The 144,179-nt window shown below is 37.1% G+C and overlaps 1 protein-coding gene across 1 annotated transcript; it reads left to right on the top strand.

Annotated features, from left to right (window-relative positions):
* The first annotated feature begins 33,628 nt into the window (after nucleotides 1-33,628).
* TYR (tyrosinase) lies at nucleotides 33,629-138,819 on the top strand. The gene is made up of 5 exons (XM_030332539.1): nucleotides 33,629-34,447; nucleotides 44,242-44,458; nucleotides 80,104-80,251; nucleotides 130,056-130,237; nucleotides 138,240-138,819. The coding sequence occupies exons 1-5, from the start codon at nucleotides 33,629-33,631 to the stop codon at nucleotides 138,464-138,466; spliced, it is 1,593 nt and encodes a 530-aa protein (XP_030188399.1). The 3' UTR covers nucleotides 138,467-138,819.
* The last annotated feature ends 5,360 nt before the right edge of the window (nucleotides 138,820-144,179 follow it).

The following is a 144,179-nucleotide window of genomic DNA, read 5'->3' as shown; positions in this document are numbered from 1 at the left end:
CATGTAGTCCAGTGTGTCTCACCAGGTGTGGAGGACAGTAAGCACTCTGGGGCAGCATGTGATTATTCAAAAGAATACAGTTTTTCAAATATAAAAATCCATGTTTAAATAACATTACTTCTGTCTCTGTAAGAAAATTTAGGTGCAAAAAAATGAAGTCATTCTTTATAGTTTATAGAAATTCAAAACAAAAATTCTCAATGACTCAATATCTTAACATGCTCAGTTTCAACTCAAAGAATTTATTTTCTCTCAGATAATATCTGGATTCCTCTGTATAGCTGTGGCTCCTTTAGCATCTCCAGAGTTATATTAATCCAATTCTAAGACTCTCAAAGGTCCACTTTTATAGAGTCCAAAATTCAGTAAGTCTCAGAAGAATATCACATAATCCACTTTACAACTGCACATGCTTTTTCTCTATAAAATGCAAAAACAATATAATACTTTCATAAATCACGCTAACCAAAATTTTCTTTCTAACAATTAGGACTTAGTATAGTTCTGATTGTCATGACAAGGAACACAGCAAAGACATTCAAATGGTATTTGGGGAGATGGGAATTAGAGAGGAAGAGCATGTAAAGAATCTCAAATGCTTTTGTATTCTTTCAAAACCTAGATGTCACATCGAGACACCAGGTCTTACTGAAGCTGCCTTCTTCTCCACTGTCTTCCTACATCAAGCCCAGATGTCTTCCAACACCAATATCTTAGTTTTCTTGGTCTCATCCTACAAGGGTCTTACTTAAATGGAACCTGCTTTCCTTCATAATAGTTTCCTTCTGAAAACCCAAGCTTTCTTATTTACTCTATATTTCCAAAGAATCAGAATCAATACAACCACAATACAGGTACTGGCATCCTCTTTCCCAGCCCTCCGGGTGACCATCACCCTCCAATATACCAATGTGCTAGAGATCAAGCGGGAATGTTGTCTACAGTTTCTATCTAATGGAAAGACGAGAATGAAGATAATAAAAAGAAAGTTAAAAACTTTTAATCAGATGAGCAAATGCCCAATAACTCCAAAATATGAGTCTCTCAAGGTAAAAGTAGATTAAAGTATGTGGCTTAAGTATAAGTGTGATAGAGACCTTTTACAAGCCACCTGTATTTACAGCCTGGAACACCCACCTCAGGGAGGAGTTGACTTTACTAGCTGAAATAATTTAGGACTTCCACACTTACCTGTTACTCACAAGGAAGGAAGGGAGGAAGACAGAGACAGAGAGCAACAGAGAACAAATACAGATGGGAAAGGAGAAAGAGAAAAGAGAGAGAAACACACACACACACACACACACACACACACAAGCATTCTCAAGGGGGTGGTGGAGGGGGAGCAGACAGAGAGAGGAAGAGACAGAGACAGAGAGAGATCGAGGTTACTGTCTTTAGAAGGCAGTTTTAGGACCCTGACTCAAAGATTATCACCACATGGAAGGAGGAAACAGAATATAGTCTTTCCATTGATCTTCTTACTCATCTATGAAACAGGAAATAGAAGGAAAAGAGTAGAGTGTATTTCCCAGTATTTAGACAAAGTAACCCAACAGCTAGTAGAACAATGTGCTCATTACATGCCAGTCTCACAAATTAGATTAACTATCTTTTTTTTCCTGTGAGCTGCAACAAGTAAAGCCATTGATAGAAAATGGAAGCTGCCTTGTCAGCACGATGCTGGAGGACACAAAGCCTGCACAAGTGCTGTCCTCAAGAGCCCGAATGAGGACTTGGGGAAGGTAAAAATATCCCTCCCACCATTCCTACAGCTTATTATAATTCCAGGTGGATTGCTGTCATGGATGGTGTGAGTCTGAAGGCATAAACAGAAAGGACTGACTGGTAGGTAGAAATGTGGAGAAGTTTTTGCAGAGGAGGTGACATTTGTAAGATGATTTGAAAGTTAAGTAGGAATTTTTATCAGGCAGTCAAGTTGAAAAGGGCATTCCAAGTAATAAGAGCAAAAACTTAGAGATATAAAGTATATAGCTCATTTGGCAAACAGAGTGAATTCAGTCAGAAAAGGCTCAGGATAGTGGAATTGACAGAGAGAGAAATGAAGAAATAGTATGTGTATGTGAGTGTGCAGGTATGTGTGAAAAAGGCAATTTGTTCACATATTATGCTTCTTTTTAAATGTCACACTAAAGATCTAGATTTTAATCTTTAGCAATGGGAAATCAACAAAGGACTTTTCACTAGAAGAAAGACATAATCTGATCTGTGATTTAGGAAAAAATATCTCTGATGGACATGTGGAATGTGAGACTAGAAGGGTAAACTTGATGTGATCTCAAGGTCTTTCTGGCCCAAACAATCTATCCACAGCATTGCAATGCTCCCTATTGGGCACAAAGTTTTGTGATCTTCACACAGAACAGGACCCCTCTGACAACTTTGGGCCTCTATAGTTCTTGGAAATGCTCTAAATGAGGGTTTGACAAATCAAAAACATGGCATTGGGTGGTATCAATATTTTTACATAATGGGCCAAAGACAACAAGAAAGATCTAGACCAATGTTAACAAGGCTCAGAGATCTGTAGTGAAAACCTGACTGAATCTCCCTTAATCTTTGTACCTGATAACCAGCTAACTCATAACCTGAAGTAGTACTACCCCCCCCACCCCCGACAGTCTTTGGTAATTTATAGGGGTGTTTTCACTTACAAAAATCACTAGGAGGCACTGTTTTTAGTGAACAGGGCTCCAGGTTGCAAAACTTCCCAAAATGTGTAAGACAGTCTCTTAATAATAGCTATCATTAGCACTACATCACCCAAAATGCCAATGGTTCTCCTGTGAGAAACAATGTTATATCAATATTTATTCAAATGTGTCTTGTGGAATATTCTAGTCTGCAGAAATTCTATGGAAAACAAATCAACAACTCAAAAAACCAAGTAACAGTGCACTGTGATAAGTGAGTTTGGTCAATTCTGAATATCATATCTCTTCTTAGAGAAGCATTTCATACATTAACATTTCTGTTTAACTTTATGTAATCCATTGTTTGTGAAATATATTTCTCTGTAACCTCCCATGGACCACTTTCAGAAATTGCTTTAGAAATACAGAATCCCAGGCCACATCCCAGATTTTGCATTTCTAGCTAGCTCTGAGTAACAGTCTTACTACTGGTGAGAGGATCACACTTTGAGTAGCAAGGGAAACTTTTGGTTCTCGGCACTTTGTGTGATAAGAATCACCAGGTATCTTAAAATATACATATATTGGTGTCAAAGCCCCACTGCGAGATATTCTGGTGAAGTTTATGCATCAACATTTTTTAAAAGCCCCCAAAAACTCCCTACGTGATTTTCATATCCATCCCAGAGGACATTTGAATTGCTTTGAATTGTTACTGCTTTTCATTTAATGGGTACCCATTTATCATGACAGATACAGTGGCTTTTATTTTTTGTTAATTTACTTATTTAGAAAAGGTCTGAGTTTGGATATAGTCAGCATGATAAGCCAAAAAAATTGAAATCTGTATTATAATCATATTTTCATATCTATTTTCAGTCCTCAGAGCAACCTCAGGCTTTTGTCTCTCAAGTTTCATTTTTCTCATTTGAGAAATGACAAAATAAACAGGCATCGATTTATCATGTGATAATAAAGATTTGAAAGAGAAATAGGTCTTATGTTTAGTGAAGCACACTTTGAATAGTTATTGCAAAAGTCCATGGGCAAAAGAATGACATGTTTAGGCATGTGTTTGGAAAGAGGACTGTAGCAAAGCACCTCTAGAGAATCGAATGCAGCAAAGAGAAAGCGAAGGTGTGGAGAACAGTTAGGAAAGTGTTTCAGGTGTCTGGACAAGAAAATAGGAAGCTCTAAAGAGAAATGAAGCAGTATATGCAAGTGGAAGGAAATGAATCAAATAGAAATATTTGGGGATTAGTCTTGCTTAGATGTTATAGGAGAGGAAACAATTTTCCCTTTACCCTTCTAGATTCTTGGCTGAGAACTACCTTGTAATACAAAGACAGATTAATAGGAGAAAAAAAATAGAAGTTTAACAATGTGTACACCTCCTGTATACATGGGAGAGACATAGGAAAATTCAGTGACTTTCTGAAATGTACCAAGCTACCACCTTAAATACCATCTCCAGATAAAGACTAAAAATGCTGTTGATGGGTGGAGGAACCAGTTATGAAAGGCTATCAGGAAAAGCTCAACAAACTGAAACCCCTTAAAAGCATCAAGTTGAACAAAAATCAAAATGGCTGCACTAATGCTTCAGAAAAGCTTGATTTTAAACTAAGTAACCCTTTTCCTTTCTTCTGCAAATCTTCTCTCCTCCGTTCTCAGCCTTTTGTTTCAAAAACCTGGCATCACCCTGGAGACCTGACCAAGAGACTGGCTGTAGTACTCCGGTGGAAACCAGCTAGATCCCTATAAAACCCTCCAGCCCCTTCCTCTGGGTGGGCTTAAAGTTTTTGAAGGCCACAGCCTGCTGCAGCCTCCTTGGCCCAGGAAAGCAGTAAGCTATAGTTCCTCTTTATCTCAACTCTGTCTTTACATTATGTTTTGACTCCCAAACAAGAAGATTGGTTTTCAAAAACAAAACAAGGGTATGATTATTTTGTAGTTTTTAGTCCCTCTTCATTGATAAGAATTTCTAGAGATTTAGTCATTCATCTTTTCCCATTACAAGGGAAGGAAACCCTTACAAATGGAGATTTGCCTTGTAAATGTAAATGTTCCTTGCAAAAAAGTGGCTTCTACTTGGTTTTCAGAGTTTCTTGTTTCTCAAAGGCAATCAGCTTGATGGGGTTTTGGGGGTGATGGTGGGGGCTTCAGAGCTGACAGCCAAGAAAGAATTCTTGAAGACATCTTTGGTGCAAAAAGGTGATTTTACTAAGGCATGGTGACGGGACCCATGGGCAGGAAGAGCTGCACTGGGGTTGTGACGGGTAACTGATTATATACACGCAGGTTGGGAGGAGGTTAGGGGCAGCGTAAGTCTCTAAGGAGCTTTGGAAGCAAGGTTTCCAGGACCTTGAGGGGTTAGCTGTTAGGAAAATGCAATTTATTACCATTTAGTAAAACTTCCATCATGAGATATTTCAGATTTATATCAGGGGGCCATAAGTTTGGAGTATGATTGCCAGCATGTACCTTGGGGGAGTTGAGATAAAAGAAGTCCCCAAAGGAATTTTTATATGTTAAAGTAGACTTACAGGATCCTGAAGGTTGGGATAATGTTAAGCCAAGATTCCCTTTTGCCCCTAGCAAAGTGTCAGCATCAAGGCAGCTGAACTACAGGGAGGTCACTCTGCCTCTTTCAAGGACTTGTCAATGGGCTGTAGGCAGAAAGAGAATTTAATTTTTCATTTGCCTTTGCTTCCCACATCACCATGGCAAGCACTTAAACCCCCTTACATCTTGATGAGGGTGATATTAGGGCTGTAAGAAATGGAGTCTATAGGTTTCTAGAGATTAGGCTATGGATAAGATTGCCTTTTTCTTGCAGTTTACTAAGTTATCTGTAAACTGAAGGAGACTCGTATCCTGTATGACTATGATCTCTATCAGTCAACCACTTGCTTTCTTTCCTGTCTCTTGTTCTTGGGAAGCCAGGAGTGTCTGAGGAATATCACACTTAAACCACCTGATGAGGAGGGGTGGGGGGGGGGAGGTGCTGTTAGCCTGAACTTTGCCCTCAGCTTGCCCCACACTCCCTTATCAAGGGCAAGCGTCATATTTTAGGGTGGCAGTTCTGCTCCTCTTCCAAAGTTTATTGGTCTAAATGGAGAGATTGAAATAGTAGACAATTTTATAAATAGTTCCTGGATAACTTTTCTTAGGTACTTACGTCTATGGCCATACCACCCTGAACATGCCCAATCTCATCGGATCTCAGAAGCTAAGCAGGGTACAGCTTAGTACTTGGATAGGAAACCACCTAGAAATTCCAGTTGTTGTTGTCATTAAAAAAAAGTAATTAAAACTATAAAAGTTTACATATCTTCCCAGGAAGAGAAAATAGATACATTAAAGGAAGAGACTAAGAATGAAACCAATAGGTTAACAAATGCTTGACAGTTCTACTCTAAGAAACTCTTAGCCTGATTCACAAGTCTGTCTTCCAGAAATTTGACTGAACATCAATGAGACCATCTAAGACAGAAATTGGGAAGAAGTCTTGCAGTTGTGCAAAAGGGATCAAGAGTGAATGAAAGTAACCACTATGGTGACAAACTCTGAGATCTCCCCCCCCATCGGTCATATTAACCTCACCATTCTTTGAACATCTGTCCCAAGAAGAGGCATGATTTCTGAATGTGCATGCCCAGAAAGGGGATCACCTCTCTGTCACTATAGGCAATCAGCACATTCCATATCCTGACCCTTTGCCCTTAAATACACTCAGCATTTGAGGAGGTAGGTTCAAGAAATCTTCCCTCTGCTTGCTTGCAAGCAATAAAACCCTTGCTTGCAATAAACTCCTTTTTCTCTACTGAAAAAACTGGTGTCAGTGTTTGGCTTACTGCACACTGGGCAAGAGAACTGTGAGAAACCTCCACGTAAGTGATGATAGGAGAAAGAAAAGGAAGTAAAGGAATGTGTGTAAAATAATCAGAGGAGGAGGAAACCATAAAAAAGCAAAAGGAGAGATTTTTAGTATGGAGGAGGAAGACAACAGAATCAGTGTGCAGAGAGAGGTCAAAGACAATAAAACTCCTGTTGTAGCTCCTAGGAATCTACTCCTTAAACTGTGAGAGATGTATTTCCTATCATGAAGGAAACTAAAGTCAGATAAAATGGTGAAAGAAAGTGGGAATCAGGCTATAAAGTGAAGACAAGGAAAAGAGCCATGAGAAGGTTTTTCCATGGACAAAATACTTGATAAGATTCAGGGCAGAATGCAGAGTGGTTGTAGGGTGTGATACGGCAATTGGAACAGGGCTTGGGAGGAGATACAAGAGAGCAAATTGCAAGAGAAATCAATAGGAGGAAAGGTAGAATGACCCATTCCTCTGAAAAAGGAGGGATTTTCTAGCTAAAGACCAGGTCATCTGCTAAGAAGAAGTAAGTATGCAAAAAAGAAAAAAAAAAGGGGGAGGGGGTGGTGGGTGGGTGGGATGGGGATTGGATTATCTTTTGTAGGAAGGATGAATAGGAATACTGAAGGTCCAGCTAAAGTTTAACAAATTTAACTTGCATTGGACCAGAGGGTGACAGGCCTCTGATTTTTTTTTTCCCTAATGATGTCACCCTGGAAATCTAGGAGAGAAATATTACTGATTAATCTAATTGGATTTCCTGCTTATTTGGAATAGGAAAGGATAGGGAGGAAATACTTATTATGACATTAATAAAAATGTGTTTCTCTGACTGTGTATTAAAAGATATTTTTTAAAAGTCCCAAATCAACACCTTCAGCTTCCCATCCTCTTCATGACCACAGAACAGATGACAAGAAATATAAGCATTTGATTGGAATTGGGTCATTAGTTCAATAACCACTCTACAATTGGCGTGAGTGTGAAAGCTCTTGTCATCTGAGGGGAAAAATAATCCCTGTCATCAACTTGCTAGAAGAGTGATTTTGACACCTCCTCAAATACTTCAAAAAGAGTTTTCAGGTGATTTATTACCTGTCATAACAGATCCAGGCTCAAACTCTGGATACACCTTAGTCAGTGTCAATCTAATCAGTAAAAGAAGTTTCATGGACAGGGAGGGAGAAAATCAGGAAAGGAAAAATTAACTATAAATATGGCAAATTTGAGTTCTCATTGCTCCAGTGTCTACACTAATTGCATGCTTGAATAGAAGTTCAGAAAATAGGGTAGCCCAAGGAGAAAGCTTTATAGTAAATAAAGAAAACAATATGCACAGGTTAATTGTAAAGTCCTCTATGATATATTTGGGGTATATCAATCTTTAAACCCTCAGACTTCATTTTGAAGTCTTCAAAGGCCTCCATCCCAATTTGCAATTCTTTCACCTGATGATATTTTGCTAAAAATGAGAGGAAGAATTAAAGTTGAATTTAATAGTAGTTATTGATGCTATAGTGTCCCTATAATGATTACAGAAATAATCACTATTTCTTCTAAGCCATTGGCCTTTAGGACCTTTTCTTGATACATGGCCTTGCCTACACAGAGCCTAACTGAGAAAGAGAAGATATTGTGAAGACTTGATATGTTGAAATAGCTAAATAATACCATCAGAATCCCCTCTATTCCTTCACCTTTCCATCATTATGGCTATTTATATAATACAAAGGATGAAGAGCACAGTTTTCTAGTCCTAACTTTCCATTGCCGTCTTTTCTTACCTTTCCAAGATTTACTCCTTTACCAAAAATGTGGGCACCTGCTTTGAAGAATAATGTTACTAAATTTTACTTCTTTGAGGGCTTGATTCTTGTGGAAGGGTGAGGGCTAAAAATATAACAAAGATTTTCTAAAGCAATTTTTTAGAAAAACAGAATTGTGGAATATTCAGATAAACTATAGTTTCAATAGTAGTCATCACTTCTGTCTCTTGAGGAGCTCTGAAAAACTTGGGGGAAGGCAGCTAGCCAACATTAATTCAGAACATATTTCTTTAATACTCTTTAAATGTATTTGGAAAACATGTTAAAAAGTGATGTTATACTTCCAACATTTAAATTTTAGTTCCACAAATAAGTTAAAAGGCACCCCTTCCAATCTTCCATATCCAGAAGCAAATACAATTAACAAGCTGGATGCATATTGTCAGATTTTTCTTGAACTCACAGAAGTATACTTATATTTGTAATGTATTTGCATCTGCCAATCCTCCAACAAGATAGAGAGGCTACTTCTCTATTCACTTGAATCAGGGAGGCCTTGTGACTTTTTTTCTGATAGATTTTAAGTGAAATAGTGGTATTCCAGTTATAAGCCTGGCCCTTAATTAGATTGGAAGCACCTATTTTGTTTTACTGGGACACATTTCGGAATACTCGTTCTTTGAACCAAGTTTCTGTGTCATGAGAAGCACATTCCATGTGGAGAGGTTATGTGCAGGCAGTCTATTCAACAGGTCTGGCTAAGCTTTCATCCAACAGTCAACATCAATGGCAATCCATGTGAATGAACCATTTGGGACATCCATCCCAGTGATGTCTTAGATTACTGTAGTCAAAACTCTCATTTAAATGTAGTTATTTGAGAAAACCCAAGAGAGGATGGCTCAGTTGAGCCTACCAAATGCACAGAACCACAAAAACTACCAGTGAAGTTTTATATTAAGTCACTAAATTTTGGAGTGGATTATTACACAGCCACAGATAATTGAAGCAGCCTTTTCACATTTTAACATGTCTACTATTAGGATTATAATGAATGTGATAATAGAAGGTATCATTACATAATTTTCAATAATAAATTTCTCTCTGTGTTTACATAAACTAATGGTGCTACTGATAATGCACCTGATAATCAGTAGTGTTTTAGATTCAAGGAAATATAGTTCTTTAAGATGCCATGAATGAAAGTTCAAGCAGTTGTGATGGTTGAGGTATGTGGGTATGTGTGAGGAGGATTTAGTAAATAGATCATGTAGACCCTAAATATCTAGGGTGTCAGGACTGAACATGGGCAGGGAAAAAAGAGAGGAGTACAGAGTAGGGCATCCAGGAGCATAAAAATAAATTATCTGGGAGACAAACCATAAGAAACTCTTAAATATAGACAACAAACTTAGGATTGCTGGCAGGGTGTTTGGGGGGGGGATGGGCTAAATGGGTGATGGGCATTAAGGAGGGCACTTGTTTGAATCAACACTGGGTATTACATGTAAGTGATGAATCACTAGATTCTATTCCTGAAATCATTATTACACAACATGTTAACTAATTTGGATTTAAATTTAAAATAAATAAAATAATCAAATAAATAAATAAGTAAGTAAATAAATAAAATGAATCCCCTATACCAAAATATCTGGCTAAACATATTAGCCAAAATGTTTGTAAGATGGTTAAATGTTAAGAACACTGATTTGAAGTTAGAAATGTTATCTTTCAAAATAATTGCTATATTACAGTGTTGTCCCCCAGTTACTAACGAAATATCGTAAACCGTGAGAACTTGAGCAAGTCACTTCGCCTTCTCAAATTTCAGTTGCTGTGTCTGAAAAATGAGAAGGAAATATTCTGCCATGAAGTTATCTTATGAAACAATGCTTATGAAGGATTTCAAAGTGTAAATTGCTAATAATTGCAAGGGATTTTTGTTAATACTATTAAAGTGAACAGTACTGGCCTAGAGTGAATCATAACCCATATCCAGGGCAGAATTTAGTCCAGAACTCCATCTTCTCCTTATTCTAAAACGTCTAATCTGTGAACTCTACTATCGTACTCAGATTGCAGGGATGCAAAAATTCCTAGCAAAATATAAGCATATCAAATATAGTAGCTTATAAAAAGTAAAATATGCCATGATTAAGTAGAAATTTATCCCAGGAATATAAGGTTTAATCAAATTTTAAAAAGCCATTCATACTGATTTAAAAAGAGACTATTATATGACCATCTCAATAGTTGCAAGAATAAATACTTGATGAAATTCAACATCTATTCATGACTGCCCCCCACCAAAAAAAAAACCTTTCCAATACCTAGGGACAGAAGAAAACTTCCACAAACTAATAAAGCTTATCTACAAAAACCCTACAGCTAAAATCATAGTTTATTTTCCCCTAAGATCAGGAACAGGGTAATTACATCTAGTCTCACCACTCATATTCAAGATAGTACTGCATATCCTAGCCAGTTCAGTAAAACAGGTTAAAGAGATAAAAACATAGATTGGAAAGGAAGGAATAAAACTGCTTTTCCCTCCACAAAAGATATTATTGAAGATATAGAATATCCCAAATATGCACAAAAATATTAATTGAATATTTACATAATTTGAAAAGTACAATTAATTATTATTTGGATTATATAATTAAATATAGAATATTTAAATATAAATTATGTATATAAGAAATATATATTTATATGTTATATATAATAGTAAATATATATAATTAAATATATAATATATATTATTATATATAATATAATTATAAATGGTACAATTTATAATTTATCAAAATGCATAAAATTTTTATGGATAAATCTAAGAATATATGCAAGAAATATGGAAAACTTGTATGACCCAAACTATAAAATATTGATTAGAGAAATCAAATCTGGTTTCATGTCAGCATTATATGGGGAAATTTCAAAAATAAGGTTTCCTGAATTAGAAATTTTGAAAATGGAGCCTGAAAATCTGTATCTGCAGGTAGTTTTCCCGCAGACCAGTCTGCATTCAGATGTAAGTATTATTATGTCACTGAACTAAAGTAAGGTTATTTTTTTTGTATTAGTTTGAAAAGAGGCTTTTATTCCCTCTCTCTTCCCATCAGGTACCTCTTCAGTATGTTTCTTATTCCCCCAAGCTTTTACCAGATGCCCGTATTCAATAAATAAATGCTGGCTTGAAGACAGTGTTTTCACAGTAAGTGTCAGTGAAAGAGCCGGGACTAAGAAAAGGGTAGAGGCTCCTGGGATTCAGTGATGCTCTATTTTTTTTATCACTCTGAAGTTATACTCTGATTTGCAATCCAGAGTCCCACCAACTTGTTGAGAGGGGCAACGCAATAGCCATTACACATGGAATCAAATTGTTGCCAGACCAACATCTGATGGTGAACAGAGAGATCTCTGGGAAGAGGTAAAAAGCCTGCATGGATAGCCTTGTACTAATTGTCACTAATGGGTTTGAGGGAGAAATAAATGGGGGTGGGATGAAAATCTCACAATGGCATGGGCTCTGGGGTGTTTCATAAAACATTCGTGAAGTTGCTCTTGGCTTCACAGACAAGAGAGACAGGCAACTTTCAAAGGTTTCATATCTTGAAATCTTTTAGGTTTCTCACAATAGATGGAGAATGAAGAGTTTAAAGACCATTAAATTGTACACTTGAAGTTAATATTACATTGTATGTTAACTAACTGGAATTTAAATAAAAAACAAAAAAATAAAGAGCATTAAATAAGGGTCAAGAAGACTGGGTTCTGATGCTCGTTCTGCTTCCATGTAACTGTAATCTTTGCTACTTTATTACACCTCTTTCGTCCTTTCTTTTCTGCTCTATAAAATTAGTGGATAGAATGAGTGGAACTAATCTTAGGGTTCCTGTACAGTTCCAATAGAAAATCTGTACCTCAAAAATTTGTGGTGTTTATACGAATGAAAGGTACTCAAAACTGAGATTTGGGTGAATAAGAAATGTGTTGCTCAGCTCTTGAAAATGGACATCAAAGTCTTAAGAAATTCTTCTTTTCACCTGAATAGGCATAAACAGTTTTCCAAGAGAGACAAAAGAGAGAGACAGACAGAGAGAGAGACAAAGATTAGATGTAGATACAGAGTCTCCATAGTGACAATCTGTACCGTGCACAGTGAAATACATAGTGTAATCTAAAGCTTGAAAAGCTTAAAACACTGGTAACAGACAACTGAACAAGGAGGAGGGACTTGTCCACACTGCACACTGACTGCTGTTTTCAGTCTCTTTACTATATCCCTGTTCATTCAGAGCTGGACCTGTACACAGAGAGCAAGGAGAGACACAATAAAGAGGCAGACCACTCCAGATTAGTAGGCAGCATGTGTAATAAGCAAGGAAATTTATGAGGCATCTTTAGGGCGGTCACAAGAAGAGTGGATCACTGCACCTGAGTGCCAGAGGCCTTGTACGAGGGTGAGTCATGTGGACTGTCCAGATGGTCTCAACAACACATTACCATCTCAAGGCTGTATACCTCAAATGGCTCTGGCTGTGAATATGGTGAGCAGAATATATATTCCAAGGGCAGGGGAGCAGGTGAGGAGCCTCCCATTGTCCAGGCCCTGCTGGCAAGTCAACCCAGCAGGCATGTTGTCTCAATGACCTCACTGAACAATCCCCATAGTACCTCTCATGGTGTGGGGGTGGGAAGGATTGCTGCTCAGCAAGTTTAAATGAAGAGACTTTGCTTCCTTTTTGAATGAAAGTTGCTATACTCTGGAGTTGTTTATTTTTCTTTTTTCTTTTCTTTCTTTCTTTTTTTATTTCCCTTCAACCTAGTAAATTTCTGAATGGTAAAATCATCTGAATCAAAGCCAGTTCCATAGCCTTATATTTTTTCATACAGGCCTCTGATCTAAGAGACTTAGGGGAAGAGTTTAGAAGGAGAATGAGGGAGATTGTGGTATTGTGATTTATAAGAAATATAGATTTGGTCTTCTTCTATGGTTCCTGGCTCACAGCTCCTAACCTCCCTGGAATTTCCTTAGTCATCATAGTTTAAGGATGTCCTTTACATTATGTTAATGAGGTGACTTATGGATCTCAAGACGGGAGATGGTCACCAGAGGAACCAACCACATGATTAGAGAGTTAGAAAAAAAAAACTTACGTTCATTTATTTATTTTGAGAGGGACAAAGATAGTGACATTGGGCAGGGGCTGGGGGGGACGGTGGTGGGCAGAGAGAGAGGGAGAATCCCAAGCATGCTCTACACTCTCAGCACAGAGCCCAATGCGGGACACGAACCACGAAGCTGTGAGATCATGAGGTGAGCTGAAGTCAAGAGTCAGACACTTAACCTTTTGAGCCACCCAGGCACTCCTAGAGGGTGAGAAATTTCAGTCTCATCCCCTGACAGCCAAGGAGAGGGAGCGAGGCTGAAGGCTGAATCTTTCCTCAATGATTTAGTCAATTATGCCTATGTAATGAAGCCTCCGTAAAAACCCAAAAGCATAGGTTTCAGAGATGTTCAGAGGTTTCATGGATTGGTGAACACATGGAGTAGCATGCCTGGAGAGGCCATGGAAACTCTGTGCCCTTTCCCCATACCTTGCCCTATGCATCTCTTCCATCTGGCTGCCCCTGAGTTCTACCCTTTTATAATAAATTGATGATCTAGTAAGTATAATGTTTCTCTGAGTTCTGGGAATGGCTCTAGCAAGTTAACTGAACTGGAGGAGAAGGTTGGGGGAACCTTTGATTTATAGCCAGTTTGGTCAAAAGTACAGGTAACAACCTGGACTTTCTATCGGCATCCAGAGCTGGAAGAGATCGTTGAAACCTTTAATTTCTAACCAGCCAGTCAGAAGCCAGGTAACAGTTTGGGCTTACTACTGACCTCTGAAGTGGCATGGGGGGTGGGGGTGGGGGGTTGGAACACAGTGGCAGTCTTGCAGTCAACCTGTAGAATCTGATGCTATTCCAGGTAGATAGCGTCAGAACTGAGTTAAATGCCGGGACACCAGTAAGGTGTCTAGACAGAATTGCTTGGTGTTGTGTGGGAAACCTCTCTACAATACTCACATAGGAATTGGGTCCATGAACTCAATTTAGTGTGTCCTGTTGACAGTGCAATTCAGTTTAACAGGAGTTGATGATGATTGTAATCCTAAACTGTTTTACGTCTCTCATCCTCACTGTCTCAGATCATAGGTAAAGCACCTTGCGACATGTATGCATGTACTGGTACATCATTCCTTCTTATGGCTGAATAATATTGCAATGTAGGGATATATCACATTTTACTTATGCATTCATTTGTGGATAGACCTTTAGGTTTTCTCCATTTTTTGGCTATTATGAATAATGCTGCTATAAATGTTCACATACATGATGTTGCGTGATGTTTTTATTGCTCTTTCCATATACCTAGAAGTAGCATTGCTGGGTCACATGGTAACTCTGTGTTTAGTGAAAACTTTAGGCTAAGTGAAAAAAGCCAGTCACAAAAGAGCACATACTATATAACTCCACTTATTTGAAAGTACAAAATAGGAAAATCTACAGAGACAGAATGTATCTTAATGGTTGTGCAAGGCTGAGAGTAGAGGGGAGAGTATAGAAGAATAATAGCTAAAGGGTATGGGTTTCTTTTTGATGTGACAAAAATGTTCTAAAATTGGCTGTGATAATGACTGTACATAATTATGGACATATTAGAAACCAATAAAGTACACTTTAGGTGAATTGAATGTTACATGAATTATATCTCAATAAAGCTATTAGAGATGAATGGGAAAACACATTCATATCAAACTAAAAAAAAATGTATGTGGGAGCCTTTTTTCCTACCCAGAACAATCTATCCATGCTTGACCTTGGTTATCCCTTCTAAGAAATCCTAGTTTGGTGTAAGTGAGGCTACTCTGTGCTTGCCACTATTACAGCGCCTTCCACTTGCACCAGATGTATCTGTTTTGTGGCCATCTTCTCATTAGATTGCTATTCCTCTGGGAGGTGAAGTAATATCATACTAATAATTATGACCCTAGGGCCCCCAAACAAAGCCTGGAACATAATGGGTAAAAAATAAATATGTCATGTGGATGAATACTCCAAATCATTTCTCCTCACTGGAGAGGTGCAGAGTTTTCATAAGGAAGCAGACAAGAGGGTTTAATTTGGAGCTGTCAACTCTCAAGTGGCAACCCAGACTTCTCATGTAAAGTGGTACTCGCCTAGCAAGCTTCAGACACGGACTCTTAAACTCACCACCAAATACTTGTAAGGACACGGATAAAGACAAAAATTCACACCATCATTTAAATGGACACTGATGCAGGGTGCCTGGGTGGCTCAGTTGGTTAAGCACCTGACTTCAGCTCAGGTGATGATCTCACGGTTCATGGGTTTGAGCCCCACATTGGGCTCTGCGCTGACAGCTCAGAGCCTGGAGCCTGCTGTGTCTCCCTCTCTCTCTGTCCCTTCCCTGCTCACACTCTCTCTCTCTCTCTCAAAAATAAATACACATTAAAAAAATTAAAAATAAGCTAAAAAAATGGACACTGACAGTTTAAGAGCTAAAAATTTCTACTAATTATGACAGAAAGAGAGATTAAAATAAACCAATACACAAAGTAACACAGTAAGTGTCCTGTTCTAATCCAATTTAAAGAAGTTAGGGAAGTAATTTATCTTTCCTATTGACTTAGAATTCTTCTACTGAGAGATTCAGATTTTTGTCAATGGGAAAATGGGTAGCCAACTCTCTATAAGCAGCCATCTTTTCAGGGAGGCCATGTTTAATGTGCAAGATTACCATTCCATGCCCCACACCTCCCAATATGAAGATATCCATAAAGATATAGCCATTCCAAGGACACATTAAGGGACTGTTGGTACTTACTTGCACCTGTAACCCAAATATAACTAGGTCACTTTGTGTACAGTTTTAGATACATGGTATTCCATCAAGCAAACTAAAGATTGATGTTCTAATTTCAGAAAACATTATATATCTTTAAGTATTTTAATGAGGAAGCAAAAGAGAATTATATAGAAAGACTTCATAATCATCTTTTTTGCCAACAATCTCCCCAAACACCTTCAAGCAAATGCTCAATGATGTTTCTTATTTTCTGTCTCCTACAAACTCTATACAATTCTGACCCTTCCTATAAAAACCAAAAGAATCTTGAATGAATTTTAACAGATAATAAAACTGTAAAAGAACAAAAATGAGGTTGGCCTCACTTTCCTCTGTAAAGCCAAACGTCTGAAGTTTAATGGATACCTATCATTATATTTTGATGGAGAAAGCATCAGACATTAAGAGTTTCTGGAAAACAAAATATTGTTAGGGTCACAGTTACTGTTCCCTCTTTGCTTTCATGTGTTTCATATTAGACATTTTTTCAGATACTGTGTGATGTTGGCACACACTTCAACTTGGATTATTAAAAAGCTTACTGGAAAACATAAACACCTGGGAGGGGCTTGTAGACTGTAGACTTAAATATAGGGAGGTATGAAGAAGCTGTTTCATTTGGAAACACTAGATTGTTTTTTAGGACTGGTCAGATTTCTTAAAGAAACTTCCAATCCCCTTCCAAAAAGAAAACAACAAAAACCGTTGCTAGAAATCTAGGAACCAAGTTGGGGATGGCGGTGGATATTTGTGGGCTCATCTTTTGGTATGCAGATGGAACTTTTCTGGTCCCTCCATTTTCAATACAGTGCTCCTACCTTCATTATTGCACACTCATCCCTTCCTGCAGAAGCCCAGGGGCCCTTCTCAGAGAGTGGTCCCCGCTTCTGTAGGCAGGGCAGACTTTCCCTCAGAACTGGGTTGGAGATCTTGGAATTAAACTACTTCTTCAAAAGACTTTAGAATAGTCATACTGTTTGCAGTTTACCCTCCCCATGAACTTCCAGAGATAGATTGTGTTGTCAGTTACAGAGACTTGTAGAATTTCTACAGTACACACTGCCTAGTTCGATTGATTTCCTCTCTTCCGGTTTAGGATTCAGCTTGGTCTGACTTGGTCAGGCTGCCTCCTTTGCCATCCATCCTTCACATCGCATCTTCCCAGCCCTATTTCTGTCTCTTCTATCAGTCATGTCCTTGTGAATTTATTCATTTTAGATTCCCCTTTACCAATTGTTTGTTTAATTTTAGCAGGAAGTGAAATTAAGTTTGCTCTTACCAAGTCTATTAATGAATTTATCATTTTAAATTATCTTATTTCCAAGATGAATCCTAGTTGGTCACAATGTGTTATTCTTTAATCACTTTGATAATTTTGTTTGCTAAGATTTTATTGAGATTTTTGCATTATGTTCACAAGTGATACTCTTCTATTGTTTTTCTTTCTTATGTTGTCTTGGTTTGATTTTGAAATAAGGTGAACTGGACTCATTGAATATAGTACTGTGTCCCATTTTTATTACCTGTAAGGGATTAGTATGGGAATGTGTTTCCCAGATGTTTTGACAAAACAGAACTGTAAAAACACCTAGGAATGTTGCCTTTTTATTACTGATCAAGTTTATTTAATAGTTTTAGGGTTTATTTAGATTTTCTATTTATTATTAATAGTATAAGTTTTGTTCATTTTATTTTCCCCTAAGTTCATACATTTCATTTAAGATTTAAAATTTTTAAGCATATTTTTTGTAGAATTCTTCTTATGTTTAATGCCCTCTGCAACTATAGTTATGCTACCTTTATAATTTAATAGAGTTAATTTGTGCTTTCTCTTGAGTTTCTTATCAATCTCTTCAGAAATTTAACGATTTTATTAGTTCTCAAAAAATATCCTTTTTATTGTTTCATGGTCCTAAAAATAACTAATTTTATGATTTTTTTTTATTCTACTGCCTTTGGCTTCTTCTTTTTCCCTAACTTCTTGAACTGAACACTTAAATCCTAATTTTTAGTAATATCTCTACTGTAAAATAAGCATGCTCAACCACAAATTTCCTTCTAAAAACCATTTTATTCCTGCATCTTCCAGGTTTTGTTACATACAGCTCATGTATTTAATTCTAAATACATTGTAATGTCTATTTTGATTTCTTCTGTAATTTAAATATTTATTAATCAATGGTGTGTGATTTTGGCTTTTTGTAACTAATTACTACTTTCATTGCAATATAGTCAGAAAAGACATGTGTATAATTTTCATCACTTAGTAATTATTGAGATTTAATTTTTGGCCTGGTTGATAGTCTACTAAAATGTTTCATATTTCATTAAAATGATGAATGATTTTGGACATTTCAGCATCAATGTTCAATTTTGTCAGTGCTCACTCCATAAATTTGGGGGGAGTATAAGAGTACAGAGAATTTGTATGTTGCTGATATAAAACTATAAAGATTCAGAATTAAGCAACACAAATGCTACAGTTAAAATGTATATTATTCCAACAAGATGGTTCTAAATGGAAATGAATAGGGGCGCCTGGGTGGCGCAGTCGGTTAAGCGTCCGACTTCAGCCAGGTCACGATCTCGCGGTCCGTGAGTTCGAGCCCCGCGTCGGGCTCTGGGCTGATGGCTCGGAGCCTGGAGCCTGTTTCCAATGCTGTGTCTCCCTCTCTCTCTGCCCCTCCCCCCTTCATGCTCTGTATCTCTCTGTCCCAAAAATAAATAAACGTTGAAAAAAAAATTAAAAAAAAAAATAAATGGAAATGAATAGCCTTGAATTTATATGGCAAGGAATTGTTCCTTTTATTATTTACAATAGCTTTTTTTATCTTTAATAAATCTTTTGAGGCTTGAAGTCTATTTTATGTGCTAATAATGAAGCTACAGCAGATTTATTTTGGTTAATAATTTCCTGTTTCTTTTCTTCTGTCTCTTTATTTTAACCTTCTGGTACTTCTACATCTGGGATCTTGTGTGGGACAATCAACAGGTGTATACAAATTCAGAAAAGAATTAGCTTTTTAATAAATGAATTGGTCTTCCAATTGTTAAGTGATGGCTCTTTATCCTTAATAAAGCTTTAAAGTCCATATTGTTTGTTATTTAATACTATAGTTCTGCCTCATTTTTAAGCCACTCAATTGACTTGGTACTATTACTGATATTGTGGTCAGTGTATTTATAATTTCCCACATCTTTTACCCAGTTGTATTTGTCACCATTGAATCTTTCTGGATTTTTTTTGTCCTCCACAATGATATACAGTGAGACATTCTTTCACTGAGAAGCTGTGAATGGTAAATACTCTTAGCCTTTCCTTCCAAGTGTCTGCTTTTAATTTCATTCTTAGATCATAATACATTAAACTATGAAATTGCAGGTTGTGACTCTTTTAGTATTTTGCATATGTCTTTGGATTGTCTTCTGTAACCTTATAATTGTCTAACTTTTTAAAAAATTAATCTATCTTTTCCTACCAGGTTCTTTTTCAAGATTTCTGTTTTGCTTTGGTTTTCTTTTGTTTTACTCTAATATTTTTGGAAGTCTATTTTATTTGTTCTGCTTATAGCTCATTGTGCTTCTTAAATTGAGGACTAATGTTGTTCTTTAATTCTGCAAAAGTTCTCATTTATAATTGTTAATCATCTTTGCAATTTCCCTGAGCAAAAGGATGTGATGGCCCATTTAAGCTGTCTGAGGGGCAACCTTTCACACTGCCAACTTTGTGCAAGGTTTCATCTCTCCTTCTTTTACAGGCCTAAGGCCAAATCTCCTGTCCTACGTAGGTGTTAAAACCTTATCTCTAAGTATTGGGTCCATATCTGGATTATTATCTTCATGGACACTAAGTGCACCATATTGATAATCGATCACAACAGCCTTTCATTCTCTCTCCACGCTGGAACTCAGGATTTCCCTTTCTGCCTCTTTTACTTCTTTTCTTCCTCTCTCCCATCCTTCTACCATTCCTTTCTTTCTTTTTGACTTCTACCCACTATTTTAAAAATATTTTTCAGAATTTAAATTCATTTTAATGCATGCTGAGACTCTGCAGGGTTTTACTTCACATTTTTATAAAGAAATATCATTTGTAATCTGAAAAGAAAAAGGGAAATAATCACACATATCCCTAAGAATCTAATAACATAAAGCTTATCTATTACATATTCTGTTATTTTTTCTTAATTTAGATACTAAAAGGAAAAATGTGACTTTCATTTAGAAAATAAGTCTGCTAACCCAACTCTTAGCTGAAAAGATTCTAAATCACCAACTAGCGATATACACAGATAGCCTGACTGAGGTAGAGTCTAGGCTGTCAGATCAAAGAAAATCTTCCTTTTCTTCTGGCTTTCTGACACAACCCTGACGTCCTTAGCTAACCCTTTGCAGAGTATGGCCTTCTTTGGGCTTTAAATTTAATCATCATACCCCAGTGAAGTGAACTGAGTCATACAGCTGTCATGAAAAGTCTACCTGAAAGCTGTCAGTTCTCTGGATATTCCTAGCTTAAAAAAAATAAATAAATAACAAAATACTATCATCTCTTGACAGGGGGAAACAAGGGAAGCAGGCTAGTTTTGTGGTCAGGCTATTGGTAAGACACAATTGAATTGAAGTTGTGTATAACATGGCGTAGGTGGAGGTTCCTGTTTCTGGGATTTTTCCAGAGTTTTTCTTTTCCCAGAACTACTTTGCAAAATAAATTGGATGTGGGGCATTTGCCTCATGTCCAGCCTCTTTCGTGGCAACATAAGGCGAATAAGTCTGGGCTGCATCAGAGTTGTCTGTCTATGGCATAAAGCATATGTTTTCTCTTTGTTTCAGCGCCTCTGATCATATGATATAAGTATGCCTTTGTATAAGGCAGCAAATGTCAAAGGGCTTTATAAGTATCAGATCTTTGAGGAGTAAGTGATCAGAAAGAATGGGGCATTCTATGCCTCAGAATTTAGTTACCACTATGAAATACTCAGAGGATCAGGAGAAAAAGTTTCTTAATCCCTTAGACTGTCTGATCCTCTAACATATAAAATAGAAATATTAGGATATAGAATCTTAGTAGCACAAAGATACATTTTTTACTAGGCTTAATTATTAATAAATTGAGATCATTTGGGATGAAAGAGAAATTGATAATCTAAAATTTTATAGAATTCTTTCATATTCATTGTCTAACTTTTTTTTGGAACTGCTGAATACAAGAAACAAATTTAACATATACAGATTCCACTTTTTAAATTTTACCTTTCAAGTGATGACATGTCCTCCAGAAAAGAGATATATAAAACACAAAGGGAGAAGGGCGTGGAATTTTTGAGAGGATGAAACCTCCTGTTTTAAACATACCTCAGTTATTTATTTTTATTTTTTTTAACGTTTACTTATTTTTGACACAGAGAGAGACAGAGCATGAATGGGGGAAGGTAGGAGAGAGAGAAGGAGACACAGAATCCAAAGCAGGCTCCAGGCTCTGAGCTGTCAGCACAGAGCCTGACACGGGGCTCAAACTCACAGACTGTGAGATCATGACCTGAGCTGAAGTCGGACGCTTAACCGACTGAGCCACCCAGGCGCCCCAAAACATATCTCATGTAATTGTCATAATAATCCTGTTATCTAATTTTATTATCCCTATTTTACATAAGTAAATAAATAAAAATAAAACAAAATAAACTGAGGCTTAAAATGAGGTTAATGGCTGGTATAAAACAAAACTGGTCTTAAATGATGGACTCCCTTCTTTTAAAGCCTGCTTTTATTGGTTTGTTTGATTTTGCTATGCATCATGATTGGCTTTAGATAAAAAGCTATATTATTGGCCACTGGATAAAAGTCAGATGTTTGACAAAAATACTAGAGATTACATCTAAATGGTATGGGGACAAAACTGTATGTAGCAAATAGGCTATTACAGAACTTCCAGTCCAGAAGTCCTGCTAATTCCCTTATAGATTTGGCATTCTTGATTGATTTTTTTTACACATGCAGTATTTGTCATTGGTTTAGGCTGACAGACACTTGAATAGCACAAAATCATTACACTGTGTCCATAATAAGGATTATATATTTTATAATGACAAAATTTCTACGAATGTTGGTCTAGCCCTCAATGGTGATGAATTGAGGGCCAGTGGTAAAGAGCTGGATTTCAGTAATGAGGCAGCACATTTTCTTTGCTTGTTATGACCTCTCTATATCTCCTTTTCTCTTAGATTCACCTAAAATAATCCTATCCTTTTATCCACATGAGCCATAGTATCTATACGCCATGAAGTGGATAGCATGCAATCTTTAACTCATCCCTAAATCAAGTCAATTTTTCACACTGCTGGCATAGAAGTCATATTTTCTCATTAACTCTACTTTCCAACCATAATCAATTACTGAAGGTCCTAAATGCATCTTGTCATCTCTGTATTATTCTGCTCCTTTTACCCGGACTATACTCTCTTCCCCTTCATCTGTTTACTTATACCATTCTTCCTTCAAAGCTCGATTCAGGCCTCATCTCTCCCCAAGAAGCTGTCCCTGACAATCTTGTCTCCCCAGGCCGCTTCACAGATGAGATGGTGGGATATGAGATGGAACACTGTCTCCACTGTGTTCCCATAATTCCCCGAACATAAATCCCAACACAGAGATCTGGTGAGAAGAACAGAGGTATTGTAACTACACTGGTGTGTTCAAACCCTGGAACCAACAGTTCTTAGTTGCATGCTGTGGGTAAGTCATTCAAACTTTCTGAACCTCATTTTCTTTATTGGCAAGATTAGAATAACCATTTCATTGAGGTTGGTTGCATAGAAGAACAACATGTAAAAGGCACAGCATAGGCATTTATGCTGGATATCATTCCTTTGGCCTCCCAGGTTCATCCTTTGCCTTCTCTACCTCATTCTGGGACACATGAGGCTGAAAATGAGAATTGCATTAATGGGCTCCTTGCTCCTCTGGCTTGAGTTTGACTTCACTCGGAGAGGTGCACAGACATTAAGATTAGATGGCAGAAGAAAAGTGAAGTCAAGGGTCAAGGTATTTAGTCCCCAATCCTTTTTTTTTTTTTTTTTTTTTTTTTTTTTTTTTTGTAGCCAGAGGTTGCCTGCATTTTTCTCCAAGGCCACAGCTCCCGCCAGCTGGCTCAGTCAATGCAGTAACCTTCTCTGTATTCCAGCAATTGTTCCCTCCCCTTGCCCTTCATGCCCAGGATTCTGCATTATCCCTTGTTCATTTCCTTTAACTCTTCTCCCAGAATTGTAAATAGTTCCTTTATTAAACCCCCCTCAAAAAGCCAGCTTGAGTCTGTCAGCTGCTTCCTGCCAGGGGCCTGACTAATATCACATTCAATATTATTAACAATGTGCACTTAACAAACTGTACTGTAATTGTCTCTTGATTTCTCTGAATCCCCTGTCAGACCATGAACTACTTCAGAGCAGGGACCATGGTTTATTTGTCACTGTTATTATCTGCTGTAACATACAATGTTTGGCAAAATATAATCACTCAATAAATGTTTGTTGATAAATTAGATGAGGGAAGGGATGGATATTTTCTGACTCCTTAAAAGTAGACACTGCCCTTTATTCTTCTGAGTACCTCACAATGGGTGATATCAGGAAATGTTTGCTATTATGAATGTGAATTTGTCCAGAAAAAAAAATGGTTTAAGATTATTAAAAGGAATGTTTCAAGGCAAATTATTCTTGGGAACGGTCAACTGGCCATCAGGTTAAGTGCCATATGAAATTAGCTTAAAAGGATAAGAAGAACTGAACTCTGGAGAGGGCAGAAAGTTGAGTTTGGCTGAGTCTTTTCATAAACCTATACTTAGTTTACTAATCTATGTAACTATTTGGATAAAAGTGAGTTGAGAAGGGAAACATGCTATAGATTATTTAGGTAAACATTTTTTTTTAACCATTATCTTGCATAGAACATTATGGTAGTGCATCCATTTTGGAAGACATCACTTGAAGCATAATCACTAGGTTAATTTTTTTCTCTTCACCATAAGAGATATGCTAATTATGTTAATTTAGTAGTGGTAGGGATAATGATGAGAATTACACTTTTAACTTTGTTCATCACAGGCATCATTGGGTACCCAGGAACAACAGGAACAGCTCAGGAAAAGGCAATTGGTTTCAAATGGCCAATTAGAAATTCTGGGTTGTGACAGGGGCTCAGATTCAGGATTAAATAGTTCAAACTTTAAAAGACAAGGAAATTGAGTTTGTAGATGTATTTTGTCATCTAAAGCTATGAAAAAATGGCATCATTTTAACAACCTTTGGAAATAGACCATGCAGGCATTATCACTTTCATTTTATAATTGTGGGAGGTTAAAACCAGAGAGATTAGGTGCTTTGCCCAAAGTCACACAGAACAGGGCAGTACCAGAACTAATACAAACTAAGCTATGGTGGTACTAGTCTTTCCACCTTACCAGGATGACTCTTCCCACCCAGAGTTGCCCAGTTGTTCACCTGACTTTATTGGAGGCACATTACAGGCTTTTTTTCCCAAAGCTCTTCTTCTAAGAGTTATATGTGTTTATTTTATTATAATGAATTTAATTTATTTATGTTGGTTTTGGCACTTTCATGAGATACTTTTTGATAATTAGAGATTATCTTTGCTGATAAAATACATAGGGGTTGCCCTCATTTTGGTTTAAGTTTCAGTGTCTTCCTAGAGCCATCCTTGGTCTTACCCATACTGTTGGATGACATTGCCTTTTTGGTGATTCCCAACCCATTAGCTGCAGAGCTCTTTGGGAATCCAGCTAACCTATTGGTCCTAGATATTCCAAAACAACCTGTATTATGTGTAGGCTGACTAATTTCTGTGACATAAACATATATACCTAATGTTTTACAAATGCACATACCTACTGCTATAAAAAGAAAATATGAGGGGCGCCTGGGTGGCTCAGTTGGTTGAGCATCCGACTTCAGCCCAGGTCATGATTCCACGCTTCATGGGTTTGAGCCCCACATCGGGCTCTGTTCTGACAGCTCAAAGCCTGGCCACTGCTTCAGATTCTGTGTCTCCCTCTCTCTCTGCCCCTTCCCTACTCTGTTTCTCTGTCTCCCCAAAATAAAAAAGTATTAAAAAAAATTTAAAGAAAAGAAAATATGAATTTATGTGACAGAATTATGAAACCAATAGGTTTGTGTCGTTATTTGTGTTCAGTAAATAGTGAAAGACAATGCACTTTCTCCCAGAGGATCTGCACTATCTACTGACTTTGAAACAAGTTTCTTTTTACTTTCAAAAACACTTTGCATTTTAGTTCTACATTCTGGTTCATTAGCTAGATCTGCTTTAATGTCATCAGAGGCTTTGCTGTCTTTCAGCAGTCACCCTGCAATTGTGTCTTTTTACTAACCCATTTTCTTTATAATGTGTCTTAAATTATACCCTTTGTTCTTAAAATGCAGATTTTTCTCTTTGTCAATACTTTTTAGATCATTTCTAATAAAAATTTAATGAAAAGTGGGGTATGCATTAAACAATCGCTGAAGTAGCTTTACATCTAGAATTGTGCACGATCAAGCAATGGACATACAAAGATTAAAACCTGTCGTAAGGATAATCTATAGACAGTTTAAGTAAAGCAAAGAAAATAGGAGTCATTTGGTATTGTGGTGACTGTGATTTACCTAACACCCAACAGTTTTATGAGAACCACTTTGGAGGGGAGATTTAGTGTATGACTGAGGTAATCTATCACAAAAGACCACATTCAAACTAGGGCAGAGATAACTCATCTCTGCTCTAGAAGCTTATCAAGGTTATGATCAAGTACCTAAAGCTGACCTTCACAATAGTTATGGCAATATAACACAAGCAAAATATGAAGTTAAGATTAGAACCAAAGCAGGATTAGTACAATAAAGTGTAAACAACAAGTAAAACTTTATTGGCATAGAAGATCACACAATAACATAGAATATCTATGAAATTTGGAATATACAGATAGATATGGCCTCTTAGTGGTGCCTGGGTGACTCAGTTGGTTAAGCATCCAACTCTTGGTTTCAGCTCAGGTCATGGTCTCACAGTTTGTGAGTTCAAGCCCTGCATCCAGCTCTGTGTTGACAGTGCAGAGCCTGCTTGGGATTCTCTCTCTCTCCCTCTCTCCCTGTCCCTCCCCTGCTCATTCTCTCTCTCTCTCTCTCAAAATAGATAAATAAAACCTAAAAAAACAAAAAAAAAAGAAGTTTAAAAAAGATATGGCCTCTGAGATTCACTGTTAGTTTGACCTTAAGCACCAACCTTAGTTTTCTTAGGTGAGGGCTATAATATGTACCTTACAGGCTTGTTATAAGGATTAAATTTGAGAGGGGAAGGAGTGAAAAAACTTATATTTAATTTAGCCAGCTGGACTCAGTTTAGATGATCCCAAATTTGTTGGCAGCATCCAAAGCATCATAGTCAGAAGCAAGTCGAACATATGCCTCTTCTTTCCTTCAGGGCTGATCAGGGCTGCTCAGGCTCTATGTCAGTGTCATAGAGCTTCTTCACAGCCTGTTTAATCTGGTGCATGCCTGTTGGCCTTGACATACACAATGAACACAAGTGTTTGTTGTCTTCTATTTTCTTCATGGCTGATTTTGCAATCAGGGGGAACTTGATGATGGCATAGTGGTCGAGCTTATTTCTCCTCTGGGTGCTCTTTTAAGGATATCTGGGCTGCCTTTGGAGACATAGTGTAGGGCCATGAGAAGGGAGGTGACATGCAGGTCTTCTTATTTTATTTTATTTTATTTGTATTTTTTGTGGTTCTGGACACCTTTCGGTACCATCTTCTTGCTTTGGCTTTGGGGTTAACTCTGGGAGGGGCAGGGGCTTCCTTCTTCACTTTTGGTGCCATCTTCACGAAACATGAGGATTCAATTTTTTTTTTTAATTATGTGTAAAAAGCCTACCCCAAAGCAGACTTTCAGTAAATAATGTTGCATGAAAATGACTGTTGAGCAAATCCTAGATAAATAAATGCTAGTCCCTTCTTGTCTCCTAGCCAGACCTTTATCAGGATGCTGGTAAATGTGTCGTTAACTCTCCTGGTTAGTCTTCCTTCACGGTGGGCCTTCTCACTTTCCCCAGTCAATAATGAGTTTATTGCTGGGTTTTGCCCTCTGGCTTAATGTTTGACACTACATTCAAAATGATGGCTAGTCTCATTCATACTTCTTCCCATCCTCCTCTAACTCTGCTTTTCCTGTGTCCAAGGTAGTATGACGTGATCTTAAAAGTTCACCCATTAGCCTAAACTGTTATGATTTATTAACTCAATGTATTGGGTGCCAGTTTTATTATCTTTTTCTGTATGTTTGAAATATTTTAGAACTTTAAAACACATTTCACAGAATAAGGACAATAAAAGAAGAAGAAATAGATCTACCCATCCATCAGTTCTTCCACTCTCCATCTAATAAAGATATATGTAATGTTCCAGGCACTGTATGAGGTACTTGGCATGAAGTTACATTTTTGCCCTCAATAGGTTAATGGTCTGAAGGAAACATGAGACAAAATGATAGATCATTACAAGGTATTCTGATATCAAAGGTGAACTTAGGGTATGATGAGAGATGAGAAGAAATCCCTGCCCCCCCACCCATTCTCTGAGGGGTCCTGTAGAAAGAAAAGGCTTTCTTGAAGCTATAACATCTGAGCTGATTCTTTACAGTGTGACTCGATTATGCAAGTGAATAGAGGAGAGAAGCATTCTTAGTAGGGGAAAGGGCATGTACTAAACTCAGAATTCTAAGGAAACAAGATATCTTGGTGTAATGACAGAAGTTCAGTATCTTAGAGGTTTTAATTAGAGGAAAAGAGCAAATGAGGATGCTGCTTAGAGAAGAAGGGGCAAATTTATAATAATGGTACCTAATTATATCTAATAAAATAGTGATTTCCTAGCTCTTAACACTGAAAAGTCCTAGAAGAACGCTGTAGTGATGAACACCATAAGCACCCAGTTTGTGGTTTTTAATAGTAACATTTAACATTTATTGAGGAGTTAATATATGTCAGAACTTGTATTAAGTGCTTAACATGTATCATTTCATTTAAAACTCAAAAAAGATCTATGTGATAGGGCTGAGTCCACTGAGGCCACAGTAAGTGAAATTATGGAACAAATTGTAAGTAGATGCCTATTTCCCCCCTTTTTTGTTTCCATGGGTCTAAGACTAAAAACTGGCAGAACTTGAATAAAAATTCAGTGACTCCAGAGCATTAAATCACAGTGGAGGCCTGTGACTTATACAACTTTGCATCTCCCAAGTATCTAGTATAGGTTCTTGGACATGGTAGACACTGAATACTTACTGATTAATGAATTAGTCTAAACTTACACTGTAGAGAGTTGATGGCTTCATATTTTTCCCTTCAACTCTATACATGCATCCACATAAACACAATGATAATAATCATTATACAACGTGCCATCATGTAAGGTGGCTGATGTCTACTAATTAGCTGAATATTGGGGCAGAGATGCTTCAACTTTTTTACTGAAGTATAGTTGAAAAGATGCACCTGTTTTTACCACTTTTACTTCCAAAAGAAACACAAATACATAAACCAATAAGGAATTGAATACATAAAATTCGGGAAATCTTCATAATAGTTATAACAAATATGTAGGTTGTTTATGGAAATTGTTAGAGTACCAAACCATAATTGTGAAATTGATAAAGCACAAGAATCGAGTATTTACCCCACCTTTCTTACATAGAATATAATTCAGAGTAACCAAATAATTGATGATGAAAAGTTATTTTTTTACAAAAATATTTTAAATGCAAATAGAATTACAAAATTCATGAGGTGCCTGGATAGTTCAGTCAGTTAACCATTCAACAGCTCAGGTCATGATCTCATGTTCATAGATTAGAGCCTTGCATCAGGCTCTCTGCTGCCAATGCAGAGCCCACTGAAGATTTTCTGTCTCCCTTTCTCTCTGCCTCTCTCTCATTCTCTCATCTCTCTCTCAAAAATAAACATTTAAAAAAAAAGAATTACAAAATTCACTATTCTTGTAATCTTCAATAAAATAATGGATATAGGAAATTATTATGAATGAATGATATATCTGTGAGGTAAAAGTTTGTCAGAGAACTATATTACAGACATGACAGTCTGACCTTTCCTCTAACCATTGTTCAATGTAAAAAACTAATAGTGCAAAGAGCAGATGTGTTCCTCTGATGTCTTTGAAAAAGTAGTGCATGACAACATGCATGAAGAAATTCTTAACAAAAACAATACAAAATTGATCCTGAATCTAATCAAACCTCTAAATCTAATTCCCTACTTATAGAAAATGCAAGGGATTATTATTGAAAATCCATGAGGTGATAGAAAACACAGAATAAAGAAACATATTAGACGATACTGAGAGGAAAAATTGGTCATCCCTTAAAAGTGGAAAATACTAGTGAACAAAATCCAGTTTCTTCCATAAATAAATTGCATTTTTTTAAAAGATGAGAAAAATAGATTTTTAACAACAAGAAATATGTTAACCAAAAGCAATTTATAGACCTTGTTTGGATCTTCAAAAAAAATATGTTTAAGATAATTAAAATAAATTGAGCATAGACTTGAAATCAGAGGATGTTAAGCAACTATTGTTCTCTCTTTTTGTCTGAGATGTTAGACTGATATTGTAGTTATATATTTAGGTCCTTAATTGTTAACAATGTATACTGAGACATTACAGAGAAGACATGCTATTCGAGACTTGTTTTTAAAATACTAAAGATTTTTTTTCTTTTTATGTTCTTGAGACAGAAGAAATAATGCCTACAGAAATATGATGGTGGTGGTTGAAGTGTGATGAGTACATGCTAATTAATTATATTATTTGTTTCTAGTTTGAGTATATTTAACTATTTACAGAGAAGAATTTATTTCCAAATGGTAGGTATTCAAATTGGAATCAATAAATGGTAGCTACTATTAAAATTGAGAGAAGGAGGGCTAAAAAATGAAGCTGGAGAAGAAACTTCAAACTATCATCAACTGAATGAGCAAAGACAAACCATCAGAGTGAGGGAAAAGATCAAGGTCAATACCATGACTGGTCAAAACCAATGAGTGGGTGAATGATCAATGTAAACACCAGAGACCAGAGAAGAATTATTTGTGGCTAGACTCTACCATAAACTCTCAAATTCAGCATGTCTAGAATTGAACCCACATTCAATTTCCATAAACATTTTATCCTCAGTCTTTCTTCATTTTAGTTAATGACACAAGCTAGAAACCTAGAAGTCAACCCCAAATCCCTTTACTCTTGACGCCTCACTCCTCTTGAATTCATCACCTGTATATCTCTCAAATCCATTCACTACTGTCCATCTCAGGGATCATCACTCTGGTCCAAGCCTCATAATTTCTTGCCCGAGTTATTCTCTACTAAGGATCTCTAGCAGTTATTTCTAGATTAACTCTTGTTCCCATCCCCATGTCTGTTGTCCTCTCATCAGCTTGAGTGAAATGTTTTCAATTCACATATGATTACATCACAACTCTCCTTCAAACCTGTCAAGGACTGAGATCTCATTCATATGTATACCTCCATACTTCTATCACATCTCCAGTCTTTGGCGTTGTAGCCACTTTAACCGTCTTTAGGATCCTTGAACATGCTATGCTCCTTCCACTTTGGAGCCTTTGCACATGATATTCCCTCTGCCTGAAATGCACTCACATCCACTCTTGTCCTTTTCACCAGACTTCTTCTAATTTTCAGATGTCACTTGAAATGTAACTTCTTACAGAATACCTTCCTTAACTATGCCTCAGGAAACTAGATAGGTCTCCCTGCCATCTTCCCTAGAAGCTCTTTTTTTTTTACAGCAGCTTAAAAAGTCATTTGACCAGGAAAAAAAAAATTAAAGTACACATAGTTATAAATGTTATTTAAAATTATTAAAATTAAAATATTATTTTAATAGACTACATGCTTCATGAAGATAGAAACCTCTCTGTTTTGCTTACCACAGCATCCCCATCTCTCAACATATGCCTGATAATTGATAATAAATACTTGCAGGGTATTTACTGAGCTCTAATTCTGGTTAATAGAGTATTGCATTAGCTCAGGTGTTAACTCATACAATAATCTCCTAGAATAGGAGATTACTCTCAAATTCTGTCATTCAGGGAAGAACAAGTTTAAATGGGGTTTGATATGGAATAATTTTGTATTGACAATAAGACTGTTAAACATATGGATGGGAGAAGATAGTGTTCTATATTTGAGAGTAATAAAGAGGTCTGTCAAGTTAAAGAGACCACTTTTCTGAAGAGAAGTTAAGAGGACAAAGTACATTTTTGCCATTCATCTAAGCATGCTTGGAAAGCTATAAAAAACAGACCTGGGAAAATAGACACAGGAATCCAGCAGTGTGATGAAGACTTTATAAGTTATTCACTGGGAAGCCTGATAGGGGGGCAAGTGTAAAGCAAAATTCTTAATTAAATTGAACATTAGAAGTGAATTCTGTCTGCAAGTAGATGGAACAGAATTACAAAAGGCCACATGTGGTTATAAGTAATACAGAACCAAGACTCCCCAGGGACAAGAAGCCCTGTGTTAATCCCTTGGTGGGTCTGAAAGGAGGAAGAAAAAAGATTAAGCCTCCTTGTGGAGATCATGTGATGACTTCCTGATCCCAGCCAGAGGCAACATTTCCATGGAAACTTATCTTCTCTTCTTCTTCACCCACACACTGCTCCTTCCACCTAAAAAAGCTGCTTTGAGTCCCAAGAGAGTGGTACGGAGTCACCTTGATGTTTTTCTAAAAAATGAGACTAACTCCAGAAGAAAGGGGGGAAAGCAGAGGCTGCCTATAACATCACGAGGAAAGCGATAGATAGTCTTCCCTGGAACCCCATAGCTCTGAGACCAGACACCGCTGCCTTACTCAGAGTTTTAACTTGTTCTCAGTTGGTCTGTATGTTTAAGGGGACCACCCAGCTTCAAGTATGGAACATGATAAGGAAGGAAATCCAGGAACAACTTTGGTTTGCCTACTCTCATCCTATAATTCCTCAGCTCACCTTAGTTTAAACCACTTAGTTTTTAGGCCCCTTGATGGACTGGTCCCAAGTTTAACTTCCTTTAGTGTGGGGAGCCTTCCTGAGTCCAGTTCTCCAGCTCGGCCAGTGAAACACAGCTCCTGCCTCTGGAGTCTCCCCCGCCTGAAGTAGTATCTCCATTCTGTTTGTCTTTCCAACTTACGCCTACCCTTTAAGGTTTTATTCAAGGGGCATTCTTTTAGTAAAAGTGGAATACTATTATCCAAAACTATGCAATCTGTTTCAGCATCCTCGGCTCACAAAGATGTCCCCTCCATTAGAAGTCTGATGTACATATTATCTATATTGCTCATTTGAAAACTGGCATAAGTGGTAGAATTATATTTTTATCCATGTGTTTCAGTTTATCTAGCTGACTATACACAGAAAAAGAATTTATAGGACCAGTAAATATTTATTGACTAAATATATTAATCTTATTCATTCACACCCTAACTTGAGAATTCTTTTATAAGACCATATTACAGACTAAATATCAAAAAAATTTCTGATTTCTAGAACTTATGGGTGAAACAACATGGCTACAGCATTTAAAAAAAAAAAAAGAGTTTCCTTTGGAATATTAGCTAGTAGAAGTCTCCACAATAAACCAGATCACCCACCTATCCTATCCTTAGGAATGGTTAGGAAATGAATGCCTAGATCACTAGAAAGTAGTCAACTGTATCAGATAATAAGGAAGGTGAATCAGAAAGATTTTTTTTTCTTCAGATACTTTGTATAAAATAAATAAGCTGCAATATAACTGGAGATGAAATAAAATCTCTAGGCTCTGAAAAGAATCTCTTTCTGCAGAGCTGAGTTCTGCAAATGTTGTGGTCTATTTATGGTCCCTGAGAAACTACCTTGGCCCCCATAATCTCTAACCTTTCCTGAACTTTCTTAATGAGAGAAGCTCTATTCCTGATACCACCTCTCATGTTCAAATTCAAATCATCACTAATTTCAGTCAACCAACTGGGTTTACTTAGATCAGGCATGATTATTATTCTATTATAACCATATGAGTTAAACTATTAATGGTGAAAAGTGTTTCTCCCTTTAACATAGGCCTGTCCCACTGGTGGGATACGTGCCAACTCCAGGGAAAAGTTAGTCATGTGGTTTTCAGAAGATGAAAGCTTAAGATAAAGACGGAGAGTGTTTGATGCTGGAGGTGGGACTGGTGTTATATAGGTCTTAGCCGAAACATGTGATAGTCACTGTAGGGGTAGCTGGAAAGAGAAGTGTGTGGCTCAATTAACCAGCTCAAACAGATCCGTGAGGACGAGGGTAAGCATGCTCCTGGCTGCTCTGTGCTGCCTGCTGTGGAGTTTCCGGACCTCCGCTGGCCATTTCCCTCGAGCCTGTGCCTCCTCCAAGAGCCTGATGGAGAAGGAATGCTGTCCAGCGTGGACGGGTGACAGCAGTCCCTGTGGACAGCTCTCAGGCAGGGGTGCCTGTCAGGACATCACGCTGTCCAAAGCTCCACTCGGGCCTCAATACCCCTTCACGGGGATGGATGACCGGGAGGCCTGGCCCTCCGTCTTTTATAATCGGACCTGCCAGTGCTTTGGCAACTTCATGGGATTCAACTGTGGAAATTGCAAGTTTGGCTTTTGGGGACCAAACTGCACAGAGAAGCGACTTTTGGTGAGAAGAAACATCTTTGATTTGAGCGTCCCAGAGAAGAACAAATTTCTTGCCTACCTCACTTTAGCGAAGCATACTATCAGCCCAGACTATGTCATCCCCATAGGCACCTATGGCCAAATGAATAATGGATCTACACCCATGTTTAATGACATCAATGTTTATGACCTCTTCGTCTGGATGCATTACTATGTGTCAAGGGACACACTGCTTGGAGGGTCTGAAATCTGGAAAGACATTGATTTTGCTCATGAAGCCCCAGGTTTCCTGCCTTGGCACAGACTGTTCTTGTTGCTGTGGGAACAAGAAATCCAGAAGCTGACCGGGGATGAGAACTTCACTATTCCATATTGGGATTGGCGAGATGCTAAAAGCTGTGACATTTGCACAGATGAGTACATGGGAGGGCGCAACCCAGCAAACCCGAACTTACTCAGCCCAGCATCCTTCTTCTCCTCTTGGCAGGTAAGACATCCTGGACATACAATATCAGAGCATAAAAAAAACCTCAGCTATTGCTTCTGCAGGCAGGCCTTCATAGACGCTCCTCTGCAGCTTTCCTGCCAGGAGTAGAAAAGGTCCTCTATTAAAAGTTCTCAGCATACCTTGTATTTTTCCTTTACAGCACACTTCACGATTGTAATTACACAGATATTTGCGTGGCTATTTGTCTAATATCCTCCACCAGGTTCCTAAGCTCTAATAAATACATAGTATTTGGCTCATCACTGTATCTCTCAGTACCTAGGTTGGTGCCTCACAAGTGGAAAGGGCTCATTATCTGTTCAATGAATGGATGAATGTTCAGATGATTAAGCAGGTTAATGATCTAGGTCAATGTTTCTGAAATTTTCTTCACAATAAAATTCATACAGTGTACAAATTACAAATCCCTGGTCTTACCCTTAGACCCATTGATCAGAATCTTCAGGAGAGGGTTCTTGGGAAGGCATCATTGACTAAATGTCTATGGTGATTATTATCATCAGGAAAACTGGGTGAATATTATTTAGATTAAATCTTTTTAAAAAGTATATGAAGACCCTGGGGCCCGAATAGGTACGTAATGAAAATGTTCATTTTCATTTAGCATGTGTGAAGCCCCGTTGCAAGACTTTTTGTGTAGTAACTCAGTTAATACTTTTACTAACCTTTCTCCAGTCTAAGGATTGAAACACTGAGGTATAAAGGTAACTTGTACAAGATTGCAGAGCCAAGAAATAGCAGAGATAGGTCAGGCTGGGCTGCCTGATTACCTATAGTATTCCCAAGGATGTGACTGCTATGATGTCTTTAACTGAAGGATCTGGCTTATTCCACCTCATTTCATTTTTTTTCGTTAGGCTGCAGAAGAAATTTGCTTTTTTTCCTAAATATATTCAAACTTTAGAGGTACAAGGTAAGGAATTAAAATTTTGAAATTTAATTTCTATTTCTCCCGTTCTAAAATTTTCACTCTGGATTAGGGGCAAAATGTGACCCACAAAATATGCTTTTAATAATTTAAAACCATAAGGTGAAAGGAATGCTTTTCTGTCTTTATTCCAAACATTTCTAATATAGAATTTTGACTAGCAGTGCTTTATGGAATCAAGCCCAATGTTTAAATGAGATGGGAAGAATCTGGCATCCACATCTTGCACTCTACAGACTTGATATATTAATGGCTTCCTCCCCTTCCCACTAAGTTCACACACCTTCCAAATGTAATCTATTGAAGCTCATTGGAAATTGGTCATGGTGTATTATCTGGTATGACTAATGCCAAGTATTTACCAAGAGTAATGAGTGTTTTTTGCAGAAAAGGCTGGAAAAAGATGAGCCTGAAAAAAACCTATTTCAATAAGCCTTTGGATCTCCCACCTTAATCTATAAAATGCAAACCTCTCATCTAACACTCTCATCCTGTTACTGCTTAAAATACTACTAAGTTAGGATAGGGATTTTCAGTCATTTATAATGCTTTCCTTACCTGTACAGTTTCACTTGACCCAGAAAGGCTGGTGTCTTATCTAAATTACCAAAAATGTGACAACATCCACACCGAAGCTTAATAGATAGATACTAATTGATATTTTATTATAGGAGATATATGCTACTTGGTATTACTAGCAATATATTTGCTTTTTTTTCCTAATCATTTATTATTGAGCGGAAAGTCCTTACCCTCCCCTTTTTTCTTTATAATTGTGGCCAATTTTATTTCTAAATAAAACTTTTTGGGTCTAGTGGGTAAACACTGGACTGAAATTATTACATTAGGTTCAATATTATTCTATAGTTAAACTGCTGTGTAGTAGTTGGTGTTAAAAACAAAATTTGGAAATAGAGTGAACAAAGACCATTGAAGAAAAACAATCAAATGATAGTTTAAATTAAAAAGGAAGGGTCTAAATTAAAAATTAAGAGTCTGACTCTTGATTTCATCTCCGGTCATGATCTCATGGTTCATGAGATGGAGTCCCGCACCAGGCTCTGTACTAACAGTGTGGAGCCTGCTTGGGATTCTGTCTCTCTCCCCTTCTTACTCTGCCCCTCCCCAACTTGTGCTCCCTTCCTCTCAAAATAAATAAACATTAAAAAAAAAAGAATGTGTCTGTTTCTAGAAAAAAAAAAGGAAATGCAAGAACATTTGTATCTGCCTACTGTTGAGTAGTGTCACTGTGTGAGGTGACAGTCACCATTTCCATTTTTTCTCATAGTCTCTCTGGTTACCATCCTTTAAAAATGAAGATCAGTTGTTTATATCAATTTAATGCAGTTCTCAGTATCTAAATCACTTAGGGAGCTTAAATAAATTTCATGGATCCATCCACCTAATTTCTGCTGGAAAATTCTCTTCAAGTAGTCTACTGTGAAGTTGAAGCATCTGTATTTTTAAAACCTTCTCTCATTTGTTTTTTTATTTATTTTATTATTATTATTATTATTATTATTAATTTTATTTAACACTTTATTTTAGTTTTTGAAAGACAGACACAGAGCATGAGCAGGGAAGGGGCAGAGAGAGAGGGAGGCATGGAATATGAAGCAGGCTCTGGGCTCTGAGATGTCAGCACAGAGCCCAATGCAGGGCTGTAATCCAAGAACCGTGCGATAATGACCTGAGCTGAAGTCAGACACTCAACTGACTGAGCCACTCAGGCAGCCCTTATTTTTAATTTTAGAAAGAGAGATATGGGAAGAGGGGCAGAGGGAGAGGGGGAGAGAGAGAGAGAGAGAGAGAGAGAGAGAGAGAGAGAGAGAGAGAATCTTAAGTGTACTCCACGCCCAGTGTGGAGCCCAATAGGGGGCTTGATCTCACGATTCTCAGATCATGATGTGAGCCAAAATCAAGAGTTAGACTCAAGCAACTGAGCCACCCTGGTGCCCCTAAAACCATCTCTTGTGATTCTAATATGCAACCATCATTGAGAATCACTGACTTAATTAATCTTGAAATTGTTTTGGTATCTATTTCACTTTACAAACAGGTTTTGTAATAAACACATCACTAGTTTAAATGTTTTTGCTGGAATTGTACACTCAAATCAAGAAGTACTACTTTGTTTGGAGAATCAAATAGCTTCCAGATTCAGTGAATTCATGGAGACCTTCAAAATTAGATAGACTGATGGCCCCTTTCATGCAAAGCCTCCATTTTCCCTCAATTTCAGATATATTTTACAATATAAAAATAGAGGCTTTAGAAATTCATAGCATTTATTAACTGTGAGCTAAGAGACACTCAGTGGTGTGTACCATAGTGTCCTTACTTTATAAAGGAGGACAGAGAGATGCCCAAAAAGGTATGATTTATACAAGGTCACACAGGTGAGGATTGAAACCTGGTGACTCTGACTCCAATGCTATTTCTCCTGTTAATAAGGAGCCATTTAGGCTAGAAGAAATCAATTAAACCAATAATTTATGGATATAAAATTTGACTTGTAGTTACTTGTTCTTCCTTAAAATTGAGTTGCACAGACAAATGGGGCAGCTATTCTGTAGTCCTTTACATTTATGTTATGATAGAAATATTCCATTACGTTTTTACTGATCCACATCCCTTACTCAGGTAGAATTTACCCTCACTCCTTTGTGCTACATTACACTTGGTACAGATTTCTATTATAGTATCTATAACTTTTCAGTACATGGAATGGTTTTCAAACCTGTCTTTGTCTACCATACTGTCTGCGGCTCCAAAGGTAGAGACCATTTCTAATTTACTTTTGTATCCACAGAGCCCAGAACCATGATATATACATAAAACGGACTTTAAAAATGTATGTTGAACAAAATTAAAAGTCATAGAAATGTTAGCTCTAAAAATAACATGGATTAAAAATTAAACTCTGCATGCCTGGATTTCTAGAACCTTAGACCATACTTCTTTATAGCACTGGATCATCAAGGTCAAGGACACAACAATGCAAAATAAGCAGTGATTCACTCAAAGTGTAGAATAAAACATTTTATGTAGTTCTTTCTGGGCTTCTGTATGTATGTTTATATGCATTCATGCAAAAAAAAAAAAAAGAAGAAGAAAGAGCATACAATAGAGGAGATCAAGCAAGTTACAGAGTATTATTTAAGTGAGATTGAGTTTCCCATTACATAAAATAATATATTAATTATTGTTAGTATTTTTAGAAAAGTATTTTTCTTATATTCAGAATTTATGTCTTTTGTGTATATGTATTTTTTTCATTTATTTCTTTAATGACAAGAGCTTTTAATGTAGAAGCATGTTTGTCATCAGCTAAAACAGTCCAATATATTTGGGGATGGGGGGGTTCCTTAATAACATTAAAGTATAAATACCTGTGCTCAACACAATTAGATCCAATGTTAGGCAAGCAGCATATAGACCAGCCATAAAAAACGAAAGGTAGATCAGGAATAACTGTCATGATGTATCAAAATACAGAGAAAAACCAAATATTTCCTAGACGATAAATGCGAGTGAAATGTGGCCAGGGAATTCACTCATCAGGTGAAAAGCACATCACATGGAAGGAAACAGTGGGAAGAAAAAAAAAAAATAAGTCACATTTCAGCAGAGAGTCATGGGTTTTAGGTAACCATGGCAACAGCTCAGTGAAATAACAGCTTCTCTTTTTTCTTTATGGAAAAGATTCTGTGGAATGTCATATGGTTTACTTTCTCCCCCCCCCCACCCCCATAAACCTCTAATGCCCTAATAGAGTCTTTGCTCCTGAAAGCTTTCAATAACTGATAGTTTATTGCTATTTATTTAAGTTTAAGAGAACACTATCTAGAGTCACCTCCATTAATCTGTTTGTTCTTTCTGTCTCTCTTTTTTCATTTGACTTGGGACACTTGATTTTTCCCCCATCATATGCTACCAATCACCTGTGTTGAAATAGAAAAAGAACAAGTTCCTCATCAGAGGATCTCTGCCACTTATCAGACTCTGCCTCTGCCACTTACTAGATGATGTTGCACAAGTTATTTAGAGTCTTTGACCATTGGCTTGTCTCAACAGAAAGCAAAATAGGGTTTTGTTACTTTTGTATCTCAGCTACAAGATCATGGACAAGTTACTTAATTATTCTAGGACCTTTTTTTCTTTAAAATTAGAATAATATATCTTGGGGCGCCTGGGTGGCTCAGTCAGTTAAGCATCAGACTTCGACTCAGGTCATGATCTCACAGTTCATGAGCTCAAGCCCTGCTTCGGGTGAGACCTGCTTCTCTTTCTCTGCCCCTTGTGGGATTCTCTGTCTCCCTCTCTCTCTCTCTCTCTTCCCTTTGGTCACTTGTGACCTCTCTCTCTCAAAAAAAAAAAAAAAAGAATAATATATCGTAAAGCATTATTGTAGAGGGATTCAGTGGAATCTGTTCATGTAAAATGACTGGTTTAGTATCTGACATATTCTTTGAGTCCCACGTGTGGTAATTATTATTATATATTTATATGATATATCCATGTTAGTTATTACAACAATGAATATTCAGTAAGTGTTATAGAACCACAGTTAAAAACGATTTGGGGCCTACCCAACGGTCTTGTATTCAATAATAATATAAGAGCTGTCATTAAACACTCTATACCTGAAACTATATACTTAGTGCTTTGCATATGTTAAATTATTTGATCCTTCCTAAAAAGTTGTAATAATCCCTATGTGCAGATGAAAAACCGTAATACTCAGAGAGCTTAAGTAATTTGCACAAGGTCATGTAGCTAATAATAGTCAATATTGGAAAGCATGTCTGACTATAATCTCCATGATCCTAACCATTGTGCTAACAGTTTCTCCTCCCTGCCTCTCCTCCTGTATCAAATATAAAGATGATAATTTGGGATTAAGTTTTTCAAATTATTTCTGGAGCCAGGGTAGATTTCCTCCTCGTTACTAATACATCCAGTCATCTGAGCACTTAGTCACTTGACAGTTGGCATTTCAGCAAAAAATAGTTCCATTCAAACCTCTCTAATTTAAACGAGTCAGCTGTAGGAGTCTTTGAGGCAGTAGGATCTTTTGAAAATATCCTGAGATGGTTTATTATTCAAACATGGATGTATATGATTTTGTTTATGTACCTGCCGTGATGTCTAATCAGCATTATAAAGGAATGCAATATATTATAATCAATGCAAAAGTTAAGTTAGCTTTAGTCAACCACTCCTAAGCCACTTACAGGCAGTAATAAATGCAGTGGATATATAAATTTGGAATCAGGACTGTGGATTAATGTTCTAGCTCTGGCTCTAAATATCATAAGACCTTAGACAAGTTACCCAACAGATCTATTTCTCAATTATGCGTGGATAAAAGGATTGAGGAATGTTGTAAAGTGTGAGGAAAACCAGAAGCTGACATTTTCTGGGTAAAAAAAAAAAAAACTGCTGCTTCCTATTATTATTTTATTCCATTATTAATATAATATATATGAATTATACATTAATATGTTATATATTTTTATTTCCTGTTACATTTAGTATGATTTCATGTTACAGTTGAGAAAATTAGCAAGTCTAAATAACATGCTCATTGACACATTGCTAGTAAGCAACAGAGCCAGAACTGAAGCCCCTGCCTACCTAACTTTGGAGTCCAATTATTTTCCAACATACAACGCTTCAATTCATAAGTGATGTCTTAGTAACCAAAAATTAAAAGCTTCTTGAAGTGTCTCTATTTAACACAGTAGCAGCCATTCCTAGGAGGCATGGCTCCTTCAGTTCTAGCTCACGGTAGTTTAATTTGCCTTTACGTTTCTATAGATTGCAAGCTCACTGGAGCAGGAGACTGACTGTCTTGATTATTTTTAACTGTGGTGCAAACAAGTGACCAGGAAGGCTTTTCACTTCTAAAATATTGCCTGCATTGGGCGCCTGGGTGGCGCAGTCGGTTAAGCGTCCGACTTCAGCCAGGTCACGATCTCGCGGTCCGTGAGTTCGAGCCCCGCGTCAGGCTCTGGGCTGATGGCTCGGAGCCTGGAGCCTGTTTCCGACTCTGTGTCTCCCTCTCTCTCTGCCCCTCCCCCGTTCATGCTCTGTCTCTCTCTGTCCCAAAAATAAAAAAAAAAAAAAAAACCAAAAACGTTGAAAAAAAAAAAAATAAAATATTGCCTGCATCAGGCTCCTCAGGGCTCAGTCTCACAAACCATGAGACTACAGGCCTTAAGCCAAAATCGAAAGTTGGTCACCCAGCTGTCTGAGCCACCCAGGTGCCCCATAAGACAGGATTTTAGATGCTACTTTTGTACTCTCCCACACTTAGACTCAGCTTCCTCATCATTAAAGTAGGGATAAAATCATATAAATCTATGAAGTACATGTGTGAAGTTTTAAAAATGTACACAGAGATGCCTTCCTCATGGTGTGGAACATAATAGGGCCAAATACACACTTAATAAAAATGATATATTAAAAAAAATATCTTCTAGGGCAGAGGTCAGTATCAACAGAACGAGGGTAAAAGGGTGTTTAACATGTGTGTAGTTGAAGATTCATTGGTTCATCCATTGATTTGTTTATTCATCCATCAAATTTATTGAGCCTCTATTCTAGGTTGTGTGATTAATAATGATAATGACAACAATAATAAAGTTGTCCTCATGGAGATCACATTTTCTAAAGCAGATGATATTGTTTATTAAGGGAGTGTAAAGTAAATGGAGTCTAAATTTGGCAAATAATCTTACCTACTCAGTGGGCACAGACATCCTGTGGAAGGATGTGCTTGTTATGAACCATCAGTGATGGCAGGGTGGTTTCTCCTTCATGTTTGTTTTGAATTAGGATTGATATCTTGCTATTTAGTTCATTGCTCTCACCAAATCTAAGGCATCAATGATTTTAAGATGAATAATTTATATAGTATTGAGACAAAAAAATAAATGCCTATTAAATTATGATGTGATATTTTTAATCATTTAGAATTTTTATTTTACATTTATACTGAAAGAGCACCTTTTAACTTATTTAGTGAATTATTTTTTATCATAGCTTATTTTTCTGCCTAGATATAAATGAAACTATACACAAAATAATTCAATGAAGGATTCATAAAAATTATTCATATTTAGAGTCAGATTCTTTTATTTTATTTTTTTTACATTTATTTATTTTTGATAGAGACAGAGCACAAGTAGGGGAGGGACAGAGAGAGAGGGAGACACAGAATTAGAAGCAGGCTCCAGGCTCTGAGCTGTCAGCACAAAGACTGACGTGGGGCTCAAACTCACAATCACAAACCATGAGATCATGACCTGAGCCGAAGTCAGACACTTAACCAACTGAGCCACCCAGGAGCCCCACGAGTCAGATTCTTTCGAATTCTTTTGAAGTCAGGGTTGACAGTGTCTTTTTTCTTTTTTTTTTCTTTTTGAAGTTTTATTTATGTTGAGAGAGAGAGAGAGAAAGCATGAGCAGGGGAGGGACAGAGAGAGGGAGAGAAAGAGAGAGAGAGAGAGAGAGAGAGAGGGAGAGAGAGAGAGAGAGAGAGAGAATCCCAAGCAAGCTCCGCACTGTCAATGCAGAGCCCTATGTGGGGCTCAAACTCACTAACCATGAGTTGATGACCTGAGCCAAAATCAGGAATTGGACGCTTAACTGACTGAGCCACCCAGGTGCCTCATGTCTGTTTTTTCTGTAATATTGCCTCAGCCTTGAGGATGAGGTCAGACACCAGACCCATGGCAAGGAGTGAGTGTGCTTAGGCATGAACAAAGTCACAGCATGGAGAAGCCCAAGTAATGCCCAGAGAAGGGTAGCCAATCTGACTTTGGCAGTCAGATCACACAATTTGTAAGCAAATTGAAGAGCAATTCCCATATTCAAGCTATATTCTAGAGGTAGAATTGAAACAATTGATTAATGATCTCAATGTGAAAGACATAAGAGAATAAAATACAAATGAAAACTCACCAGTTACTCTCCAGGTTAAAAATTATGATTCATGGGCTTCTGGTTTGAGCAGCAGGATGGTTGGTGTGATAAGAAACGTAGAGAGAGGAACAGATTTTTGGATTTTAAATGTTCCATTTGAGATATGTGTGAGATAACACTGAAATAAAAAGTCCAAGATGGATAAACAAAGTTCAGAGTTCAGAGTGGTGGTTTTGAAGCAGAGATAAGAAGTAGGGAGTTCTTATCATGTATTTGCCATGTAAGCCATGAAACTTGTTAGAGCCAAAAGACATATAAACAGAGAAAACAAGTGATGGCACAGATGTGACTCAGTACCAGGGCTAGCTTCATGGGCACACAACTGGCAAAGTCACACAATGAATGTTTAACAGATGTTTGTCAAAATAATTTCTCATCAAATAAATATTTGACAAAATTATATGAAGTAGTTATTAGTATCCCCATTTTACAGATGAGACATAAGAAATTTGACTCATTTTCTTAATTAGATGCAAGACTAGAAGTCTGTTCTAGATTTTAACTTTCACTGCTTACGCTGCCCTGCAACCCTCAGATGGGCTGCTTCCTTCAACAGTTTAATTTTTTTAATGTTTATTTATTTTTGAGAGAGAGAGACACACACAGTGTGGGCAGTGGAGGGGCAGAGAGAGAGGGAGACACAGAATCTAAAGCAGGGTCCAGACTCTGAGATGTCAGCACAGAGCCCTATGAGGGGCTCGAAGCCACAAACTGCGAGATCATGACCTGAGCTGAAGTCAGACGCTTAACTGACTGAGCCACCCAGATGCCTGTCAACAGTTTACTTAAAAATATGAACCTCTTGATGATAATCTCTAGCCACAACTCCTTTAACATAAAGGTTTTTGTGTAGATCATCTGTACCCGGTTGGAGGAGTACAATAGCCGTCAGGCTTTATGTGATGGAACTCCAGAGGGACCATTACTGCGCAATCCCGGAAACCACGACAAAGCCAGGACCCCAAGACTCCCCTCCTCTGCTGATGTGGAATTTTGCCTAAGTCTGACACAATATGAATCGGATTCCATGGATAAAGCTGCCAATTTCAGCTTTAGGAATACACTGGAAGGTAACTCCCATTTATCACTCATTTAAAATTTCTTCTGTTTTTCTGAATCATGTTTAGAATCTCTTATCCAAAACCCTGGTCCCAGATATGTTTAAGAACGCAGAATTTTCTGAATAAGGAAATTGGCATATTGCCTATGTGGCCAATAATCCTCACAGAGTCTGAGCAGCACACCATAATCCAACACATATAACTCTTCAGCGAGATGTAAGAATACACCCACCATGGCAATAAAGAAAGATGGTTGGCAGCCTCAGGGTGACTAAGGTCAAGTTTCTTCACTAACAGAGTATTGGTGCTAAACGAAATATTGTCAGACCATTTTGTATTTTGGAATTATAGATAAAAGACTGTGAGTCTATCATATTTTGCAAGTCTTAGTATTTTATCTACTTTAAAATATTTTGGGAATGAGGCTCGTTGAGGCAAGTCCATTCTCTTACCTCCAATAAGGATAAAACCTATATGTCAGGTTAAGTCGCCATCCCACCACCCCTTAAAATTTTTGTACTTTGCCAGAGATTCCTTCTCAGAGGCTCTTCTAGGTCCTTTTCCTACAAAGTTCTCAGTCTTGCTTGCTCTTTCCTTCAGCACTTTTTCATTCCTCTCTGCTCAATGCTGTTCCAGTCATGAAACCCACTTTTTTCACTTCAATATGCATTATGGAAAAAAACTATAAAAAACAAACAAAAACCAACTAACCAGCCAGGAACATTCACTTAAGTCATAGATTTAATAGGAGTTTTGGGAAGACAGGTGGCCAACTTGTAGCAATGTTGACAACTCAACATTAAACAGTCCACCTCTTAAAAAACTCTTTGGCACACTACCATGTAAATAAATCTTTCTCTCCTTTCTTTACTTTTAACTTTTTTTAAGTTATTTTTTTGAGAGAGAGAGAGAGAGAAGGAGAATAAGTGGGGGAGGGGCACAGAGAGAGAGACGGAGAGGGAGAATCTTAAGCAGCCACCATACTCGGTGTGAAGCCCAACATAGGGTTTGATCTCACAATCCTGAGATCATGAGCTGAGCTGAAATCAAGAGTCGGGTGCTTAACCTTCTAAGCCACCCAGGCGTCCCTTGTCTTAACCTTTTTGCCTTATTTTCTTGTCATTGTAATTGTTGTTTTATCCAACTTCTGTTGCTCAACTATACAGAATAATTGTACTGTGTCTTTCATATCCCTGTTTCCTTCTAATCCACAACCTCAGGGCCTTGCTCTCCCCAAGAAGCAATTTAAACAAGAAGTATATCACCCTAAAGAGGAATTCTGCTTCTAGCCATTAAAATAAAAATTATGTTTATCTTCCGAAAGTAATATTAATGATTAACATTTTCCTTCTAATCACTATTTGCAAGGCACCATGTCAAACATTTTGTATAGCACTATCTCACTTCTTACAACCATCCTCTGAGGAAGATAGCACCATTATTTCTAGTTTAAAGAGAGGAAACGGGACTAGAGATTTTATATGACTTGGCTATAACCACTCATTCATTAAGTGACAGAGCTAAACTTGTTCTGAAAATTGTCAAGTGCCAAGATCCCAGAGTCCTTTCCATTGTATTCTGATGACCCAGAGTGGATTGAGAGTTTCTTGAGGGTGAGCCATAAACATATCAAGCTGTACCTTCAATAATATAAGAAGGCAGTGCATGGTTCCAAGGTGTCTAAGAGACTATATGCTGGGACAAAGGGGTACACACAAGGGACAAAGTTTCACACACAAGTTGGCAGTCACCATTTGGGAGGATTGGGTGTCCCATTGGACTTTGCCAGAGGTTAACAACAGGACTACATTTTTTTTTCTTTTTTCTTTTTTAAATTTACATCCAAGTTAGTTAGCATATAGTGCAACAATAATTTCAGGCATAGATTCCTTAATGCCCCTTACCCATTTAGCCCATCCCCCCACAGCCCTTCCAGTAACCCTCTGTTTATTTTCCATATTGAAGAGTCTCTTATGTTTCATCTCCCTCCCTGCTTTTATATTATTTTTGCTTCCCTTCCCTTATATTCATCTGTTCTGTATCTTACAGTCCTCATATGAGTGAAGTCATCTATTTGTCTTTCTCTGACTGACTTATTTTGCTTAGCATAATACCCTCTAATTCCATCCACATTGTTGTAAATGGCAAGATTTCATTCTTTTTGATTGCCGAGTTATACTCCATTGTATATATATTACCACATCTTCTTTAACCATTCATCCACCGATGGACATTTGGACTCTTTCCATACTTTGGCTATTGTTGATAGTGTTGCTATAAACACTGGGGTGCTTGTGCCCCTTCGAAACAGCAACCTGTATCCCTTGGATAAATACTTAGTAGTGCAACTGCTGGATCGCAGAGTAGTTCTATTTTTAATTTTTTGAGGAACCTCCATACTGTTTTCCAGAGTGGCTGAACCAGTTTCCATTCCCATCAAGCAGTGCAAAAGAGATCCTCTTTCTCCGCATCCTTGACAACATCTGTTGTTACCGGAGTTGTTAATGTTAGCCATTCTGACAGGTGTGAGGTGGTATCTCATTGTGGTTTTGATTTGTATTTCCCTGATGATGAAAGGCAACCGATGGAATGGGAGAAGATATTTGCAAATGACATATCAGATAAAGGGTTAGTATCCAAAATCTATAAAGAATTTATCAAACTCAACACCCAAAAAACAAATAATCTACTGAAGAAATGGGCAAAAGACATGAATAGACACTTCTCCAAAGAAGACATCCAGATGGCCAACCAACCCATGAAAAAATGCTCAACATGCTTATCATCAGGGAAATACAAATCAAAACTACAAATTCTGTCTTAATGACACTGCATAGTCAGGCTGCATACTTAAGGGAACAGAGGTACTTTATACATTTTTCAGGCAGATTTCCTAGCAGTGAGAAAGCATGGAACTTTGTCACTAAGGAACATGGGCTGGTCCCAGAAATAAGGTAGGGGAGTGAAACTTTTCTGGGTCTCAAGTCTGAAAAAGAAAGTGGCTTGAGCTGTGTCAACTCAGATAGTGGCTTCTAAATGAGTTTCTAATGCACAGAGGTAAGTGCAGAACATCAGGTTTACACAAAGAATTTGCTGCTATTAATAAATTATGGTTGTGAATTATTTTATTTTTTGCAGTATTTTATTCTCTTTCACATCTAGTCTAGTATGCTTTCTTGAGGAGGAGAAAAAAAGCATATCATAGCACGTTATCTGGCACATAATAGGTGTTTGATAAGTTGATAACTGAGTACAAAAATAAAACCTAAGGCACTTCAAATTGCATAACCTACCACTTAGTTATTTATCCACATTGTATGTTGCCAACATACCAGTGGGAAAATCTTAGAAAATGTTGATCTGAGCTATCAGCAAAGATGTTCCCTGATCAAGGGCACATTTTTTTTTACTCTTTTCTTTAAACTTTTATTCAGAAATAATTTTAAGCCTACAGAAAAATTACAGCAATAAAACAGTACAAAAGACACACATATACTTATATGCACTTACTGTTTACATTATATCTTGTTTTCTTTCTCTCTCTCCCAATCTCAACCACTTGAAGGTGAGTTGTATAAATTAGAACACTTTACCCCTGGATTTGTCGGTGTATTTTTCCATAGAGTAGGAATATTCTCTTACATAGCCACAGACCAGTTATTAACTTTAGTAAATTCTATATTTATATAATGCTTTATTCTAATCTAATGTTTCCAATTTTTTTTCAATAGGCCTAATAATATCCTTTACAGAAATTTTTTTTTCTCTGTAACAAGATCCAGTGTAGGGGCAGTTAACATTTAGGTTGTCATGTCTCCTTAGCCTTCACTTTGAAATATTTTCTACAGATTTTTTTAATAAGATTGACATTTGGGGGGAATGCAGTCCTTTCCTCCATTTTTAAATAAAATTTCCTTGTTTTGAGTTTGTCTTATATTTCCTCATGATTGGATCCAGGAAATACATTATTATCCAGAATTCTACAAAGGTGACTTTGCATCTTTCTAAGAGGGTGTCACATCTGGAGGCACAGGGCAACCATCTGTCTCACAATGGTGATATTAATTTGATCATCTGCTCCAGGTGTGGTCCAATTTCTCCACTCTATAATTACTAATTTTTCTCTTTCAATATAATAAATTGACTACATGGGGACATTTTTAATATAATGCAAATATTCTGCTTTCTCCTGAAGTTACCCTCCATTGATGGTTACAAAATGATGACTTTCCAACTTCAGCACTCCCTTTACATTTATTAGTCAGCACTTAGGATTCTACTGTTAGCAAGAGCCCCTCTTTTTTCCTCCCTTCTTCCCTTCCTTCTTTCCTTCCTCCTTCCTTTTCCTTCCTATCTATCAACTGTATACTGATATCAATATATCTATGGTATGAAGTAAAGACTTTCAATTTGTTTTCAATAATATATAATTAATTAAGGTGCATAATTATCTCTATGCTCAAATGGTCCCAGATTTCACCCATGGGCACGCCTTAAGCTGGCTCTTATGCCTCTGTTTCACATCCCCACTATTGTTTTTGGCATTTTCTTTCTTTCTGGTATAGAAACGTATTCTAGAATCATCTTGTACCATGGGGAGTAAGTTTTGCTCACTGGACACATTTTGAAACCAGGATAGGGAAGGATGTGGGATGTCTGGGCTTGCAAGGAGTGCTCAAGTGAGTATAGCTGTGAGGAGAGCAGGACTGGAGCTCAAGTGAGTATGGCTGCGAGGAGAACAGGACTGGAGAAGCAGGAGCAAAGACAACTACTGCATTCTGCTCTGTCAGTAAACACAGGTGGAATGGAATTGTTGGTTTTTATTGAACCCCATGGTTATTGCTGCCCTTTGATTATTATTAGCTTTTTGAGGTGTGTGTAATTTCCATCCCATTGAACAAATTCTTGCAGCCAGTCCTGGGATGGAGGAACTGTTGTGTTTTCAACTACTGAAGTAGTTTATGTTACCTCAGCTTTCTTCCTAGATATAAGTCCTGAAATAAATATTGAAAATGTACCACTTGTGAATTGTGCAAAAGAGATTCATGTTCCTAGAAAAAGCAAAGACAAATAAGTCTGCATTATAAAAGGCAGTCTTCAGATTTGGCTAAAAAGTTCGTCCCCATGCTATATGGACTATTAGATTCAAAGAAGGATCTTCTCATGTCCAAATATCTGCCCATCGTGTCTTGTACTTCAAGTTTCATAATACTGCTAATGCAAAACTGGCAGTGGTATGTGTGTTGTGGGCTAAAGGAGAACCAACAGTTTAGCAAAGTGGTTAAAAGCAATCAAACTGACTGGAATTTGATCCAAACCCCACCACTTCCTAGACATACTATTTTGAATAAGTTATTTTACTTCTGGGCTTTAGTTTCATCATCTTTAAAATGTAGCTATGAATAATAATGTATGGGGTTTGTGTAAGGATAATGATAAAATACATGTAAGGAACTTATGATATTTCTTCAAAAAACGGCAGCAATAATTAATTATGTTAAACTTGGATTAGTTGTTGACAACTCAGTTATCACTGATTAGTTTTTCTGACAATCAGCCTAGAAACTAAGTATAGACTGACTCCTGAGAAAATAGGTCATGATGGGCTAGATGTAGTAGAAAAATAAAGAGGGAGAAAGGTGGGAAAATATTGTTGATATAGACCCAGAGATAGCATTTCTTGAGATAAATAGCTTTTCAGGGGATTCCCAAAAACAAAGGGACAAGGGAAAGGACAGCTCCTGTTACCCAAAAGAGAGGAAGGCGCAAGAACAAGAAACAATTCTAACTTAAAGTTGTGTTCACAACCCTAAGCACAACTTAGGATCATGGAAATGTACAGATGAAAGACAACTCTCTGTGTATTCACTCCAACATCCCATACTGTGCTGAGATGCCACTATGACAATATCCTTATGTGGCTATTCAAAGACAAGGACTAACCTACCACATGTGGGAGAAAAAAAGTTCCAGGATGATGGAAAAAACCTAGTTTTATTCCATTTAAAGAGCCCTCTATGATCCTGGTACTATAGTAAATTATGAACATACAAAGACATGCAAAGATGACAATTACATAGTTTCTGACCTCAAGGAGCTTACTATCTAATGAGGAAACACCATATGAATACATGGGTAAAACACAATATGATAGTATGCAGTGAGGTAGGAACCAAAGATAAACGAGAAATATTTCCTTAGAAGACAAAAGAAAAACCCTAGATCTTGAAATATCAATAATTATTCACCAAGAAGAGAAGAGAAAAGGCATTTCCAGCAGAGGGCACAACATGTGCAGTGGAACAGAGGTGTGAAAGTGTGAAATTAGTTACCAAAAAAAAAAATAAGAAGTTGTATATGGCTAAAATATTAACTTTGAAATGGGAAATAAGAAGTATAAAGGGTTTAGAATACATCATGTATACCTTTGTTTCTCAATCTTCTCTGGAGGAAAAAAACTTATACACCTCTAAAAATATGCCCACAGATCCCTAGGGAAATTAAGAAACTAAAGTTTGTTCCAAGTAAATGTCTCTTATAGCTTCCCTGTAAAAGAGATATATTTGAAAACCCAAAGTTTAAAACTCATGATATAATGTTCCTATCTTTAAGAATACATCTACATACCTTGTTTTGTGAAACATTGCTATAGACAATGTGGTCAGGAGAGGCCAGCAGGAAGTAAACATGATCTTCTCTATATGTCAGCAAGGTATGAAGCCAGCAGCCTTAGCAGAATGCTGTTGGGGGGATGATGGATGGTGATGGCTTGTTTTCAGGTATGGAGACTGAGATGGAGATGAGTTGGTTAGAGTAGAGCAACTTTTTTATACTCTAGAGTATAGAGTATCAGGAGCTCTTGGTAACCAAATGTGAGACAGACAGGTGCACAACACATTGAGGACGGTTCTAAAACATCTCCCACTGATTTCTCATAATTAGTCCTTGTTTTGGCTTCTCAATCTATACATCATTAAAAAATCTAGTTTATCTTCTTATGATGGCTCTTCTAAAATAAATGCTATTATGATTATCCAGAACTTTCCTTTCCAGCAGCCTTTCAACCCTTTCTATTTTTTTGTGACTGCCAGACACACCCCTGGGAAGTATATCACCTCTTCATTTGCTGGGACTTCAGCAGTTCAAGAAAGTAAAAAATAAGCTCTGGGCTTTAATAAAAGAAAATGGAAGTATTGAAATTTTGAATGATGTTTTATAACTGCATATTTGAAGAGAAAGACCAGCAGCCAGTCACACTGAAGTCTCAGAGAATGACCTAGTTTTCAGTCTTTGCTTGAGAAATGGACTTTATTAGGACATCCGGAAATGATTACACAGACTCAACAACTAAATTCCATTGAGACTGTGTAAATCTTAATGCCAAAGAGATCATTTCAGTGGAGTGGGACATTCTAGTGATAGGAAGGCTCCAGGCCTCTTGGGCATGTCTTTACCCATTTTGGGGGATCAGAAAGCTGAAGAGCTTGGTATAGATTGGTGTTCACTGACTTTGAACAGAAATGAAAGGTTTTAAGGAACTCAGACCAAGAAAACTTTTCCGAGCCTGGATTATTTAATTCCCCAGAATTACACCTTGGCAACCTTGTTGGTATTCTGATTAGGCAATATTCCTGATCATAATAATACCATTAAAAAATCTCTGTGTGCCAGACAATCTCATTTCTCACATGTTAGATGATTTAATCCTCACAACAGCCCTCTGATGTTTATTATTCACTGATTAAAGCATTATTTTAAGTAGTTATTCCAGTGAGTTTAGGAATCAATGTGTCTCCTTCCAGTTGAATGAGCTGATTCAACTCATTTGGCTCAAAGGATAGACTCTTTTCTCCTCACCTCAAGTTTGCAAGAAAAATAGGACCGTTCTAATAAATGTAGGAAATTCAGAAAAGTATCCTGTGTATAACTTTCCAAGTGGGTTTGCTTTGAATGTGCTTCTTTAACCAGGATATAACATTACCTTTTAAAAAGCCTGAAATAAAATAAGGGACTGCTATATACATATGTTTTAAGAGATCCAAGGCAGAAGTCATGCTCAGGGAAGAGTTAATACTTGTGTACTAGGTTCACAAAAAACAAGTCAAGCATAATTCCTATATATGAAATGCCTGTTAAATTCTTTATCAGTGCCTTGTTTTCCAAAGCATTTTATCTGGCCATTAGAAACTCTCTAACCAGGATGCAGTGATCACTTATTAGAAACTGACTTTTTGAATATTAGGGGGCATTTTAAATTTTGTGGACATAGATTTCTTTAGGCTCAATGACATTGTTCAGACATTTGGGTAGTAGAAACTCACAGTTTTATTTTATTTTATTTTTTTCAGGAAACAAAACCTTAAAAACAGAATAGTTTAGAGTTTGGGGATATTATTGCTTGATGCTCAGTAAACTTTTAGCAACAACTGTGATAATCTCAGAGATCTCTCTGTAAAAAAAAAAAAAAAAAAAAAAAAAAGAGAAGAAAAGAAAAGAAAAGAAAAAATTAGCATGTTGGGCCCTATATATTTATATAGTTTTGAATGATTCTTCTGTTTCTTCTCCCTCCAACTAGTTGTACTGGAATGCAAATTGTCCTTGTCAAATGTGAATATTGAGAAAGTAAAGTAATTTATTTAAGGCATGTGTCATCTTTGCTATGAATTAAGAGGTGCTGGTATTATGTACTGGCAAACGCCATTGGAAAGCTACAGTGGAGAAAGAGAGAGAAGAATTTCCCAGATTGGGGCAGGGCCCTATAAAGTAGATTGAGACACTGATTTTGAAAGAATATGGCAATATGTTTTAGTATCAGTTTTAACATTACTAGCATCTTCTTCCTTGTTTTAAAAGTGTATTTAATAATTACCTATTTAGGCTACTGTGAGAATGTACACACATCTAGCTTCTACTATATACACAGGAAATGTTTCCTTTTCCCTACTCCCATATTTGTAATCTTAAATAGTTATCCCAACTTCCCTTATAATTTAGCAAGGTTATTAGTCTTCATTAAATGTATTTATTCATAATAGAGAGATTTTATTTATTTTTTCATCATTTGGATTCACTGCTGGAGAAAATGGCTGTTTGCTAAAGGATAATCTCATTTTCCATTTAAGGTCCCAGAAGATCTTTAAGGAGCAAAATAATAATTCACCTGTTCTAGGTGTATTCTATTTTTATACCTTTATTTATCTAACAAATATGAGTTGAGAGACTTCAACATACCAAAGACAAAGTAACTATGTCTCATGTAGGACTGCTTTGTTATCTAAAATATTTTGGCTGCAGTATCTATTTACAACTCATACAAAATATGGAGAATTCCAATAAGATTTTGTTAATGTGGGTTATATTTATTTCTACTTACCATTTTTAAAACTAAGACTAAGAAAAATTTGAAAACATTTATTTATTCATTAAAATAACAAAATTTTTTACTCATTACATTCATATAAGTAACATAATTAAATATATTTTATAAAAATAGAAAGTAACATGGCATTGCTTTATATTTTTGTAAAAAAAAGACATCTGGATTATATGTCTATTTCTATACTCAACAGTAGTATCACATGGAGTTTAGTTGTAAAATGAAGAAAACTCAGCCTCACACAGATATAAAATTAGAATAAGGAGAAGTATTTTTAAAAACATTTTCTGATAATTGCAGATCTATTTTTGTATACTAAAACTCAACAAGTGGTAATTTCTTAAAAGCTGAGTTGTGCTGTCAAATCGGAAGCCATATAAATGAAGTTTTTGTACTTGTTACGTTACATTCTACTCAAATCTCTCTTACATCGTGAGTGGATTTTTCACCCTATTTATTTTGTAATATCAATCATAGGTCATTTTCAAAATATTGGTTCGCTGAGACCTGTAGATCTGTCAAATTTTGAAATATCTCATTACATAATATCAAAAAAATCACACTCATTAGTACCACCAATAATCTCATCAGAAATGTCTTCAAGTATTCAGAAGCTCTTGAGCTTATAGTGATGGAATCAAAATTTTCAAAATTCTATTTTTGCTTGAAAGCTCAAATTGTATCATTGGCAAAAAATATCAGCAGTTGTTTTCTTTTAAGTGACATACTTATTTAGTTCAATATCAAGAAAATGTCTGCCAAATGCTTAAGTCTGAATAACTATAGTTTGTTTCACAATTGTACATTCCAGTAGAAATGGATTCCCTAAAAAGCATGGTTATTTCAGTTCTCAACACAAATAATGGCACAAGTGCTTCACCTCTTAGATAATTATCATACCTCAGACTGTAGCAGAAGTATGACGTATGTATGTCCCATTCTGGCTTCTCTAGTTTACCAAAGACATATCAGAACTTTGGTGTCTGATTGGGAGGTACACTCCCAATCCTGCTTCTGTTATCTGGTCCAACACTAGTCACTCCACTCTGAGTGGGTATGGTTAGAAGAAATCTTTGTGCAAAAACAATGGATTTTTAGATGGCCAAAAATACAGAAGAATGACAGTCAATAAACAAAAAATAGACTTCCACTTATGGGAAAGTGGAGTAGATACACATTTCTCTATTCCTCTCTAAGTACAACTTAAATCTCTGTATATGTATATAAAACAGAATAATATGAATGGTGAAGATAAGGCAGACTAGCTAGAGACCCTGGGACCTCTTGACCATGTTAGTGAGTCCCTTGTGCTTTCTTTTCACCTCATATATCCGAGATCTATTGCTGAAGAAGCCTGAAAATAGCAAGAGGTTTAGACAAAGACAAAAACAAACTAAAAAGCAACAAAAACTTGCCCTTTGTAGCCAAAAGTCAAGGAATAGGGCAGAAAACTTTTAGGCAATAATCAGTATACTCCATTTAAACAGCAAGAAAGAAAATTTAACAAAATGAAATAGAAAGAGAGAGAGGGAGAGGGAGAGAGAGGAAGAGAGAGAGAGAGAGAGAGAGAAAGAAAGAAAGTCTGGTTGGGGCGACTAGACCTCCATCATTATCAGATTAGTACTGTGTCCCAATCCCCTGGCTGCATGGTGTCAGAGAAGTCTGAGTAAGAAGAATAAATCCCACTTGATAATGGTGAAAAATTATTTTAATGTACTGCTGAATTTGATTTGTTAGTATCTTGAGAATTTTTTCATTCAGTTTCATCAGGGATATTGACCTGTAATTCTTGTTTTTAGTGGGGTCTTTGGCTTTGGAATCAAGGTAATGCTGGATTCATAGAATGGGTTTGAAATATTTCCTACCATTTCTATTTTTTTTGAAAAGTTTGAGGAGAATAAGTATTAACTCTTTCTTAGAAGTCTGGTAGAATTTCCTTGGGAAGCCATCTGGCCCAGAACTCTTACCTGTTAGGAGATTTTTAATAACAGATTCAATGTCTTTGCTGGTTGTGGGCCTGTTCAAATTTTCTATTTCTTCCTATTTGAGTTTTGGTAGTGTGTGGGTGTCTAGGAATTTGTTCATTTCTTCCATATTGTCCGGTTTGTTGGCATATAATTTTTCATAGTATTTTCTTATAATTGTTTGTATTTCTGTGGTGTTGGTGGGAATGCAAACTGATGCAACCACTCTGGAAAAACATTATGGAGGTTCCTCAAAAATTAAAAATAGAACTACCCTATGACCCAGCATTGCACTACTAGAAATTTATCCAGAGGATACAAAAATGTTAATTTGAAGGGGTACATGCACCCCAATGTTTATAGCAGCACTATCAATAGCCAAAGTATGGAAAGAACCCAAATGTCCATTGACTGACTAATGGATAAAGAAGATGTGTGTGTGTGTATGTATATATATATGCATATATATATATACATGTATACATATACACGTATACATATATACATATGTGTATATATATACATATACACGTATACATGTATATATATATATATATACATAATATATATATAATGGAATACTACTCAGTGATGAAAAAGAAAGAAATCTCGCCATTTGCAATAATGTGGATGTAATAGAGTGTATAATGCTAAGTGAAATAAGTCAGTTGGAGAAAGACAGATATCATATGATTTCATTCATATGTGGAATTTGAGAAACTTAACGATGATAATAGGGGAAGGGAAGGAAAAATAAGTTAAAAACAGAGAGGGTAGCAAACCATAAGAGACTATTAAATACAGAGAACAAACTGAGGGTTGCTGGATGGGAGGTGGGTGGGGGGATGGACTAAATGGGTGATGGGCATTAAACAGGGAACTTGTTGGGAGGAGAAATGGGTGTCATATGTAAGAGATGAATCACTGGGTTCTACTCCTAAAGCCAAGAATACACTGTATGTTAACTAACTTGAATTTAAATTAAAAAAAAAAAAGAGAGAGATTTCCATCCCAACCACGAAGTGAGGAACCACTCCCCCTATCTTACATGAAGGTGATGCAGAGAACCTGCACTTCCATACCCACCTGGCAGTAATCTCTGTTGGACTGGTGTCAAAGGAGACTTATGGTGAGGCAGGGCCTCCACTACTACCCAGTGACATTGAGGCCATTTAATCTGTGTTATGAATGGAGGCCAGGTGGGGAGCAGTAATGAGGCATTCCTACTTTTCAAAGCCAGAAAGTATAGAGGCTTCATGGAAAGCAGGTCAAATGGATAACCTGGACTTCTATCCCCACCTAGCAGTTACGAGGCAATATTTGTTTCCCTTTCCCTTGTTGGAGTTGAAGCAAAGAAAGCCAGTTAAAACAGAAGATTTAATAAGATAAGAGTCTCAAAACATAATACTCAAAATGTTTAGGTTTCAAACACAAATCACTCATCACACCAAGAAACTTTCATGCTTGAATGAGAAAAGACCATTAGTAGATAGTTAACACTGAGATGACAGAGAGGAACATCATATAATGATAAATGAGTCATTCTACCAAGAAGACATAGCAATCCTAAATATGTATGCACCAAACAATGGAGCTCCAAAATATATGAAGCAAAAGTTGATAAAACTGAAAGGAAAAACATACAAATCCACAATTATATAGTTGGAGAATTTAATACCCCTTTCGTAAAAATTGATAAGGCTTGACAGAATACCTACAAGGATGTAGAAGATCTCACATCATCATTAACCAAAAAGATCCAATTGACATTTATAGAACACTTCACACAACAACAAAAGAATAAACATTCTTTTTGAGTGCCCAGAAAATATATACTAAGATGAACCACATCCTAGACCATAAAACAGACCTTGATAGATTTAAAAGAATTGAAATCATACAGATTCTGTTCTTTTACGAAAATAGAATCAAACTAGAAATCAATCAATAACATAAATCTGACAGGAAAATATCCTTTAAAAAAAGGGAAAGAAAGAAAACCACAGCCCAACATCCCTCATGTGAGGCTAGTTTAATATGTAAGTGTCTTATATCTAGACTTTTACAAGGACAATATCTTGGCTATTGGGTTTTCAAGGTGATACCATTGGGGGAAATTGAATAAAGGGCACATGAAATTTCTCATTATTTTTTAACATTTTTATGTGAATCTACAGCTATCTCAAAATTAGAACTTAAAAAAATAAAAAAATAATTATAACTTCAATTTTTAAACAAACAAAACCAAGATACAAACAAAAATGTTTACTTTTAAGTAGATGGATGAGGTAAAAGACCCTACTATTAACGGTCTTTGTTTGGTCAAGCATTTGACAATACTTTTGCACATTGGCTTTATTCATAAATCAAGAACCAAAATTTGTAGCACCATACAAGATAATATTATAGTTATTGATACATGGGAAACAGCCTTAGGGCAAGCATAATATAAATTTTATTTTAAATGTTGCATTCAGCAAATAGCTATTATCATTTATTTCCTGCCAGCTTGAGATAGATAGAATTATTGCCCAAGAGAATAAAGTAATTACCCAATAACTAGTATACAATTCACCTGAACCTATGGATTGTTCACAGAAATTTCCTTAAATATACATCATAGTTCTAGTAGGCCAAGAACTGCTACATCTCTAAAACATCTTTATTAATCTTAAGAACCACCCTTATTAGAAATCCTTGCCTTGTTTTCATTTATACAAACATCATTAACATTTGCTTTTTATTTTATAATCATATTTTATGAAGGAATGAATTTCCATATAAATTCATATTAGCTACTGTTTATGTTTTAGTAAAGTAAGAACAGAAATATTTTATGAGGCAACGACCAAGTAAATGACTAGCCTAGGTCACTGGTTAAGAAAGAGTCTTGCTCCTATTTTTAAATCTTCCATTTGTCAAATTCCTGGTCTGAAGAAAAATGTAAATTGTTACATGTCATAAGTTTTGGGAATTTTATATAAGTAGTCTAAACAATCTATGAAATAAGCAATCAATTTTTCCTTTAAAGAAATCTGTATAGAGTAGAATAAAAAGTTGATCATTAGACTAAATTATTTAGGAAATATAGATGGTACATACCCTTTTTACACATCTTAGAATAAGAAATCTGAGAAATTCTACAATATAGAAAGCTTTTTTGATTTGTTTAACTAGAAAAATTTCCAACATATTTGACCATAGAATGCATTCACTCCTATCATCTTGTGTCTTTTATTTCTACAAATACTGTTTTAAAATCTTTTGGTTTATAAATTTCAAACACTTATTTGGAAAAATCTGATCTAAAATTAAAATGTTACATCTACAAATAACAAGGGTTAACTCTAGTCTCTATCTTTTTCAAGCCAGTCAATTTCATGCCAGAGACTATGAATAATTATATTTTTCTTCTTTGTTATTAAGTTTAAGAGGATCACAGTGATTATTTATACTCAAACTATTCAAAAAAATACAATAGGAGGGAAAACTTCCAAAATTCATTCTATGAGACCAGCATTATCCTGATATCAAAACCAGATGAAGAATCCACTAAGAAAGAAAACTACAGGCTATTCTTGATGGGCACGGATGAAAACTATTCTTGATGGGCACGGATGAAAAAAATTCTCAATAAAATACTAGCAAACTGAATCCAACAGGACATTAAAAGAATCATTCACCACGATCAAGTGGGAATAATTGTGGGGATGCAAGTGTGATTCAATATTCACAAATCAATCAAACCTATACACCAGATTAAAAAAAGAAAGAATAAGAATCATATTACCATTTGAATAGATACAGAAAAAAGCATGTGACAAAGTACAACATCCATTCATAAAAACTCTCAACAAAATAGGTTTATAGGGAACATACCTCAATATAATAAAGGCCATATATGAAAAACCCACAGCTAATATCATCCTCACTGGGAAAAAACTGAGAGTTTTTCATCTATGGTTGGGAACAAGACAGGGATGTCCTCTCTCACCACTTCTGTTCAACATAGTACTGGAAGTCCTAGTCACAGCCACACATCAGACAACAAAAAGACATAAAAGGCATACAAATCAACAAGGAAGTAGTAAAACTTTCACCATTTGCAGATGACATGATACTCTATACATAAAACCCTAAAGACTCCATCAAAAACCTGCTAGAATTGATACACAAATTCAGTAAAGCCACAGGATACAAAATCAACATACAGAAATCTGTTGCATTTCTTTTTTTTTCTAATCTTCTTAATGTTTGTTTATTTTTGAGAGAGAGACAGAGACAGACTGTGAGTGGGGGAGGGGCAGAGAGAGAGGGAGACACGGGATCCCAAGCAGACTCTAGGCTCTGAGCTGTCAGCACAGAGCCCGGTGCAGGGTTCAAACTCACAAACTGTGAGACCATGACCTGAGTCCAAGTCAGAAGCTTAACTAACTGATCCACCCAGGCACCCCTGTTGCAGTTCTATACACCAATAATGAAGCTTCAGAAAGAGAAATTAAGGGGTGCCCGAATGGCTCAGTTGGTTAAGCCTCTGCTTAAGTAATGATCTCAAGGCTCCTGAGCTAGAGCCCCACATTGGGCTCTCTGCTGTCAGCACAGAGCCCTCTTTGGATCCTCTGTTTCCCCCTCTCTCTGCCCTTCCCCCCACTCATTCTCTCTCTCTCTCATTCTTTCTCTCACTCTCTCTCTCTCTCTCAAAAATAAACTTAAAAACAAAAGAAAGACAAATTAAAGAATCAATCCCATTTACAATTGCACCAAAAAACCGTAAGATACCTAGGAATAAACCTAATCAAAGAAGCAAAAGACCTATGGTCTGAAAACTATTAAGCACTGATGATAGAAATTTCAGGACAACACAAAGAAATGGGAAGACATTCCACATTCATAGGTTGGAAGAACAAATATTCTTAAAAAGTCTATACTTCCCCCAGACTTCAAGCTGTATTACAAAGCTGTAATCATCAAGACAGTATGGTACTAGCACAAAAATAGACACTCAGATCAATGGAAGAGAATAGACAACCCATAAATGGACCCACAAACATATGGCCAACTAACCTTTGACAAAGCAGGAAAGAATATCCAATGGAATAAAGACAGTCTCTTCAGCAAATGGTGCTGGGAAAACTGGACAGTGACATGCAGAAAAATGAACCTGGACCACTTTCTTACACCATACACAAAAATAAACTCAAAATGGATGAAAGACCTAAATGTAATACAGGAAGTCATCAAAATCCTCGAGGAGAAAGCAAGCAAAACCTCTTTGACCTTGGCTACAGCAACTGCTTACTCAACACATCTCTGGAGGCAAGGGAAGCAAAAGCAAAAATGAACTATTGGTACCTCATCAAAATAAAAAGCTGCTGCAGAGCAAAGGAAACAATCAGAAAAAACTAAAAGGCAACTGATGGAATGGCAAAGGATATTTGCAAACGATGTATCAGATAAAGTGTTAGTATCCAAAATCTATAAAGAACTTATCAAACTCAACACCCAAAAAATAAATAATCCAGTGAAGAAATTGGCAAAAGGCATGAATAGACACTTTTCCAAAGAAGACATCCAGATGGCCAACCGAACCATGAAAAAATGCTCAACATCACTCATCATCCAGGAAATACAAATCAAAATCATAATGAGATACCACCTCACACCTGTCAGAATGGCTAACATTAACAACTCAGGCAACAACAGATGTTGGCAAGGATGTGGAGAAAGAGGACCTCTTTTGCACTGCTGGTGAGAATGCAAATTGGTGCAGCCACTCTGGAAAACAGTATGGAAGTTCCTTAAAAAATTAAAAATAGAACTACCCTACAACCCAGCAAGTGCACTACTAGGTATTTATTCCAGGGATACAGGTATGCTGTTTCAAAGGGACACATGCACCCCCATGTTTACAGCAGCACTATCAACAATAGCCAAAGTATGGAAAGAGCCCAAATGTCCATCGATGGATGAGTGGATAAAGAAGATGTGATATATATATACAATGGAGTATACTTGGCAATCAAAAAGAATGAAATCTTGCCATTTGCAACTACGTGGATAGACTAGAGGGTATTATGCTAAGCAAAATTAGAGAAAGACAAATATATGACTTCACTGATATGAGGACTGTAAGATACAAAACAGATGAACATTAGGGAAGGGAAGCAAAAATAATACAAAAACAGGGAGGGAGATGAAACATAAGAGACTCTTAAATATGGAGAACAAACAGAGGGTTTGGGAGGGGGTTGTGGGAGGGGGTATGGGCTAAATGGGTAAGGGACATTAAGGAATCTATCCCTGAAATCATTGTTGCACTAATGCTAACTAACTTGGATGTAAAGTAAAAAAATAAATAAAATAAAAATAAATAAATAAAACATTTTAAAAAAAGTCTATACTTCCCAAAGCAATCTACACATTTAATGTAATCCTTATCAAAATACCAGCAGCATTTTTCACAGAACTACAATAAACAATTGCAAATTTGTATAAAACCACAAAAGATCCCGAACAGCCAAAACAACCTTGAAAAAGAAAAGCAAAGCTGGAGGCATCAAAATTCCAGACTTCAAGTTATTTACAAAATTGTCATAATCTAGATATTTTGGTACTGGCATAGAAATAGATACATACATCAGTGGAACAGAAAAGAAATCCTGTAAGTGGACCCACAACTGTATGGTCAAGTAATCTTCAACAAAACAGGAAAGAATATCCAATGGTAAAAACAGTCTCTTCAACAAATGGTGTTGGGAAAACTGTATAGCAACATGCAAAAGAATGAAACTGGACCACTCTCTCATACCATACACAAAAACAAATTCAAAATAGATGCAAGACCTAAATGTGAGACAGAAAACCATCAAAAGAATACAGGCAATAACCTCTTTGACATTGACCATAGCAACCTCTTAACTAGATGTCTCCTGAGGCAAGGGAAACAAAAGCAATAACAAACTATTGGATTTCATTAAAATAGCAAGCTTTTGCACAGCGAAGGAAACAATCAGTAACACTAAAAGGCAGCCTCTGGAATGGGTGAAGATATTTGCAAATGGTATATCTGAAAAATATTGATTAGTATCCAAAATATATAGTTTATAAGAGTCAAAACCCAAAAATGAATAATCCAATTAAAAATAGGCAGAAGACATGAACATACATTTTTCCAAAGAAGATATCCAGATGACCAACAGACATGAAAAAGATGCTCAACATCAAGAATCATCAAAGAAATGCAAATGAAAACTACAACAAGATATTACCTCACACCTGTCAGAATGGCCAAAATCAACACAAGAAAAAACGTGTTGGTGAGGGCAAGGGGAACCGTCTTGCAATGTTGGTGGGAATTCAAACTGGTGCAGCCACTATAGAAAACAGCATAGAGGTTTCTCAAAAAGTTAAAAATAGAAATACTCTACAGTTCAAAAATTACACTATTAGGTATTTACCCAAAGAATACAAAAATACTAATTAAAAAGGATACATTCACCCCAATAGCAGCATCATCTACAATAGCCAAACTATGGAAACAGCCCAAGCATACATCACCTAATAAATGAATAAAGATGGGGTGTGTATAAATATATATATATATACACATATTATATATATGTAGTGGAATATACATATATACACATATTACACATACATATATACATATACATATATATGTATACATGTATACGTATACATATATACATACATATATATACATATAATGCATGTATACATGTATTACATATACATACATATTACTCAGCCATAAAAAAGAATAAAATCTTGCCATTTGCAATGACATGAATGGAGCTAGAGAGTGTTATGCTAAGCAAAGTAAGTCAGTCAGAGAAAGACAAATACCATATGATCTCACTCATATGTGGAATTTAAGAAACAAAAAGTGAGCATGGTGGGGATGGAGAGAGAGAGAGGCAGACCAAGAAAACAGACTCTTAAATATAGAGAACAAACTGATAGTTATATGAGGGAAGGTGGTTGGGGGGATGGGTAGAACAGATGATGGGAATTAAGGAGCACATTTGTTGTGATGAGCACCTAGTGTTGTATGGAAATGTTGAATCACTAAGTTGTACACCTGAAGCTAATATTACACTGTATGTTGACTAACTGGAATTTAAATAAAAAATTAAAAATAAAAAAAAAAACAAAGTGATTATTCATTGTTTTAGTTAGTTATAGATTTCAGCAGAAATTTATAGTAGAGTTTTAGCCGGATCCAAGGAAAAACATGTGAAATAGAAGCTTGTTTACAGTGCCAAGTATGTGTGAAATAAAAACTATCAAGGTCTAAAAAAATTCATTAAGGTTACTGTTCATACAACTCTGGTGACACCATCCAATTTTTATTGTATTGTGCTCTAGAGGATGAAATTATAAAATATAATATAAATTGTACTCCCTAGGGTTGTACATTTTTATTATGCTATAAATATATCCTCTCTTAAAAATTAAAATTAAGAAAAAACTAATAGTTAACATTTATTTAGAGGTTACTAAATGTTAGGTACTTTAGTAAACAATTTTTCTACCTTTTATCAACCTTGTCTTAAGAGGTAAGTTTTATTTATTATCCCCATTCTATAGATGAGAAAAAAGTATGTCAGAAATGCAAGGTCATTTGCTTATAGCAACATAGATCATAAATGGCAGAGCTGGAATTCAAAATCAGTATGATTTCTGAGCTCATAATCTCAGTGGGAAATGTTTAGAAATTTGGTAATTATACTAATATCCTTGAAGAGACATCACTTGAACTCAAGGCATGAGATCCTGGGTAAACCATTTAAATTCACACTATATTTTTCATCTATCAAATAGAATATTTCTCACTGTCTGTCTGTGAATGTTCATATGAGTGTCAAATAAGATAATGTTTGTTAAATGTGGGAAGCCTCTGTTATACTACAATGAAGAAAATGTTTTTAAAGATTTTATAAAGATTTATTTCTTTAAGATTTATGCATAGTTTTAGAATTCTATTATATTTTTATCAATAATTTTAACCCAAACTATACTTATTTTTCATTTTCATTCTATAGCAAATTCAGAATCATGTGACATTGACCTCACAGTAGGTGACTTATCAATAGAAGCTTTGAAAGCTTGTGCACTTGAAATTATAACTTCAGTGCTTAAATAAGTAGATGAGTATATACTGATGAAAAGGATTTACTTTATAGGAAGAGATATTTGAAATATGGGAATTAATAAGGATAAGAAGCATCACCTATATATACACCAAAAGTAACTATGGTTCTAAGGACTCCTTCCAAGATTGCACAGATCATTAGTTCTATAAGATATTTCTAATTGCTAATATCTATAAGATATTGCTTATTTCTCCTTCTATTTATTAGGACTCACTTTAAAATACTGTAAGAAAGAAAACCCAAATAAGGTGCCTTAAAAAAGAAAGATGTTTATTTTGTTCTCATGAAACAACAGAGGTGGATAATCCAGTACTGGTAGTACAATTCTACCATGCTCAACTCCCAACGTCTGTCTCTAAATCTTCGTTCTAATATCTTCACTTCATTGGCAGGAAGAGCAGAAAGTGGGTAGAGGAATGCTTGTCCATTTCCCTTTAAAGGCGTAAGTTAGAAGTGTCTCTCATCCATTCTGTTTTATCTCTATGGTCAAACAAACATGGCCACACTTAGCTCTAAAGGGTAACTCAAAAATGTAATCTCCAGCTAGTGGCCATGTGTCCCACTACATTTAGGATATTTATTATTAGGAAAAAGAAGAGACCTTGTGCTGGAGAAAAAATTAGCAATTTCTGTTACAATCCCTTTCCCTAGTGTTTGCTGAAATACGTTCCTAGTGTTTGTTGTAAAATTAACATCAAGCACAGTAAAACCTTGCTTTGCGAGCATAATTCATTCTGAAAACATGCTTTAATCCAAAGTACTTACATATCAAAGCAGATTTCCCCGTAAGAAATAACAGAAGCTCAGATGATTCATTCCACAACAAATCTAGCCCCTTATCTCTTCTTTCTTCTTTAATACTGTGCAAATGGTCAAGATAGGCTTCTTATATAATCTTGCAATTTTGGCAATTCATATACCTCTTTTGTACTTCTCAATGATTTCCTTCTTAACTTCCACCGTAATCATCTCCTTCTTCTTACTGCCTTTCTTTTCAACCTTTTTCTGCATGGGGGCCATTTTATATGCTTGCATGATGTTGACTACAGCACAGTATTAATAAACTCTTGTCATATACTGTATTTAATGTAACTGGCAATAAGGCTGCAGAGGAATGAGTCTATATCTGCAGGCAGCCTGACCTAGAATGAAGCAAAGCATTCCTAAGCTTATTCTTGTATGGAAAAGCAAAGGACTGTCCATAGGTGTTTTGAAGTGACAAAAAAAAAAAATATACTAGTGCCAGTTGTGGGCACCTTCCAACACTCTGAAAAATCATGGATTTCTGCCAAACACCATGGCCTGAGACTGAACATCCAAACATGGGAGGCGATCACTCACAATCCGACACAAGAGACAGAGAGAACCAATGGTTCAGTTGTGGTCATGTGACATTCAGTGTCACATACTACTTGTAATGCAAGGCATTGTTTGTTTATCAAGTTAAAATTTATTAGAAATGTTTGCTCGTCTTGTGGAACCCTCACAGAACAAGTTGCTCACAATCCAAGGTTTTACTGTACTTCCCCTACAGTGTTCTGTCTCCTGTTTCATATAAGATAACAGTATTTCTGTAGTGGTAAGTGAAGTGCCAAAATATTCTTTTACTCCAGACCTTTCAAGTTATTAAGTTTAGAGAATTTATGATATAATTTAGGAAATTAGAGTAACATGCTAGAATATATGTACTGACTGTGCCCCCTCCAAATTCATGTGTTGAAACCCTACCACTTAGCAATGTATTAGAAGGTGGGCCCCTGGGATTTAATGAGGATTAGATGAGGTCATGAGAATGCAGCCCTCATGAATAGGATTAGTGTCCTTATAAGAGTCACAACAGAGCTTACTTCCCTCTCTGATCTCTGCCATGTGAGGACACAACCAGAAGCCAGTAATTTGCAAACTGGAAGAGGGCCTTCACCAGAACTTGACCATACTGGCACCCTTACTTATCTCAAATTTACAACCTCTAGAACCCTGAGAAATAAATTTCTTTTGTTTATAAGCCACCCAGCCTACAATACTTTGTTATAGTAGCCCACACTCATGAAAATATGAGAACTGTAACAAACAAGCCCCCAGTGTTAGTTGTCTAACTGATAAAAATTGATCACTTGCTCACACCAAGTCCAGTTTCAATGTTAATAGTTAGTGAGTGGCCTTTTATGTGGCTATTTTAGTGATTCCATTATCCCTCAACTCTCTGATGGCTCTTCTGCATATTCCTGGGAGACAAGAGAAGCAGGTGTTTGGAGAGTCCTATAGGAAAAATATATAGGTCAAACCTGAAAGTGGTCTACCTACTTTCTGCTCATATTTCATTAGCCACAATTCATTTTCAGGGCCACACCTAAATATGAGGCTTGTTGTGCATACAGGAGTTCAAATAAATGGTTTTTTTGAACACATTGAATAGATATATGTTGGGTTTTTCTGTTTGAGACTTTCCCTTTTTTTCCTCTCTAGGATTTACTAATCGCTGAGGGTTTTAGTTTTGGGCTAGGATGTCTCACATTGAAGGCTCGATTCTTATTTTACCTTTTCTCACTTGCCATTGCTTTCTTCTTCCCACTCCACTTTCCTATGATATTTTCCCACTTTATCCCATTTTGTACCAGGTAGAAAAATCCATGAAATTCTGTTTTCCTTAGCCATTATATATTCTTCTTTCTCAATGGCATCTCCCAAAATGTATCCCATGATTTATGTGTGAATAATTATTTCTATTAACATGTTTGGTTTGAATGAAGAATCACCTATCTTTTCTTTCCTAACATCTATTATTTCCTCCAATGAGGAACAACAAGATAACTATTTTTCATACAAGCTGCTTGGGCCTACCTACAATTAATTACTCTATTGGGAGAATACTGAGAGGATGGCCTATTCAATAAATACATAAGAGCCAGATTCAGAGCCATGATCCCTCTCACTCAACAATAAGCCTAGGAACATTATGGGCATGTTTCACAAAATTTGTAGCTTAACTGAGTTTACTTTTTAGCATAACTTATTTTAAAATTATGCTAGCAATTAGGTTGCATGTTTTAAGAGGAGAAATAAATATCCTATGTTTATTTATTCAACAAGTATTTATAAAGCATCTGCCATGTGCAGGTACTTCGCAATACACTAGCAATAACTAGTGAATATGATGCAGATCCTTCTGTCTTCGCACTTACAGTATAGCTAAGAACTGGACCATGAATAAGTAATTATAATCCAAAGAAAGTAAATGATTAAAAAGAGAGAAGTGTGTTATTAAATAGAGGGACCTAACCAAGTGTTTATTTTTAGAGGAACTTTGATGATCTGATATTCTCAAGATGAGTTGGGGTAGGTAAGATAAAGTGGAAAGAATAAAAAGGGGAAAATTACAAATTCTTTCCAATATCCTAACATAATAACCTTAGAAATTCACAGAGAGTCCTGTAATTAATAACAACTGCTTATATCAATAGCTCTACTCTTTTGGTTCCTAAAATCTTTTCACATCCATTATCTTAATTACTCCTCTCAAAAGCTTTATACCATCTTTATTATTACATTTATTTTGGAGATGAAGGAACTGAGATTCAGAATAATTTGACAAGGTCACACAGATAATAGGTAGCAAAATTGGATCATCAACAGGGGAGGTCGTGTCCCCAAGTCTTTCAAATAGAGAGACCAAGTTTTAGAGGAAGCAGAGAGTAGTGATTAATAGACTACTTGGGTTAAAACCCTGATACTATCACTTAATAGCCAGATGATTTTTGGTAAGTTTAACATGTCTTTACTTGACGTTCCTCATTTAAAAAGTGAAGATAATCACAACACCTTCCTCGTGTGTTGTTACAAGGATGACATGAGTTAACATTTGTAAATTACTTACAACAGTCTCTGTGATGGGAAAATTTCATTAAATAATAAAGTCCCTGACTTGCATGCTGATGCACAGTTTCATTTTCTAGCTCTACATACAAACTAAATTCTAAATAATGGAGTAGACTAGTATTTTAGGTTTCCAGTAGACAAAAGTTGTTTCAGACAAGTATTAGTCCTAAACTGAGTTGGCATCCAAAGTGTAACAACATGATGATAGTTTCTATTTAAAATGACTTTTAAAAATCAACCTTTGAGATGCAATTAAACCCTTCTATATGAAATTTACGGTCAAATTGGTTTCCGTACAACACCCAGTGCTTATCCCAGTAGGTACCCTCCTCAATGCCCATCACCCACCTTCCTCTCCCTCCCATCCCCCCCCCAATCAACCCTCAGTTTATTCTCAGTTTTTAAGAGTCTCTTATGGTTTGCCTCCCTCCCTAACTTTTTTTCCCCTTCCCCTCCCCCATGGTCTTCTGTTAAATTTCTCAGGATCCACATAAGAGTGAAAACATATGGTATCTGTCTTTCTCTGTATGACTTATTTCACTTAGCATAACACTCTTTAGTTCCATTCATATTGCTTCAAAAGGCCATATTTCATTCTTTCTCATTGCCAAGTAGTATTCCATTGTATATATAAACCACAACTTCTTTATCCATTCATCAGTTGATGGACATTTAGGCTCTTTCCATAATTTGGCTATTGTTGAAAGTGCTGCTATAAACATTGGGGTACAAGTGCCCCTATGAGATGCAGTTAAACCCTTCTACAGACTTCTGAAATTCATTAAGAGAATTCAATTTGACAGAAACAAATATTGGGCTTAAGGAGGTGAACATCTGGCCTTATATATTGGTGGCATTACCAGAATCCCAGCTTTCACTGTGTTTTATGGCAGGGATTTGATTGATCCAGCTAACTGTAAACCATTTGAAGGAAGCTTGTAAGGTACTCATCCAAGAAAAGAGGGAGAGTAGGAATCACCAGTATAGAAGCTTCTCTACCCTGAAAGAGAATATTATGGAAAACTGGGCTGGATCAGATGCCTCAGCTTTTTCATTGAAAAGAATTAAGGGAAACAAGGGTGCTGCTGGAACTAGAAGAGATGTACTGTCATCTCAGAGATTTTATATTTTAGTACAACTGATAGCTCTATATCAACTAAAAATGCATAACAAAATGATTAGGAGCAGACCTTTGAAATCTGGTAGATAGCCCAAATCCTGGCTCTGCCACTTATCAGTTGAATGATTTTGGATAAACCACGGATTCTTATTGTGCCTTAGTTTCACCACCTGAAAGTTGGCTTAATGATGCTATTTACAGAGTTACTAAGAGGATTAAATTCCATAAGAACATAAGGAAACATTTAGCCTAGTGCCTACCACACAGAAGTTGAAAGTGTTGTAATTGTAAAAATCTTTGTGGCCAAGTGGTAACTAAGCAGTAACAAAGGCAAATAAAATATATGAATCAGGAGCACCTGGGTGGCTCAGTCGGTTGAGCGTCCTACTTTGGTTCAGGTCATTATCTTGCAGTTCATGAGTCCAAGCCCCACATCGGGCTCTGTGCTGACAGCTCAGAGCGTGCAGCCTACTTCAGATTCTGTCTGTCTCTCTCTCCCCCTCTCTTTCTGCCTCTCCCCTGTTCATGCTCTCTCTCTCTCTCAAAAATAAGCATTAATTTTTTTTTAAAAAATATACGAATATTTCCATTTATAATTAAATTGTGAAGATGACATTTCATCTTATGCAAGCACAAGCCTCTCCTTGAAATTGAAGTTTGAAAATGCAAACCCGTGAAAACCTCGAACACATTTTCAAATGATTTTAATCAAAGGTATCTTAAAAATACCCTTGGTACAGCATAGACAATATAGTCAAAAATACTGTAATAGTGTTGTATGGTGACAGATGGTAGTTCCACTTGTGCGAATAGCATAATGTAGAGCTGTGGAATCACCATGTTGAACACCTGAGCCTGATACAGCATTGTGTCAACTACCCTTCAATTTAAAAAAAAAAAAAAATTACCCTTAGTTTTGTTTTATTTTTTTTAATGTTTCATTTATTTTTGAAAGAGAGTGAGAGAGTGCGAACGGGGGGGGGGGGCAGAGTGAAAGGGAGACAGAGGATCTGAAGCAGACTCTGTGCTGACAGTAGAGGGCTGATGCAGGACTCAAACACACCAACCATGAGATAATGACCTGAGCTGAAGTCAGATGCTTAACTGACTAAGCCAACCAGGCATCTCAAAATTACCCCTAATTTAATATAAGTAGAATCTTTATTAAGTTTTCTTCCCTAAAACTAACTTTATTTGATGTTAAACTTTTTCATCCATGGCATATGTATGCTCCCGTGCATTTGTTGCAATAATTATTATACACAAATTTATAGATATGAGTGATAAGAAAGACAGAATGGTATAAGGGGAAGAACACGGGATTTGGAATGAGAAAATTAAAGAGATAGTTTTGGCATTAGCCAGTCAAAACACATGTGAACTTTAATCTCATCCAGATTCCACAACCTCTGCATTTGCACTATAAGTATGGTGACCCCTATTCTATCTCCCTTATTTGAGGAACATCCAGTAACATGTTGGAGCTCTTACCAGCTATGAGAGCTGACAGCATTTTTTTTTCTCCATTCTTACTCAAAGACATCAAGTTGGTACCTTGAAACTAACAATCATCGGAATATTTACACCATGAAAATTGACAGATGCTACAAAACAGCGTATTCTGCCCCTGTGCCCCATTTCACCTCCAAGATCTGTCTATTAATCTTTGCTAGCACACTACTGGGAATGATATATGAGAATATGTGCCTGGAAGTGTTTTGCAAACTATAAAATGTAACACAAATATGTTAAAATATTCATTACAGAAAATTATAGATATATAGGGAATTAGTAACCTGCATATGAAAATAACATTAAATGATCTTGCCTAATTAAAAAGCAAAGCATTAATAAGAAAAAGGACACATTTAAATCACTTGACTTGTATTTTATAGAATTGCACTATCAAATGAAGCCTGTCATGACAGAATGTTATATAGAACTTTAGCAGGGTGACTAACCATCTCTGTTTGCCTAGGATTATGGGGTCCTTGTCACATCCAGGACAAGGATTAGCTATATAACTTGCAAAGCCCAATGCAAAATGTAAATATGGAATACCTTGTTCAAAAAAATATTAAGAATTTCAAGATAGCAACAGCAGAGCATTAAACCAAGTACAGGCAGCTTTGGGCAGGGAACACTCAGCTGCATGCTTATGAAGCTGGTCCTACATATGACACAGGCTTTTCAGTGCTAAACCAAGAACAACCTGGGGCAAATAGGGACTAGGATGGTTGGTTCCCCTAGCTTTGCTTCAAAACTGGTTAGCATTAGCATTAATATACTAACAAAGTTTTAGCACACCCAAGGAAATACACCAAATGCACCAAGCACTACCAATTCAGTCATAAGTGAAGAACAGGGACAAGAATACAGCTTGAATAACACCTTGTCTATAAAGTTTTTTGTTTCAGTTTGTATAATTCAGCGAACTAAATGACTCTGCTGTGTAGTTCACTATTCCTGAGTCTTTCCAGGATATAGGATATAGACCTAGAATATAGAAAGCCATTGTAAAATTTTACCTTAAAATAAGTTTCAGACAAATTTTAAATGAATAAATGGACAATTGATGTGTAAGATCATTCTATGGATGTGTTCATAAAGTAGAGATAATATCTGAGAAATGCTGAAAAAAATCACTGGATGGTATGAATTATATATATGCTGCATATTTGTAACATGTATGTAAAGAAAATGATTACATATGTTCATGTACACGTAAAACACACACACACACACACACACACACACACACACACACACACACAATGAGGTTCCTAACAGGAGAAATTAGTCTGATATTTAAAGTAACAAACAATTTAAAGTGATGACACATGAAATAATTCTCCTGCTCTCCTTTATTGAGTTTATGGAGATGACTATGACTAAGTATCCACCATTGTCTTTGTGCAAACGATGCAAATAATTAGAGCAGTGGTTCTCAAACTTTGGTGTGCATTAGAATTACCTGAAAGACTTGTTTTGGCACAAATGGTGAAACCCACTGACTTTCTGATTCAATAGTTCTCTGGTATGGCTAGAGGATTTGCATTTCTGACAAATTTATAGTTGATGCTGCTGGCTCTGGGACTGTATTTTGGAGAACCACAGAAATTGTCAAGCATTTGTGAACTTAACTATCATCTAATAATTATATGTTACATTGCTGCATTCACTGTTGTCGGAGGAATTAAAAGTATTTTCTAATAAACATAAATGCTAATTAATTACATTTATGGCTGTAGAGCTAGTACTTTATTTGAGAAAGCCTGAAATTGGATTGAAAGTTAATGCTTCCATTGTATCTAGGGACTTGCTTAGAGCCAAGATCTTTTTTTGATCTGCAATATTATATTTCTGCTACAAGTAATTTAAATTATAAGCCTTTTAAAAGTACTCAGCCATCAATTACTACCCCCTAACATCATTGTGTGTAACCTCGTGAGGCTATGCACTTTATAGATCCTGAATTAAGTTGCATATTAGGAGAGTAATTAGGGGAAATATAGCCAGGGAGGCATAACAGTCATGTCGCTTCAATCTTCACATGCCCTAATGTACATTTTTCTATCGTTCTGCTTTCTTTTCTCCAATTATATCACTGAAACTCTAAGAAATATTAAAACAGATTTGAGATGCACTTAACATGAAATTAAATCAAATAAAGGTACTCTGTTCTGAAGATTTAACTACGTACTTTCTCACATATCAAAATCTACCAGACATGATAAAGTGTAACATCTATAACCCAGGTTCCTAGAAAGAAGCATCAGAATTAAATTAGATACATGTAAAAATGTCCATCCAGTGCCTGCCACATAGTAATTGCTAGACTTTTTTAAACGTCATTTTCAAGCATGCGTGTTGAAGAAGTTATCAGCATGAAAATATTTTAAGTCAGAAGTGTGTGGTGTAGGATTTCAAAGGCAGAAGCATTTTTGGACTGTCAGGATATAGGAGGAGAAATTTTCAAGTGAAGAGAATAATATATTCAGAGGTAAAGTTTTTAAATTGTGAGCTCAAGTTTAGAGGATGGAAAGCAATTTAGCCTAAACCAGCGAATTTCAACCCTGGTTGCGCATTAGAATCACTTGGGTGTTTTAAAATTCCAAGTGCCTGAGCCCCCACTCTATACCAATTAAATCTGAATCTCCAGGGGTCAGAGATAGGCTTCAGTAAAAAACAAACAAACAAACAAACAGAAAAAGTCTCCAGAGTACTTTTGAGGAGGAAACAAAAGAGAAAAATCATGGATTGACAAGCTGAAGTTTTGTACTGTTATGATCAGCCAGAAACTGTGTTTATTAATTTCCCGTAGGAACACAACACGCAGTTTTGAAGGCTTAACACAGAGTAATTTGGGCAACCGTCACTGCCCTTCACAACGAACTTTGAGCCATTTTGGCATCTGTGACTGCTAACAAGGTCCCTGCTGACTTATTAGACTTCCCATCATGGGGGATCCTTGGACAAGAGTGAAACAGTGACACATCCTGCACCTTGCTCTTAGTAGATGGAAACAGCACGCTCATAAATTCATTTTGTAGTCCATAGTAAAAAGAGGCTTCCAAGGTGTATCAAGTCAGCACAGATACAACCCAACCACAGTGTAGAGGAAAAAAACCCCACAGGTTTGAAGAGCTATATTCGATTCCTTGATTCCCTCAATTACTAGCTTGAATGTAGGTGTGTTAACTAATAGACGTGTAACTTCTATAAACTTGATTTCTCATCTGTAAATTGGGACAATGATGTTATTTATAATAACAGGTCACCCTGGGGTTCAAATGAGATCACCTATGTAAAAGATATTTCAAAAGCTTCAAGTATAAATTGTTATTATTTGGTGCCTAGAATTTCCTCTTTGACTTGCTCTTCCAAAAGAGAATTAAAATCTCAGCAAGAGAATCTATTGATATTGGTATAATCCTTTCTTATTTTTCCAGAGTGATTTACTGACAAAATAATGAATTGTGTGAAGAAGTAAAATAGAAAATCATTTATTCAAAATTTCATAGTATTCACATCCATGACATTTTTCTCTGTTTTGTCTCTTAACAAGCAGCAGAGTAGAGCTTTCTGATGGTCCCTTAAGATTTTATGGAGAGAAATGTATATTTCTTATTCCCAATCTCTATAGAATGGTATAAGTGAAGGATTGAAACATATTTTATATCTGGTTTTCTTTTAAATACCAAGATGTGAGAGTCTCTGTCTTTGTGGAAAATCAAAGCAAAAGATTTGGTTCCTACATATAAGGCATTTCTAGTCTATTTCAAGAGACAAGATGTACACAGTTCATTTAAGAGTTAATATAGTAAGATGATCTATATTAATAATCGAGTACCTGTCACAGGAGGTCAGATATTTGCTCAGTCTGTATCTTTGAACTATTTCTGAGCATGTATCACAATATTCTGACAAATTCCATATGCTTCTTATTCAGATGTCCTTTCTGAATAACTTTGGAGGCTTTCCCAGATTCAGTATCTGGAAAATTAGCCAAAGAAGCGAGTAAAGAAACACAAGCCTCACTGAGAACACTGTTAGAATGGCAATCCTACTTTATTTTTTTTAATATGAAATTTATTGTCAAATTGGTTTCTATACAACACCCAGTGCTCCTTCCAACAGGTGCCCTCCTCAATGCCCATCACCCACCCTTCCCTCCCTCTCATTCCCGATCAACCCTCAGTTTATTCTGTTTTTAAGAGTCTCTTATGGTTTGCCTCCCTCCCTCTCTAACTTTTTTTTCCTTCCCCTCCCCCATGGTCTTCTGTTAAGTTTCTCAGGATCCACATAAGAGTGAAAACATATGGTATCTGTCTTTCTCTGTATGTATGTATGTATGTATGTATGTATGACTTAATTCACTTAGCATAACTCTTTCCAGTTCCATCCATGTTGCTACAAAAGGCCATATTTCATTCTTTCTTATTGCCGAGTAGTATTCTACTGTGTATATAAACCACAATTTCTTTATCCATTCACTGTGAGGAAGATGGCGGTGTAGGGGGATGCTGGGCTCAATCCTACTTTCTAAGATCACTCTAATGTTGGATAAAGGCAAGCAGCAGTCAGGTTTCTGTAGAGCAAAGGAGTTTAGGAAGGGGAGAGGTGTCGGGTGCTGGGATGGGTCCTGATGGTGGGGAGTTGTGGCAAAAGAGACTTTCCTGCAGGGGGAGTACCCCCATATTCTTGGCCAGTCCTCTCATGATGACCACCCATTGTTCAAATGCAATGAACTGATAGAAGTGACAGGTACTACTCGGGAAGCATTCATTTGTGCCAGATTCTATACTAGAAGCTTCACACCTGCTACAGAATTATTCCTCATTAGAATCCAGATAGGCATTAATTATTCCCTCTCTTACCAATGAAGAAACTGAGTCTCAAAAAAATTTTAACTTGACAAAGGTCATATTTTTGGTAAGAAATATAGAATTTAAAGCTGGGTTTGCATAATTCTAACAATCTTTTCTCTATAGCAGTATATTCAAACGGGATAGACACACTACTGCAGGTTCACTAAGACTTTCTACAGGGTACATGTTAAAGAGAGTGTTAAGCAAATTTATTTCCAGGTCCTCCTCCCAAGAACATTGTTCTAAAATCAATCTTAAATGGAAAGGCTCCCGAAGGTTCTCCTTTACCTCTGCCCCATATACAATCCTTTTTCCTACTTTTCACAAGAAAAACCTTCTCACACATCCTGAATCCGTACTCAACAGAACACATTATCAGAAGGGGTAAAAACTTACAGGGTGTCAAACAGATAGAAAATTCAAAATATTGGTGCCAGTGTTGCTAAAGGGCATGACTTTAATGACTAGGTAGCAAATGTCTTGCAAGTTGAGTGATTTGTAAATAAATTCATAATTTATAAGATTGCTTTCATGAAAGAATTCTTGGTTGAGTTACAGCTGATGGATCAGATTATTTGATGATGGATTAGTGTGTCATTTTTGGCAAATAACTAAAATAGAGTTAAAATAATTAAGTGAAATTACTCTAAAACCTCTTTTGTTTCCATGTAGTTATTTTTGAGAACAAAATTTTCTCAGGACCTACATTTAGTTTCTGAAATTTAGAATAGAATGTATGCTAAGCTTTATCCTTTGGGGTATTAATCCATGGATAGCTGAATCAATTTTTAATTAATGATCTTTCACCAATATTATTAAGAAATAAACTTTCACTAAAATTTTATTTTTTTAGGGGCGCCTGGGTGGCGCAGTCGGTTAAGCGTCCGACTTCAGCCAGGTCACGATCTCGCGGTCCAGGAGTTCGAGCCCCGCGTCAGGCTATGGGCTGATGGCTCAGAGCCTGGAGCCTGTTTCCGATTCTGTGTCTCCCTCTCTCTCTGCCCCTCCCCCGTTCATGCTCTGTCTCTCTCTGTCCCAAAAATAAATAAACGTTGGAAAAAAAAAATTAAAAAAAAAATTTTACTTTTTTATATTTAATATTTTATAAAGCAGTTTAATATATTTATGTGATTTTGATAGGTTGCTATGGCTAAAATGTTTAAAGATAAATTAACCCATTTTATTTTATTTATTTTTATTTTTTTAAATGTTTATTTATTTTTGAGACAGAGAGAGACAGAGCATGAACGAGGGAGGGTCAGAGAGAGGGAGACACAGAATCTGAAACAGGCTCCAGGCTCTGAGCTGTCAGCACAGAGCCCGACGTGGGGCTCGAACTCACGAACCGCGAGATCATGACCTGAGCCGAAGTCGGCTGCTTAACTGACTGAGCCACCCAGGCGCCCCTTAACCCATTTTAGATTAATGCTTACATGAAAATTTTAAAGACAATTTTAATTGTATACCTATTTTAATTGCAAAAAAGTTTTTTCTTTAAATCAAGCATAACTTATATAACATTTAGTATGTTTCTAAGGGAAAGTAGAACAAAAATATGATATGAAGTCAAAAAAGAAAATCTCATAAATTTTCAGGTGATAATGGAGTTTGTTTAGGTATTTTTGACATGGATGATAGTGAATAAGATGGATGTATTTTTAAAAAGTGGTACTAATTTTTTAGTTTTAAGTTTGTGCTATTTGCAATATCTCTGAAATTATAACCTCTGAAAGTATTTACAATTATGATTAAAATAATCTGGAATCTACTTAAAAATATGTGAGAGCATATATAAAATGTCTTTTTAAAACTTTCATTTGGTGCTTCTCAAGGATAATAGCTTAAAGACTATTGATCTACAGAAGTTTGTCCTCCATGATATGTAATTTATTGCTACATAAGACACATTCAAGAGCCTAAGCTCTAGAATAAAACAAGCTTGTGTCCCAACTTTAATTTCTCTTATTTATTTTTTAACTGTACACAAGTTACTTTACTTCTCTAAGCCCCTTTTTTTTCAAGTCTATGTAATGGAGATGATAAAGATACCTAATTTGTAGGATCACTCTGAAGAGTATAAGAAATTTGTCATGTCAAGCTCTTAGAAAAATCCCTGCATATAGTAAGGGACACACACACACACACACACACACACACACACACACACAATGTATATAATCATAAAAGTTTCACAGACAAGAGGGGATGGAAGTGTATGTTCTTAGGCTAAGCTTCCAGTGAGTGCAGGGCTCAGGATGGTCTCTGAGAATGAGTACAAAAAGCTCAAAAGAAAAGAAAAAAGTCACAAACTGAGGGACAGAAATACTGTGAGCCACAGTGGTGGAAGAGCAAAAAGCAATGAATGTGAAAGTCAAGGGTTGCACCTTTAAAAATGAAGAGGTTTGGGCACCTGGGTGGTTCATTAGTTAAGCGTCTGACTTGATTTCCACTCAGGTCATGATCTTGTGGTTCGTGAGTTTGAGCCCCTCCTTGGGCTCTGAGCTGGCAGTGCAGAGCCTGCTTGGTATTCTCTCTCTCTTTCTGTCCCTCCCCTGCTCATGTTTTTTTTTTTTTTTCTCTCTCTCTCCCTCCCTCAAAATAAATAAACTTTAAAAAATGAAGAGTTTGACAAGAAAATAAACCTAGATGCAGAAAATTAGCTAGAACTCCCCTGCCCAAATCATAGTGCCTCCACTGTGTGTATCTACCTTTACCACCACCACCATCACCGTCACCATCATCATCATCATATGACAGTTTCTGTTTGTTTGATATTTCCAAATTCTGAAATTTAATAATATGCCCTTAGCCATATTGCCCCAAATAGGTTGCTATTTTACAATTTAACTTTGATAAATTAACTTCTTTGTATGGTTCTGAATCTGAGTTTTATTTATGGTTTATGTTTTGTCTGCATGGACTCTAAAATATCTTACTCTTGCTCTTCCCAGGTGCTGTAGGAGAGAAAACACAAAATAACAAGAGCTCAGATCTAGAAGATCTATATCTTAACTGATATAGGTTAAAATCCCAACTCTACCAGTGCCTGTGTAGCCTAGGAAAATTCAACTTCACTGAGGCTCAGTTTTCTCTTCTTTCCAATGGGGAAAATAATTTGTAATTGGCAGAGTTGCTATAAAGGTTGGCGGACATATGCTGCCAAAGCATTTAGCACAGTTAATATTCCGAAAATAATATCTCTCATCCTTATTATATTCCCACTGTTAGTATTTCTGATGCAATGAAGGGAACCATTTAATGGAGTCTTGATCAACTTTGAAATGGGTAGTTTGCAAAATCTAGCACATGGATGACCTGATGATGTCCCCCGTACTGTGATGCAGAAGGTCACACATTTCATGTTTCCTCTGGAACCAGAAACCAAAATTAAAAGTAACCTCCAGAACTGGAAAGCAAGGAGGCACATAACAGGCTGGAAAGATCTGCTCTAAGTGAAAGTGACCATGCTGATTATTATAAAAAGTTCTTACTACTTTTCAGTATCCAGAGGAGAAATAATAGGCAGAAGCATCGGGAGGACATACAACTGGCTCCACCTAGTCCATCTGGTTAATCTGTCCACTGTCCCCAGATTAATACCCTTAAATTCCACCAAGATTTATTAAATGTAAAGAATCCTACTAGAGCATGAATTTTATTACTTTGAATTAAGCTCTCAAATGTAGTTGTAAACTAAATGAGATAATCACTGAGATTTTCAACTACCAGGGCCAACTCATTTTTTCTTTTCAATTTTCTTTTTACCAACAGGATTTGCTAGTCCACTTACTGGGATAGCAGATGCCTCTCAAAGCAGCATGCACAATGCCTTGCACATCTATATGAATGGAACGATGTCTCAGGTACAGGGATCTGCCAATGATCCCATTTTTCTTCTTCACCATGCATTTGTTGACAGGTTGGTTGACACTTTTTCACAAATTATGTGCTTATTGGTATTAAATGTAGTAGGACTCTAGCTATTATATAAAAGCTAAGAAATTATGGTACTTTGTTGTCTCAGATCGGATTCTCACACAAAAAGACCCTAACGTAAGGAGTTGGATGCAAATGTTTTCATTTAAGTGTTTTATTAAAGAGAAACCAGTAAGGGTGTGGGTAAAGCAGGATGAGAAGGGGAAAAAAGCCAAATGAGAGTATAATGTCCGTTGAAATCCCAGACTCAGCCAGATTTTGATAGTGTAAAGCACACCCCAACTTGTCCTGCCTTAACACAAGAAAACTAAGTTTTTGCATTACCATATCAAATAGTCATTGGTTACAGGTTTCCCTGAGGTAGCAGTTGTAAAGATCCCAGGCACTAGTCCATTCCAGACAGGCTATATGGCTCCAGTACCGAAGGACAGTCTTCTGAAGGTTGCACGGTCCTCTGGTTAGGAGGAAAGCATGTAAAAGCAGAGAGGTGGGCACACAAGGCTGGCACAAGGGATCTAAGGCCATCTGGGCAGGACACAAATATGCTACATTTCTCTTCAATATATATATTTTTTTCTCTCTGGCGGTATTATTGTTATTTCTTCTTTTCCAACCTCAGACCCTCACATAGAAACAGATAGAGTTTTTGATCTCAACCTTGGTCTGAGCATTATATGATTAATTCTCCAGACATGATGCACTATGGCTCACCCATCTTCTTTAATGTGATTTAATTCTCCTGGAGCCTTTTGCACCCTTATTAACCCTTTTCCATTACATGTGCAATACCTTATCCATAAAGATTTTAGATTTAATCACAGGTGATGATAGCAGAAGAGAAAGTACATAGAGGAAGGTCAGCTTTCTGTTTCTGGAATTCTTCAAGAAGAGAGGAGGAAATAAAGCACTGAACCATGACAGATGAATATAGGACTCTTTTTTTTTTTTTCTTTTTTTTGGTCCTCTCTCAGGTAATTTTCTCACAACAGCCAATGAGTAAAGGGCACAGATTTATACCTGACATTGAGGTAATACTTTCCTTCTCTTTGTTAAATATAACAAGTTCTATTCTTCCTGTCTTAAAGAAACTGAAACTGAAAATTAGATGTTTTGCTATATTATCACCATTTCTAACCCACTCATTTTCCCAGGAGTATGGACATAATAACAGTTAAAAAAGTGACCGCTATGGGCGCCTGCACACCTCAGTCAGTTAAGCTTCCCACTTAGGCTCAGGTCATGATCTTATGGTGCGTGGGTTGGAGCCCCACATCAGGCTCTGTGCTGACAGCTCAGAGGCTGGGGCCTGCTTCGGATTCTGTGTCTCCCTCTCTCTCTGCCCTTCTCCGCTTATACTCTGTCTCTCTCTCTCTCTCAAAAATAAAGAAAACATTTTTTAAAAATGACCACTAGCCTGGAAGATTATTAGGCATATTTTTATTGCCTTCGTGACTACTCTAATATTATAGGAATTAAGTAATATCCCCAGTCAAGTTTTATTTGAAATCAGTTTTTAAGTAAGTGTATAAGCACCAAAATTTTGATATCAATATATCATAACTACCTATACCCATATAGAAAGAAGGAAGAAGAACACTTAGAAAAACATCTTATCAGAAAAGATATATTGAACTCTTTTTATGAAGTCATTTTTATATCATATTGTCCTTGTGAATTTTGGGCATTTTTTGATCTTTAGTGCCCCATGAAGTTAAAGAATTCTAGATTTCCTAGACACATTGATGCCCTAGGCAAGATATCAGCAAACTATGGATTATAGGCCAAATCTGCCTCCTGCCTTATTTGTATTTAAGGATTTACCGGAACACAGCCACATCATTCATTTATATTGTCTATGGCTGCTTTCATGCTACAAGGACAGAATTGAGTAGTTGTGACTGAGGCCATATGGCCCACGAAATGGAAAATATTTAGTTTCTGGCCCTTTACAGAAAAAGTTTGCTGACCCCTGACAAACCACAGAATTCTACATTTATATACGAGAAAACAGTTAAAAAACAGTTGATCTGTGGCTAGCTTGCTTATATCTGTATTTATAGAAAATACTATAATTGAATTCAGTGTCTGAAGGCATGTTTGCTTAACATAGATAAGGCCATTATGCAGATGTATGGCTTTTAGGCCATTTTGCCACCCTGAAAATTAAAATTTAAAATTTTCTGTCCTCTTAGAATTCTCTGCTAATCCTTACTATTAGATACCTGTATAGTTATTAAAATAACTTAAAAATAATAAGCAAATAGGGGCACCTGAGTGGCTCAGTTGGTTGAGTGTCTGACTCTTTTTTTTTAATTTTTTTATATATATATATGAAATTTATTGACAAATTGGTTTCCATACAACACCCAGTGCTCATCCCAAAAGGTGCCCTCCTCAATACCCATCACCCACCCTCCCCTCCCTCCCACCCCCCATCAACCCTCAGTTTGTTCTCAGTTTTTAACAGTCTCTTATGCTTTGGCTCTCTCCCACTCTAACGTCTTTTTTTTTTTTTTTCCTTCCCCTCCCCCATGGGTTCCTGTTGAGTTTCTCAGGATCCACATAAGAGTGACTCTTGATTTTAGCTCAGGTCATGATCCCAGGATTGTGAGGTCAAGCCCCATGTCAGACTCTGTGCTGACAGCGTGGATTCTCTTTCTCTCTCCGTCTGCCCCACCCCTCTCAAATAATAATAAGAAGAAGAGGAAGAGGAAGAGGAAGAGGAAGAAGAAGAAGAAGAAGAAGAAGAAGAAGAAGAAGAAGAAGAAGAAGAAGAAGAAGAAGAAAATGGCAAAGTAGTTTCTCATTCAGCCCACAGAGCTAAGCTGATGAAGATTCTGGAGAGGGAGAGGGAAAAAAAAGCACCATCATGAAGGATAGACACCTGTGGATTGCCACAGAATATTATAACACCTGAGTTTTCCTCTCAAGTCTCTTCTCAATCAGATGGTTGATTCACTGCCATTCAACTATTCACAAATATATTTATTGGCTACCTACTATGTGCTGAGTATATTTGCCCAAATATTCCACATTCTTTCCTGCCTCTATGCATTGTCTACACCGTTCTTCAAACCTGGAACATATTTTCCTTCAGTTACCTAATTTTTATACAATCTTCAAGACTAGTTACAACTTTTACCTCCTCCATAAAGTCTACCCAGACCATTCCTGTCTGTAACCATCTCTTCCCTCCAGAGTGTCTTGGAGTCAGCCCACACTGGCTAGCAAGATCCAATATGCACATCTTTTCCCAACTTTGCTTTAGTGACCTCAAGCTAAGTCTGAAACTAGCCATGGTAGGAGTAGTTATACCGTGAAATTGGCAAATGCTACAAATTGAGGCTTTTATATTGAGAGCTGGTTGTTAAATAATGACCAGCACACCACTGCTTCCATCTATTAACTCACATCATGTTCTCTCTTTACCCTTTATTTTAAACACATCATTTATATCGTTCTTGATTATGTTGTTACTCATTTGTGCTTTGTGAACTAGTTAATAGTCAGACCCATGCCTTGTATTATATTTGTTTTTTTCAGAGTGTTTTGTCTATCATATTACTAGCCAGTATATAATTAATTTCTATCAAATGAACAAACTATTGAGAACAAACTTAGCATGCCACATTTGCCACAGCTACAAAAGGGACTACAGAGAAGCCATTTTAACTGAAGGAATTTGTTTTACAAGCCTTAAAAAGCAAAATGTAATCATCATTTAATGCTATGAATAGGTCTTAAATTTTAGCATGTTTCTAGACCATTAGACCTGGTTCTAGGCACTGAGGAAACAATAATGAGACAGGATCGCTGGGCTGAAAAAGCATAGTGTAGTGGGAAATATAAACCAGTAAACAACTATAGTACGTCCTTATTCATGCACAATTATGAGAGACATTCTTAGAAAGCTACATAAAAGGATGGTAGAAGAGGTGAGCCCTGAAGAGTGGCAAGCCCACACAACAAGAATGAATAGTCAAGGATCAGGAGCACAATTCCTGTCTCATTGAAATCAGTCACAAATGACAAGTATACAAGGAAGAAGAAAATGTAAGTTTGCCATCGAAAACATGGAAAGAAGCCTCAAACCTCATGTGAAGAGAAACTCGTGAGATTCCAGTGGCCAAGCAGTCTGCCATCAAAATGTGCCAGTGTCGGGGCACCTGGGTAGCTCTGTCGGTTAAGCATACAACTCCTGACTTAGGTTCAGGTCATGATTTTGTGGTTCGTGAATTTGAGTCTCTGCTCTGTCAGTGAAGAGACCGCTTGGGATTCTCTCTCTCCCTCTCCCTCTGCCCCTCTTCTGCTCATGCTCTCTCTCTGTCTCTCTCAAAATAAATAAATAAAAGTTTATTTATTTTTAAAAACATTTTTTTAATGTTTATTCATTTTTGAGAGGCACAGAGAGACAGCATGAGCGGAGGAGGGGCAAAAAGAGAGGGAGACACGGAATCCAAAACAGGCTCCAGGCTCTGAGCTGTCAGCACAGAGCCTGACACAGGGCTCAACCTCATAAACCATGAGATCATAACCTGAGCCAAAGTCAGACACTCAACAGACTAAGCCACCCAAGCACCCCAATAAATAAGTAAACTTTTAAAAAAATGTGCCAATGTTGGAAAAATAAAGACTTAAGGTAATTCCAATTCCATCACTTAAAAAAAATCAGAGAATGGATTTAATATTACAGTTTTAAAAGATAATATACATTTGGTTTTTACTGTATTCAAGGCACTACTCTAAACTCTTTGTAAGTTCTATTTCATTCAGTTCACACCAAGTCTGTAACACAGGTTCTAGTATTGTCCCTACTTTATGGATTATATATATATATGTATATGTACATACACATACATATGTATATGTACATATGTATATATGTACATATATATATATATACAAACACACATACATATATACATACACACACACACATATATATGTGTGTGCGTGTGTGTATATATATGGATTTAATGTACAGAACACAGATTATATAGCTGGTAAAGGACACAGTTGAGAGTTAAACAATGTAGTCTTACTATAGAAACAGGTTCTTCACCACGATGGGCAATTCCTTGGATATTTGAAACATAAGTGTCCTTCTGATTGCTCTTAGATTGAGGATAAATCATGATCATTAAAAGATAATTCGTTCATCAAACATTTTAAATTTTTACTATATTCCATATGCCATGCCAGCTATAATGCCTGTTTTATTTGTTGAAATGAATAAAAATCCTGACCTCTGGGTACTTACAGTCTTTCAAACAGGGCAGGAAAAAATTAATAATCAGCAATGTAGCAGAGCCTATAAAAGAAGTATGAGAGATATATGATTCCACAGAGGAAGAGCCTTGAAAATTAAATGCTTTCTTCAAAAAGGCTATCCTTTGATTTATTCTTGAAGATTAGGAGAAATTAAAGCTATGACAAGGAAGGTAAGGAAATGTATGTCATACTTAGGTAGCAAAATTGGTAAATCATAAGATACAGGAAATCATGTTGAAGAAACTTTATTTAGCCAGGCTGGAGAACAGTTTCCAAAAAGTAGCAGCAAGATTAACATCAGACTTGAGGGCCCTGACCTATTCTTGGCTTCTTTGAAAGACTTCTTTTAAAAACTATATTGAGAGACAAAGCATAAGAGACTCTTAAAAACTGAGAACAATCTGAGGGTTGATGGGGGTGGGAGGGAGGGGAGGGTGGGTGATGGGCATGGAGGAGGGCACCTGTTGGGATGAGCACTGGGTGTTGTACGGAAACCAATTTTACAATAAATTTCATATATTTAAAATAAATAAATGAATAAATAAATAAATAAACAAATAAATAAAACTATATTGAAATATTTTACTTTTATTTTTGTTTTCTCTTAAATCCAAGAAAAAAAGATAATATAAGGAGCAGATTAGGGGAAATTAGCTATATCTATTCTGCCATTTAAAAAATTCAGACAAGTACAAAAAGGAACAAATTAACAAATTAAGAGAAGCTTCATTCCACCATTCTGATATACAAAGAATTGTATCTGCACATAATTCTGCACTTTTTTCCTACTTAATAATCTTAGATATATTTCCACATCTGTACATGCAAATCTATTCCTATTTCCCAAAAATAGAGAATGAAAATATTTCCACCACCCTCCCCCCTCACCTGCATGAGATGTCATCAGTCTTCTTGGCCTCTGCTACTCTGAAGAGTAGAAATGTATCCATTTGAATTTGTCTATTTCCTACACATATTATAGATTTTTTCCCTAAAATCTCTTTACATGTTTTGCCATTTTATATTGGGAGAGGATTGTTCTGCATTTTATTAGTAAATTGTATAGATTTTTCACAATATTTTTAAAAGTTAGCCCTTTTGTCATAAACATTACAAATATCTCCTGCTTTTTAAAATTATCTTTTAAGTTTTAATAGTATGCTTTTCACTTTAGAAGTTTTTTTGTTGTTATTATTGTTAATGTTTACTTACTTTTGAGACAGAGAGAGAGACAGAGCATGAGTGGAGAAGGGGCAGAGAGGGTAGGAGACACAGAATCTGAAGCAGGCTCCAGACTCTGAGCTGTCAGCACAGACTGCTGGAACAGGGGCTCAAACAGGGGTTGACGTGGGCTTGAACTCACGAGCTGTAAGATCATGACCTGAGCTGAAGTTAGCAGCCCAACAGATTGAGCTACCCAGGCACTCCAGAAGTTGTTTTTAGCCTTTTTTATTCAGTCTTTTGTTCCTGGCATCAGTGTGTTTACTTTCTTGTTCCTCGGTATTCTTATCTGTAAAAAGAATGGATTGCCATAAAGCTCCAAGGTCCTTTCTGGACTTTACTATACTCTAGATGCTTTTTTTTTTTTATTCAAGAAATAATAATAGAATGCATTAGCACAATTACAGAGCTTTCATGGATTTCTTAGTGACAATTTAATCATGCTTCAGTTATGATTAGTAAGTAACTGACAAGTCCAATTCATAATTAATTTTTTTTTTCTCTGCCATTCGGAATAAGGTCTGACAAGGGACCCTAGCTGTTCTCAGGTTTGTTTAAAAAACAAAAACAAAAACAAAATCTTTCTGGAAAGAAGAGAGAGTTGAGCGATTATGCTAAAAGAAAGAATATTTTGGAGTGTTATATATTCTTTTTCTCTAAGGAGATCAGATTAGGTGCATGCCAAAAATAGAGGGATTTGAAACTTTAAACCAACACTCATCAAGCAAAGCTGATGTTTAAGCAATGGAATCAGGAGCTTTCATGCTTATAGTTTCCTTGGGAAGGGAGAGGAGTTTTGGTGCCGGATGGTGCCCTGTGGATAAATGTCAGTGCAATAGAAAAGGAGCTTTAGAAATATTTCCTTCTCCTTCACTCAAGAAGGACTCACATGGACAGAAAAAAAAAAAAAAGCAATCACATTTCCATGTGCATGCTTTCATTCATCTGTTCATTCAAAAATAAGTACCCTCTTGGTTTTGTGTGCTACATTAGGCCAAAAGGATGCAGTAGTTCTTGAGAACTACTCCTCTCCACCTAATGCTTCCCAGTCCAGTTATGCAAATAACTAAGTAACATAAAACAAAACGTAACCTGTTTAGTAAATAGTGGTTTCATAGGCTAGGGTGTGTGCAAGATAAGAAAAGAGCACCAAAATGCGAGGACCACAAGAGCTGTCCTCTTCAGCCCCTGGGTCTGTGGCACCTTTGCACCATGCCTGGCACAGAGTGGATATTCAGTGAACACCTGTTAGATTCCCTTGTTTGGAATACTCTTCTGACCTGGTGGCTTGATGAAGAATGAGTAGTATTTTGACTTGTGGAATTTTGGTAGTAAAAACATTCAATTCATAGGGACCAAAACAAGAAAGACATAGAAGCATGAGATTCAAGAAACACTTTAGGAAAGAAACGATAGGTAAAAAACACAGAAAATGCTAAAAACACAGCTAAGTGTGTTTGCTGTGCACAAAATGTTAAGTACGTCACATGGATTGATTTGTTTAACACTTTGACCAATCCTACCATTTAAATGCCATTATCATCCTTACCTTACACTTAGTTCCTTACAGACTTGAAGCACAGACGTAATCTGTCAGTATATGAACCGATGTTCTTAACCTGTTCTATATGCTTCTTCATAAAGAATTTAGAGAGTTAGCAGAAGAAATGTATATAGAGAGAAAGAATATATACTCTTCGCTCAACAGAGGAACAGGAGCTGCCAGAATAGGTGCTTATTTTGATCACTAGTTGAGAAGCATGGTTACTGTAGCAGGAGATGATTCCAAGAACAAGTTGGTAAAAAGAGACTTAGCAAGCTCAAACTGGAGAGAGGTGGGGAGCAGCAGCATGTAGGGGATGTGAAGGGGAACAAACACAGGGTCAAAAATGGAGTAGGGAGGGGTACCTGGGTGGCTCAGTCGGTTAAGCATCTGACTCTTGATTTTGGCTCAGGTCATGATCTCATGGTTCATGGGTTTGAGCCCTGCATCGGGCTCCACAGTGCAGAGCCTGTTTGGGAGTCTCTCTCTCCCTGTCTCTCTGCCCCTCTCCGCTCATGCTCTCTCTCTCTCACTCTCAAAATAAATAAATAAACTTAAAAAAAATGGAGTGGGGAGGCTTGCCATTTAGAGTTCCCAGAAGATTAGCCAATAGTTTTTAACAAATTCTGTCTTTTTTTAAGTTTATTTATTTATTTTGAGAGAGACAGACAGAGCACAAGTGGGGTAAGGGCAGAGAGAGGGAGAGACAGAATGCTAAGAGCTCGTAGAACCCGATGCAGAGCTCAGACTCATGAACGGTGAGATCATGACCCAAGTCAGGATCAAGAGTTGGAAGCTTAACCTACCGTGCCACCCAGGCACCCCAATTTTAACTGAATCTTAAACCTTCCTCTGATGTGGGTGGAGCTCTTCTCAATCAGCCTGACTGGGCAGGCACTGACTCAGGAACTAAGTGAGGTGTAGATGGAGAAGGCAGGAAGGGACACCCACCCTCGGGGAGCTCAAGGTCTAGTTCCTACATTCTAAGCATGGAAACAAAGCCTCAAGTGGAAGAACTGTGACATCTAGAGTCAGAGGCTGATGAGCACATCCTGGCTCTGCTTTGCGATACTTGTGTGACCTTGGGAAGGTTGCCCAACCTCTCCCAGCCTCATTATCCTCTTGTAAAATGGCAGTAATAATACTACCTTCCTCATAGGAATATCAGTTTACACTTTAAAAACTATAACATATTATACATATTAACACCTAGTTGTTGTAAAAAAAGAGTATAAGGAACTTTTTAAAAAGCTTGCACAGTGCTTTTGTTATTTACTCACTATTATCCATGTGTTCCCCTGTGTGGGTAACACCTATCAGTTCTCCTGTCACCTGTCTCTTGAGCGCATGGGAATCCCAGCTAGATACAAAAGTGAAGCAGAACACTCCAGGGATGGCAAGCCTGCCTCACAACGCAGCCACAGATTAATTACATCTTTTGGAGAGACTTGCTGGCTGTATTTCCTGCTGAGGCTTCCCCTCCACGCTGCTCCCCAAGCATCCCCTGGGCCATCCTGCTGAGAAGGCTGCCCTGATCCACATGCCCACAAACCAAGTGCCTTGCCAACTTGGCAGCCTAGAAAGAGTCCAGGCAGAAGGCAGGTCCCTAGAGCTTTGGGAATGAACAGCAGATTGCTTGCCTGCTGGTGATTGCAAGGCTGAAGCTTGCTCGGAAAAGCAGAAATCCCAGGGTTATAGAAGGAGGTGAGTTCAGAAGCCAGAGAAATGTCTCGAAGTCTGCTCTGGGAATCAGATGGGATGGCAGAGGAGCACCTGGCTTTTTCTTGGTATCTTTTCATATTGCTGGATTGTGACCAGCTTTAAAAATGTTCACTGTTTGTTTTCTGAAGCAGGAGAACTAATTTCCTAGAACAAGGAGCAGTTATAACATCATAGTTGCACTCACCCATGTTCCCACAGCTGATTTTGTTGCTGCTCTTATTGTTCAGTTGAGGTTTTATATCAGTCTGCTTTGGTTAGACAATTTGTAGGTTTGTCTATCTCTCCCGATAAATCTTGAGCTCCTTGAAGACAGGGTCTGTCTACTGAGCATCTATCTCTAGCTTCCAGCACAGAGTCTAGCACCTAACACAGACCCTGGCACATAGGACGTATTCAGTAAATACTTACTAAAGTGTTGTACAGCTGATCATTCTAAGGCAGGCAGCCATCTGCTGGGCTATTAATAACATTTTGTGGTGGAGTAAAATATTAATCTAAGGGAATTGAATTGCACCCTATTAGCTGATGAAGAAGCCATGTACTATAATAACCTAAAGAATGTTCCTCCTACAATGTGGGACATCTCCCAACTCTTTATGGAATTAATTTGTTTTTAGTACTAGGGGAATTAAATTGCTTAAAGTATTGATAACTTAAAAATACCAAATGAAAAAGGATGAAGAGACATGAGTTGTCATCATTTTTGCTGAATTTTTAAATCTGAAACAGAATGCCAAGATCAATCCAAACCCCTGGCTTTACAAACAAGGAAACCAGAGACCAGAGATGGTGACCCACTCAAGGACACAGTTTTCTGCAAAGTAGGGGAAAAGTATTTGAAGATCTTGTGGTGCAAAGCAGGAGGTCCCAGAGACAGAATGGAATTTTTAACATGACAGGGGGATATTTAACCAAGGAAGGCAGAAACAGCGTGAGTATAGGAAGGTCCTTACCATAACTATTTAGAGAGCCAAAGGTCAGAATGGCTAAAATAGCACCAAATATTAGTTCCAAGGGAAGAGCACAACAATAAAAAAAAGTCAAAATCCCAGGAATCAGGAGACTAGGAGGCAATAAATCATGGATTAAGATCACAGATTTTGGCACCAGATATGCCTCATTTTGAGTACCAAATCTGCTCCATCTAGCTCCATGATTCCTGGCAAGCTGCTTATTGTCCCCTAAACCCTCCTTTTCTCATAAAATTCTGCTAATATTAGTAGCTATCTGAAGTTATAGCTTTGATAATTAATATGATATTTTTATAAGTGTGTATGAAAGTTCCTAGCACAAAATTACAAGATAGACAAGGTCCTTGCCATTAAGATGTTCACATTGTAGTGGGGGGGAAACACAAGTAAACCAGGAAATAGTGAAATAAGCACAAAATTCAATTAAGCACTATAATGTGATATACAATATGTATTTTATAAAGAATTAATTGGAAAGTTTCCAATTTAGATAGGCTGGCTTCTCTGAGGAAATGACCTATAGCTTTACACTGGTCTCATGAGGAATCAGCCAGAAAATTCTTTGGGGAAAATATTTTAGGAAGTGGGAACAAATTCAAAGGGCCTGTGGCAAAAAAGAACTTGGCTTGTCTCAGGGACACCAGCAAAGGGAAAGATGGTAAACAAAGGGAACCTGGTGCAAGATGAGGGTAAAGAGATCCCCAGATATCAGCAGAGGCCTAAGAAGAGTGGAAAGACTTTAAATGATTTCATCAGAGTACTGAAATAATTTTAAGAAGACTGGAATTTTCACAAGTTATCCTGACTGCTGTGACAAATGGATTGTTGGGGCCAGAACTTTAGTAGGGACATGAATTACTGTATTGCACTAGTCCAAATGGGAGGCGATAGTGATTTCAACCAGATGGGTGATGATGGAGCTTTTGGGAATAAGACTGAGTCCACCTGTATTTCAGAGGCAAAACCAACAGGATGTGTCAATGGACTAGGTGACAATATAAATATAGCCAATGCTAAAAAGAAAAAAAAAAGGTGGAATCAAGGATGACTCTTAGAATCAGGAGCATTAGGATGAAAACAGGACCATTACTGAAGTAGAAAAGATGAGGCAAGTAATGAAATTAGTAAAGAAAATGGAGTCAAGAGTGCTCTTTTGGATATATTAAGGTCCCTTCTGGATATGGTGATGAGATATCCAAGAGAGGCTGCCAAGTAGTCTGTTGGATCTTGGAGGATGGAACTCAAAATAAAGAAAAGGGTTGCAGACATATATTTGGTAATCTTTAGCAAATAGGCATTATTTCACATCATGGGAGTGGAGGGTTCTCAGTATAAACAGCAGGTTCTCAGTATAAATACAGAAGAAAAGCCACAGTCTGGCAATCCCTGTTGAAAGGATGAATGGATACTGATGAGTCATCAAAGGAGAATGAGAATCACTGACCAATGAGGGAGGAGAGAAACAAGGATAATAAGTCACAAAAGCCATGTAGGCAAAAATGAGGATGTAAAGAAGTGTATCTAGTGTTCTTAAGAGGTTAATATAGAGGGGAGAGAAAGAACATATTGGGTCTAAAAACATGGGGGTAGTTGTGACTCTGAGAACAACAGTTTCAGTAGAATGGGAACATCAGGAGCCAGATTAAGTGGGTTCTATACAACTCTTTTGAAGGTTTTTACAAGAAATGGAGCAGAGAGAAGAGAGACGGAAAGCAGGAAGGGGGTATGGGATCAAAGGAGAAATTGAAACTTTTTTTTTTTGAGAGAGAGGACATTAAAGAATTTTTGTATGCTACTGGAAGTGAAAAGTTACAAAGAAAGACACATGTTAGTGAAAGGGAAAATCTACCAGAGCAAGGTCCTTGAGATTTGAGGTCTTCTGCAATGGGTAGGGATGGGTCTTCCTTTATGCCTGAATGGGCACAAAAAAATAGAATGTAGATGTGTGTGTATTTGTAAACTTGATGTTGGAAAAGTTAGGGTCTTCTGATTCAATTACTTCCATTTTCTCAGTGAAATGTGACAGGAGGTCATCAGCTCTAAATGGGGTGGGGGCTGACTCTTAGAAGGATAAGTGGGAAAGGAAGAGTTTGTGGAAGGTTTAAAAAAATATTAAATAAATTATCTTAAACATATGTCATTCAATATAGTAGGATCTGCTGAATTAAAGAAACATGCTAGTTGGACAATGGGTAAAAACCAGAACATAAGTTTCATTAACATCTGCTCAATACTCTGCAAGCCATTTCCATTTATACTATCTTTCTTAATGCTTAAAATAAATATTTATTATCCCCTTTTTATTTCTTTACTTAAAATTTTTTTAATGTTTATTTTTGAGAGAGAGAGAGCAAGAGAGAGAGAGAGAAAGAGCACAAGTGGGGAAGGGCAGAGAGAGAGGGAGACACAGAATATGTAACAGGCTCTAGGCTCTGAGCTGTCAGCACAGAGCCCGACACAGGGCTTGAACTCACAAACTGCAAGATCATGACCTGAGCCAAAGTTGGAAGCTTAACTGACTGAGCCACCCAGGCACCTCTATCATCCCATTTTTAGAAGTTTGGAAACTAGGGCTCAGAAAGACTAAATATTTACCTGAAGTTTCAGAGCTACTAATTGACTTAAAAAAGATTTTAATTTAAAAAAATTTTGTTCATCTTACTTGAAAATCCCTATCTTTAAGTTCTACCATCATACCAACGAGGAGGACACTGTAATCACATCAGAAACATTCCCTGTAAGGGAGATGTATTGGTTTGCTGAGGTTGCCATGACATAGTACCACAGTGTCATAGTAGAAGAGAAGTTTATTTTCTCACAATTCTGAAGGCTAGAAGTCTGAGATCAAGGTATTGGCCAGGTTAGTTTCTGTCTCCTTGGCCTGTACATGTCCATCTTCTCCCAGCATCTTCATATAGCCTTCTCTCTCCACATCTGTGTCCTAATTTCCTCTTCTTATAGAAAGGACACCAGTCGTTTTGGAGGACCTAATGATCTCATTTTAACTGAGTTTCCTTTTAAAGACCCTTTCACCAAGCACAGTCACATCCTGAGGTGCTGGGGGTTAGGACTTCGATGTACAAAGGGGAGCAGGGGTTGTATAACTCAGCTCATAACAGCTGGTGAGGATGAGACTCAAACTGTAGTAGAATGGAAACAGAACAGAAACTGAAAATGTCACATTAGACCAAGCTTTTAATAATGTGATGACAAAATAATAGGACAGCTAGGGGCGCCTGGGTGGCTCGGTCGGTTAAGCGGCCGACTTCGGCTCAGGTCATGATCTCGCGGTCCGTGAGTTCGAGCCCTGCGTCGGGCTCTGTGCTGACAGCTCAGAGCCTGGAGCCTCTTTCATATATTGTGTCTCCCTCTCTCTGACCCTTCCCTGTTTATGCTCTGTCTCTCCCCGTCTCAAAAAAAATAAAACGTTAAAAAAATTTTTTTTTAAATAAATAAAAATAAATAAATAAATAAAATAGGACAGCAAATTGTTTGAAAAGAAGAGTTCAAAAAAAGAATGTTTGGGAATGTGTTTTTTTTTTAAGCAATAAGAGATCCATGACTGAATTTATAATTTAAGAGAAATTTGCTAAGGAACAGAGGGAGGGGGGAAGCATCAAATGTGAAGCACATTGAAATGCTTTAAAAGGTAAATTATGAAAGAATATATATGGCTTCAAGCCTAAAAGATGATTCCCCAGGGGAAAGTATCCCATATTTTTTCCAAAGGAAAAACTAATCAGGATGACAACTGATGTATAAAATATTTGCAGGAAATGCTATCTTGAGAACCTCATTTGTCAAATTATTCATAAAATGTCTTTTTGTCATATGGCTTTGTTTTATTAAGTTACTTTAGATGATACAAGGGTTTCTGGAAATATCAAAACAAAATTTCTGCCTGTAGGATTGGCAAAGCAGAGAACAGAGAAAACCAAGGATGTACAATATAAATGTTATTTCTCGCCTGGAGTCAAGAAGACCCAAGATAACTATTGTCAAGTACAAAATGTCACAATGATCTACAAATAACAATGAGGATGAGAATCTCTTGAAAACTCAGGAAAGACATATTACTAAATTCAAGAAGTCAAAATGGCAGTAATAAAAGGAGTTTTCTGTAGCTCGATCCTTATACGAAGCAATCTATCAGGAGAAAGTTACATATATTTATTAAAAGAAGAAAAGTTTTTGAGAAGAGTGCTTTTCGCTCATGAAAAGAAGCAGCAAAACCCTTTAATCTCAACAAGAAAAAAGACAGCCGTACAAGCTTCAAGATTCATCTTCTGGGGTTTTGCCTCATGTTAACATAGCATGGAGTTTGGAGGCAGAGTTCTTACTCTTCTCCCAGAGGCAGCCACTCTTCCTGGCAACAAGGCAGGGACCCGGGTAGAGGTGCCATTTCTCCCATGTCCCAGCAGCTGATGTCATTTCCTCAAATCAAAGAAGGATCTGAGACCTGAGCAAGTTTTCTGCCTATCCCTCCCCAGCAGCCAGTTAACATCCTGTGCTCTTGTAGCCCAGAACACAGATGGGTCCTAAGCAGGTCCAACATGTCCTTTCTTCTGCCTCCCAGAGGCATCCAGGAGAGGCTCATAACTGGTCATATATTCTCCTTGTGTCTTGCATTCTCAGGAATTAGAAACTGTTCCATAGCTCACGTGCAGCTTAATCAATCTGTTAACATTTCAGCTGTTTCCTCCTTACCCAACTCTATGGCTTTTACCCCTTCCAATCACATTGTGGTAAGCTGAAACAGCTCACATTTCCTGTCTCTCCTCAGCATGTCTTGTCACCCATTGCTGTCAGTTTGCCTGGTTTTGTTGTGATGCTAGCTCTCTGATGAGGCACAAATATGATTTTTAAATTATGACCTATTATTGTTAAATTGGGAATGATATTCTCTTGTGAAGTTTTTACCTTTTAAGCAGAAAGCAGAGCCAATTGATGACAAGTAAATTTTTTCCTCTCTTCTCAGCCACAAAGGGAAGGCAATGCTAGAGTTAGTGATTAAGTGTCACATTGGAAGTAATGAAGAAAAACCTCAGAGTAAAGCATCAGGAGTGAGGAATGGGTCCAGAAAGAGACTGAAATAATATCTAAGACAGAAAAGTGTGGTCAGATGCTGAAACAGAATTGATATCAGAGGAACTGCTAACTAGGAGTGGTGTAAACCTAACACTCAAGTTCACGAGTAAGTGTCAGAGCTCAGAATTGAAAAGATAAAGAAAGGCACAAGTGCTGTGGGGGTCCCATGTTCCATCAGAAGAACTCTTGTGCTGCCCTAATCCTACTGTGGGATTGACTTGGAAGAGTCTGCTTCCCTTCTCAGTCAGTCTTGTGGGGATATGCAGAGGCAGAACACGGAACAATAATGGAAATCCTCTTGAATAGTGGTATTTCATGTGTGTTCTGATCTTTGGTGCTATGCAACTGCCACATATGGTTCAAACATTACATTGGGGCGCCTGAGTGGCCCAGTTAAACATCTGACTCTCGATTTTGCCTTGGGTCATGATCACATGGTGATGAGATCCATCCCCACATTGGGCTCCACAGTGGGTGTGGAGCTTGCTTAAGAAACTCTCTACCCCTCCCCTGCTGGCTCACTCTCTTTCTCAAAAAAAAAAAGAAAGAAAGAAAAAGAAAAAGATTACATCTACAGATTATTGTATCATCAGGATGCAATGTGAACAAGCAAGCTAACAATCGAGGTCTGCCATGTGGCTACCAAGCACTGGAAATTTTGCTAGTGCAACTCAGGTATGCAATCTCAATTTTGATTTAAAAACGGATACGTGTTTCTGTTAGAAAACTTATAAGTGTGTTTGGAACAGTTTGAATATGTGAATACATGTTTTCTTCTGTAAAATGCGTGAAATCTGAGTACACATCAAGCATTTCTGACACTCTCCTATGTCTTCCATCTTCAAAGAATACTCTAGTTACTGACTAGGTTTTTCTTAACTTTGTATATAAAAAAATATTTAACCCCTGACCAATTAGCCAAGATAAACTTTATTTTCTATAGTTTATTATCAAAAAATGATACGGATGTGTGCACGGATGCATGTACGTGTGTGTTCTGTATCGGTCAGCACTCAATGAGAGAAAACAAACAATGTCAGTTATTTTAACAGGGAGAACTTAATACAAATGGTAGTAGTAGATTAAATAGATCTGTGAATTAAAAAGGAAACTGTAAGAATACAGGATTAGGTACTGGGGAAATAGTATCACTCCTAATACTGAGGAAAGATAAGGAAATGGTTAGACATATTAGAATGTGGTGGCTATGGGAAGGTCTTCGTGGAACTGGCCTCAGACATCTGACAAGGGGATACTGTTCAGTTAGTATTGGTACCTCATGCTACCAGTTGATATTAGAAGAGGGGCCTCATGAAGCAGGAACTCAAACCTCTGAGTAGGGGGTTTGAGTTGGGTGGTACAGAAACCTCAGGAGTTTAGCTGCATTCTACAGAACTAATGATATAAGACTTCTTGGGGGGGTGATATAGCCCAACATATGTTGAAACTTCTCTTTTTTTGAGAGAGAGATACAGCACGCACTTGTGTGTGCATGAGCAGGGGAGGGGCAGAGGGAAAGGGAGAAAGAGAATCCCTAGCAGGCTCTGCACTGTTAGTGTGGAGCCCAACACAGGGCTCAATCTCACACCCCTGAGATCATGACCTGAACCCAAATCAAGAGTCAGACTCTTAACTGACTGGGCCCCCCAGGCACCCCTATGTTGAAACTTCTTAAGGGGATGACGGTGCTGATTTTGGGAGTGCTTACAAAAAGCTGGAAGCCAAACTCTACTGCCTCCTCAGGGTCAAGACCAATTGTTGAAATAAACTCAGGAGAGAGCAAGCCCCTTGTTCTTCCAGTCTATGTCAACATCTGGTAAGGATCCAGCTAGTAAAGGATATAAGTAGCCTGCAGAGGCTCAGCCCCATTATCACAAAGTGACACATAGAAGGATATCTTTAGGGTTGAGAAACACTAGCTAATAACTAGCAGAGTCCACCCCTTGGCTATTGAGAGTCAACGTAGACACACCTTCCTACCCATGGTTAAATTTCATATTAAAGCTGTAGCATGCTTATGTTTTTTTCTTCACAAATAAATATTCACTTATTCTATCCCCCAAAAGAATAACTAAATCCCAAAAGCCATTGTATCCATTCCTGAATAATAGTCACCATATCCCCCTCTGGGAGATGTGATATGATTCTCAAATTCTGTACAGCCTATATTAAATATTCTGTATACTAAAAACTATATTGTAAAATTAAATGTATGACATAAGATAACCCTTGTGTGACATAAGAAGAAAAGAGATGGGAAAAAGGATGTTAGTTAATATATCAAAATATATGGATATAAATAGACACAAAAACTAGGTAGTATATTAAAATACACCAAGAGTAGACAGGGAAGAAAAATACACAGAGCTACTGCTGATCTCATTTCTCTAACAGGTTATGATGCCTTGGTTGTTATTTATAATTTCTTCCACTACCCATAACATGTTCTGTTTGCTTTCAGCCAGGATCTCAGCCAGCCAAAGATCTTTACCTAGTGAATGACCCCAACTTTTATTCCTAGAGGATCTGAATGCTAAGTAACTTTATCTTTCTTCAGTTCCTAGAGACTTCAACTAAGTTTTACCACTGAACATAGAAATGCTAAAAACTCCCTGGAGAATGTCCTGAATTTCATAGTCTTTCCTGCACCACTATGTAGCAGCAATCCAAATATACCTTGATAATCAGGATCAATCGTATCAACCAGTATAGTACAGTGTCCCTCTTTCTTCTACATATTCCCAGTGGGATAAAGCATCTAAAATATCCCCGAATTAAACTTCCAATCTAATGCAATATTTCTATGTACGTATGTGGAAGCAGTTCTTCTACTTTGGAAATAACAGCTGAAAACCAGACAGTTCCCAAATTACGGTTATAGGGGAAAAAATTTTGTAAGTGGGTTGTAAAATGCAATCATGAAAGGAACCATTCCCATTTCCTCTCTTACTTAAGGATGCACATGGGAGAAATATTACTCAGTAATTCAAAACGTGTACTGCCTTTGTAGGACAGGATCTCAGTTCTTGAGGATGTTTTCTCCCAAATTGTACCTCAACTGAGTCTTCAGTGGTCAATCCACTATTTTATTAAGCCAGCAGCTTTTAGGTGATGGAATGTATAGTAAAACTAGTGAATTCCACAGGAAATAGCACAATATTGCATTGCTTATAATATAAAATGAATTCTGTAGTCAGAAGCAACGTTGAGTGGAATAAAGTGATAATAAAAAAACATCCTCTGGGTCCATGGGTGGTGATGCTGGCAGAAGCATTATCCACAGATGAAGCAGATCAATATACAGATATTCATCTATTTTGGCGAAAGCAATTGCTGTGCGTTTCAGGATGATAGAAGTCCAATGTAATCAATACACCAGGTGGATGAACTATTCGCTGCTCCAATGGCATGGTATTTTGTCAGAATATCATAGTTGATTCTGATATACCAGAGTGTGTTAACAGATCTGGCACTCCATAGTGGTAGTAGCTAAGTCAGCCTTTGTGAGAAGGAAAGCTGTATCCTTGAATCCATGCCCAGACTCCATCTCTGTCACTGTGGCTACTTTGCACATGGGTTTAGTGAGCAAACACTGTTGCTGAACATTATCAACTGAATGTATCAACTTGTCCACCTTATTATCAATAATGGAAGGGTCTTTGAAACATTTGGATCTATATATGGCTCTGTGAGACAGTAGCTTAATAACTACCACGTGTTCTAAATATAAAATTTTACTATTCTGATTGCATCTATTTTCCCTCAAATATAAATTCCCTCAGAAGACTCCTCCCTTAAGAATTCTTTTGATGGAGGGGCGCCTGGGTGGCGCAGTCGGTTAAGCGTCCGACTTCAGCCAGGTCATGATCTCGCGGTCCGTGAGTTCGAGCCCCGCGTCAGGCTCTGGGCTGATGGCTCGGAGCCTGGAGCCTGTTTCCGATTCTGTGTCTCCCTCTCTCTCTGCCCCTCCCCCGTTCATGCTCTCTCTCTGTCCCAAAAATAAATAAAAACGTTGAAAAAAAATTAAAAAAAAAAAAGAATTCTTTTGATGGAGAAGGGCAAATAAATTATTTTTGAAAATACATTTTACTTCCTCTCAGATCAACAGATCCCAAAGATTTGGGTATGTCATGATGAATCATGAAGCTCCTTCCTATTTGCATACTATTTACAAAGAAGGCCTCTAACTACAAAGAAAGGAAGTATGCATCCTTTGAGGAGAGAATAAAAAAATACCTTAACTCAAGGCACTGAGAGTTGAAGGCAAAGTACATTCACCTATTCCTTAACTATGGACAATCAAGATTATTCTAAGTGGAATCATTGGGAATGTGCCCACTCCAAGGGGCCTTTGTGAAAACCATTGTCTTTTCCTTTGAAATTCTCCATCAGCTTGTCCTTCCCTCTTCATCCACCAACTAAGCTTCTAGTAACCTTTCAAACTCCCCCTCAAACGTTGCAACTTCTCATTTTCCTTCCCTTCAATCAGAGCTGATCACTTCCTCCTTTTTTACTTTCTTTTACTTATTTCTGTACTAGTGTCTATTAAAATTACATGTTCATGCTCAGACTGTGGCACTTCTAAGTGCAGGGACTAGTATTTCCGAGGTCTTCATGTGCAAGAATCAGTGTAGCCACTCAGAAATATTTGCTGAATTTTGAATGGGGATTTTGAGTTTGGGGATTAGCAATGATTCTTGATTTCAGTGATGAATAATGTGCCAAATATAAGGCTTCTATTCCATGCCAAGGATGGTCAAATACCATACTATTAGCTGTAATTGAAAGGGATAGTCTGGAAACTAAAATTGTCCACTCAAACAGGTTTACTTTGGGATAAGACATCCAACTGTCAGAAAAGTTTTATTTTGGTATGTAGGGACTCAATTCTAGAAGGTCTTCACAAATAGGCTAATAAGATAGTACCCCAGGTCAAGGAAACATGGCAGAAAGAAGTTACTGGAATGGAGAATAGGTCAGTCTATGATCAATGAGGACTTACGTATTGTCATGTTAACCTATCAATCCTTCCTACTGAGATCACAATTAGTCCTCAAAACTAGAACAAGCCTGAGCTGGGGGTGGAAATTGAGCATAATGTAGGTGAAAAGGGCTTGCAGAGGCTGGAAAAATAGGCCAGTGCTTATTTACCTTTTTTATAATTAACAACCAAAACACTGCTTCTCTTAAATCCACCCAATATACAACCATTTATATTTTACTTTTGTTTATTGGTCTTTTTGTTTATTTACTCTCTGAATCATAATTTCATGGGACTTTTTCCCAATATATTCTGGGATGTACATCATCCAAGGTACCAGAAGAGGTGACACCTAAGTCCTCATTTTTTTTTTCTGAATCTAATACCTAACTTTAAAATTGCTTCATTTTTCACACTGAAGCACCCCCAACTCATTTCACTGCTTTTCCATTTTTCACATTTTCCTTTGACCATAGGTTTGGAAATGGAAGAGTTTCCTTATTTTTCTGTTAGAAGTGATTTACTATATCCATCAGACTTATAGCAAAGAAATCAATTTTCTTTTTTGTTCTTATTTGATTTGATCCAGATAGCTAATATGAAGATACAATTTTTTCTCTTCAGTGCCTTCAAGATATCAGGTGTTATAATTCCTTAAGTTATAAATAGTAAAATAAATAAAAACAAAAACACAATTCTTCTCATCTATGTTCGGGTAGAACCCATCTGAGAAGAAATTTTTACCTTTCACCATAGCAACCAATATGAACCTCATTGCCACATGTCACACTCTCAAAATGAATTAATCGACATAAAATCAATACTGTAGAAGCAATTGGAGAAATCTCTTAGGATTTCTGTTTTCATCAAAAAACAACTGCACATTGTTAATTTTATCAGGAACATGGAATGTATTATTTTTTAAAAAATCAATGAGGCAGTCCTACTCAGCTTGGGATACTTACTACATTCTGCTCAATGTCCATCTCGCTTTTTTAATTGGAATTGACAGAATAGGTAATCTACTATGAAAGTGGTCCTTAATCCTTGCTGAATAAGTTCATGGGATGCTTTTTATTCATTTTTTAATGTTTATTTATTTATGTTGAGAGAGAGAGAGCACAAACAAAAGGAGGGGCAGAGAGAGAGGAGAGAGAAAATCCCAAGCAGGTTCTGCACTGTCAGCACAGAGCCCAATGGGGGACTCGATCTCATGAACAATGAGATCATGACCTAAGCTGAAATCAAGAGTCAGATGCTTAACCAACTGAGCCACCCAGGTGCCTCAGTTTGCTTTTTAAAAATATTAAAAATACCCAGTTACAGTCCCCAGACACAGAACTTCCTTCTTAATAAGTATAGAGGCCTGGGACTCACCATTTTAATGGATTGAGAACCACTATGTTCATTCCCACAATGAGTGGTCTAGATTAGCAACATGTATATAACCACAGATGTGCTAAAAAGGAATGCTAGAAACTCAGATATCCATCAATTTATAGCATTCTTTTAAGCCCTTCTCTATATGGCTAGACTTCTTTTTTTCAGGCGTAGCACTCCTCTTTTCATACTAAAAGTTAAATTATGCCATGTTATGAAGGATACTTGGCTAGGACACTAGTATCTTGCCTAACTCTTCTAAGCTTCCTTTCCCAAGAGGGTTGACACTATTTAAACCTCTATCACTGATAAAGAAATGCCAAGCAGACTACCTAAAACTATATTACCTGAAACTCAGAACCCGTTTGTCCCTGAACCATAGAGTTCACACTAAATTAGGCTCTTCTGTAAAAACAATTTGTAAATAGCACCAAATATGACTAAAGTATGCAATGTAGCTAGATTTGGGGTGGGGGGAATCATTCATATGAAGAGTTGGAGTTGAAATAGGACCAAGGAGACAAACTTTGATAGCATCTTATTGTTGCTGCATTTTCTGCAGTGGTGGACTAAGGGTCTGGTATTTTGTTTCTTGTTTGGCTTTTTTTAGTATTTTTCCATTATCTCGTCTTGTTTTTTTTGTTGTTTTTGTTTGTTTTGTTTTGTTTTGTTTTCTGGAAGAGTCAATTGAAATGGGGGAGCCTACCCAGCATTACTGTTTTAGGTCTGGAACTCGTCGTTTAAAGCTAGAACCTCCTTAGTGTTACTAGCACATGTGGAATACAACTGCTGCACAGTTTTAGAGAAGCAAATACTATTCTGCCAACCAGGGCCTAAATACCCTGTGAAGAGGGATTAAGTGGAAGATAGCAGCGTAGGAGGACGCTGGGCTCACCGAGTCTGCTGATCACTTAGATTCCACCTACACCTGCCTAAATAACCCAGAAAACTACCAGAAGACTAGCAGAACGGAGTCTCTGGAGCAAAGTGCAGACGAGAGGGTAGGAAGGGCGGCGAGGTGGTGCACGCTACATGGATTGGCGGGAGGGACCTGGGGCGGAGGGGCGGCCTGCCGGTCAAGCAGAGCCCCGGAGTCTGGCTTGCAAAAGGGGAGGGGCCAGACAGAGTGTGTTCTGACAGCCAGCGGGACTGATATCTGGAAGGTTATAAGCTAACAGCTCTGCTCGGAGAACGGGAGGGCTGGAGGACAACAGGAGGGAGAGTTGTTGAGCCCTGGATGACAGAGTTCAGCTTGGCAGGGAACAAAGGCGCTTGCCAGCGCCATCTCTCTCGCCCATTCCCCAGCCAAAATCCCAAAAGGAACCAGTTCCTGCCAGGGAACTTGCTTGCACCACGCAAACACCCAACGCTGTGCTTCTGCGGATCCATCCCTCCAGCGGCAGGTCTGACTCCCTCCCCATACCACAGGGCCCCTCCCAAAGCGGATCACTTAAGGAAAAGCGAGCTAAGCCTACCCCTCCCACCCCTGTACACCTTGCGGATCCACCCCAGCTAATAAGCCAGATCCCCAGCACCACAAGCCTGGCAATGTGCAAGTAGCCCAGACGGGCCATGCCACCCCACAGTGAATCCCACCTCTAGTAGAGGGGAAGAGAAGGCACACACCAGTCTGACTGTGGCCCCAGCGGTGGGCTGGGGGCAGACATCAGGTCTGAATGTGGCCCCGCCCACCAACTCCAGTTATACACCACAGCACAGGGGAAGTGCCCTGCAGGTCTGCACCACTCCAGGGACTATCCAAAACGACCAAATGGAAGAATTCCCCTCAAAAGCATCTCCAGGAAATAACAACAGCTAATGAACTGATCAAAAAGGATTTAAATAATATAACAGAAAGTGAATTTAGAAAAATAGTCATAAAATTAATCGCTGGGCTTGAAAACAGTATAGAGGACAGCAGAGAATCTCTTGCTACAGAGATCATGATACTAAGGAACAGCCAGGGGGAGCTAAAAAAAATGCTATTAATGAGCTGCAAAATAAAATGGAGATGACCATGGCTCGGATTGAAGAGGCAGAGGAGAGAATAGGTGAACTAGAAGATAAAATTATGGAAAAAGAAGAAGCTGAGAAAAAGAGATAAAAAAAATCCAGGCGTATGAGGGGAAAATTAGAGAACTAAGTGATGCACTAAAGAGAAATAATCTACGCATAATTGGTATTCCAGAGGAGGAAAAGAGAGGGAAAGGTGCTGAAGGTGTACTTGAAGAAATCACATCTGAGAACTTCCCTGATCTGGGGAAGGAAAAAGGCATTGAAATCCAAGAGGCACAGAGAACTCCCTTCAGAGGTAACTTGAATCGATCTTCTGCACGACATATCATAGTGAAACTGGCAAAATACAAGGATAAAGAGAGAATTCTGAAAGCAGCTAGAGATAAACGTGCTCTACCATATAAAGGGAGACCTATAAGACTCGTGACTGATCTCTCTACTGAAACTTGGCAGGCCAGAAAGGAATGGCAGGAGATCTTCAATGTGATGAACAGAAAAAATATGCAGCCGAGAATCCTTTATCCAGCAAGTCTGTCATTTAGAACAGAAGGAGACATAAAGGTCTTCCCAAACAAACAAAAACTGAAGGAACTCGTCACCACTAAACCAGCCCTACAAGAGATCCTAAGGGGGATCCTGTGAGACAAAGTACCAGAGACATCGCTACAAGCATAAAACATACAGACATCACAATGACTCTAAACCCATATCTTTCCATAATAATACTGAATGTAAATGGACTAAATGCACCAACCAAAAAACATAGGGCATCAGAATGGATAAAAAAACAAGACCCATCTATTTGCTGTCTACAAGAGACTCATTTTAGACCTGAGGACACCTTCAGATTGAGAGTGAGGGGATGGAGAACTATTTATCATGCCACTGGAAGTCAGAAGAAAGCTGGAGTAGCCATACTTATATCAGACAAACTAGACTTTAAATTAAAGGCTGTAACAAGAGAGGAAGAAGGGCATTATATAATAATCACAGGATCTATCCATCAGGAAGAGCTAACAATTATAAATGTCTGTGGCCGAATACCGGAGCCCCCAAATATATAAAAAAAATTACTCACAAATATAAGCAACCTTATTGATAAGAATGTAGTAATTGCAGGGGACTTTAACACTCCACTTACAGAAATGGATAGATCATCTAGACACATGGTCAATAAAGAAACAAGGGCCCTGAATGATACATTGGATCAGATGGACTTGACAGATATATTTAGAACTCTGCATCCCAAAGCAACAGAATATACTTGCTTCTCGAGTGCACATGGAACATTCTCCAAGATAGATCACATAGGGTCACAAAACAGCCCTTCATAAGTATACAAGAATTGGAATCATACCATGCATACTTTGAGACCACAATGCTATGAAGCTTGAAATCAACCACAGGAACAAGTCTGGAAAACCTCCAAAAGCACGGAGGTTAAAGAACACCCTACTAAAGAATGAGTGGGTCAACCAGACAATTATTGAAGAAATTAAAAAATATATGGAAACAAATGAAAATGAAAATACAACAATCCAAATGCTTTGGGATGCAGCGAAGACAGTCCTGAGAGGAAAATACATTGCAATCCAGGCCTATCTCAAGAAACAAGAAAAATCCCAAATACAAAATCTGACAGCACACCTAAAGGAAATAGAAGCAGAACAGCAAAGACAGCCTAAACCCAGCAGAAGAAGAGAAATAATAAAGATCAGAGCAGAAATAAACAATATAGAATCTAAAAAACTGTATCAACAAACCCAAGAGTTGGTTTTTTGAAAAAATAAACAAAATTGATAAACATCTAGCCAGGCTTCTCAAAAATAAAAGGGAGAGGACCCAAATAGATAAAATCATGAATGAAAATGGAATTATTACAACCAATCCCTCAGAGATACAAGCAATTATCAGGGAATACTATGAAAAATTATATGCCAACAAACTTGGCAACCTGGAAGAAATGGACAAATTCCTAAACACCCACACACCTCCAAAACTCAATCAGGAGGAAAGAGAAAGCTTGAACAGACCCATAACCAGCGAAGAAATTGAATCAGTTATCAAAAATCTCCCAACAAATAAGAGTCCAGGACCAGATGGCTTCCCGGGGGAGTTCTACCAGATGTTTAAAGCAGAGATAATACCTATCCTTCTCGAGCTATTCCAAAAGATAGAAAGGGAAGGAAAACTCCCAGACTCATTCTATGAAGCCAGTATTACTTTGATTCCTAAACCAAACAGAGCCCCATTAAAAAAAGAGAACTACAGGCCAATATCCCTGATGAATATGGATGCAAAAATTCTCAATAAGATACTAGCAAATCGAATTCAACAGCATATAAAAAGAATTATTCACCATGATCAAGTGGGATTCATTCCTGGGCTGCAGGGCTCATTCAACATTCGCAAATCAATCAGTGTGATACATCACATTAATAAAAGAAAAGATAAGAACCATATGATCCTGTCAATCAATGCAGAAAAGGCATTAGACAAACTTCAGCACCCTTTCTTAATAAAAACCCTCAAGAAAGTCGGGATAGAAGGAACATACTTAAAGATCATAAAAGCCATTTATGAAAACCCCACAGCTAACATCATCCTCAATGGGGAAAAACTGAGAGCTTTTTCCCTGAGATCAGGAACACAACAGGGATGTCCACTCTAACTGCTGTTGTTTAACAGTGTTGGAAGTTCTAGCATCAGCAATCAGACAACAAAGGAAATCAAAGGCATCAAAATTGGCAAAGATGAAGTTAAGCTTTCACTTTTTGCAGATGACATGATATTATACATGGAATATCCGATAGACTCCACCAAAAGTCTGCTAGAACTGATACATGAATTCAGCAAAGTTGCAGGATACAAAATCAATGTACAGAAATCAGTTGCATTCTTATACACTAACAATGAAGCAACAGAAAGACAAATAAAGAAAATGATCCCATTCACAATTGCACCAAGAAGCATAAAATACCTAGGAATAAATCTAACCAAAGATGTAAAAGATCTGTATGCTGAAAACTATAGAAAGCTTATGAAGGAAACTGAAGAAGATATAAAGAAATGGAAAGACATTCCCTGCTCATGGATTGGAAGAATAAATATTGTTAAAATGTCAATACTACCCAAAGCTATCTATACATTCAATGCAATCCCAATCAAAATTGCACCAGCATTCTTCTCGAAACTAGAACAAGCAATCCTAAAATTCATATGGAACCACAAAAGGCCCCGAATAGCCAAAGGAATTTTGAAGAAGAAGACCAAAGCAGGAGGCATCACAATCCCAGACTTTAGCCTCTACTACAAAGCTGTCATCATCAAGACAGCATGGTATTGGCACAAAAGCAGACACATAGACCAATGGAACAGAATAGAAACCCCAGAACTAGACCCACAAATGTATGGCCAACTAATCTTTGACAAAGCAGGAAAGAAAATCCAATGGAAAAAAGACCATCTCTTTAACAAATGGTGCTGGGAGAACTGGACAGCAACATGCTTAAGATTGAAACTAAACCACTTTCTCACACCATTCACAAAACTAAACTCAAAATGGATAAAGAACCTGAATGTGAGACAGGAAACCATCAAAACTCTAGAGGAGAAAGCAGGAAAAGACCTCTCTGACCTCAGCCGTAACAATTTCTTACTTGACACATCCCCAAAGGCAAGGGAACTAAAAGCAAAAATGAACTACTGGGACCTCATGAAGATAAAAAGCTTCTGCACAGCAAAGGAAACAACCAACAAAACTAAAAGGCAACCAACGGAATGGGAAAAGATATTTGCAAATGACATATCGGACAAAGGGCTAGTATCCAAAATCTATAAAGAGCTCACCAAACTTCACACCCGAAAAACAAATAACCCAGTGAAGAAATGGGCAGCAAACATACTTCTCTAAAGAAGACATCCAGATGGCCAACAGGCACATGAAAAGATGTTCAACGTCGCTCCTCATCAGGGAAATACAAATCAAAACCACACTCAGATATCACCTCATGCCAGTCAGAGTGGCCAAAATGAACAAATCAGGAGACTATAGATGCTGGAGAGGATGTGGAGAAACGGGAACCCTCTTGCACTGTTGGTGGGAATGCAAATTGGTGCCGCCACTTTGGAAAACAGTGTGGAGATTCCTCAGAAAATTAAAAATAGACCTACCCTATGACCCAGCAATAGCACTGTTAGGAATTTATCCAAGGGATACAGGAGTACTGATGCATAGGGGCACTTGTACCCCAATGTTTACAGCAGCACTCTCAACAATAGCCAAATTATGGAAAGAGCCTAAATGTCTATCAACTGATGAATGGATAAAGATATTGTGGTTTATATACACAATGGAGTACTACATGGCAATGAGAAAGAATGAAATATGGCCCTTTGTAGCAACGTGGATGGAACTGGAGAGTGTGATGCTAAGTGAAATAAGCCATACAGAGAAAGACAGATACCATATGTTTTCAGTCTTATGTGGATCCTGAGAAACTTAACAGAAACCCATGAGGGAGGGGAAGGAAAAAAAAAAAAAGAGGTTAGAGTGGGAGAGAGCCAAAGCGTAAGAGACTGTTAAAAACTGAGAACAAACTGAGGGTTGATGGGGGGTGGGAGGGAGGGGCAGGTGGGTGATGGGTATTGAGGAGGGCACCTTTTGGGATAAGCACTGGGTGTTGTATGGAAACCAATTTGACAATAAATTTCATATATCGAAAAAAAATGAAATAGGATCAAGGAATGAGTTTTCAAGGCCTATGCATTTGAGTAAGCCAAAGTCAAACCAGAGTCCATTACATCCTTTTGAATGCTTGTGTTTAGATCCCTGGAGTCCCTGTCCAGGGCTTTACCTACCCATGGCCAGGACAATTTCCTAGACTCACCTTATCTATGCCTCTACATCTTTGTCTCTAAACTGTCATTCTATTAATCTGTCAACATGTCTGCTGGTCAAACCTCAGTATTAAGGGAAGCATTTGGAACCTCTTAAAATATATTTCACTACTGTAATACTGAACCTCTCTTAATGTTATTAAAAACAATTCTCATCATTTAAACCTATTACCCTTTAGCTATGAGATCATGGGTATATTATATTAATTGATTTTTTGGATGTTAAACAAACCTTGAATTCTTGGAATAAATCTCACTTTTTTATTGTGTATAATTATTTTTATATGTTGCTGAATTTTGTTTAGTAGAATTTTGTTGAGTATTTTAAATTTAAATTCATAATGAATGAAAATAAAAAAGGAAGTATATTCCATACAAAAATGAGGGAAAAATAGTCAATAGAAACTGTTCCCAAAGGAGTCTAGATGTTATTTCTAGACAAATACTTTAATCAACTTTTTAAATATGTGCAATGAGCTAAAAACAAACAAACAAACAAAAAACACATGCATACAAAGCTAAAGGAAAGTATGAGAACAGTATCTTACTAAATAGAGAATATGAATAAAGAAATAGAAATTAAGAAGAATCAAATAGAAATTTGGAGGTGAAAATTTGGAGTTGAAAGGAGTTGAAATTTGGAACTGAAATAAAATATTAATGAGAAGACTTAGCATATTTGAGCCAGCTGAATAATCATTAAACTTGAAGATCATACAATTGAGATTAATACGTTTGAAAAATAGAGAGAAAAAGGAGTGTCTGGGTGGCTCAGTCAGTTAAGTGCCTGACTTCTGTTCAGTTCATGATCTCAGTTTGGGAGTTTGAGCTCCACATCAGGTTCCACGCTGATGCAGCAGAGCCTGCTTAAGTCTCTCTCTCTCTCTCTCTCTATCTCTCTCTCTATCTATCTCTCTCTGCCCCTCCCCCACTTGCACACACTTGCCTCTCTAAATATAAATAAATAAACTTTTAAAAAAGAAGAACAGAGAGAAAGAGAAAGAATAAAAAGAAACACAACCTAAGAGACTGGGGGATACAATCAAAGATATCAACAAATGAATAATAGAAGCCTCAGAAACAGAAGAAAGAGAGAAGGGAGCAGAAACAGTATTTGAGAAAAAATAGCCAAAACCTCCAGAATGTGGTGAAAAACACTAATTTATATCTACAAGTATTTCAACAAACTCAGAGTAGCGTAAATGCAAAAGATCCACCAATAGACACATCATAGTAAAAGCCAAAGACAAGGAGAAAATCTAGAAAAAGCAAGAGAAGTAACCGATCACATAAAAAGGATCTCCAACAAAATTAAAGATTGACTTCCCATCGGAAACTATGAAAGCCAGAAAACAGAGGATTGACATATTCAAACTGCTGAAAGAAACTATTGTGAATGAAGAATTCTATGAAATAATTCTTCAAAAATGAAAGGGAAGGGCACCTAGGTGGCTCAGTTGCTTAAGCATCCAACTTCAGCTCAGGTAGTGATCTCACACTCTGTGAGTTCGAGCCCTGCATCAGGCTATGTGCTGACAGCTCAGAGGCTGGAGCCTGCTTCGGATTCTGTGTCTCCCTCTCTCTCTCTGCCCCTCCCCTTTTCACACTCTGTCTCTCTCTCAAAAATAAATAAACATTTAAAAAAATTTAAAAAATAAAAAATAAAATTAATAAAATAAAAAAATAAATAAAAATAAAATTAAATAAAAATAACAAAATTAAATTAAATTAAAAAAATAAATAAAATAAAATTAAGTTGGTATTAATTTGAAGTAGATTGTAAATGTCAGTAGTAATCCCCAGGGCAATCACTAAGAAAATAACATAAGCTAGCATACTAAAAGAAATGACAAAGGAATTAAAAGGGTAACCAGAAAATATATTTATCATAAAAGAGGTTGGCAATGAAAGAATCGAGAAACAAAAAGACATAAGACAGCTATAGAAAAAAAAAAATAGCAAAATGGCAGGAGTAAGGACTTCCTTATCAGTAATTACATTAAATGCACATAGAATGAGTTCTCTAATTTAAGGCAGAATGTGGCTAACTGGATAAAAAAAAAAATGACCTCAATATATGTTGTCTAAAAGTAACCCATTGTAAATACACAGACACAAATAGGTTGAAAATAAAAGGAAAAGAATTCATGGAAACAATAATCAAGAGAGACCTGGGATAGCTCTACTAATACCAGACAAAAAAAAAAAAAAGACTTTAAAATAAAAATTATTAGTAGATATAAAAGAAGACATAATATAACAATAAAATGATCAATCAATCAAGAAGACATGACAATTATAAATATATATGTACCTAAGAACAGAGTAACAAAATACATGAAGCACAAACTGACAGACTTGAAGGGAGAAATACACAATTTAACTCTAATGGATAGTTAATACCCCACTTTCAATAATGGATAGAATAACTAAACCAAACATCAGAGAAGAATAGAAGATTTTAAGTATACTATATACCAATGAGACCTAGCAGACATATATTGAATATTCTACCCAATAGCAGAAAATGTACATTCTTCCCCAGTGCGCATGGAATATTCTCTAGCATCAATCACATGTTAGACCATGTTAGACACCGAGTCTTAAAACTTCTTAAAGATAAAAATGGTAGAATGTATGATCTCCAACCACAATAAAAAGAAATAAAAAATCAACAATAGAGATTTGGAAATGTTATAAATATATAGAAATAAAGCAACACACTCCTAAATAACCACTGGGTTAAAGAAGACATCACAAGAGAAATTAGAAAATACTCAAAGTTAAATTAAAACAAAAAAGAGGCTCCTGGGTGGCTCAGCTGGTTAAGCATCGGACTCTTGATTTCAGCTTAGGTCATGAACTCAGTTTGTGAGATCAAGCCCTGCATCAGGCTCTGTACTGATAGCTCAGAGTCTGCTTCGATTCTCTCTCTGTCCTTCCCCTACTTGTTCGTTCTCTCTCTCTCTCTCTCTCTCTCTCTCTCTCAAAATAAATATTTAATAATATTAAAACAAAACACACAAAAACATATGGGATGCAGGAAAAGTAGTGCTTTTATAGTTGTAAGTCACACATTAAAAAATAAGAAATATCACAAATTAATAACCCAGCCACCAACATTAGAAATTAGAAAAGGAAGAGCAAACTAAACTCAAATAAGGAGGAGGAAATAATAAAAATTAGACTGGAAATAGGAATAGGAATTAGTACTATAGAGAATAGGAAAACAATGGAGAAAATCAACAAAAATTGATTCTTTGGAAAGATCAATAAAAACGATAAACCTTTAATTAAATTGGCCAATAAAAAAATAAAGAAGACTCAATTACCAAATTCAGGAATGAAAGAGGAGCACCTGGGTGGTTCAGTTGGTTAAACATCTGATTTTTTTAAATTTTTTTTTTCAACGTTTATTTACTTTTGGGACAGAGAGAGACAGAGCATGAACGGGGGAGGGGCAGAGAGAGAGGGAGACACAGAATCGGAAACAGGCTCCAGGCTCTGAGCCATCAGCCCAGAGCCTGACGCGGGGCTCGAACTCACGGACCGCGAGATCGTGACCTGGCTGAAGTCGGACGCTTAACCGACTGCACCACCCAGGCGCCCCAAACATCTGATTTTTAATGTCATCTCAGATCATGATCTCACAGTTGGAGAGTTTGAGATCCTGGTTGGGCTCTGCACTGACAACATGGAGTCTGCTTGGGATTCTCTTCTCTCTCTCTCTCTCTCTCTCTCTCTCTCTCTCTCTGCCCCTCCTCTGTTCACACAGGCTCTCTCTCTCAAAATAAATAAACTTTTAAATATAATTAAAAAAAATAAGATCAGGAATGAAAGAGAGGACGTTACTACTGAATTTGCAGAGGGAAAAATAGATTATGAGGGAACACTATGAACAACAAATTGTAGAGCAACAAATTAGCATTCTAGAAGAAATGGACAAATTCCTAGAAACACATAAATTACCAAAACTAACCCAAGAAGAAATAGAAAATGTGACCAGACCTATAACAAATAAAGATATTGGGATAGCAATTTTTAAAAAAAAAATCTGGGTATCTGGGTTGTTCAGTCAGTTATGCATCCAACTCTTGATTTTGTCTTAGGTCACGATCTCATGGTTTGTGGGAACAAGCTTTGCATCTGGCTCTGTGCTGACAATGCGCAGCCTGCTTGGGATTCTCTCTCTCCTTCTCTCTTTGCCCTTCCCCCACTGGTTCATGTGCTCTCTTTCTCAAAATAAGTAAACATCAAAAAAATTAAAAATTAAAAATAAATCCAACAAAGAAAGTTTCAGGATCAAATGGCTTAACTCATGAATTCACCAAGCATTTAAAGAAGAACTAAACCAATCTAAGTCTTCCAAAAATGAGGAAACATTTCCTAATTTATTCTGTGAGGCCAGTATTACCCTGATAGCAAAACCAGACAAAGCAATCGCAGAAGAGAAAACTGCAGAATTATTATTATTATCATTATTATTTTAGAGAGAAAGCACCATTGGGGGAGAGGGGCAGAGGGAGAGAGAAAGAGAGAGAATCTTAAGAATATTATGCGAGGTTTGATCCCATGACCCTGGGATCATGCTCTGAACTGAAATCAAGAGTCAGACACTCAACAGATTGAGCCACCCAGGCACCCCAAAACTTAGAATTATAAACTGCAGAATTTATATTACAAATATAAATGAAAAATCCTCAATAAAATCCTGGAAAAAAAGTCCAACACTATCTTATAAGGTTTAGACCATGGCCACATGGGATTTATTCTGGAGATGCAAGGTTAGTCCAACATATTAATATCATGAAAGGGAAAAAACACATGATTATTTCAATAAATGCATCAAAAGCCAACATTCTTTCATGAAAAAATAAACACTTATGAAACTAGGAATAAAAGGAAACTTTCTCAATTTGATGAAGAATATCTATGAAAATGTACACTTAATGGTTAAAAACTGAAATCATTTCCCCTAAGTTTGGGAACAAGACAAGTTTGTTTGCTCTTGCCACTTCTTTTTTTTTTTTTTTAACATTTATTTATTTTTGAGAGAGAAAGAAAGCATGAGCAGGGGAGGGGCAGAGAGAGAGGGAGACACAGAATCCGAAGCAGGCTCCAGGCTCTGAGCCATCAGCACAGACCCCAACACAGGGCTTGAACCCACAAACTGTGAGCTGAAATCAAGAGTGAGACGCTCAAGTGACTTAGACACACAAGGCCCCACTCTTGCCCCTTCTATTTAGCATTATACTGGCAGTTTTAGCCAGGGCCATTAGGCAAGAAAAAGAATAAAAGTTGTCCAAACTGGAAAGGAAGTAAAACTACCTGTATGTGCAGATGGCATGATCTTTTATATAGAAAACCATAAAGAATCTATAAAGAAAGAAAAATTGGGGGTAGAGCTAATGAAAGAGTTCAGCAAAGTTGCAAGATACAAAATCAACATATAAAAATATTGTATTTCTATATACTAGCAATAAACAATCCAAAAGTGAAATTAAGAAAATAATTCCATTTGCAGTACCATCAAAAAGAATATAATACAAGACTTGTACACTGCAAACTACAAACCTTGGTTGGATGAAATTAATTAAAATCTGTATAAACAGAAAGATATCCCTGTTCCTGAATTGGGAGACTTACTGTTAACATGTCAGCAGTCTGCAAATAAATCAATAGATTCAAAGCAATCTGTTGCGTGACAAGTCAAAGGGCCATGATTTAAATGCCAGAGTGTATGATACTGTGTGAAATAAGTCAAATAGAGAAAGACACATACCATAAGATCTAACTCATATGGGGAATCTATAAAACAAAATAAATGAACAAACAAACAAACCAACAAACAAACCAAAAACCAGAAGCAGACTCCTAAATACAGAGGAAAAACTGGTGGCTGCCAGAGGAGAGGGTGCTAAATAGATAAAGGGGAGTAGGAGGTAAAAACTTCCAGTTATAAAACAGGAGATTTTCTTGAATAAATGTTTCTTTATTTAAAACTTTCCAGAAATTTTAAATTGTTGGGATTATTTTTCATAATTTTCACCAGTTATGTTTGTTTCGTGAACCAGGTCCACGGAGCCTCACCTACTGCCCCTCAAGCAGTGGAAATACAGAATCCTTTTATTTTTAATGATTTTTCTAATTAAACAACAGCACTTCTATATGTAAAACAGATACAGGTAGAACTGCTCTAATCGTGAGTGAGCCCATCTGGATGGCAAAGCGTCAAACACTGCTGTGACTCTAGGCTACCCATTTACCAACTCCTGGTTAGATGACACAATTCTTTCAGGTCCTAATATGTGTCATATCAATATGTGCATAACATATGATTTCTACCTCTATGAAGCCTTACGTCTCCTTTCTCAGGAAGAGCCTTTTTCTGAAATGCCATTTTCTTTCTGTTGCTTTAAAAAAAAAAAAAAAACAATCAAATACACTTTTCCTCCCTTCTCCCTCATATGAGTCCCCAGTAAACGATATTTATGTGTTTAGTGCATATTTTTTTTCAAGCTTCACTGATCTCTACATCAGTTTTGAGTGAAAATGCATTAATGAGGTAATCAAATCTCTGAGAAATTCTTGTATTTGTTGAGTGATTAGATCCAGTAATATTTTCTTAATAGCTAGAGATTCTCAAACATTTTGGACACAAAGAAAAAATGATAAAACCTCACTGACACAGGCAAGTTCAACTTTGAAAAGGAAACAAGGAAATCCCAAGAATTTGGGACACGAAGGATAAATGGAATTACTAATCCTCACTGTCTAGAAGTATATAGAGTTGAGGGAAAGCCTTCAAACAGGAAATTCATTACTCTGGCCTTTGAGAAGAGAGGGGTTGTCAGCTGGGCCCATGGAAAGGTTTGCAAATATGGCTGCCATGTCTGTTCTGTCTTTCAGAATTGCACACGCTCGCTCAATCTCTCTCTTTCTCCCTCTCTCTGCCATGTGGCTGTGGATTGGAATGATATTCATGGCTCCTGTTTCCCTTGAAGTGCCCTAACAGCATCCTTCTCATTTCTTAAATTCTACTTCTAATCACTTGGGGGTAAACAGGTAATAAGTGATAACAAATTGGGACATTTTGAGAGATTCCAAAGTACCTACTGCCATAAACTCCTTGGTTTCGACCCCCACTCTTCCTGAGATTGTCTGTTTGCTCCTTTGATCTTCTACCCTCAGTTGTTCATTGTTTTCTGAAGGGGTTTTACTAATGTCTCACCTTTCTATAGATCTTTCCTTAGCACAGAGTATGGGGATTCTTCCTTTCGTGTTTACTCTCCTCCCTTAACAAAGACCCAATACAAACAGAATAACAGATTTCTCCTTTGCCTAACGTGACAATTTATATTTTTGACCAGATTGGGTGACACTCAGATTACTCATCTTTTTAAGAAATACATTTGCCATTTTTTCCCAATTGAATAGAAAACTGGAGTAGAAAAGAGACTTGAAAATAATGGCAGATAAAGATTTTTTACTACAGAAAGAATAAAAGGGGTTAGATGGGTATATAACTATCACTTTGGGGAAATATACACGGAAAATAATCTTTTTTTTTTCAGTCTTTGATTCTTTTCATGAGCTCTATCTTCTACCAGTCAGAATCATTTGTCGTGATTAAGATGTCAGGTTTTCAGCTTCGGTTGAATTTGCTTTCTGAAGGATGTTTTACATTATCTTCTTTGTTCATTAGGCTAGACTTGAACACATTATAATTTTTCTCATCTAAATTTCCAATGATATCACTATTATTGCTCCATAAATTATTTGTGAATTTGTGTTCCGTATGTTTCTATAATTGTACATCATAAATATTCTTAGGCATACACGGAATATTTGCTGTTCACTGGAAAGAAGCATTTGAGCTCATACTGAATTTTTCTTCTGCCAGATGGCATTCCTGGTGTTCAAACATTTGTGACCTTCTTTGTTTTCTTGTTTCATTTACAGACATTACCTTCAGTTTCTCTTACATTGTTAGTTTAGGCCCTCGTTACTTAGCTACCCATGTGTGCTGTTGGTCCCTTGCCTCTAATCTCTCCAACAAAAATCTATCTTGGGCAACACTTCCATATACATCTCTCTATGCACAACCATTTTTTCACATCATTCACCTTCTCAAGTGGCAGCAGTGACTCTTATTGCCTATGGAATAAATTCAAACGCCTTATGCTAATACCCATAGATTTTTGGTGTTTTGTTCCTGTCTGTCCATTCTTCTCACTATGCCTTTTTTTTAATCCATATGCACCAAATGAATGTATTCCTTTTTTTTTTTTTTTTTCACTAAATGTTCTGGAAAAGAGACAGAAACCCAGGAGATAATAGGCCAGGTATGAGTATTGAAGAATTGGCTCATGTCCTATTAATGATCCAAGGGGAAGAATGAGGTTCTTAGTGATTTTTATTAACAAGGACTCATAGAGCCTACAAGGAAAATAAAAGATATCCTATTCCAGTTGAGGAGTGGTAAGAATTGATTAATGGAATTATAGAACGCAGGGATCTTTAGGCCGTGAGGTAGGTTATTAGGTCAAGAAATAATTCCATAACTTCTCTGAATTTCCATCAAACAATACCAATTCCTTGTGAGGCTGAAAGCGTTAGAGGTGCATCTGAAGGGCCAGATGCCAAAATGGTAGTAATAATCCTTTTGTCTGGAGGAAAGAGCTTTCAATACAAATAAAGGAGTCTCTATCTGTGCAGGTAATAGATGTGTGGTGAATTCTCCACTGTAACCCTCAGAAGCAGGTAAAATCTGTCATGATTGGGGGAAAGTAGTGAGGCTGTTAACACCACATCAAAAGTAGATGCCTAGGGCCTAGAGACATGGTATTAAAAACACAATTTAGAGAGAAGATTGGAAACCACAGAGTATTGTCTGGTGCTCACGACAGCAATGCTGGGTTAGTCAAACAGTACTTATACTAATTTTGCCTACCTTGAACTTGTTTTACTGTTCTGGCCATTAATGATGACTTTAATTCTATAATACTTAAAGACACCTGTCCACATCAGATAAAGGTCCTAGAGCCTTGGCTAAAGGAAAAATACTATATATATATGGTATAAGTAGCTTACCTCCCTAAAGTTTGCTTAAGGGAAGGAGGGATTCTGCCTTTTGAGACATTTTATCTTATACTTTACCATGTTACTTCCTATACTTGCCTGTGTGGGTAGATACTTAATAACTATTCATTAAATATGTATTTGTAAAGTATATATGTATATTATATATTCTCATTCCCATGGGACAGATCCTAGACTCCTTCTGGAACAGTTATCAAATATCTATTACTTGCCAACTGTGTACAGGCTCTACTTTACATTTTATGGATTTAGTAGTGAATAGATTAAGCTTTCATTTATTTTTAATGTTTTATTTTTATTTTGAGAGAGACAGAGTGAGCAGGGGAGGTGCAGAGAGACAGAGAGAGAGAGAGAGAGAGAGAGAGAATCCCAAGCAGACTTTGCACTGTCAGCACAGAGCCTGATGTGGGGCTCACTCTCACGAACCTCAAGATCATGACCTGGGCTGAAATCAAGGATCAGATACTTCACTGACTGAGCCACCCAGGCACCCCCTACTTTCATTTCTAATACAAAATTCCACAGGTTTTTTTCACTCACAAGCTCTTTTCCAGTATTCTTTCCCTTTTCCTGACTAAACTAGAAAATGGGCAAATCATGCAGGTTCACTCTGTTTGTTTGCAAAACATGCAGTTGACAGAACTTGTTATGTTGGAAAATGCCAAGTGGAGCAAACCTGAGTTTGATTCCTGCTGCTCCATTTATTAACCAAATGAATTGAAGAAGTTATTTAAACTCCTTTTTGCTTGTTTGCTCAGTTTTTGTGTGTTTTCTTGTGAACACCGTGGTGAGGCAATGTTTTCTTAAGGCCAAGAACCTGTACTGCAGGGAGGTTGCCTGGCTTTGAAGCCTTGTTCTGCCACCTGCCACCTACTAGCTGTGTAACCATGGGCATGAGTCTTATCCTCTTTATGCTTTAGTTTTCCCATCTGTGAATAGGGATAATTGAGGAACTGAACATTCCTCATAGGATTGTTTTGTGAATTAGATGAGTTCCTATATGAGGAGTACCTCAAGCAGTGCCTGGCATACAGTAAGTGTTGCATAAGCTAATTCTCATGACTGTTAGTATTACTAATCCTCTCTAGCAGTATTGTTGGAGAAATAATATAATGTTTATTAAAATCCCCAGCAGCATGCCAGATATGTTAACACTTAATAAATGGGAATGATTACTGAATTGATTGGGTTTTTTCCCCATTATTTTACGAGCCTCCAAAGTATCATTATAATAAAGAATAGTAGGAAGTAATGGAAAAGTTGGTGTGAAATGAAGAGATATTTTGTAAGGAACAGGGGCAACATAGATCTCTTAAGAAAAGTCATAGCTGTCTGCATAAATAGAAGTTGTCTTATGCACTGTTGGTCCGCCAATACATTATGATCTCCAGTAGATGGGAGTCATATATGTTGACTTATTGTTATTTAGTATAATATATACTAATACACATATCCACTATAATATTTCTAAAATTCAAATTCAATCATAGTCACTCCTTACCTAAAGTGCTTAGGTAGCAAGTTAACTCTCAGGATCAATCTAAACTCCTTCCATCTCCCCCTGTGCCCTGGGTAGGCCTTTCACAACCTGACCCTTCTCACCTTTCTGGTCTCACTCCTTATTAATCCTGCACCACTCTACATTCTACTCCCACACACCAAAAAGCCATTTTCAGTTTTCAATTACATCAGTGCCCAGGCTCCCTGTAGGTCTCTGCTTTGAATGCAAAGCCTCCAGGGTAATCTATTCATCCAGTTTCCATACCATCCCTGCTGTGAAGCTTTCCTGGACTCCCAACAGTTCCTTGCTCCTGTTGCAAGCCTATAGGTTTTATACACACGCCTCCAACAGCATCATTGCTGTTGAAATTTTACAAATCTCTTTATTGCAACATGGAGTAAGATCCATGAGGAGAGGGATCATTCTGATAGACCATCCTTGGAGCTTGGCAAGTAGTGGGTATAAGATACTAATATTAATACAATATGAACATTAATACAATAATTACAATTAATACAATATTTAGTGAATAAATAAATAGGCAATTTAGTGAAGAGGCAAGAGAAGCTGTAATGCCACCAATTCCCTGGGAAGAGCTCTGAGAATCTGGAAGTCAATCAGTAATATCCATTGAAAGCCAAATGAAAAGCCTGCCCCATTGTGTGGGAGGACTGGCCCTTCCGAATACTTCTTAGGGACCACTCTGAACAGCCATGGCCTGTGAGTGCAGCCTGACTCATTCATCCTGGGTGTAACTTCTGCCTAGTGCAGTGGCTCTCACTCCCGGATGCACATTACAGTCACACGGGGAAAATGGCAACTTGCTTTCAATCCTCTCTCAAAACTGATCATAGCAGGGGGCTTGTCACCTAATGACACCCTTAAATATTTATGGGAAAAAGAAAAAACAACCTCTCAAACAGCCTTTCTTAGACTTCTAGCTTTTTGGTTCTTTTTGGTTCGTTATCACCAATATTTTGGTTCTTACACTAAAATCCCTTCAAATTTCATCATTCGCTTAAGTGATTTTAATCTGTTTTTCACTCCCTTACACATGCCCCAAGGACTTGTCTGCCCTTTTCTCAACTAAGCTAAGAAGTTGTGGGGCATGTATTTAAAATTGCAGTTAGCCCCAGTTGAATTTCTTAGCTGTGGAACAGGCTTTTTTCACTTGCAGCTACGCATCCCTGACAATCTATGCTCTTAAAGTGTCCACTTCTTTTAAAAGTGTGATTTTTCAGTAAAACTTTCTAAATACTCCTTCAATGAGTTCTATTGTTAGGCAGGTGCATGAAGAAAAGAATCTCTGGGATACTGTTCTTTCAAACCCAGAGAGAGGATCCAAGATTTTAACAGGGGCCTCAGTGTAAGCAAGTCATGTGACTATTACCTGGTTACTTCCTTTGGGCCCCCAAAGTCAGCCACTGATTCATTTAATTATGCATTAATTAAACATGGTTATGTCAATTCCTTGCTTAAAATCCCCCAATGGCTTCTCATTCAGACTTTCTGCCTTTCTTAATAAGTAGAAAGGCCCTATATGTAGTTTTGGTTTAGCTACATGTACCCACACACATCCTTCCTTCCAGACCTTTTCAACTGCTTGCAGGGCCCCAAAAGGATACCCCCATTTCTTCATGCTTGTGCTTTATTCTTTCCTAAAGTGCCCTTTCCCATTTATTACTTTGCCCAAACTTGTGCTATTCATTTTTCAAAAGTTAGGTGCGAGTGATGGTTAATTTTATGTGTCAACTTAGTTAGGCCATGGTACCCAACCATTTGGTCAAACATTCTAGACGTTTCTTTGAAGGTATTTTTAAAGATGATATTAATATTTACTCTGGTAGACTTCAAGTAAAGCAGATTACTCTCCATAATGTGGGTAGGCCTCATTCAAACCAGTTGAAGGCCTTCATAGGGAAAAAGTGACCTCCTTGAGCAAGAATAAATTGTGCTAGCAGACTGACTTTGGACTTTAACTGTGTCTCTTGCCTCAGTCTCTGGCCTGTCTGCCTACCCTGAAGATTTTGGATTTGCCAAGTTTCTACAATCATATGAGACTCTCTCTCTTTCTCTGTCTCTCTCTCTGTTACTGTATCTGCCTCTATTTTTCTCTGTGTCTCTCTTTTTGTCTGTCTCTTTCTCTCTGTGTTTGTCTGTGTATACACACACACACACACACACACACACACACACCCTGTTGGTTCTCTTTTTTCCAGGGAACTCTAATACATCCGCCATCCTCTTCCAAATCAGATGCTGTCTCCTCTTTCTTTGTTCTCCCAAGACGTTAATGGCCCTGTTTCTCCCATGTCACTCCAACCATACTGTGCTGAGTGATTGATTAGAGTGCAACTCTTTTGAAGATGAGACTCCCCATTTGACTTTATATTCCCAGCACCTAACACAATGGTTATTACATGTTAGATACTGTGTTAACTGATGTTGATCATTGAATAGCACCACCTACAGAAACATCCAACTCAAAACGATTAGCATCTCTTAGATTCCTCCTTTTCTCAGCTCTAACCTCTAACCACTAAATAAGTGATTCTTCACATATTTAATTCACATTCCTTTTGAGATTTTGATTTTAAAAAATTGGATTCTCTCCCAAGAAAACTATACAATTCCCACTAAATTTCACATATTTTTGGACTACACATACCCAGCCCGCTTGTTAGATAGGCACTATGATGGACATTTAGTGTACAATGATCAACAAGACAACATCATAGCTTTCAGTGAGTTTCTCCTTATATTGCTAGAGAGTGACACATAATCAAATAATTACAACTTGATAAATTTAATAATCAAAGGAGAGAAACGTTAAGTCTGATCGCTGTTTTAAGAGAAGTAGCATTTGACCTAAGTCTTGCAGGAGCAAATGATGTAGTAGACAATAAATTTTAAGGAAACTTAAGTTCTTAGGAAATCCTTGGAAGGAAAATTCAGAAACAGAGTAATTACAGTTTTAATATCAATAGCAGCAATACTTCTTCTATACATCATTTGAAGTTGTTTTGCATATTTCAACATACTTAGTATTTATAAGAATCGCTTTAGGTGAGTACTATTACCTATTGGTTTGCCAGGGCTCCCATAACATAGTACCACAGACTGGGTGTATTTGTTCCCCCCTCCAGACTAGAGTTTTGACTGGCTTGCTTGAGGCATCTCAAGCAGTGGTTCTCACAGACAGTGTGATGATCACTGCATCTGTCCTGGCCTTCCAGAAAGATGACACTTGAGAAAAATAACCCCAGATTCTTTGATCTTTCCATTGTTTCATACTCCCATAACTTCACTTATTAACACAAGCTGATGGCCTCTCAGTTTATATTTCCAGAGTAAATCTTACTCTGAAATCCAGACCCAAATATCCAGCTGTCCACCTGACATCTCCTTTAGAACGTTTCAAAAATATCTTCAAGCACAGTACATCAAAAATCATAATACTAATATTTCTTCCTCATGCCACACTTTCTCTCCAGTTGACTACATCCTTGGGAATAAAAAATATTTTGTCCTGGGGTACCTGATTGGCTCAATCAGGTAAGCATCTGATTCTTGATTTCAGCTCAGGTCATGATCTCACAGTTCATGAGATCAAGCCTTCATCCAGCTCTGCGCTGACAGTATGGAGACTGCTTGGGATTCTCCCTCTCCTTGTCTCTTTGCCCCTCCCTCTTTCTCTCTCTCTCAAAAATAAATAAACATTAAAAAAAATTGTTTAATGTTTATTTATTTTTGAGAGAGACAGAGAGACAGAGAGAAGGAGACACAGAATCCGAAGCAGGCTCCAGGCTCTGAGCTGTCAGCACAGAGCCCAATGCAGGGATCAAACCCACAAAAGGCAAGATCATGACTTGAGCCCAAGTCAGACACTTAACCGACTGAGCCACCCCAATGCCCCACATTAAACAATTTTTTAAAAACATTTTCTCTTGCAGAATAAGCCAGAAAACTTGGAGTCTTCTATGACACCTCATCACTCAGTATACCTACTTGGATAGTCACACACCATCTTTTTGCCTACACATCATTTTCTCTGTGATTTCATTCCTTGTTCCCTACACATCAACTGGTACTATCTTTTAGCCCCTTGTCCAGAATGCAATCTGTACAATCTTTAAAAAAAAAAAAAAAAAAAGGGCGGGGGGCGCCTGGGTGGCTCAGTCGGTTAAGGGACCAACTTTGGCTCAGGTAATGATCTCATGGTTCATGGGTTCAAGCCCTGCATCAGGCTCTGTGCTAATAGCTCAGAGCCTGGAGCCTGTTTCAGATTCTGTGCCTAACTCTCTCTCTCTGAGCCTCCCCCACTCACATTTTGTCTGTTTCTTGTCTCTCAAAAATGAATAAAAATTTTTTAAAAAAATTTTAAATGACAATCTGTTCATGTTATACCTACCCCTGCCCCCACACACATACAAACAGTGACTTCTTGCCACTCATAGGAAAAAATACAAATATTTCTCACATGCCTTCTACTGCTCTTCATGATTTGCTCCCCACTTACCTCTCTAACCTGATCGCAAACTATTGTCTCCCTCCTCTCCATATACATATCAGCCAGTGCCTGGGACTTGCTATGTACTTTTCACTAAAAGTCCTTGGCAAATCCCCTTCTAGTCTTGAGAAACAGTCCACCATTTCTCTAAATATGCATTCTTCAGCTCTTGGTTAACAGACTATCAAAGGCTTTCCCAGAGACTAAAGACCAAATGAGGTCTCCTCATTAAATCTTGTTACCATGTGGCCTGCTTCATACTATTTTCCAGTCTGTAATTATCGATTTATTTTTTAAATTACTGGTTAATATCTATCTCCACCCCTAGACTCTAAATACCACAAGGATGGAGAACTTCACCCGAAGTAATTTGGGGAATTTTATACCCTGCACAGAGTCAGTTTGTTATAGATGCTCAAAATATACATATTCATCTCTCTCTAAAATAGATGAATAAATGAATGAAGAAGTCTTCTATTATACAGGTATATGTTACTTTTTTGTTGCTGTGGTGGTGGTACTAAAGTAAATCTGTTCCTAAATATCCATCTACATTAAGGTTTTCTTGTTAGTTGTATTTTTAAAAAATAAACTCTTGTTTTAAAATAGTTTTCTATTTATAAAAAATGTTACAAAGATAGAACAAAGTTCAACTATACTCCTCATCTATTTTCCCCTATTTTTAATATCTTACATTAGTATGGAATATTTGTCACAATTAGTGAAATAATATTGATCCATTATTAACCAAAGTCCATACTTTATTAAGATTACTTAATAGTTATTTAATATATATTTTTTTGTTTCCGGATCCCACATAGGGCACCGCATTATATTTAATCATCATGTCTCTTAGGCTCCTCTTGTCTGTGACAGGTTTTCAAACTTCGTTTTGTTTTGTTTTATGTTCAGTATACTAGAGGTTTATTGATAGATAAAATATACTTTCAGTTGCATTACATGCCTTGTAAACATATATTTCATGTTTATCTCAAGAATATTTTGCAGGTATACTAGATGACTATTATATAAACTTACTTAAGGAATTATATGCCACCTGCATTATGTATTCAGTGTATCTATTTTAATTATTCAAAATTTTTCTGCATGGTAGACTTATGTATTTCCCCATGATATAAATTATGTATTCATGTATTCATACATGATATAAATTATGTATTCATTAATTTATATCATCATGGAGTCACCTATATTTATTTTATACCTTGGGTTATAACCTAATACTACTTTATTTATTCTGTGGCTGAAATTTTTCCAGTTTTGGCCACTGGGAGTGATATCAGTGGGTTCCTCTGGTTCCTTTTATTGAAGAATATTTCTTCTGCTCTATTCACTTTTTATTTTCCTTCTGTTATTCCAATTGCATGCATGTTACCTCTTTGAAATGATCACACAGCTGTTGATTTTTTCCCCATTCTTTTTTTTCAGTTTGCATTCTAGTTTGGGAAGTTTCTATCTTCAAGCTCACTGATTCTTTCTTTAGCCGTGTCAACTCCATTGATGAGCACATTAAAAGGCATTCTTCCTTTCTGTTACATTGTTTTTTTTTCTAGAATTTCCTGTGAATCTTCCTTAGAGTCTTTCCACCTCTCTGCTTCACCATCCATCTGTTCTTGCATGTCCGTTACTTGTCTTGTTACAGCCCTTAATATATTATTCATAACTATTTAAATTCCCTATGTGATAATTCCAATACCTACCTCATATCTCAGTTAGGGTTTACTTTGCTTTGATTGCTTTGTCTCTTCAGGTTGTTATTTTCTTGCCTTTTGGCATGCTGTAATTTTTTATTGAAAGATATATTTTATTGAGTGATAGGAACTGAGGTAGACAGGCCTTTAATGTAAGGATTTATGTTAATCTGGCAAGGAGTTGAGCTGTGTTTAACTGCAGCTGTAGGTGCTGGAGGCTTTAAATTTCCATAGGTCTTCGTTCTTGTCCTCACTCTTGAGTTTGGGCTTTCCTGTATACTATTCCTCAGATACTGTCTGTCTTGTAGCTCTTTAAGCTGTAATCTCTGTCATGATACTGGAGCTCTGTTGATTCATGGTAAAGTATTAAGGTGGGAGCATAGGTTGTGTTCTAAAATATCGTGATTAAAATCAATCTTTTACTTGGCCAGTGTCTTGGGGCTGTGACCTTCATGAGTGTTTCTCCAATGGTATAGCTTTTCTTTCCCTGTTTCCTGTTTCTTTGGTTACAGCATTCCCAATTTATTCCTTGAAACCCTGGCCAATGTAGCCTATGTTTTATTTCCCCTTAAATGAGACAGAAAAGCTGGAATCCCCTTCCTCTAGCTGGGATAGGCCTTTGGTCGTCATTTCTTCTGAATTAAACAGGTTTGTTATGGAGAAGGCTGAGGGCTTATTTCATAATGGTACTTCTCTGCAGTCGTCTATGCAGCTTTGGGGTGACAGTTTGTCCAGTGACTTCATTCTCTCATGGGCCAAGAAAAGTTATGGATTTTCCACTTGTCTAGCTTTTTCTTGCTAGACAAGAGGATGGGAGTGCCCAGGGTTTTTACATGTCAGACTTGAAACCAGAAATCTCATGTTACTTTTATACATAAAACATATCCTTTCTTGTTTGTATCCATGATCATCTGTACCTTTTCCTAATTCTAGAAAACTTTCTAGATATAGTTGATATAAATCTTTGGTAGGAAGATAAGGTCTTCTGAAAATGGCAGTGTGATTATCTAACCTAAGCATCAGAATTCCAATGTGAGTCATTTTAGACATGGTTTGGTGAAATGAACTGAAGATGAGTACCACCGATGAAGAATCTAATCGAGATTAATACCTTCATTTTAAAAGGTTGATAAGGTGGGTGAGCACATTAATGGTTTTATCCATTAAATCTTTTGGTGCTAAGAATTGATGTCCTTGTCCTACCTAGTGAAGAATTTTTATTTCTTGGCAGGAAAAAAAAAGTTTATAAGCTGAACTACAGTAGTAATTTTTCTCAATTAACAAAAGGCACAATTTTTGCCTCAAGCCCTTACCTGGTAGCTCATTGGATATTGGGCTCTTTTGCAATCAAAGTTTAATAGGGATGGGGGAGAGATTAATTGGATCAAAAAGCCTCCTTCTCATTAAAAAAAAAAAAATAGATTTGCCAGTTGAAAAGCAGGTAAACATTGTGTAAGCGTGTTTAAATATTGTTTAAACATTAAATATTGCTTAATACAAATAAAATACCTTTTAAAATGTTATAATACAATTCTATTTTTTGTTAAAATATATATGTACATATATGCACATTTTATAAACTAGATACAACAAAATACGAAGCAATTATATGAATTTTTTTCTTCTCTCATTTTTGCCCATTTATGTTTTCTGAATTGTAAATAATGAATAAGTAATGCTTTCATGCAAGGAAAAAACTGCAGAATTTAAAACAAAAAAAAAGCTGATTCATAAAATTTTAGGTCTTGAATAGAATTTGGGCCTTATTCGTTAAGCCAATTCCAAATTTCTTTAGTTGAGAAGGCACACACAGAAAAGCCAATCTTCCCATATCTTCTCCTTTTTCATTCCTGCCTGTCAGAATCATAACCTTTCTTAAAAAGACCCAGCTCAAATGTACATGGCTTTGGCATTTCTGTTATAGTATGTCTCAGGTCTCTTGCTAATTGTAAAGTTCTTCCAGTATAAAGTTAATAATGAGGAGGAGGGAGAAGAGGAAGAAGGGGATGAGGATGATGATGGTTTCTACTTACCATTTGTTAAGCAATTAAATGTACATCTTACTTATGTTATACTAATTAATCCATAAATATTATTCCCATTTCACAGATGAAGAAAAGGAAAATCAAACAAATTAAGAAACTTTTACAAATTTCCCTTGTCATAACCCATGGGACTCAGTTTTTTATGTAGGCTCTTGCTGCTCCAAACTTTGACGCATAATAAATACTGAATAAACTTATTTAGTAGTTGAGCTATTTAGAGATCATTTGGTATTTGTGGACCAGATTTTCAGTATTTATCAGTGACCTGCTGATCCCTTGGTTAATTCACAATTAAAAGCCAACTTTAACCACAACTAGCATTTGAAGTCCAGATACTCTAAACAAATAGAACTATTTTCCAGTGTGGAAAAAATGAACTGCCATTCTGCATCATTGTTTTCTTCTTTATTTCCATTTTTTTTTTCAATTTTTGTTTGTTTGAAGCATTATTACTTTCCTTTTTAGACGCCATCGCCAGGACAATGCACTAACTTTTTATCTCCTGGCACAAGTTTTATAGCTAAGTAACAATAGCTTAGTTATTTAGTACTTCCGTAAATATTATCACATTGGATAATCCCTTTGGAAATAGGGCAAACATTACTGCTTTCATTTAAGGACGAAGAGGCTAGATCTCCAAGAACTTTAGTGATTTGCTTAGAGATATACAGCTTTTAAAACACAGAGCTAGGCCTTGAGGGGAGTTCTCTGACTTTAGGTCTTGTGTCCTTCCCTCTATTATATAGCCTGATAATACAAAGCCATTCTCTTTGTCACACTTTTAATGATACACTATAAATTCTTCCATAGGTTAAGTTTCTACTTTGTTCTTAATCTTTTTAATCTCTTAATTGTTTATCTTTTGTTCTGTCATAATTTTTAATTGCACACAAGAGACTAACTCTGGTTGATTTAAACAGAAAAAGAATTTGCTAAGAAGATATTGGATAGCTCAGGAAATCATGGAGAAGCAGGTTCAGAAATGAGTGGGAACAAGGGAAGAGGGGAGTAGCAGCCAAGAGATCTGCTAAAACCATGCTATAGAACACAGGATATTCCTTTCCTGGTACTTCTGGTCTTATAATCCCTAAAAATTAGATGTTGTTATCACAATTGTCTTCCCACTACCAGAATAATTTGTCATTGTCCTTGCTTCTGTATGTCACTATCTTCTGTTTCAAAGTCTTGGATGAATATATGATTGAGTATGAATCGTATGGTCATACTCTAGCTTCAGGGGAAGATGGAAAGCCAAGTCCAGGTATTTTTAGTCTTCATTATGGGAGGTAAGCTCTTTCTCACCCCAAGTCTCATTAAGCATACACTTCGCCAAACAGAACAAGATGGTTGAAATAATTGAAAGTCCCCTGCCATGACCAAAAAACAAAAAGCAAAAAACAAACAAACAAAAAAACAAATTTTAGTACTGAATCCAACTTAGTTTTATGTGTTCTTTCTTTAGGCTAACTTTCTTTGAAACAAGAAACATATTTAATTTACAACTCTGATTCAGTTGTCATTCAACCAATAATTACCCTTGTTCTGCAGCATTCTGAAAGGTCTAAACTTGTCATGTAAAGTTCACTTACCTAAGAAATTCCCTTTCCATAGTTACCCTCTCATATTTCTTTCAAGTGAGTGAGCTTCATCAGGGGCTGACAGAATGAACTAGTGCTTTACAAAATATTTTCAAAGCATAAAAAATATATTTGGCATCCTTCCATGTCTTGGAATTTTAAGATATGCCTGGTTATTTTACTTTAAGAATTATAAATATTTCTCTTATAAACATGTTTCTGAGTCTGAATAATCCTTTCCTCTACAGTATTTTTGAACAATGGCTCCGAAGGCACCATCCTCTTCAAGAAGTTTATCCAGAAGCCAATGCACCCATTGGACACAACCGGGAGTCCTACATGGTTCCTTTTATACCTCTATACAGAAATGGTGATTTCTTTATTTCATCCAGAGATCTGGGCTATGACTATAGCAACCTACAAGATTCAGGTAAAGTTTAATTTCTTTCATATGAAATGATGAATCTTGTGTGACCAATATCTTTTGAGGGACTACATAACCTTTTGTTTTACAATGCTATCCCCAAAGCCTTTAAATTGGGAAAGCATACTACAAACCTTAATTTATCACTAATTTATTATTACATGAACTAAGTTGCAAGGATCTTTAAATTCACATCTATTCTGCTTAATATAGGGCATTTTGCATATGGCAGCCGTGGAAAGAACATTACAATTAAAATCAGAAAGGAAAAAGAGGGTTTAAGACATGACTCTATCAGCTGACTGTAAGGTGACCTTGGAAATTTTTCTTCACTCTATGAATCTCAGTTTTTTAACCTGAAATATTGGGGTCAGAATACTTCAAAGAGATATTGTGATAATTAAATGAATATGATGTATTAAAGAGTCCAGTGTGGTGTGACAAAAGATAAATATCTTGTAGTTTTAGGGAAGCATGGGCAGCTCTGTTGGTTCAGTGTCTGACTCTTGATTTTGGCTCAGGTCATGATTTCATGGTCGTGGCATCAAGCCCTGTACTGATCTATGCTCAGCTCAGAGCCTGCTTGGGATATTCTCTCTCTCTCTCTCTCTCTCTCTCTCTCTCTCTCCCCCCGGCCCCTCTGCCCTTCCCCTGCTTGGGCACACACTCTTTCTCTCCTTCCAAAATAATAAATAAGTAAATAAATAAATTTAAAAAATTACCAAGAAAACTTGTGGATGTTTTAATTTTAAGCCTAATTAATAATAACAATAATAATAATAACAACAACAATAAGAGAAAGAAGAAGAAGGAGGATGAGGAGGAAGAAGAGGAGGAGGAAAGTCAGGAGGAGGAAAAAGAAGAAGAAAGCATGATTAAAATGATAATTGCTATGACCATGATTAACCTAATAATATAAAACTCTAAGATGATAATTATATTTGGGCTTTAAATAATCTTCCTGAGTAGAAATATCAGTATCTTCCTAATAAATGTGGTACAGGTAACAATGTCTTCCCCCACCCAAGAACCTGCTACATGCAGATCTCGCACATGTGTTACTAATCAATCATACATTAGGGTTAGTATCAGTATCTGTAGTAATAGGTGATCCCACTGATACTGTGAGAGTTTAAATGACTTTCCCAATATCAGACACCAATATGTGGAGGAGGCAGATTTCAATACTGTAAGGCCCTCTCTTCATTTCACTACACTATGCTTCTACTCTAACACAGGAGTATCAACATCCAAAAACAGTAGAAAAACAAAACAAAACAAAAAACAATAACATATGGCTTGAGAGTAAGGGGTATTCAATAAGCAGTGATGTTTCATTATATTCATTGATAATTCATAAAAATTATAATTCATAAAAACAAGTAAATTAAACATATTAATAACATTTACCAACTTCCTACCTCTTGTGCTAGATTCTAAGGACATAAAGGACTGACATATTTCCAAACTTCAAGGAGCTCTAAATTCAATGTGGAAGTCAGGCAATTGTGCAAGAAAGTACAAAACATCAGTCTGTGTTAAGTGCAGCAAAAAAGTCATAAACAAAATCCAACAGAGGAGCACAGAGGAGAAAGCAATGACTTCTGAATAACTCAAGCTATTGAGTTGAATAACTCCCTGAATAACTCAAGGAGAAAGACAAGACCTTGAAGGATGAACAGGGCAGAGAATACTATAAATGAAGATAATAACAAGAAAAATAGAGGTGGAGAATGTACAGTTTATTTACAGAATGCTAAATTCTCCTATTTGAGTAGTATAGGCAATGGAAAATTACCCTGAGGAAAGAAATGAAATCATTTAATAATAGCTAACACATACTGAGTATTTTTTATGTGCCAGAAACTCTTTTAGGTGTGCTGTGTGCATTATTTAAACTTCATAACTAACCTATGAATTAGGTACTATTATTTCTTTTTTCCTATTCAGATGAGAAAACAGAAGCCTAAAGTATATAAATAACTTGTCCAAGTCCATCTAGCTAGTATGTGGCATAGCAGAACCACAATTTAGGGCTACCAGGAGAACCTATATTTTATCAACATTTACCTGCCCTTTGGGGATCACTAGTTGAACAAATGTGGCTTTGATTAACCTGTTTTGATTTATCTGAAAATCACAGGCAATGGAAGGAATACTAAAATGGCTGGCTTTGGAAATCAGTTATTTCAAAACCTTAAGATCACTGAGAATGGGGAATTGCAAAGAGCAGAGATGTGGTAAGGGGAGGGCTTTCTGCAAGTCAAAAAAAAAAAAAAGACAGTCTCAAGTAGCATGTTTTCCCTTCCATCTATAAACACCCCACCATACATAAAGAAAGAACCATATTTGTAATGGCTTTTCAAAGATTCACCACTTAGCATTTTATGATTTCCATTTCCAAAACATGCCATATTCTTTCATGGGCTCATGCTTTTAAACATGCTGTTCTCTCTGGCTAAATTTTGATCCTGTTTATCAATTTGTCAAACTCTCAGATATTAAATCATTTTATGCATATATGTAGTCATGTTTAATCATTCCTTTATTAGAGTTACATGGTAATTTTTTATGTATGAATCTTTCCCCACTCCACCTTGACCTTGTACTCTACAAGATTAGAATTGATATCTCTCAAGCTTCTCTAGTTTAAATATCAAATGATATCTGGTTATTGGGGTGAAATCAATGAATCAAATTGAGTACAAGTGATATTGGTCATGAAAGATAATATCTCTTAACCAATATAAGTAAAGCTTGCTAGAAAAATGTCAGCCCTCTTAATACTCAGGTCATTTTTAGACATGTATTTTTAACATATTTCAAGCCTTTGATCACACTAGGTATTTTCTAGGTGGTGTTTTTGATTTATTTATTCTTTCTACATACATTTAATAACTACTTTGAACAAAGCATGTTCTTACATACGATGGATACAGTGGTAAACAACATAGTCTCTATCTTTATGGAGTCTACATACTAATGGAAGACCTTAAACAATTACTTACCTAATGACTTATTTATTTGGAGATATACCTATTTCTAGGGGTCAATGAAGTGATATTTCAGAGGATATCAGCATGAAAGAGAGAAGTGATTAGTTGAAAAGGGGGGGGGGTCTTGATTGCAGATTTTGGCCATAGTGCTAAAATAACAGAAGCCATTGATAAATTTTAAACAGATTGTCTTGAGTTTTCTAAAGATTACTGTTACTGCAGTATGTAGGGCATTTTGTAGCAGTTGCAAAGCACTTTCAGGGAAGGTGGTGAAGATGCTATTACAAGAGTCCAAGAGGTAGGTAGATTGGCAGAAAACATGAAAGAATTTGATATTATTTTGAATTTATAAAATGTACAGAACTTGGAAAATGATTCCAAGGTGATAATCATGAATTCATATGAATCATAGGAGGCGAGAAAGAAGGAGATGTTAGGGATGCCTTTAAGCTTTCTGGCCTGTGAATATGATGCATGGTGATACTGTCACTGAGACAGTATCAGTAAGAGCGAGGCCAGACATGGTGGGAATCTCGTGTCTGCATTTGTTATGCAGTGAAATGGGATGATAGGAGACATCAGGGTAAATATGTCTCTGGGGCAGTTGGTTGGCCTTGAACTCAGAAGACATTCTGGGGGCACCTGGGTGGCTCAGTTGGTTAAGTGTCCTACTTCAACTCAGGTCATGATCTCATGGTTCATGGGTTCAGGCCCCACGTCGGGCTCTGTGCTGGCAGCTGGGAGCCGGAGACTGCTTTAGATTCTGTGTGTCTCTCTCTCTTCCCCTCCCCTGCTCAATGCTCTCTCTCTGTCTCTCAAAGACGAATAAATGAAAGAAAGGAAGAAAGAAAGAAGAAAGAAAGAAAGAGAAAGAAAGAAAGAAAGAAAGAAAGAAAGAAAGACAGACAAGACAGACATTCTGGCCTGCAGATAGTAATAGGATATAAGTTACAGACATCAGCAGGTAAATTATTATCTCTGCTAATCTTCACAATCTTATGTAGTAGTGATTTTTATTTTGTTTTGCAAGTAAATTGAGAACAGAAAGATAAAGTGGCAAATTCTAAGTCATCAAGCAACTAAGTGGCTAATACTGAATCCCAAACTAATTTTCTCCCCCATTATGCCACACTAGACAGGGTCCTCTTTAGTCCCTATATGTCTTGTATATTATGTTCCATCTCATGGTTCCTTCTCTGTAGTCCAAATGGGTACTTTTTACTGAAAAGGCAACAAAATCCATCAGAAGAGAGAAGGGAGAGGGGGCTCAAAAAGTCACATTAGGGGACTTAGCTATTTATTATTTATTTCTACTTAAATATTTAAAAAAATAAAGTTGATTTGAGATGTTGTATCTGTTTAGGGTACTTTTCATACAGCTATGGATATATACCATTAATTTTAGAAAAGTTTGGCTTTAAAATCAACAATAGCAACTGCCTGTTTTCTAGTTTATGAATTATTCTATTGCTTCTGTTGTACATTCAAGGAGTTTAAAATTTATTCTTATTTATTGCTAAACTTTAGGCCTACTAAAAAAAATTTTAAAAAACTGCTTCATGTAATTTAGTTCAAGAAGTTTATTATTCATCATTCAAGTACTCATGTTTGTAATTATTTAAGTGTTTTCTGCAAAAGGCAGCTGAGGTCTGGCATTTGTCAAACATTTTCTCTTATAATCGAATTTAGTGATGCTTTTAAAAATTGAGCAGCAGGTGATTTTGTTTGCATGCATAACTGATTAAAAGGCGAGAACAAAAAGCTTTGGAAATAAAAGGCTGTGTCCTTAATGCTGTTGGAAAATGTGATCCTGCTTTCTGTATGATACTGCTCTATCGAGAGCTGCCTCATACAATACATATAAATAATTACAACACATAGACAATGGTGCCAAGTGTCACAAGTGAGCGAAGAAAGAAATAGTCTGAGAATCCAAAAGAGAGCTGACTTGAATCAGTAATCAAAGCAGTTTTGAGAGAGAAAGCTCTTATTAGAAGCTGGTTCAACTGAAATATTGTTGAAATTATTATGGAATAACAACAATCATTAACAGTTATAAATTTCTTTCTATGTGCTAGGCATTTTACCAAGGGCTAATTTAGGTAGCCAAAGATGGAACAATTATGATATAAAAAATAATTTAAAGGTGTACTCTTTGGGTTCCAAAGCAAGTAGCTGAGAAAGAAAGTCTGAATTTTAGTTTAGAGCCATTGAGAAATACAAAGAGTGTTTCAAAGAAGTCCATTGGTAGCAGTAAAAATTGAGACCACTTAGAGTGAACTGAAGTAGATAAATTTTAAGAGAGGCTGAAGAGCAGCACAAAGAAATAGTACTTTAAAATTGTGACTTGAGCTGAGCCTGAAATAGAGGAAATCATATTTATTATGGAATCTCTATGTACCCTGCATTTTGCTAGACATTTTAAACATACTTTATATATTGAAGTGACTACTAGCAATATAAGCCAGGCATTTGGAGTCCCATTTTCTAAATAATTTTAAATATATTGAAAACAGTAACTTTTTGATATTTCTTTTTAATTTTAGCTTTTTTGCTTTCATTGCTTAGATTTAAATGTCAAAGTTCTAAATATTTTATATAATGTATTTGGTAATGTTTATCCTTTGTAAGTTGTTGTCCCTTCCTGATGAAGAGAAACTCTAAATTTCAACACTGTTCAAATTAGGCTTAATGAGTTCTAGGAATTTTAGAGGTAACTTAGTGACAGCTGGCAAAAAGATGGTGTCAAGGACAGAAGGAGAAATGGACAGGGTTTTAATCCTATTAAATAAAAAAGAACATTCCTATTTTAACCATTCTGAACATTCTGAATCATTTTAAATTTTATTTCATGTTGCTACCCATGATTTCCAAGATATGTTATTAAATAAACATTCCTTTTCTCATTGGCTTGTGAATCTCATTTTTATTATACATGGAGTTTACATATACATAAAACCTTGGTTTGCGAGCATAATTCATTCTGGAAACACGCTTGTCATCCAAAGCACTTGTATATCAAAGTGCATTTCAAGAACCATTGGCTCAGTTGTGATCATATGACATTCAGCATCACATACTCATATTGTAAGATATCACTCATTTATCAAGTGAAAATTTATTACAAATGTTTGCTCATCTTGCAGAACACTAGCAGAACAAGTTACTCATAATAGAAGGTTTTACTGTAGTTGCAATTCCAAAATTTCCTAAGGTTTCTACTCCATCTTTTATTGTAGTGGACATATAATTAACTTTTTTAAATAATCAGGACTTTCAAAAATGCAAATGGCATAAACTCCATAGGAATGGGATTAGATTAAAAAATAAAGGTATTTTTTGGTTTAAAAAAATCCAAGAAGGGATGAACACTCAAACTCTGGGAAAGGCAGAAATGCAGCTGAGACTGAGGAAGAGCAGGAACCAGGGAACTCTAAGCCCTAAAAACTCTCTGTCTCTCTGTCCCTTTGTCCCTCTCACTGTCTCTCCCATTCTCTCTCATCTCTATTTCTTGGAGTGCATTCATCCTGTCTTCTACAGGTTGAGAAGTCAGGCTGTCATCAGTTCCCAAGACACCTGGCAACTGCAGCACAGTAAATTCTGAGAAGTGATTCTGATTGGCCCATCTTGAGTCAGTGGTCTACCATGTACCAATCAACTATGACCAAGGAAAGAGTTTTCAAAGAATGTTATAGTTCCTGCATCAGTGAGGGTGGGAAGGTAGGGATTGAGAGCAGATGCAGGTTCAAAGACCTGTGGCTTAAATAAGTTACTTTATTTATTGCTCAAATAGCATTTTTGGTGTGTTGTTGAATATTAGCTCCATAATTCCAGGGTCCGGAGCTCTTCTTTCTTGTTTCCACAAGACGTAGGGCTTAATCTGGACCACATGGTCCATGATGGCTCATCAACACACTATCTGCATTACCACTAAGCAAAAAGAAAAAAGGAAAAAGGAAAAGATACATTTTTTTCTTTTTAAGGAAAATGCCCCAAAGTTACATATATTGCTTTCGCACAAGACTTGAGTCACATAGACATCATTTGCTTCAAGGTAAGCCCAAGATGCACTCTCTTCTTTGTATACAAAATGAATAGGAATATCTTGGAGTCTTTTATAAATAGTGATAGGTATTTTTAAATCAACCAAACGGATACAATAAATTATTAACTACAAGGGAAAAATAACATAAGGAAATGTAACCATTCCACTGTGAATATTATTTACATACTAAAACTAACGAAGGGGCGCCTGGGTGGCTCAGTCGGGTAAGCATCCGACTTCAGCTCAGGTCATAATCTCACAGCTTGTGGGTTTAAGCCCCATATTGGGCTCTGTGCTGACAGCTCAGAGCCTGGAGCCTGCTTAGGTTTCCATGTCTTCCTCTCTCTCTATCTGCCCCTCCCCAACTTGCGCTGTCTCTCTCTTTCTCTCTCTCTCTCTGTCTCAAAAATAAATAAACATTAAAAAAATTAAAACTAATGAAAATCCAAGATGTGGATTTCACCCCAAATCATGATGTTATTATGCCAAAAAGACTTGGGGAAGAAAAGGGGAGTTGTAAGATAACAAGAATCATTACTTCTATATGAAGAACTCCAGATATGAACTTGATGAATTAAAAGATGGTAATATTTGCCTATTATTTTGAAATATGGAAGCAAATATCAGAATAAAGAACTAAAAATTACAATAGTTGACTTGGTTGTAGGCACTGCATAAATTACAGATCAGTTGATTGATTGTTATCAATCAACTTTAAAACATTCCAGCAAGGTGGTATTATGTTCCTGCCTTCCTGATAAAGAAACGAAGGTTTAGGAGTATTAGGTGTGAATTTTCTGAGCTCTTATAGCCACTAAGTAGCAGAGCTGGCATTCAAACCTAAGTGTCTGACTCCACAGTACTCTGAAAGGATAATTAATGATAATGATGATGATGATGATGTTAATGATGATGCTGATGCTGATGATGACAACAGTAAAAACACTGGGATATGTTTCTGTTTCAGAAAGGGACATTTTTCAAGATTACATTAAGCCCTTCTTGGAACAAACAAGTCGGATCTGGCCATGGCTCATTGGGGCTGCTGTGGTAGGCTCTGTCCTCATGGCTGTGCTGGGAAGGCTCACTAGCCTATTGTGTCGTCGCAAAAGAAAGCAGCTCCGTGAAGAAAGACGGCCCCTCCTCATGGAAAAGGAGGATTACCACAGTTTGTTGTATCAGACTCATGTATAAAAAGCTTAGGCAATAGAGTAGGGCCAACAAGGCTGACCTCACTTTAACTCAAATGATGTTCAAGTCCCCAGGGGATGTTCCAAGAGCAGTCCCCGGTATTGGTTTGTGAAGACTGTTACCAGAATTGCCATCTAATACAAAAGGTACCCCTCCTCCAATTCAGGGAGAATACACCTGTGCTTGCCTTACTGCCTTTTGATCATCCCTTTGACAGTTTTCCTCAAACCCATATTTCTAACAAAAGGATGCCATTTGGTAATGAGTAACTTTACTTGTATCTGAATGAAAGTGCTCTCATAAAAATGTGGGAATAATTTTGATTTTTGCTCCTGATTGTTTAATGAAATGTTTCTTTTTTATTGTCTTCTTTCTTTGATTTTAATAAAATGGTAACAAATTGACATAAACTGACTCCTTTGAGCTTGGGAAGTACATTTTTGTTTTCCTCAGAAAGCATGTTTCCTTTATATTTTACATTCTTGCTCCAAAATGTATTAGGAACTTCAAATAAACAACAACCTTTAGCTCTTTCCTTCCATAGTTCTGAATATGTGTTCGATGATTCACTGAAAATAAAGGCCCCACCCCTACAACAAATATGGCTAAGTTCCTGTCCCAAGATGTACTCATTAACTATGCTGATCATGGTGATAACCCTATTAAAAGCTTTTTTTTATCTTCTAAGAAGAATTTTATTAGAGAATATTTAAAATGCTAGGAAACATTTGAAGTTTGAGAACCATTATGTGAATTGCCTGGCTGCAGTTCTAATAAAATAAGACTTGTTTCTCTTGGCTATTAACACCCTAAATTACGATATGCAGATAATCCTGCTGCTTGAATTTTTGGGTCTCACTGAATTTCTAAAAATAGTACGGTTGATACTACATTTCTATTATAGCTATGCATACATAGCATAAAAGACAAGGTCCAGCTGGTGGAAGTTACAGGGGACCATTTTGGTTCAATAAAAGGAAAAACTGTCCAGTATTCAGAGCTTTCCACAACCAAAAGGGACATCCTTAGGAAATAATAAGTAGTTGTCACTATAGTTCTTCACATATAGGCTGGATGGCTAATGCAACTTGAATTCTATAAAGAGAATTTAAGTATTAAGTTTATAGTAATACCTATTTAAATTGGCTCAGGACTCTCAATTCCCCATTCAGAAACAAGGTCAAGCATTCTCTATAAAAAGTCCCTGTGATTCTTCCACAGTATTTCATATGTCACCAGATTCTAATTTCCACTCTCACTGGATATCCAAACTCATTTGCACTATACTGATAACCTCCATCTCTTTGTTTCTCTTATGCCTAATTAACGTTTGCTCAGCATTTTCAATATGACTTTGGTTTTACTACTTAATTTGCATTTCCCATCTCATCTCTGAACACTATCTTTCACTGTCTCTGGATGCCAAGCTTTAAAGACAGACATGTCTAATTCAGGCTCCCAGAAAACTACCTGGTCCTGACACCTCAGCCTGTACATGTCTGGGGGGAGCATTTGAACCTGTATGGTACCTTTCAACTAAAATATTCTATAATTCCTAGAAGGTCTGAAGCATAGTGTTCAGATTGTTTATGAATGCATTTAAAAGTGAGTGGACTGAAAACCTTGAGCTCTTAAAAATGCCTTTATCTAGGAAAAAAGCTGACCTAAAGTCAAGATCACATAACTTTAAATCATTACATTTTATTTAGTCCCAATTTGGATTTCAAAGAAAAGCAAGAAAACAGCCTATTATACACATTGACTTAATGATCTCGACTAATTTTCATTTAGAAATAGAAATTCACAATTATTGCTGAGGTAATGTCTTTGACTCTCAGAAATCACTAATAGTTAATAAACTCACTTATATAGAGTAATATTATCTTCTAACTCCCACTGTTTAGACTTGCTGGCTAGCTTGTCTAATTTCAGCTGCTTCATAGAGAAAAGTCAGGCAAGGGATACGGAACAGCATACTTATTACTTAGACACTGAGGGTCTGTGGGACTAGTGGGTAAATACAAGGGATTTTATCCTGAACTTGGTACATTACCAGAAAAAAAAAACAACAACAAACATTTAAAATAAATTAACAATGACATCTGAGGACCAGATTCAATTTGGTTGGGAACTGGAACCAGTAAAACTAAGAACAAAAAGCGGGAAAAGAAATTTGGATAATGGTCTGCAGAAGATTGTGAGGAGGCAGTGACAGGGAATTTTGTTTGCCTTTTGTCTAATCCCAGAACACAAAGAAATTACTTAGGTAGGTTTCAGTTGAAGGCAAAAATTTTGGTCCAGGTGGTATTTTTAATCATTTTTACAAAGTACCTCGAATGAAAGTCCACCCTGGAAATTTTCATTGTTACTGACAGCGATCTGTAGAAAATCATTCTTTTCTGTATCACAAGACAATTCCCTCCTCTACCACTGCATTTTAACATAGAACATGGTTCTGTTTCTCTACAGGAGCCACATATTTACTTGTGTGTCAGCAGCACCATATCACACAGTGATTCTCAGTCTGGTTTTCTCAATAAGGTTCCAAAATTACCTGACTGACACTTGAAGATACCTGGCAGGTTCATTAAATTCTAACCAACATTACATCCGGTGGCATTGTTTAAGAGTGTAGCTTTTCTAAATTGCTTCATTTCTGGCTCTGCTCTTTCACCATTGCCACATTACAAGTCACATTTTGTTACAAAGAAATAAGCAGCTGCCACTCTTTTTGTTCCTCTTTCTGTGTTTTATTAAAAAAAAAGAGTATTTTTAGTAACCAACCTTTCCAACAAGTCAAATATATAATTCTCCACCTGTAGAAATAAATATGTGATGGGTACAAGTCATTTCAAGCAGTGTCTCTAGCAGGCTGACAACTGGCATTCATTGTGAATGTTTTAAATAGCCTTTTCCTTGTTTATATGGGCTTTGATTTGTAGGAGCAGTTTTCTTTGTCATCATAAAAAGGGCCTCTTTGGGGCCTCCTATTGTTAGCCTGTGCTATTTTGGAGGGCACATCAGGAGAACAAAGTTCCATGCTCCTTCTGATTAGACTCCTTCTGAAAGCTGCTGAAATGCAAGTAGAAGACGTTTTTTGTTTTTTGTTTTAACTTTATGTTGCTTATTTTCAAAAGCATTGGCTAGTTTGTACAATCATGAATATAAAATTGCCTATGGCAAATGCGGGAGGTCTTCATGGCTTTCAAATCATTCAGCTTTTTAAAACTATATAGGAAGAATGCATTTCTTTGAAACAGAATCCTTATTAATACTCTGTACAGCCTGTGTTTATCTGTTTCATAAGTTCTTTTTTGTTTTTAATATTTATTTGAGAGAGAGAGAGTGTGAGAGCTTGTGCGAGAAGGGGCGGGGCAGAGGGAGAATCTCAAGCAGTCTCCCTGCTGTCAGCACACAGACCAACATCAGGCTAGATGCCACTAACCAAACCTTGAGGTCATGACCTCAGTCAAAATCAAGATTCCTAGGCTTAACCGACTGAGTCACCCAGGCGTCCCCATAAATTCTTTTCTTAAACAAAATGTAAGAAGTCGTTCTTACTGATGAGGGACCATAAGACAAGCTGACAGGCCGCAAACACCCCATCCGACCCCCAGGTGTGATATTCCTCAGGCACTCCTGGCTGCCCAAGAATGAAAGAAAGGGGAAAAACAAATGGTTAACTGATAGAGATCATAGTCCTGCAGGACCTGACTCTTCATCTATTTACAAGTATCTTAGTAAATCACAAAAAAAAGGCAATCTTATCAACAGCCTAATCTCGCGAAACGTATACACTGTTTCTTGGAGCCTCATCACCCCTCCGTAGTGATGTGGGAAACAAGGCAGAAGGAAATGGCAGACAGAACTAGATTTCTTTATAATCTGCAGCCCACTGACAAATACTTGAGGCTCAGAGTAAAGCATTTCTCCAGGAACTCCCTACTGTCTTAATGCTAATGCTTTGCTAAAGGGCAAACAACCTTAGCTTGACAATAGCTAGGCCTCCACTATCCTGGGAGTCTTCCAGGATATGACAATCCTGCGTAGAATTTTCTGCATATATGAAAATCGCACTGGAAGCTTCCCCTGGACGTTACCTCCTACAACTCCATAGCATATAACCAGTCTCTCCTCATGGTCTTGGGGCAACTCTTCCCGCCATGGGTCCTGTCCCAGTGCTTTAATCAAACCACCTATCTCCACCAAAAGATGTCTTCAAGAATTCTTTCTTGAGGAAGATGGCGGCGTAGGAGGACCCTGGGCTCACCGCGCGTCCTGCTGATCACTTAGATTCCACCTACACCTGCCTAAATAACCCAGAAAACCGCCAGAGGATTAGCAGAACGGAGTCACCGGACCCAAGTGCAGACGAGAGGCCCACGGAAGAGGGTAGGAAGGGCGGCGAGGCGGTGCGCGCTCCACGGACTGGCGGGAGGGAGCCGGGGCGGAGGGGCGGCTCGCCAGCCAAGCAGAGTCCCCGAGTCCGGCTTGCAAAAGCGGAGGGGCCTGACGGACTGTGTTCCGACAGCAAGCGCGACTTAGCGTCTGGGAGGTCATAAGTTAACAGCTCTGCTCCGAAAGCGGGAAGGCCGGAGGACAAAGGGAGGGTGAGCTGCGGAGCCCCCGGACAACAGAGCTCAGTTTGGCGGGGAACAAAGGCGCTCGCCAGCGCCATCTCCCCCGCCCATCCCCCAGCCAAAATCCCAAAGGGAACCGGTTCCGGCCAGGGAAATTGCTCGCTCCGCGCAAACACCCAACTCTGTGCTTCTGCGGAGCCAAACCTCCGGCAGCGGATCTGACTCCCTCCGGCTGCCACAGGGCCCCTCCTGAAGTGGATCACCTAAGGAGAAGCGAGCTAAGCCTGCCCCCCCTCCCGCCGTGCACCTTGCCTTCCCACCCCAGCTAATACGCCAGATCCCCAGCATCACAAGCCTGGCAGTGTGCAAGTAGCCCAGACGGGCCACGCCACCCCACAGTGAATCCCGCCCCTAGGAGAGGGGAAGAGAAGGCACACACCAGTCTGACTGTGGCCCCAGCGGTGGGCTGGGGGCAGACATCAGGACTGACTGCGGCCCCGCCCACCAACTCCAGTTATACACCACAGCACAGAGGAAGTGCCCTGCAGGTTCTCACCACACCAGGGACTATCCAAAATGACCAAGCGGAAGAATTCCCCTCAGAAGAATCTCCAGGAAATAACAACAGCTAATGAGATGATCAAAAAGGATTTAAATAATATAACAGAAAGTGAATTTAGAATAATAGTCATAAAATTAATCGCTGGGCTGGAAAACAGTATACAGGACAGCAGAGAATCTCTTGCTACAGAGATCAAGGGACTAAGGAACAGTCACGAGGAGCTGAAAAACGCTTTAAATGAAATGCAAAACAAAATGCAAACCACCACGGCTCGGATGGAAGAGGCAGAGGAGAGAATAGGTGAACTAGAAGATAAAGTTATGGAAAAAGAGGAAGCTGAGAAAAAGAGAGATAAAAAAATCCAGGAGTATGAGGGGAAAATTAGAGAACTAAGTGATACACTAAAAAGAAATAATATACGCATAATTGGTATTCCAGAGGAGGAAGAGAGAGGGAAAGGTGCTGAAGGGGTACTTGAAGAAATAATAGCTGAGAACTTCCCTGAACTGGGGAAGGAAAAAGGCATTGAAATCCAAGAGGCACAGAGAACTCCCTTCAGACGTAACTTGAATCG

The sequence above is a fragment of the Lynx canadensis genome, chromosome D1 (assembly GCF_007474595.2).
Source record: "Lynx canadensis isolate LIC74 chromosome D1, mLynCan4.pri.v2, whole genome shotgun sequence".
Taxonomy (NCBI): Eukaryota; Metazoa; Chordata; class Mammalia; order Carnivora; family Felidae; genus Lynx; species Lynx canadensis.
This window is presented reverse-complemented; position numbering and strand designations above follow the sequence as displayed.

Excerpts from the sequence above, each read along its gene's own strand:
- TYR (XM_030332539.1), top strand. The coding sequence starts at position 33,629 with ATGCTCCTGGCTGCTCTGTGCTGCCTGCTGTGGAGTTTCCGGACCTCC. Across the intron at positions 34,448-44,241 it reads CCTTCTTCTCCTCTTGGCAG|ATCATCTGTACCCGGTTGGA; the intron begins GTAAGACATCCT and ends GTTTTTGTGTAG. Across the intron at positions 44,459-80,103 it reads CTTTAGGAATACACTGGAAG|GATTTGCTAGTCCACTTACT; the intron begins GTAACTCCCATT and ends TTTTACCAACAG.